Source organism: Schistocerca piceifrons, chromosome 1 (assembly GCF_021461385.2).
Source record: "Schistocerca piceifrons isolate TAMUIC-IGC-003096 chromosome 1, iqSchPice1.1, whole genome shotgun sequence".
Lineage (NCBI taxonomy): Eukaryota > Metazoa > Arthropoda > Insecta > Orthoptera > Acrididae > Schistocerca > Schistocerca piceifrons.
Genome location: NC_060138.1, coordinates 979,669,625 through 979,813,803, shown reverse-complemented (window position 1 = coordinate 979,813,803; position 144,179 = coordinate 979,669,625). Strand labels below are relative to the sequence as shown.

The 144,179-nt window shown below is 39.6% G+C and overlaps 1 protein-coding gene across 2 annotated transcripts; it reads left to right on the top strand.

Annotated features, from left to right (window-relative positions):
• The first annotated feature begins 47,997 nt into the window (after positions 1–47,997).
• On the top strand, positions 47,998–141,657 carry LOC124775955. Of its 2 annotated transcripts, XM_047250833.1 has the most exons (11): positions 47,998–48,130; positions 49,488–49,928; positions 68,371–68,559; positions 91,973–92,089; positions 100,127–100,190; positions 100,270–100,351; positions 100,437–102,773; positions 129,020–129,236; positions 129,759–129,902; positions 133,914–134,050; positions 137,917–141,657. In XM_047250833.1, the coding sequence occupies exons 3-11, from the start codon at positions 68,383–68,385 to the stop codon at positions 138,095–138,097; spliced, it is 3,456 nt and encodes a 1,151-aa protein (XP_047106789.1). In that variant the 5' UTR covers positions 47,998–48,130; positions 49,488–49,928; positions 68,371–68,382; the 3' UTR covers positions 138,098–141,657. The 2 variants fall into 2 exon arrangements, with proteins under 2 accessions (XP_047106789.1, XP_047106855.1); XM_047250899.1 differs by lacking the exon at positions 91,973–92,089.
• Positions 141,658–144,179: the final 2,522 nt, after the last annotated feature.

Here is a 144,179-nt window from a genome sequence, read left to right as displayed (position 1 = left end):
CGAGCCGAGATTCAATAAAGTAAAGACGAGTAAAGACGAGAAGGGACAGAAGAAAAAGAAATTTCCAGCTAGAAAAGTGCATTATATAGCATCGCCATTACGGTATCAGTTGTCAGAGAAGTTAAGTCATCTAGGGATCGAGGAGAAAAAGATGTTACAGCCAGCGTTAGAGGAGGTGTCTTGGTTGTTTGAAGAGGGGCAGTTTCTACCAGCTATGGATTAGGTTCAGCATGAAATTCTAACCGATGAAGCTCGGCCTATTGCGCAAAAGCCATATCGTTTACCGTATCATTTGCAATCAGTAATCGAAGATATGATTCAGCAGCAGTTAGCAGCAGGAATTATTCAGCCTTCCTCAAGCTCGTGGGCGTCTCCCGTGGTCGTCGTGCCGAAGAAGTCAGCAAATGGTGAGAAAGCCTATCGTCTATGTTTCGATATGAGGGTGGTGAACCAAGAAACTACTCTGGACACATATCGCCTACCACGTATCGATGAAACCTTGGACCGACTAGGCAACTGTAAGTTTTTCACCACACTTCATTTGCGCTCTGGACATCAGCAGATCCCTGTTGCACCTCAGGATCACCATAAAACTGCTTTCATTGTACCTACGGGACTATATGAATTTGTCAGAATGCCATTTGGTTTGAGGAATGCACCCACCACTTTCCAGAGATTTGCGGATTTGTTGTTGCTCGAACTAAAACCCACGACATGTTTAGTATATTTAGACGACATTATGATTTTTTCTAAGACCATAAAGGGACATGCAGAGAGATTGAGGGATGTATTGGAAAGGTTAAAAGGAGTCCACCTGAGTGTGAAACTGGAGAAGTGCGCCTTTTCTCAATCGCAGGTACAATATTTAGGACATATAATAAGTGAGGAAGAAGTCAAACGGGATCCCCATTTTACCACAGCAGAAAAGGACATTCCAACACCAACAATTACCAAAGAATTACAGTCGTTCTTAGGCCTTACAAATTATTATAGACGTTTTGTGAACAATTATGCTACCATTGCTAAGCCCCTAACTAAACTGTTGAAGAAGGGATTTAGCTTCACCTGGACCAAAGAATATGATGAAGCGATTCAAAAAATTCAACATGTTTTGACTATAGCCCCTGTACTAGCCTACCCAGATTTTGAAAAACCGCTTATTCTGTCAGTAGATGCCTCAGATTATGCCGTAGGAGCCATTTTTTCGCAGGAAATAGAAGGAGAAGAGCGACCAAAGAGCTTAACAAAGCGGAACTGAATTACAGTACGACTGAGAAGGAACTTTTAGCACACGTTTGGTGTAACTTACTTTCGAAGTGGATGCTAAGCTTGAAAGATCCCAGCAGCAAGTTAAATCGTTGGGCTTTAAAACTGAGCGAATATGAATACGAGGTGAAGCCTAAACAAGGCAAGTTGCATCAAAATGCCGATGCGTTAAGCCGGAAGATTATAGTAGTAGTAGTTGTTGTTGTGGTCTTCAGTCCTGAGACTGGTTTGCTGCAGCTCTCCAAGCTACTCTATCCTGTGCAAGCTTCTTCATCTCCCAGTACCTACTGCAGCCTACATCCTTCTGAATCTGCTTAGTGTATTCATCTCTTGGTCTCCCTCTACTATTTTTACCCTCCATGCTGCCCTCCAATACTAAGTTGGTGATCCCTTGATGCCTCAGAACATGTCCTACCAACTGATCCCTTCTTCTAGTCAAGTTGTGCCACAAACTCCTCTTCTCCCCAATTCTGTTCAATACCTCCTCATTAGTTATGTGATCTATCCATCTAATCTTCAGCATTCTTCTGTAGCACCACATTTCGAAAGTTTCTATTCTCTTCTTGTCTAAACTATTTATCGTCCATGTTTCACTTCCATACATGGCCAAACTCCATACAAATACTTTCAGAAACGACTTCCTGACGCTTAAATCAATACTCGATGTTAACAAATTTCTCTTCTTCAGAAACGCTTTCCTTGCCATTGCCAGCCTACATTTTATACCCTCTCTACTTCGACAATCATCAGTTATTTTGCTCCCCAAACAGCAAAACTCATTTACTACTTTAAGTATCTCATTTCCTAATATAATTCCCTAACTATCACCCGACTTAATTCGACTACATTCCATTATCCTCGTTTTGCTTTTGTTGACGTTCAACTTATACCCTCCCTTCAAGACGCTGTCCATTCCGTTCAACTGCTCTTCCAAGTCCTTTGCTGTTTCTGACAGAAGTACAATGTCATCGCCGAACCTCAAAGTTTTTATTTCTTCTCCGAATTTTTCTTTTGTTTGCTTCACTGCGTGCCCAATATACAGATTGAATAACATCGGGGACAGGCTACAACCCTGTCTCACTCCCTTCCCAACCACTGCTTCCCTTTCATGTCCCTCAACTCTTATAACTGCCATCTGGTTTCTGTACAAATTGTAAATAGCCTTTCGCTCCCTGTATTTTACCCCTGCCACCTTCAGAATTTGAAAGAGAGTATTGCAATCAACATTGTCAAAAGCTTTCTCAAAGTCTACAAATGCTAGAAACGTAGGTTTGCCTTTCCTTAATGTTTCTTCTAAGATAAGTCGTAGGGTCAGTATTGCCTCACGTGTTACAACCTTTCTACGGAATCCAAACTGATCTTCCCCGAGGTCGGCCTCTACTAGTTTTTCCATTCGTCTATAAAGAATTCGCTTTAGTATTTTGCAGCCGTGACTTATTAAACTGATAGTTCGGTGATTTTCACATCTGTCAACACCTGATTTCTTTGGGATTGGAATTTTTGAAGTCTGAAGGTATTTCGCCTGTCTCATACATCTTGCTCACCAGATGGTAGAGTTTTGTCAGGACTGGCTCTCCCAAGGCTGTCAGTAGTTCTAATGGAATGTTGTCTACTCCTGGGGCCTTGTTTCGACTTAGGTCGTTCAGTGCTCTGTCAAATTCTTCAAATGGTTCAAATGGCTCTGAGCACTATGGGACTTAACTGCTAAGGTCATCAGTCCCCTAGAACTTAGAACTACATAAACCTAACTAACCTAAGGACATCACACACATCCAAGCCCGGGGCAGGATTCGAACCTGCGACCGTAGGGGTCGCGCGGTTCCAGACTGTAGCGCCTTTAACCGCTTGGCCACCACGGCCGGCTCAAATTCTTCACACAGTATCATATCTTCCATTTCATCTTCATCTACATCCTCTTCCATTTCCATAATATTTTCCTCAAGTACATCGCCCTTGTATAGGCCCTCTATATATTCCTTCCACCTTTCTGCTTTCCCTTCTTTGCTTGGAACCGGGTTTCCATCTGAGCTCTTGATATTCGTGCAAGTGGTTCTCTTTTCTCCAAAGGTCTCTTTAATTTTCCTGTAGGCAGTATCTATATTACCCCTAGTGAGATAAGCCTCTACATCCTTACATTTGTCCTCCAGCCATTCCTGCTTAGCCATTTTGCACTTCCTGTCGATCTCATTTTTGAGAGGTTTGTATTCCTTTTTGCCTGCTTCATTTACTGCATTTTTGCATTTTCTCCTTTCATCAATTAAATTCAGTATCTCTTCTGTTACCCAAGGATATACTAGCCCTCGTCTCTTTACCTACTCGATCCTCTGCTGCCTTCACTATTTCCTCCCTCAAAGCTACCCATTCTTCTTCTACTGTATTTCTTTCCCCCATTCCTGTCAATTGTTCCCTTATGCTCTCCCTGAAACTGTGTGCAACTTCTGGTTCTGTCAGTTTATCCAGGTCCCATCTCCTTAAATTCCCACGTTTTTGTAGTTTCTTCAGTTTTAATCTGCAGTTCATAACCAATAGATTGTGGTCAGAGTCCACACCTGCCTCTGGAAGTGTCTTACAATTTAAAACCTGGTTCCTAAATCTCTGTCTTATCATTATACAATCTATCTGAAACCTTCCAGTATATCCAGGCCTCTTCCATGTATACATTCTTCTTTCATGATCCTTGAACTAAGTGTTAGGTATGATTAAGTTATGCTCTGTGCAAAATTCTACCAGGCGGCTTCCCCTTTAATTTCTTACCCCCAATCAATATTCACTTACTACGTTTCCGTCTCTTCTTTTTCCTACTGTTGAATTCCAGTCACCCATGACTATTAAATTTTCGTCTCCCTTCACTATCTGAATAATTTCTTTTACCTCATCATATATTTCATCAATTTCTTCACCATCTGCAGAGCTAGTTGGCATATAAACTTGTACTACTGTAGTAGGCGTGGGCTTCGTGTCTATCTTGGCCACAATAATGCGTTCACTATGCTGTTTGTAGTAGCTTACCCGCAGTCCTATTTTTTTATTCATTATTAAACCTACTCCTGCATTACCCCTATTTGATCTTGTATTTATAACCCTGTATTCGCCTGACCAAAAGTCTTGTTCCTCCTGCCACCGAACTTCACTAATTCCTACTATATGTAACTTTAACCTATCCATTTCCCTTTTTAAATTTTCTAACCTACCTGCCCGATTAAGGGAGCTGACATTCCACGCTCTGATCTATAGAACGCCACTATTCTTTCTCCTGATAACGACGTCCTCTTGAATAGTCCCCGCCCGAAATCCGAATAGGGGACTACTTTACCTCCGGAATATTTTACCCAAGAGGATGCCATCATCATTTAATCATACAGTAAAGCTGCATATCCTCGGGAAAAATTACGGCTGTAGTTTCCCCTTGCTTTCAGCCGTTCGCAGTACCACAACAGCAAGGCCGTTTTGGTTAGAGTTACAAGGCAAGATCAGTCAACCATCCAGACTGTTGTCCCTGCAGCTACTGAAAAGACTGCTGCCCCTCCTCAGGAGCCACACATTTCCAGAATGAGATTTTCACTCTGCAGCCGAGTGTGCGCTGATATGAAACTTCCTGGCAGCTTAAAACTGTGTGCCCGACCGAGACTCGAACTCGGGACCTCTGCCTTTCGCCGGCAAGTGCTCTACCATCTGAGCTGCCGAAGCACGACTCACGCCCGGTCCTCACAGCTTTACTTCTGCCTGTATCTCGTCTCCTACCTTCCATACTTTACAGAAGCTCTGCCAGGAAGTTTCATATCAGCGCACACTCCGCTGCAGAGTGAAAATCTCATTCTGGAAACATCCCCCAGGCTGTGGCTAAGCCATGTCTTCGCAATATCCTTTCTTTCAGGAGTGCTAGTTCTGCAAGTTTCCCAGGAGAGCTTCTGTAAAGTTTGGAAGGTAGGAGACGAGATACTGGCAGAAGTAAAGCTGTGAGGACCGGGCATGAGTCATGCTTCGGTAGCTGAGATGGTAGAGCACTTGCCCGCGAAATGCAGAGGTCCCGAGTTCGAGTCTCGGTCGGGCACACAGTTTTAAGCTGCCAGGAAGTTTCATATCAGCGCACACTCCGCTGCAGAGTGAAAATCTCATTCTGGAAACATCCCCCAGGCTGTGGCTAAGCCATGTCTCCGCAATATCCTTTCTTTCAGGAGTGCTAGTTCTGCAAGTTTCCCAGGAGAGCTTCTGTAAAGTTTGGACGGTAGGAGACGAGATACTGGCAGAAGTAAAGCTGTGAGGACCAGGCGTCAGTCGTGCTTCGGTAGCTCAGATGGTAGAGCACTTGCCCGCGGAAGGCAAAGGTACCGAGTTCGAGTCTCGGTCGGGCACAGTTTTAATCTGCCAGGAAGTTTCTTAACCACACATTTGTCTGGCCTCTCAACAGATACCCCTCCGTTATGGTTGCACTTACGGTACGGCTATCTGTATCGTTGAGGCACGCAAGCCTCCCCACCAATGGCAAGGTCCATGGTTCATGGGGGGGGGGGGGGGGGGGATAGTAGTTGTTGCCAATGATATTTCTATTGAAGAATTGAGGGAAGCGCAGCGAAGAGATGTAGAATGCCAGAGGTATGAAACTTTGCCCGAATTTTCTGTTGAAGATGGAATATTGTATCGAAAAACCCCACTGGGTAAACGAGTAGTAATCCCGAAAAAATTATGTCTTAAGATAATAGCACATTGTCATGATGGCCTGCAAGCGTGTCATAACGGTTTTCACGCCACCAATTGTCGAATAGCCGCCCGTTATTTCTGGGAAGGCAGACGGCGAGACATGTTAAAGTATATACAAAATTGTTTGCTCTGCGTTAGGAGGTCATTGCCACCTCGAACAAAGGTACCTTTGCAACAAGTGCCAGAAGCCACTTGCCCCTGGACCTTAGTAGCAGCAGATATTGTCGATCTTTTTTCCTTTGATAGACTGAAATATGCTATTGTTATGCCTTTGCATAAAAAGGGGGATAGATCTGATGTCAACAATTACCGTCCAATCTCCCTGCTAACAGCTTTATCCAAAATTTTTGAGAAAGTAATGTATTCGAGAGTAGCTTCACATATCTGTAAAAATGAAGTACTAACAAAATGTCAGTTTGGTTTCCAGAAAGGTTTTTCAACAGAAAATGCCATATATGCTTTCACCAGTCAAATTTTGAATGATCTGAATAACCGAACACAACCCATTGGGATTTTTTGTGATATCTCAAAGACTTTGATTGTGTAAATCATGAAATTCTGCTAGACAAGCTCAAGTATTGTGGCATGAGTGGGACAGTGAACAAATGGTTTAATTCGTACCTAACTGGAAGAGTGCAGAAAGTTGAAATAAGTAGTTCTCGTAACATGCAAAGATCAGCACATTCCTCAAACTGGGAAACTATCAAGAATGGGGTTCCACAAGGGTCAGTCTTGGGTCCTTTGTTGTTCTTATTATATATTAATGACTTGCCATTCTATATTCATGAAGAGGCAAAGTTAGTTCTCTTTGCTGATGATACAAGTATAGTAATCACACCTGAGAAACAAGAATTAACTGATGAAATTGTCAATACTGTCTTTCAGAAAATTACTAAGTGGTTCCTTGTAAACGGACTCTCACTGAATTTTGATAAGACACATTACATACAGTTCTGTACAGTGAATGGTATGATGCCATTAATAAATATAGACCTTAATCAGAAGCATATAGCTAAGGTAGAATATTCCAAATTTTTAGGCATGTCCATTGATGAGAGATTAAATTGGAAGAAACACATTGATGATCTGCTGAAACGTTTGAGTTCAGCTACTTATGCTATAAGGGTCATTGCAAATTTTGGTGATAAACATCTTAGTAAATTAGCTTACTACGCCTATTTTCACTCATTGCTTTCATATGGCATCATATTTTGGGGTAATTCATCACTGAGGAATAAAGTATTTATTGCACAAAAGCGTGTAATCAGAATAATAGTTGGAGTCCACCCAAGATCATCCTGCAGACATTTATTTAAGGATCTAGGGATATTCACAGTAGTTTCTCAGTATATATACTCTCTTATGAAATTTGTTATTAACAACCAAACCCAATTCAAAAGTAATAGCAGTGTGCATAACTACAATACTAGGAGAAAGGACGATCTTCACAATTCAAGATTAAATCTAACTTTGGCACAGAAAGGGGTGAATTATACTGGCACTAAAGTCTTTGGTCACTTACCAAATAGTATCAAAAGTCTGACAGATAACCAACAAGTATTTAAGAAGAAATTAAAAGAATTTCTGAATGACAACTCCTTCTACTCCATAGAGGAATTTTTAGATATAAATTAAGGAAAAAAAGAAAAAAAAAATATTAAAAAAATAAAAATAAAAAATAAAGAAGAACAAAAAACACAAAAAATAAAGTTGTTATATTAACTTAAGTATGTTGTTAAATTAACCTAATTATGTCATGTATTGGAAAATTCGACTCGTTCCACATCATTACGAAATATCGTATTCATGATCCATGGAACTAGTATTAATCTAATCTAATCTCTAATCTTTGAGTCCACAGAATAACAGATACGTATTGTAAATTATAGACCGTTTTTCCAGATTTCTAATTCTTGTCCCCATACCGGACATGTCAGCAGAAACTGTAGCTTGAGCATTTGTCATCCACCTGGTGTTACCATATGGAAGTCATGAAGCTGTACTTACAGATCAAGGCACGAACTTTATGTCAGCATTATTTACAAAAGTTTGTCGACTATTGCGAATCAAAAAGTGAACGATCCCGTTTCACCCTAAGGCTAAAGGACGATTAGAGCGAGTCCACCACAGAGTTACACTTTCTTGTTATGTCAATAAAAATCATTCTGATTGGGACAGGTATGTCCAATACGTCACGTCAGCATATAATACTCCCCCTATGAGGCCATATATGACCGACCCATGAATTCACCTTTTGAAATTGATGAACTGCCCCCAGGGATTAGAGCCAAGGACATGAAAGGTTTGGCACGATGTTTAAAAGTTATTATGAAGAAAGTAAGGGAAAACAATGCAAAAGCTACGGCCCAGCAGCTAAAAATGAATAATGAGAGAACAAAAATGCGCGAGTACAAGGTAGGAGATTTAGTGATATTACGCAATCCAGTAGTTAAGAAAGGAAGGACAAATAAAATACCCCATCATACGGCTTACTTCGCCGGTAAATGGAGAAATTCAGTTAGCAGACTGGACAGCGATCGTTCATTTTGACAGGTTAAAGTTGTATAAGGGCTCCGAACCACCTCCGCTTGACAGTAAGGCAGAGCCTGCTACACAAGTAGCCCCAGCCAAGAAGACAAGAAAAAAAGTAGTGCAACCGCCTGTAGCGCGACCGAAATATGCTCTGAGGTCTAAACACCCCTATGGATTACGATCTAGGGACTAGGTCCAGCATGCCGTGTACTTCATTTGAAAAGTCTTTAGTGAAGCAAGAGAAGCAACTGACGGGAAACCACCGTCGATTCAATGTATTCATTTAAGTTGTGCATGTTATTTGTAAGTAGTCATAAGTATTAGCAACAATTTGTAATAGAAGTAGGATGTCATATGTTAATGGGAAGGGATTGGAGTTTTTCGTAATCATTTCGTCTTGCATCAGTCACTAATGTTGTTGTACCGGTAAAGAGCTGGAAACACTATCACTCTTTAGTAAGGGAATTAAGGGGAAAAATTGTCCTAGAACACACAGAGTGCGAATCAATTAATCTTTTACATGTCAAATAGAATGACACTTAACATATTGATTTAGTGAATGGTGAACAGGAACAGCTGTTAAAGCTTTGCCATAAAAGCATGTTAGTAACTGCCATTAGCACAAGAATAGAGACGACCTGCCACCTTCTACTTACAGTGGATACACCGCATTACTCGTATGTTTATGCTAACAGCTCAGACATCCATAATAACAATGTTAAAAAGAGAATAAACAATTCGAACACCTGGCTAGAGAAACAGTGGTTTCAATTGACAAGAATACCTACTTGCAAGTTAAACAATAAATCTGTTATTTTAAACGTAAAAGGAGCCCTCCCTAAGTACAATTACATTGTTTCTTAATACGCCGCTGGAGAAACAACAAGGTAAGTTTTCATGATAGTACGTGTTTCTGTACATCAAGTGCAAAAGAGAAAGTCGCTGGTTAATGACAGGCAAGATAGCCGCACGCAGTTTGTTAACAGACCGCAGGCCGCAGGCCTTGCCCTCCCCGCCTAGTGGGCGGCCATTACAGTTCCGCCCCTCCCCATGTTGCCTTGTGATGCAATACAACTCACTGGAGTAAGCCCCCATGCTACGCTTCCGTACATTCCAGCATACAGTTGCAATCTAACCAACAGACCGAAGAAGATAGTTATAAAAATAAACTCACCAGCCTAAGATTGCCCTACAGATTCTACCAGTCTCTCTCTAGGCTAGAAATCTATTTGTGTCACTTATTTGGATTTTTAGTATGAAAAAAAGTTTTTTTTTGTAAATACCGCCTAATCCACCATATAGGAGATGTTTGGGTCTCAAATCGGTCTCCAGCTTGTGATGCTACAAAATAAAAGTGATGTTGTTATTCAATGGAAAGTTGGAAATTGAGATTTAGCTTACTGTTTTATCAATCACAATTGGCGTAAGAATCATGGATTGACCATTGTCATAAAATATTGCATTATGAGATGTGAATAGTTTTTACTTGCAGTTTCGCGTGGCTTGAGGCAGTCACAACTAGCAGTCGTAGATACGACCATGAAGTAATTAGAAAGATGATAACGCAATTTCTTAATCAATAGCACGCTAGTTGTGACTGCCTCAAGCCACGCGAAACTGCAAGTAAAAACTATTCACATCTCATAATGCAATATTTTATGACAATGGTCAATCCATGATTCTTACACCAATTGTGATTGATAAAACAGTAAGCTAAATCTCAATTTCCAACTTTCCATTGAATAACAACATCACTTTTATTTTGCAACATCACACTTGGCGCCCGAACAGGGACTCGATCAAAAATTAGTTCAAATTCTTGGAAAATTTTCTATGTGCTTGTGTTAATAAATGTTCTGTCGTTTCATGTACACATCATCTCTCTGTGAGAATGACGGAAAATATGCTGGTCAATAACAACATCACTTTTATTTTGTAACATCACAAGCTATGTTGTATTGCCACGCTCGCGGTTAATAAACAGATCTACATGGCGTCAAAGAAGCCGGCCCTTGCCGTGATATTTATTCTGTATAGTGACCGCTGTGTGGGAAACATGTCAGCCAGGATCGAGATTGAAATGCCTTCGTAAAATAGAGTAAAGTAGAGTAAAAACCGAGTTAATACCAATCCAGAATAACAGTCCTAACTGCATATTCCACTGTCAATTTCAGAAGTTATTAGCCCCAAGTTTCAAGCAAACGATATTTAAGAGAGTCAAGTTGTCATCACAATTCATGCAGAAGTATAAAACCTATCAATTATGTACATTTTACAAGACCAGAGTGTCTAAGTGAGTAAATGAATCAGGACAGTTCCATGAATTTTAATGATTGAGTTATCTGCGCCCCTTGAAAAGAAGGCCCTCCATGAATAAATGTCGTGAACGACATAAGGATAGCCTGGAAGAAATTTAGTAACCACCCAGAGGAACTTAGCACCGACGGCTATGATAAACGTTAGCAAAAGCAAGAAGTACACGAAACATCTACACCTTATATGAGTCCATTTTTACATTCGCTAATACTACTACTACTACTGAAGTTAATCTTAAATCTGTTGCCACAGTATCATTGAGAGTGTTTTATGTATGTACTAATCAGGAGTTGTAAAGAAGGGAGAGATAAAAGCCCCAATTGAACACCACACAAGTAACTTTCAACAGAGTACTAGTCCACGTAAAAACTAAAACTGCCGCATACTTCACTTGGGAAAGAGACAGTTCCTACTTGCATCGAACCCATGACCTGCAAAGAGTTACTTGAGAAGTCATCTATGCCTCTATCTACGACATTAGGTATACGGGTTACATTCACAGTCCCCATTAGTACTATAAAATAATCACTGAATCTGCCTTTTGCTGAGAATTATTCTGGAGTTATTTAGTGCTCGACGCCCTGCCAGTGGGATGGATCTCTTAGCCGCGCCTACCAGCACTGCTCCCACACATGTTAGATCCAGTCATCACTCTGCAATCTTGCGAGCGCATCACCTGCTGCATCTCCAGCACCTCAAGCAGCACTGATTCTCAACACAGAATTCTTAACCACTATACAACGAATATTTGGTATAACTTTATGCACATTTTCAACACTAAAGAAATTACCTTCCTTTCTATACACTCTACACATGGCAAATGGGTTCTAATTTTATTCAAAAACCAAAAAGCCGACAGGTAAGTTATGTCGACGTCATCGAGAGGCAACGAGTATCGTCGAACCGTCGCCAACGAGTATTAAGGAGCAGGTAGGTGAGACAGTTAACAAAAGAAACAACAATTATAAGTCAGCACAATTGGTTAGGTGGCTACCAACACTCAACATTACATAGTTAAGAGACAAGGAGTACAAATTAATGCAGGAGATATCGTACAAAAGAAATTAACGTTTAATAATATCAAAGAGGATAATGGCAATTATCGATCTAAAAACTGAAGGAGACGGGAAACCACTTTAAACTAAAACATTGCTAGAGGAAGTATTAACTTGACACTATACTATTATACAGCGTTACTAATACCATTGGCACGACCTAACGACAGTGTTCATGTAGGTAGACACACCAAAGACATGTCAATTAGTATGGATATACAAACAAGAGCATGAAGAGAATAATAGAGAATACTTATACTTATTTTGCTACGAAGTATAACTGGAGACTAAGGGAGTTTTGTGTAAGAGAGATAGTATTTTGTACTTTTACTTCTATCACGGTTTTGACACTACGATGGATTGCCAATTACTTATGTCTATATACTATTTTAAGTATTCATTTTGTCTATTGTTTGTTATCAATTATTTACCAAGACAATCCCCTAGAGTTTTGCCAGTACCAGTAATTTAGCATTTGCGTCAATGAGTCTAATATTTCCATGTGTTAATTTGTTTCCAGGGTTATGAGGGTAGTTATTTATTTTGTAGCATTTCAATTGTGGTAGAGTAAGTTCCCGAGTATTGCTCATTATTTAAGTGTTTACTAATAATGTTCTAGATAAGAAACTATAGCTTTATTTCATTGGTGTTTGAATGTTTATTTGGAGGGACATGCCGCATGCCTCCCCACTATAGATAATTGTAAATGGAGTGAATAACCCTCACAGGTCAAGAGATTTTGGCGGAACCTCTTGTTTGTCAGATAAACAAGAGGCAACCAGCCCTCTCCGGCTCGTTTTCGTGCCACAGCCCATTCCATGTACTTTAATCTTTCGTGTCAAAGAAGAATTCACGAGAATAGTGTTCTGTGCTCTCTGACGATCGCTGTTCAAGCACTGTCAGACGCGAACGTGTCTAGCTCGCAGATTAACCGCCAGTAAGCGGAAATCTCAGTTCATAACCCGTGTATTCTTTGAAATTGTTCTTCCACTATATTTTCCGAAGGATCACCGACTACTGAAGCAGTAGTAGTTAACTGTATGACGTGTCCCAGGGCACTGCGTTATATCCAAGGATAGGTGTGAGTTTTAAGCAACTTGCTATGCCCAGTGAGGCCAGCACTAAGGAATTACAGAGACGGCGAATTTGGACGCAAAATGGTGAGAGGATGAAGATGGCGAATTTGGTAGCGTAACAAGGTTTTCTTTTTTGGAGAGACGTCGAGTTTTAAGAAGAAGTACGTAGCAGCTATCTTGGAATCGCAGTATTGTATAAACGGTTAAGTAGGCGATAGCCTCGTGTCAACGATGCGCCGTACACCATATCTTCATACAGGAAAAGTATTTCTTCTAGGGCTGTGTACCTTACACGTTGCGGTTAGCGTCCACAGAGCGCCCAGCTGATCGGTTTACTCTTTCAGTTTTCGGTTTCTTAAATCGATCGCCTATCTCTTTTATCTGTGTGTCATTGCCCTTTATATTTCAATACGACTACTACAGTGTAGCAATATTCATTCTGCACCCTGCCTAATCTTAGGCTATTCCCCTATTGTAATCAGAGGTCTAATTAGTGTCATGCCCTTAGACTATCCACCCATTCTTGCTCAGGCGCTCGTATGGAAACCTGACTGTACCATCCAGGTACAGCCTTTTATATTTCAATACGACTCCTACAGTCGGAATTTCTCTGCTGTCGACGCGTTCAGCCTTCTGGGCCTCTCTAGCATTTGTCCTGCACCCTGCCTGCTTTTAGGCTATTCACATATTGTAATCTGAGGCTCAACCAGCGTCAGTGTACAACTGCGGTAACACTGCCCCCCCCCCCCCCCCCCCTTTCTTTTCCCTGGCGAGAGGGTTACGCAGAATTGCTTCACAGCTCTGCTACCACTTTTCCCTGGCATCGGAGTTAAGCAGAGCTGTTTCTCAACCAACAACACAAACATACAGTCGCACACTAGTAACCCCAGATATTTGATACTGTCCTCCCACACTAACACTTCCTACTGTCGAGGCTATGCGACTTTCATAGTCCCAGGCAACGAGATGCCCCACTCCCAAACCAGCTAGCACATGGTTTGTGACTGATTTTACTGTATGGCTCACGAGCCGGCCAACAAGTTTTCTCCAAATTCCAGCACCCATCTTCGTATAGTATTAATAATTACCTGCACCCATGAGCAATTTGCTACATGATCGGTACTTTGCAACTGACTCTCGCCTGTGCCCCATCTATCTTGTTTGTAAGGACGTCATATACCTTCCCCAATGTGCTACGTAGTCGATTCACTGCCGATTAACTAAGACCAGACCTGTTTTGACCCACAGTAAACCCAGTTTAGTAGAGGCCAAATTTCATTGACTCGGTTCCTTACTCTCCTGCTAGACCGGCGGTAGGCGACAGATTCTGCCGTGGAAGTCCCTGTGGACGGTACGCCCTACTGCCGTATTAGTCGCTGCATATATTTTTTGCCCCCCCTCCCCCCCCATTTTCCTCTTACCCTTCTGCCGGGTCAATGTTTCTATTCTGTCTTTTTCCTTTCTTCTGCCAGGGAAGGGTAGCTTGGCTATACCTTCCGACAGGACCACGAGAACTAATATAACCCTGTATATTAGACACGCTTTTCCAGCCATTTCATAGAGGTATCGCTCCTCTCTGAATTGCAGTGGCCCATTAACTACTTTCTTGCCGTTGGGAAAATTCCGCGTTTCGGCTAGTTATCCAAGCAAGTGTCCGATCACCCAGTAGGCGTGTGTATTCGATCTCATATCTTTGTGCCCTGCAACTAGTGGATATCACCGCTGAATCAGTCTTCTCACTCTGCATCACATAAATTCGTTAATCTGATTCAGGAGCCCACACCATGTGGAGTTTCCGTTCTACAAGCAATCGAGAGTGCAAAGTACAGTCAGCACAGTAAACAGCGTCAGCATGCCAGAATGAGATTTTCACTCTGCAGCGGAATGTGCGCTGATATGAATCTTCCTGGCAGATTAAAACTGTGTACCAGACCGATGGTTCAAATGGCTCTGAGCAAAATGGGACTTAACATCTATGGTCATCAGTCCCCTAGAACTTAGAACTACTTAAACCTAACTAACGTAAGGACAGCACACAACATCCAGTCATCCCGAGGCAGAGAAAATCCCTGACCCCGCAGGGAATCGAACCCGGGAACCCGGGCGCGGGAATCGAGAACGCTACCGCACGACCACGAGCTGCGGACTGCCGGACCGAGACTCGAACTCGGGACCTTTGCCTTTCGATGGCAAGTGCTCTGCCAACTGAGTTACCCAAGTACGACTCACACAGTTTTAATCTGCCAGGAAGTTTCAGCGTCAGCATGCTTTATTTCCCCCTCGTTTTTAGATTCACCGCTTATTTCCTGCGTAGCGCAGTGACGTAGTGCGAGAATGGGCCCTGAAGTCATCTTCCGCGCTCTGATGTATCTACCACGAGTTACACACTATCCTTACATCTACAGTGTTACGAGCAGTTCTAACTTATGTCTCAAATTTCACTCGTCCCATAGCAGCAATTGTACTCTCGCTGGCCACTCAGAAGTAACACCACAGCTTAGTTCACCGGCCATTTGGGCCGTATCATTTTATTCTTTGCAGTACTAGCCCGCATCCATTCAAACAAAACTCCACTTATTTATGTTCCCGCCTGTCGTAACGTAACATGCCAACAAACACCGAACTCCTGACTGAAATTCAATTCTACCCTCAGTAGAGAATTTTGAGCATGTGATCGTACCGACTCGTGCACGGGATGCTACCCAGCGTAAATGCGCAATACACTGGTTTGCTCATTCGTTGTGCTTTCGGATACGCCGCATACCACATACTATTTATCATTACCTGTATAGGAATCCTCCAAGCTAGGGCTGAGTCTCAACAGATCGCAGCGCGACAACTAATCTACCAAGTATTTTCTCAATAGTGTTACAAAGAAATGTACAATTTTCTTTTGCATTTGATGACTTTAAACAGAACACTGGGTAACAACGCAGATTTCAGAGCCGGCCGGAGTGGCCGAGCGGTTCTAGGCGCTAAAGTCTGGAACCGCGCGACCACTACGGTCGCAGGTTGGAATCCTGCCTCGGGCATGGATGTGTGTGATGTCCTTACGTTAGTTAGGTTTAAGCACTTCTAAGTTCTAGGGGACTGATGACCTCAGCAGTTAAGTCCCATAGTGCTCAGAGCCATTTTGAACCATTTTTCAGAACTGAAAATTAAACATGAATAACAAATACATGTCCGTAAACATATATTATTCCCGTCTAAGTGACACTTCCGCCCATTGGACAACGTTGACGTTTACCATCGTGCATCTTTTGCTACCGCCACGAATTTCGATGTCGAGCGCCTTGTATACTGTGTAGTTCGCAGTTTAACGGCCATTAACTTGAAAAATCGCTGACCCAACTCGTTGCTCAGCAAATAATCTGTCCCCACTTCATATAAAGGGAGATCAGCTTTCCTTGTAAGCTTCAGTCACCTCTTTCGCACCGTGTCTGCAAGTCGTATTGGTGTGTATATTCTATCTTCGTTCACTGCTTTACACTTAAGGTAATAAAACAAATGATTGTCATTTTTTCTGTTGTTCATGCAATGTATTTTTGCCATTCTGGACTGCCTGAAGGATTTCAGACCATCGTTTATTTGTAGATTTTGGACGTTTGAAATCACGTGGACGCAAGCGCTCCGCTACCTGGCCACTTCATTGTCTTCAACTATCGCCACATCATGAAGAGGATACTTCTGCTGTCAGCTATTTGTATGGTTTCCAGTGCCCCACCATTCACGAACCACCCATCGGTGTCAGGCATCATGTTTGAGAAACTCGAAAGTCTATGGCATAGCCCACATCATCTAGTGACTAACACTGTACTTGGTACTATGCCCGTCATAAAGGAGGAGTTAGCGTTGCAACAAACTGCCGATCAACTGTTAGGATACAACTCATTGCTTGTACAAACGGGTCAGAAGAAAGCTTTACTTGTATTACACGATCTTAGGCAAAATATTGATCACCTTCAACGCGAACTGCGTAGTATAGATCCAACCGTACCAGTCCCACGCGTAAAACGAGCCTGGTTCGACGCCGGAGCGCCATACTCAAAACTGTGTTCGGAGTTCCTGATCATAAAGGTACCAACATTGGAACAAAAAAAAATCAGACAAATCGACACGTTCACTCAACTTAACCATAAGATATTATTACGCCAACAAGTATGATTATCGCACATTGAAGACAATCTGTCATCAGCCACCAGACAAATATGCAGTTTGCAGCTATGATACTTCACCAATATGATTTTTTTAAGAACTCTGTGCAACGGGAATTCACGACTACACAAGCCGAGATATCCAACCTTACGCTAAGCTTTGAAGTATCTGATGCTATACAAAAGCTATCACATAATGTGCAGGTTGCCCAACTGCGAATTGTCAATTTACGTGTCACAATACAACTAGGATTGCGAGGAGTGCTGAGTTCAGAACTTTTACCTCCCAAACAATTTATTCAAGTACTGCGGAATGTTACCACCGGTTTGTCACCGTCAATGCGTTTACTGTTGCCCATACATGAAGCTGTTACCCGATTATTATGCTATGGCTAGGACGCAGTTATTAAAACGCGCCAACCACCTAGAGTTCTGTATACTTATACCGCTTGCCTGTTCGTATTGTCAATTTCAGTGTTACAAGACACATGTATTCCCTGTTGCGTGGTCAGCAACCAGACAGTATACACGCTGGAATATACCAGACATTCTGGTCATTACTCTGGATCGCCAAAAATATACTACTATGTCCCAAAATCAGTTGAATGAATGCATACATGTTCATGATTTCCTGTGCCGTGAAATCGCCCTTCGAAACCATTCTACAGGATGTGACCAGAATGAGATTTTCACTCTGCAGCAGAGTGTGCGCTGATATGAAACTTCCTGGCAGATTAAAACTGTGTGCCGGACAGAGACTCGAACTCGGGACCTTTGCCTATCGCGGGCAAGTGCTCTGCCAACTGAGATACCCAAGCACGACTCACGCCCCGTCCTCACAGCCATATTTCTGCCAGTAGGAGAGCTTCTGTAAAGTTTGGAAGGTAGGAGACGAGATGCTGGCAGAAGTAAGGCTGTTGAGGACGGGGCGTTAGTCGTGCTTGGGTAGCTCAGTTGGCAGAGCACTTTCCCGCGGAAGGCAAAGGTCCCGAGTTCGAGTCTCGGTGCGGCACACAGTTTTAATCTGCCAGGAAGTTTCTACAGGTTGTGAGATTAGCCTTTTCTTGGGAAAGCGTCAATCGCCAACCTGTTCACGAATCATCGTTCACATGGAGGAACCCTGGTTTAGGACTGTTAGCACGAGCCGGCCTTGGTGACCGAGGGGTTCTAGGCGCTACAGTCTGGAACCGCGCGAACGCTGCGGTCGCAGGTTCGAATCCTGCCTCGAGCATGGATGTGTGTGATGTCCTTAGGTTAGGTAGGTTTAAGTAGTTCAAAGTTATAGGGGACTGATGACCTCAGAAGTTAAGTCCCATAGTGCTCAGAGCCATTTGAACCATTTTTTTGTTAGCACAAACCTCCTATACGCATTAGACCAACCTACAATATTAACACTTCGTTGCTATGAATATAATTTCCAGTCACAAACATACGTGATAGACATCTCAGACAGCGGATTTTTAGCAAACAGTTCCTATTGTGATGTTATTACGCAACTTTTAACCTTTCATGCTGGTATGACTTACTCTGTCAGTATTCACGCCCATTTACCTACGTTTTTCTACCTAAAAGTTCATTCGTGGTTCCTTTGTCAACTGAATTACATGTTTTAGCTAATATATCGAATGATCACCTTTTAACATCAACCAATGACCTTTTAAAACATGAGAGAGGACAAATTTCTTACGATCGCCTGTTAGTACATTTTAGTGAATGGCAGACAGCCACTAATCTACATACAACTATTATACCCAGTGTCACAGTAACCCCGGTCACTGCTATTTTTATTATTGTACTGATACGGATATCGTATAAAAAGGGATTTTGCAAACAGTTACGACCATCTCCTCCAATAGTCCCAGAACGCCAGCCTCATGGCGAATATCGCCCATGATTCGAAAGAAAAACCTATCAAGGCATGTGCCCTCCTTTAGTTTTAAGAGTTCAACTGTGTTATTAACTAATGTGAAGACTGGTGCAGCATAACGAAGTGCTCCCCTAGTGTTAATCCCCTTTTTAATTGTGTGTGAAACGTGTGAACCTCCCCTCATACCCCACCGTGTTGAGTTCCAGTGAATGGGCCTGGCCACCGCTACGCCCCTCTCTAGCCGGCAGCTTGTATGCTGCCCTCCGAGGACAACACAACGTGCCACGTCACGGCACTCAGCCTTGCGTGTAACTCTGGTGGTGATACATATATGTTTTTAAATTCATTTAAGAGACAGAGACACTTGGCGTGTACTCCTGATTCAGACTATTACTTTCCAGTGTGTTTTATTTACACTTGTTAACTGATGTAATTTTGTTTTGATATTTTATAATATTTATTGGCTCTAAATGGTTCAAATGGCTCTGAGCACTATGCGACATAACTTCTGTGGCAATCAGTCGCCTAGGACTTAGAACTAATTAAACCTTGTAAGAGGTCTCAGCAGATGTAATTTCGATGTATTGCTCATGCGCTGCCTGCGATATGCAAGGTCTCTGACCAGAGAGCAGTGTTGACTGCAGTAGGAACTGTGTAGCTGTAGCAGTAAGTTGTTGCTAGTCTAGAGTCTGCTCTGGTCTGGTCTGGTGTATCGTGTTGACTGGCCCGGTCGCAGTGCAGCGATGCCGGAGCCTGAGTATTATTGTACAAGGTAAAAAGCAGCCTCGCGCATATGTAGTAATGTTATCTCAAGTCGCATGTAAATGTTTTAAAACTCTCGTAATAATAATCTTCCTCATAAAAAATAACTTTTAACAACCATTCATTTCAATTTAAAGAATTTACTAATTTCTACCATCCATGATCATCCCGATTATTGCAATAGAAAAATCAGTTGCTTTCTTTCATAAATGACAGATGGGTCGGCCAGCATTGCACAGAGCTGTGCCGGAAAAATTTATTGTAAGAGCAGATATAACCGGCGACTTCATGGAGGTAAGAATTTTTCCTTTTTTTATTCAGAATGATCTTTCAGGTCCATGACGCAGCACTGCTGTCGTCCAAAATTTACCAGGTTAAATTCACAGTGAATTATTGAAAAGTCATAAGTGAGCGACAATTTAATTGAGAGGTTAGTTACATTGTTTTATTACCAGGTTACTGAATTTTTTTTTATAGGGACGTTACACTGAATGTGAACGACATAATTATAATTTTTACTGTTGAGAGGTTTAGGAATTTTTCTGTTGTGAGGTTACGCTAAACGTGAATGAATTTTGAGCTTAGATTAAATCAGAAAGAATTTTGTGTGGAGGTTAAATGTGAATGAATTTCTGTAGGGAAATTATAAATGGAAACGAATTTTGTGGGGAGGTTACACTGTGAAAGAATTTTGTTTTGAGGTTACACTAAATTAGAATCTTATTCATTTTTTTTTTTTAATTTTGTGGGGAGGTTACACTTGGCGACCCTGCCAGGATCGTATTTCTTTGTGAATCTCTGAGAAGATGTCTTATATCTGCTCTTACTTACTTAAATGTAGTTTGCATCTGGTGCAATGCATTTACTAATTTGTCACTCTTTCTTTCACAGTTCATCAGCAATTTATTGCTCTTTGTTGTAATTGTGTTTGTTCCATTTTTGCTTCGTCTTTGTTTCATTTTGTGCTTAATTTTGATTTGTAAAAAATGCCGCAAAAACTGTTAACAGTACATCGCGATGTGCAATGAGTGAAATAGTCGACTCGAATAATTGACCGATAATACTTGCGACACTCAGTGTAATAATAAGAATCCTCCATTTACAGACAATGAGTGCGTACCGATCACTAATATTGATTTTGATCCTAATGATGAGCAAACAAATGCAATTATGTCCAGAGTAAATGTAACAATTTATGACGCAGCACATTCCGTTACAATGAATGCTGTCCAGTTTGACACGCCTAATTTGCAAAATTTGAATTGTGAACAGATAAATTTTTCTCACAAAGATGAACAATGTAGTCAGAATACGTCAGATTTATTTGATTCCGGTGTAGTGACCAACAGTGCACATCCAATTGGCGAACCTCTTGAAGAATCTGAAAATGACCAAATGATTACTCAAAACGTGTCAAATGCAGATACACCAACACAAAACATAGAAAACAGAGTCGCTAATTTTGGCTGGGATCAAGTTATGGCATTATTGCTACAAATTAATCAATCGAACAAACAACTTAATGAAAAACAAGACAACCTTAATGAATATTTCAAACAGTTGAATGAAAAACACGACAACCTAAATGAACAGAACAAACAACTTAGTGAACAGATTACAGCTGTTGCCACGCAATGTCACGATACTAAAGAACAATTACATGAGGAAATTAAGGTTTGTGCTAGGAACAGTAGAGAAGAAATTAGATCTGTTACACAAGAATTAAGTAATACTTATGCAGCCACAACTAAATTACTTAGAGATGAAATTAGTGCAGTCGCTAAACAATGCTCTGAAACTTTTTGTAGTCCTGTCTTCCTCAGTTGCATGTAATATTACAGTATATTGATAATTTTTACTTATGTACTTTGTATGTATGTATGTATGTATGTATGCATGTATGTATGTAATTTTTACTTATATACATATGTACATATTCCAGGCCACTGATGATGCCTTGCAGAAAATAAAGGCGAAACGCGTATGGCACTAAAATTGTGTTTTATTCAGTTGCTATCAGACAGTCCATAAGTAAAAATTATCAATATACCGTAATGCTCTGAAAACGCAACACAGTTACGCGACGAGTTTAAATTAATGTCAGCAGAACTTTCACGCACGCTGGATGCGAAAGTAGACGTGAAATTTGACCAACAGAACAGCCAAATTGATGAACGTTTTGATCACCACCTACAAAACAGTGAAACGCGTTACAGTAAATTTATACAGGAACAGAATAAAGTAAAGCGACAAGTCGTGGAAACAAATACTGCACAGAGACAGGAAGATAAGCGTAAATTGTTTACGAAAGCAAAAACATACATAGACAACAATATTGCTACAGTATCAGACGAAATCAAACAGTTGAACACGGAATTGCATGATGAAATCTCCGATCTTAAAACAAAAATAGACACACAGACATTAGACTTTCAGACAATGACCAACAGACTTGAAAAGTTGGAACTAATACAGGATCCTGATGCCATCAAAGCAGACGTTAAAAAATTGAACAAAACCACACGTAAAATACAGAAACAAATTAATGCTTGTGATAATAAAAACGATGATCAGGTAAAAGCACTGACTGAAAAATATGATGAATTGGCCAGTCGTGTTGATGTTATCGAAAATAATAATGACACCAAATCAGACGATACGTCACCAGTTTCGCTTAATCAAACACCCAAATTCCAAAATTTACAACATACGATCAGTGAGTTAGGTTCGTCCAATAATACATTACATAGAAAATTATCATCTTTACAGCAAGAAGTGACGGAGATGAAAAATATTTCAGCCTTTAACACATCACAGCATATGCCACTTTCCGAACATTTTCAGACTCACACAGCCAGTATAACTTAGGTAATTTACAGAGACTATGTGAGTTAGATTCCGTTCAGTCACAGACAAACAGATTATCATGCAATCCTGAACCTGCTCAGACATAGAGAGACGATAATTTTTATTACAAACACTTTCTATCTGTTAGGAAATTTAAAGTGCTTAATAATGACAGAACACACATTCACGCTTTGGACTGGATACGACAATTTGCTTTAGTATTTTCATCAGCTTGGCCTGTAACACAGAAACTAGAATTGGATTGGATACAACAACTTGCTTTTGAATTTTCACCGGCATTGCCTGTAACGCAGAAACTAAAATTTATTTGTAGCGCGTAATTGATCTCAGGGGATTCATTACACTTCGATGAATATGTGCCGTAGCGTGCACAGGGCCCTGAGCCGCAGTAATGCTATTTCAGCTTTAGTTTTCTGCACTACTTCCTTCTCTTTTACTATCCTTTATATCTATCAAAACAGTTCTTCAACTATCGATCTATCTAGGATTAAGAATGAGTGAAGAAAACCCGGTATGACAAGTTTTATCGAAAGTGACAATTTTCATTAGACACTCCAGAACTATCAGCGTAATTTTAATGAAAGACAGAAGTGTAATCACCAGTATGTACAAAATTTTCAGCTATCGCAGACGCATTTTTGGCAACAATAGAGGGTTTTCTCCGCAACAGCATCAAAGCCAGCCGATTAGCATGTAGTCTGCAAGGTCAACCAAACTTTAATGTTTCGCCGCCTACACGTATAGCGTCGGCTCCACCAAATAGTAACGCACAGCAACAAGAAAATAACTACGCACAGAAAACACAACATTTCAATTCCTATCGCAACGCGCCGTATAGCAATGATTATTATGACAGATGTAAAAGTAATGAGCACAATTTTCAGCGTACGTTTAATGACAGTCGGTCTTACCAGCAACAGAATCATCCGCAACAACAGATTATCATGAATGAACCAGACAGTAGATATCATCCCGGACGTAATACGTCAGGACGAAATAATAGAACAGTAGAAATAGTCGAAATGCCACAGCATCCTCCCGCAAATAACAGCACGTCAGAAAGAATTTGACTAGATACAGTACAGGTTGCATCTTCCAGCAACGCAAGCAATACTTTTGACACAGAGAATCATGTTCACGAAAATGTTATTACTTTTGACGACATCCGAGACACACTTTTGCATGAAAAACCAGTTATTCAAAAAACCATTTCACACCCTGTCACTGAAGTAAACAAATTTTCAGCAGTAATCGATTCTGGATCACCTATGTCAGTTATAAATGAGGAAACTTTCAACGAATGTAACAAAGAGGATACCTACCCTACGTTACCATTAGGCAAAACTAAAGTAAAAGGAGCAATATCTAGTAAAGGAGTAGATGTAAAGTTAGAGACACACTTATCATTTTGTATTGCAGGTCATACGTTCCACTCAAATTTTCGGATTGTTCCCTTATTGACAACAGACGTTATTTTAGGTACGAATTTTCTGGTACAACACGACGCAATTATTGACTTTCAAAATTCCTATTTAATGTTAAAGGATGAAAATGTACAACTGGCATTAGAATTTCAGCACTCTTCATCTGCAGAAGAACAAACAATTAATCGGACAGAGGTCATTTCCGCATCACGTAACATAGACTGTCATTCCACATTGTTCACAGATACGTACGTACACAACTATAATACTCCAGACGAAGCCGACTATGACGTTATGCAAATGATTTCTGATAAAGTTAAACAGAGCCGTGCAAATACAGACGACGAACGCACGCAACTACGCAAAGTTCTTTTACAGCAAGCTCCAGTTTTTGACAACATCCCTGGTACTATGTCCGGTTTTATGTATGAATTTCAAGTTAAACAGCACGATACATTTAAAGCCAAACATTATCCCATTCCGTACATCCACAGAGATCAAGTTAAGAAAGATTGCAAGCTATGCTTGACCAAAGAATTATTGAACCGGCAGTTAGTCCGTACATAAACCCGCTCCATATTGTTACGAAAAGGGATGGTTCACTTCGTCTCGTACTTGATTCGCGTCACATCAATGACATTATTATTAATGAAACAGATCGCCCACAGACACTAGAAGAACTTCTACAGAAATTTCATGGTACTGCTATTTATTCCACATTAGATTTGAAATCGGGATTTTGGCAAATTCAGCTCCATCCGGACTGCAGAAAGTACACGGCTTTTCTCTGTTTTGGTGACTGTTATTAATTTTGTAAATTTCTGTTCGGTTTAACCATTTCTTCAGCAGCATTTATTCGCGGTTTGAATACTATACTTCCGACAGAATCACAAGACAGAATCACAACGTATGTAGACGACATTCTTATTGCAGAAGCTAACTGGCCTGACCACAATTTGATTCTTGAACAACTGCTACGAACTTTTCGTGCACAGGGACTCACAGTTAATCTCAGTAAATCGCACTTTGGCAAAACTTCTATAAAATTTCTTGGACATGTAATTTCAGCAGAAGGCATTGCGCCTGACCCGGAAAAACTTCAAGCTTTACGTGACATTACTGTTCCTACGACGAAGAAACAATTACGCAGCTTTCTGGGATTATTTAACTTTTTCCGTAAATTTATTCATTACTCTGCTTCAGACACCCCTAGATTATGTCAATTGACGGGTAAAAACACTATTTGGTCCTAGGATAGCCAAGCGCAGTCTGAATTTGTCAATCTGAAACAAGCTTTGTTGAATGCACCACTTTTATCACATCCAGATCTTACTAGAAATTTTTCCATTGCCACCGACAGTTCTAACACCGCTTTAGGCGTACACATTTTTCAGGAAATTGAAGAAGACGGTACTACAGTAATTAAAAACATCGCCTTTGCGAGTCGCATTCTGTCACCTGCTGAACGCAATTATTCTGCTACAGAACTTGAAACATTATGTGTTGTATTGGCATTTACGAGATTTAGGCATTTTCTTTATGGAAGACATACGACCGTTTACACAGATCATAGAGCTATACAGTTTTTACTTTCCGCAAAATTTACACATGACAGATTAAGCAGATGGAAACTTTATTTACAGGAATTTAATTTTACAATTGTTCACATTCCCGGTACACAAAATGTTGTAGCAGACGCACTATCCCGTTCTCTCAGCAACAATCAGCAAGACATCGGAACCAACGTCTGCCAAGCAAATTTTAGCGTCATGTATATTCAACAAGTTGCATTTGAAAATTTCATTTCGTCGTCATTACGAGACATAGCACAAGAGCAGAGTAAAGACAAGGTATGGAAAGAAATTAAATACCTTTGGCAAGATAGGAATAATGTTACCATTAGAAACAATTACACTGTACGCAATAATATTCTGTTTCGCCGCTCTCACCCTGACAGCAACAATTGGTTACTATGTATTCCTGACGAGCTTGTTAACAAATTAATTTGGTATACTCATTTAAGTTACGCACATTACGGAGCCAGAAAATGTTTTCTTATACTGAGACAGAACTGTTATTTTGCCAACATGGAGAAACGTATTCGACGAGTTTTAGCGTCATGTAAAATCTGCCAGAAAGCTAAGTCAGACACGACTTCACATATTCCTCTGTTACATCCCATTGTACCTGTTAAATTGAGACACATGGCCGCTGTAGACATTTTTGGTCCGATTCCCAGATCTAATAGAGGATTTTGTTACATCTTTGTCGCTGTTGAACTCACTTCGAAATTTGTTACCTTCACTCCGTTACGCAAAGCTACTGCTAAATCTGTTTCAAATGCATTTGTAAAACATTTTCTATTTCATGTAGGGCATGTATTGAAAGTAATTTCCGACAATGGACCACAATTTCGATCTGCTATATGGACACGTATGTTACGAACAAGAAACATTTCTCCGATTTATATATCCAAGTATCACACTTCTACGAACCCTTGTGAACGACTAATGAAAGAAATTGGCAAACTATGTAGAATATACTGCTATAAAAACATATTGATTGGGGCACACACATACTGTCATTCCAGGATGTAATTAACTCGATACCAAATGAATCTACTATGCTATCTCCGACCGTTATACTGAAAAATGTTGAACCACCTAACAAAATTAAAGAATTAGTATCCTTTCCTACATCTCGTCGACTACGCCACCATGAAATAATTGACATTCCACTCAACAACATCAAACGTGCCGCAGAGCGCCGGAGAAGACAGCAAAAACAGGTTTGTACACGCCGTGACTTTCACGTTGGACAGAAGATATTAGTACGCACACATTACTAACCAACAGAGGAAAGAGTAGATGCAGTAAATTTGAGCTTCTATATGGAGGTCCATACAGAATTCGCAGCATTCCTCACCCCAATGTAGTACACGTCGAAACTCTGAGAACAAGAAAAAGTAAGGGCAATCACCATGTCTCCAATATTAAACCCTTTATTGAATGAACATACTTTAAGATTTATCACACTGTAATGCCATTTCCTGATTTTTATATGACCACTTATGCAATTATATTTATATGAACACCTACTGATGATTATCATATTTTTTCTTGGCAAGTGCCCGGCAAGGTAAGGTTAGCAGGTCGCATTTCTTGTCGTTATACATCAGACCATGCACATTTTTCCAGATAAACTTACATATTTTATGACCAATTATGCAATTCTATCTAGTGATATATTAATTTTATCAAATTCTTTCGCCATTAAAGTCTTCAACTCTCGCCTCTATCAACTACACAACATACAAGCTGAACACAAAGAAAGTCATTTCTTGTCGTTATATATCAGACCATGCACATTTTCCATTTTTCGTGTATGTATGTTTGTTTTCTTGTTTTGTTTGTATGCACTACGAAATCTTTAAGATATAACAAACACCAGTTGACTTTGACATTTTGCCTTATGATATCTCAACATCGTGACTATTTTACATTTTTTTTTTTTTTTGCTACTACACTATGAGACTGTGTGTACATTTTTGCACCTGAACACTCTCTATGTTTTTGACATAATACGTTTTCTGTCATGCTATGCTGTATGCTTAATTATATCACTAGAAACAAGTTTCTGTTTAATGGGTATATGATTTAAGTGCAAGATATTAATCCTTATTCATCATTTTCAGAAAGCAATAACGTGTAAAAGAAATAAATTAAACAAACCACAGTGGATTACTATGAAGTGGAAATTTCACCTTCGGAATGAATGAAATAAAATGCAATACCTCGTCATGAAGAGTATATGGATCATAATTAACAAGCATTAACAAGAATATACTATACACATCGTATGATAGCAGTCTTAACTAATTTTTTCTTTCAGAATACGAGGCGATTGATGCAGGTTGTTAGACAGAACTACACATCTTAGTTTTAGTGATGAAATATGCTAGAAATAAGAAACTCTATACTATGAATAGTTGTATGAAGTAAATGGTAATATGAATAATGAATAATGAAGTGTCTTTTTGAAGATGATAATGAATGACGATGAATAGTTATATGAAGAATATGCAGATATGAATAATGAGGTTTTTCTTTGCAGCTGATGATAGTGATGATAACGAAGTTTTTCTTTGTAGATGAGAATAATGATGAAGTTTATATATTTACTGTTAGTTAAGAAATGCTATGTAGTTATTTAAGTATTTGTTGCAGTTCGTTTTGACAGTATGTCTTATATCGCATGGTATAATGACTGAATGTTTTGGATAGGACAGCTAGAATACATACATATTGAGTACACATTTCATTACCTGTTAATTCGAAGTTCACTACTTTTCAGCATAATATGCGTTTCTTCTTTCAGCTTAATAATCCATTTTCTATTTTTTCCAGGAGAAGCTATTCATGAAAGTAATGTGCTATAAGCAGTTATTTATTAAACCTGCTCTAGTACTTGCATTTTTATTACCCATTTGTGTGTGTCATTCATGAATGTGATCTCATACACTCTACTTGTTCATAACCTTGCTACAGCTGACTCATGACAAATGACGTTACTAATCCTTATTTGCAGCAATAGGTCAAAAGCAAATATTTTCATGCCCTAGCAATTAATTATCGATCCCAACGCAATGCATTGCTGGCACAAAAAATGTATTACCAGTCCCAAATAATGCTACTAGTTTAAGAGATATTTACAGTACTAAATATAATGCAGATTTGCCAGATGTATTGAATCCATTATATCTATGTATTATTGGAACACAGACCTTGAGTAATAGTTACAGTGTGTTACACTTTAAATATGTCCTATGTCACTTGAATGATGAGTTCTGAGTAATACTGAATGATGTTTTCTAGCCACAGACCTTGAGTAATAGTTATAGTGTGTTACATCTTAAATATGTCGTATGTCACTTGAATGATGAGTTCTGAGTAATACTGAATGATGTTTTGTAATAATGCATAAATACTATGCCAATAATTTCTGTAAATAATATTTTTGTTATACTCTATAAATGCTATGCCAATAATTAACTCTCATTTTTAATGATGACTTCTGAATAATACTGAATAATGTTTTATAAAACTATATGAATACTTTGTAACTGGCCAATGAATGCCACTGTTTCTTATATTTTAAATTTGTCTTGTCACTTACATGCTATTATATATGAATATCAGTAGCTTGATGCTACACTCATTAACTCTTGTTTTGAATGATGACTTCTGAACAATGCATAAAAATGTTTAGTAACTGGCCAATGAGTGCCAATGATTACTATAACTAGATGAATTATGTTAATGCTATGCCATTAATTAACTCTTGCTTTGAATGATCACTTCTGAATAATGCATAAAAATGGTTTGTAACTGGCCAATGAGTGCCAATGATTACTATAACTAGATGAATTATGTAAATGGTATGCCATTAATTAACTCTTGCTTTGAATGATCACTTCTGAATAATGCATAAAAATGGTTTGTAACTGGCCAATGAGTGCCAATATTTAGTGTAATCAGATGACTTATGAATAATGTTCTGTAATACTCCATAAATAATACAGAAATGTTTAGTAACTAGGCAGTGAGTGCCAACAATTACTCATATTGGTTGATAGACTAGTGTAATTCTCTATGATGACTAGCATAAGACTTAATGTCCTTCACCTTCTGACCTAATTACCAGCAATTACTGCAATATCCGTTTGTCCTGTCTATCCTTATGATCATGGAGCACCATATTTGGTTTTTGCACTAATTCTATGTTGGTGAAAGAGTGTGGTGTTGACACATCATGCTGTCCACCACCTTGAACGATGGAGATGTTATTATGGTCCCACTGTTTGGTGTTCCTAATGTACTACCAAAATGATAACATTGAATATTCAGTGCAGCTACGTGCAACCTACTGTGCTACAACCATGATGCAATCCTTCCATTTCCTTTCCTAGTTCTTATAAAATGGTATATATATATATATATATATATATATATATATATATATATATATATATATATATATATATACACAGTGCGTGTGCACTTTATGTCATTTGTTAATGTGTTTTGTACTCATTCCGTATAAATTTTGTCATTGCTTGATATGTTCTGTACTCAGTGCATGTGCACTCTATTTCATTTCATGTTCTGGACTTATATATACATGTATATACTCTGTGACTGCAAACTTAGTTAATTAAGTAGATTTTAGAAAAAATTGTTGCTCATGACAAGTCCAATTGACTCACCATCGCTGCCAAATTTTTGCCCCCCCAGTGGAGGGTTATGTAAGAGGTCCGAGCAGATGTAATTTCGATGTATTGCTCATGCGCTGTCTGCGATATGCAAGGTCTCTGACCAGAAAGCAGTGTTGCCTGCAGTAGGAACTGTGTAATTGTAGCAGTAAGTTGTTGCTAGTCTGGAGTCTGGTCTGGTCTGGTCTGGTGTATCGTGTTGGCTGGCCCGGTCGCAGTGCAGCGATGCCGGAGCCTGAGTATTATTGTACAAGGTAAAAAGCAGCCTCGCGCATATGTAGTAATGTTATCTCAAGTCGCATGTAAATGTTTTAAAACTCTCGTAATAATAATCTTCCTCATAAAAAGTAACTTTTAACAACCATTCATTTCAATTTAAAGAATTTACTAATTTCTACCATCCATGATCATCCCGATTATTGCAATAGAAAAATCAGTTGCTTTCTTTCATAAATGACAGATAGGTCGGCCAGCATTGCACAGAGCTGTGCCGGAAAAATTTATTGTAAGAGCAGATATATCCGGCGACTTCATTGAGGTAAGAATTTTTCCTTTTTTTATTCAGAATGATCTTTCAGGGCCATGATGCAGCACTGCTGTCATCCAAAATTTACCGGGTTAAATTCACAGTGAATTATAGAAAAGTCATAAGTAAGCGACAATCTAATTGAGAGGTTAGTTACATTGTTTTATTACCAGGTTACTGAATTTTTTTTTATAGGGACGTTACACTGAATGTGAACGACATAATTATAATTTTTACTGTTGAGAGGTTTAGGAATTTTTCTATTGTGAGGTTACGCTAAATGTGGATGAATTTTGAGCTTAGATTAAATCAGAAAGAATTTTGTGTGGAGGTTAAATGTAAATGAATTTCTGTAGGGAGGTTACAAATGGGAACGAATTTTGTGGGGAGGTTACACTGTGAAAGAATTTTGTTTTGAGGTTACACTAAATTAGAATCGTATTCATATTATTTTTTTTTAATTTTGTGGGGAGGTTACAACCTAACTAACCTAAGGACATCACACACAACCATGCCCGAGGCAGATTCGAACCTGTGGTTGCTTCGTTCCAGACTGTAGCGCCTAGAACCACACGGCCACTCCAGCTGGCTATAATATTTATTTCTTGTTCTTGTGCAAACATACTATTGTCGAAGTGTGTAAATGCCTTTGAGACCCCTAGGAGGTCTTCAAAGTCTCTTCTCCCACCTGTAGTTTAAGGCCCCTGCCATCTTCAGTGGGAACCTATAACAATCAAATAATGTCTATTTCATCTTTGCAAATTAAAATTGTCAACATTTAAATGACAATCACGTTGGGCAAAATCACATATGTTTTCCACTGCCACGGAAGGGGAAGGAGTGCAAGGTTGAGCCAGACAGTAGGGGATTCTATCTTTATTTTATTTCAAAAGGTTTATTTCATTTTCTTGCTACAGTCAAGCATCAGCCAGTAGCTTCAGCTGCCTGTAATTTTCTCGTCCCAAGATCTGCTAGCACTACATCAGCACCGAGGTGGGCAATCTCGATCACGTGCCTCCATTGTGTGCTGACGAGGTAACGCTGCTTAGGCGAAGCTGACCTGGCCATGCTTCGGAACTTTCCATGCCGCTCCCGTGGTTTTCTCGGCTCCTGACCAATCAGGGCAGAGGAAGCCATGTGGCCATGCTGGAGGTGCCCTGCCGCCCGATGGGCAAAACGCCCTCTCTGCCGCGAGCCCTGTAGCTGTGAACATCATCTTCCCTTCCCAGTGCTGCGGCGCTGAGGACTTTGTATCAGTAGCTGCCACGCCATTCGGACTTGTCAGAATGGCAGCCACACTCTTCTTTAATTTTGCCTAAGTTTGCTGCGAACTATGTTTCGCCCATCACTACGTCTTGGCTCACCCTCACCTCCCCAGGCCTGACTCGTGTTGCCCATTTGAATTTTTGGTTTTTCTGCCAATAAATGGCCTCATTCCAAGAAAAGAACACTGTCTTTCAATACACTTTGGCCCTTCCCAACGGAGCCGTTCCTGCACAACACATACAAGGTCTTAGGAAGCATGGTATTTTCAGGTAACTACCTGGATGCATATAAAAAAGGTGTATCGTTATAGTGTGTGTTTTCGACTATCAAATACATGTTTACAGATGAGGGAGATTGCTTTCATTCAGCAACTACAACTAACCTCATTGTCTATATTGCGAATTATCTGTATCAGCCATTACAAGGGCAATGAGGAGGCAAAGAACGCCCCATGAAAATGTCGACACACTGTGGAGAGTAAGAGGTAGTAGTTCTCAGTTCGAAACTAGCGCGAGAGTAACATTTTACCTCCACTGTGACAGAGCTACAAACAGCTACATCGAACTCAGACGACATCTTTAGAAATTTTGTCATCATAAGATCCCTAGCTACGTTCAGTAACCAGTAGATCTAGATGTAGGAAACATAAAATACTTCAGAACTGTTGCTCAAAATACACAAATCTGGTAATGAAATCATATAACTGAATACTCTGTCAACTGCGCTTCATTCAGCAACTACACTCACAGCCACATTGTCGTATTTGCGTTGTAGTCCGGTAAAGCTACTTGAGTATGACATGTTCAATTAAGATAGCCATTCATTGTATGGTATTACGAGACACCAGTTTTATTAGTGTAATGCATATTTATAGTGTTTCCCATTACGTTATTGAACAAAACAGACAAACATACCAGAGAAATTGTCAACAATATATTCGACCTCATTATCGAAAATTGTCTGATGATGCCCAGGTTAGTTTTCAGTCTCACACATATAGCGACTTGCTGATTCCACACCCTTAACTTCTGCTACCTTTTCACACATCCGTAGCTCCTGCAAAATCTTATACTCAGAGCCCCCACCCAAACTACCTATCATGCAGTAACTTTAGCCTGGATCGCAGAATATTGTAATGGTTCATATTACAATTGCAGTTCTAAAGGGATGAGATTCATATCTCAGATGAGAAAACCCCAATGACGATGTTACTAGTTTCTTATAACTGTTTTAAACTGGCTAAATTGGCTAAACAGAATAACCAGTAATTGGGATATGTACAGCTCCGTTTACAAAAAGAAGGCTTGATGAAAGTGGTAAGTTCCTATGGGACCAAACTGCTGAGGTTATCGTTCCCTAGTTTTACACTCTACTTAATCTAACTTAAACTAACTTATGCCAAGAACAACACACACACCCATGCCTGAGGGAGGACTCGAACATCCGACAGGGGAAGCCATGCGAAAGGCTCCCAAGATCATGCAGCTATACCACGTAGCGCTTGATGAAGTCATACGATCGAGGCACACATATCTTTTTAACTTAAACTAACTTATGCCAAGAACAACACACACACCCATGCCTGAGGGAGGACTCGAACATCCGACAGGGGAAGCCATGCGAAAGGCTCCCAAGATCATGCAGCTATACCACGTAGCGCTTGATGAAGTCATACGATCGAGGCACACATATCTTTTTTCATATTTAGCAGCTAAACTCGTTGCAAATGATAATTTGCTTCTGTGATCCTACAGGCAAATTGTCTATGCATTGGCTAGAATTGCGAATTAATAAAATAATCAGGTATATTAAATACAAAGGACAAATAAATAATAAATAAAAAGAGTTTTATTCTAATGTCAGAAACTGATGTGGATGACACCAGAGGATTGTGGTGAGTAACTGTTGGTTCGGTCAACCACATAATCAGATATATATGGAAGGACAGTCCTACAATTAACAGTTATAGACAGAAATAAAACCTTATTTAAAAGCAGAATCCCCAAAAGCTAACTAGTCCTCAAAGACATTCAAAAACTAAGTCCCATTTTGTGTTCACAAAACACTAAATATTCTCCAGCCTCGGTCGTATGCAGTCCTGATGGTGGCGCTCACCTGCATGGCGCCAAACACACATACGACCATCATTGGCACCAAGGCAGAAGCGACTCTCATCGCTGAAGACGACATGTCTCCATTCGTCCCTCCATTCACGCCTGTCGCGACACCACTGGAGGCGGGCTGCACGATGTTGGGGCGTGAGCGGAAGACGGCCTAACGGTGTGCGGGACCGTAGCCCAGCTTCATGGAGACGGTTGCGAATGGTCCTCGCCGATACCCCAGGAGCAACAGTGTCCCTAATTTGCTGGGAAGTGGCGGTGCAGTCCCCTACGGCACTGCGTAGGATCCTACGGTCTTGGCGTGCATCCGTGCGTCGCTGCGGTCCGGTCCCAGGTCGATGGGCACGTGCACCTTCCGCCGACCACTGGCGACAACATCGATGTACTGTGGAGACCTCACGCCCCACGTGTTGAGCAATTCGACGGTACGTCCACCCGGCCTCCCGCATGCCCACTATACGCCCTCGCTCAAAGTCCGTCAACTGCACATACGGTTCACGTCCACGCCGTCGCGGCATGCTACCAGTGTTAAAGACTGCGATGAAGCTCCGTATGCCACGGCAAACTGGCTGACACTGACGGCGGCGGTGCACAAATGCTGCGCAGCTAGCGCCATTCGACGGCCAACACCGCGGTTCCTGGTGTGTCCGCTGTGCCGTGCGTGTGATCATTGCTTGTACAGCCCTCTCGCAGTGTCCGGAGCAAGTATGGTGGGTCTGACACACCGGTGTCAATGTGTTCTTTTTTCCATTTCCAGGAGTGTATATCCAATGTAAATGGATGTCCATCTGTTATAGTACCCCAGAATACATTCTGGCCTCATATATAATGAGATCTCCCAAAGAGACTGTTCTCTTCTACACCTACCAGTTTGAAAACGAAAAAGATCGAACATGAGGAACATAACTTTCGTTTTTCTCACATCACATCCTGAAAGCCAAGTATTAATGAAATCAGTTACATGCAACATTCCGTGACTTACAAAAAGCAAATAACTTAGTAGTAAACCAACACTTGTTAACACACATATTATCATATAGAGTTGGAAACCATTTTGTTATTCAGAATGAGATTTTCACTCTGCAGCAGAGTGTGCGCTGATATGAAACTTCCTGGCAGATTAAAACTGTGTGCCGGACCGAGACTCGAACTCGGGACCTTTGCCTTTCGCGGGCAAGTGCTCTACCAACTGAGCTACCCAAGCACGACTCACGCCCCGTCCTCAGAGCTTTACTTCCGCCAGTACCTCGCCTGCTACCTTCCAAACTTTACAGAAGCTCTCCTGCGAACCTTGCAGAAATAGCACTCCTGAAAGAAAGGATATTGCGGAGACATGGCTTACCCACAGCCACAGCAGTGAGGAATTTAGGAATGTGCTACAGCCCCTATGTATCACCTCATAGTGTTTAAGCAAACATTGTTCCTGTGAACCACATGTGAGTAGAACAGGAAGATGTTCTAATAACTGGTACAAAATAAGTACACACTGCTAAGCACTTTACACTGATTTCTCAGCTGTAGATTCAGAACAAGGTAGCACAGGGGCTGGCACACTGGATTTGAATTCGGGAGGATGGCGTTTTAGATTCACGTACAACGATCCTGAATTAGGTTTTCCATGATTTCCCTAAATCGCGTGATGCAAATCCCAAAACGGTTCCTTCGAAAGCACACAACCGATTTCCTTCCCCATCCTTGATACAATCCGAGTTTGTGCTGGATCTCTAATGACTTCATTGTCGACAGGACATTAAACAATAATCTTCCTTTCTCAAACATAGATGCAGATGTTCTATGACAGCTTGAATATTCTTCCTATAAAGTTCGTTTTACATGAATGACTTTGGGGGAAAATCGACTACTCATCATGGATGTGCATCTGTGCCTACATGTAAATCAGCAACCAGTCACACGGTCAGTGAATCAGTAATGTCACTGATCAACTGACTGTGATGAATGTGTCGTCCTAAAATCTTGACTAAGCTACAGACCGCACACATGCAGAAACAGGGGATTGTGTCGACGTCTGCTGACATCATAAGTTAACCTATTCTCGCCAAGCTCCTTCTTATTTTAGAAAAGGATTTCGTAGTATTGTGTCCTTAATTATTATTATATTGCTTGCTTTGCTTTTACCATACACTGAAAAGGTTGCACAATGTCCTGGTACTTGTCATACTATTGTCCTCCTGCCCAGAGAAACGAAATATCTGAAAGCAAAAAGGTATTTATGTTTTACAGTGCCAGGACAAAGAAAAACCCTACATGATGCATAAATAAAAAAACGTAAATAGATAAGAGTGTTAAATGAACATTATATCAACAGTGAAAAAGCCAGAATTATTTGATGAGAAAAGTAATTTTAAATGCTATTTCACACTTAGCAGAAAAACAAGATACAAAGAAGAAGTCGCTATTTACTGAGTTATTTGAAGTTTTTGCAAGTATATATTTTCTTGAGCAGATTAATGTAGATGTTTTGAAATGTTTGGACCAAATGTTTTCATCCTCTCATTTCTCAAAAGTGTGGAGAGTTTACCATTTGACCTTTGTCAAGAACATTCACTATGAATTCCGCATTGGTCATTAATAATCCCTACTAACCATTGCTTATTTCTACATTCTGTTACTATATTTCGATTTTTTTGTGAAAAAAGATGGTCCCTCACAGCCTCATTTTCACTATTCAGTTGTTGTCTGTAAATATGTGTAATTTATATACGTATATGTCTGTACTAGCAACATGCCAATATAAATAACTGGTCAATGCAAGACTTCACCACAGGCAACTCTCATAACACAAGCAATTTTAGTGCTGATGTGTAAACGAAAATGGCCGCTGATGACAGTCAAGACTCGTTATGTAAATAAACCGCCAAAGGCACTACAGTAGACTCACTTGCCATGAGTAGTCGAAAAGTACAAGGTAGTGGCTTGTTTAGAACAGGTTTATTAAGTGTTCTTCCACAAAAGAGGCCAGGCATCTGAAATCGAGAATTGATTTACGTTTTGCAATGTACAGAGAAATAAAAAGCCTACCTTTGCCTAGACAAGAACGTATGTTGGAAAATAATCTTTTATCACAGCGTAACTTTCAGCTCTATTGAAGGACAAAAATACAGTTTCCAGGTTCGCAGAAGAGCTTCTGTAAAGTTTTGGAGGTAGAAGGCAAGATCCTGGCAGAACTAATGTTGTGAGGACTGGGCATGAGTCAAGCTTGGGTAGCTCAGTTGGTAGAGCACTTACCCGCAAAAGGCAAAGTTCCTGAGTTCGAGTCTCGGTCGGGCATACAGTTTTAATCTGCCAGGAAGTTTCAAAAATACAGTTATTTTGGTGGCTCTTAGAGCAAAAATGACAGTACATTATGTTCCAAGTAACGTTTGACGTATGTGTGTATCGCCTAGTAAATTTTTGAAGTGTTTGGATGGTTCTTTTCCTAATCTTTCACTTCTCAGCCATTTACCATCAAACATTTTGTGAAGAACATCCGTCATGAATTTTGCTTTGCCTTTTAATGAACTTATCATCGTTAGTTTCTTCATTCTGGTAGCACATCTCAATTTTTTTCATTGCGAATGATATATCATAACCTCTCTTGCATTGCTTTGTGTAATCTGTCGGTAAACTCATGAACGAGAGAGTAAGTCTCAACTTTGCCCACCCATCTATGTCACAAGGTGCTTCTACATGCCGTTTCACAACATAGTAGCAACCCTTCTACGATGCATGATTTATAATAGTGGAGACACAGTGTGGAGATACATCAATACAGCATTAACAGTACTGGAATACAGAAGACGATTGCTCTCTTCAGAAATTCAACATTATAGTATCAATAACATTAATGTGGGAGCAGAAGTCACATGTCAGTGTTCCTTTATCTATTACCAACATAGAACCGAACGCCTGTTCATCTGAATGTATGTGGGACTACTATCGTCTCCTAAACAGATGGATGTATATATTCCAACAGGATTTTGAACATAATATAGTGCAATTAAACTGCAGAATCTGAGACTTATTCTTACTCTGAATTTCTGCTAAGAGGTAGAAGTTTTTTGACAGGGAGTGTTGGAATGCAACAATTCTTGCTACAACAAGAGTGTTCAAAAGCAATGGGTACTTCGTAATTTTGTGTTTTTATTAGTGCAATTTACACAACTGTTTTGTCTTTGTGTTGGTAAACAGGTCTGAAAAGAAAAATGACCCAAGTACTGTCTCACATCCTACTTCAGAGTCAAAAGCATGCTCCACTGCACAGCAATCACCATCTTCAGATCTTACTCCACTGACGCTAACAACGACAGTATCAACTAAATCACATGAAGCAGTAAAAACCACACACCCATCAAACAAAAGAAGAATGTCACCACCAGGCTACTACAAGGATTTTTTTATTGAAGAAAAGCAGCAACCAACGTTGAAGTGAGTAGTGTGACAGTTCCCAAGGACCATAAATCACTAGTAATTTTTTACCAGAATGTTCAGGGCGTAACTATTACAACTGCTGCAATGGAAGTACTTTTGCTTGACCATTTGAAGGATATATCATTTATGTGTAAGTGAACATTGATTAAAGGGAAACCAAGTTTGTACTGTTGAAATAACAGAATTTGAAATTATTAGTAGCTTCTATAGAGAGACTTTTATAGATGGAGGAACATACATACATGTTCAGCAAGGAAGTGAATGCAGAGAAATTGAGTTCAGTAAGATAATAACATTGGAAAGGTGTTCGAATATTGAGTTTGCACACTTAAAGAACCAAAAATAACCATTTTGTGCATATACTGATCCCCATCAGGCAACTTTATGGTATTTTTGGACAGTGTAGAAAGACTCTTCAGTTAATCAAGAAACTACAAATAAAATGTTATTGTAGATGGAGATTTAAATGTAAACTTTAAAATAACCTGTCAAAATGTACCTAAAGTGAATAATTTGTAATATTCACACAATGTATCACCCACTATCCATGAATACTCTAGACTTGGAAGGACCACTAAAACTACAACTGATCAAATGTTTTTGGCTTGCAGAAATGTGATCATAATGTAGAAGTGATTGACACTGGATTCTCAGATCATGAAGCAATAAAATTTAAGGTAAATAATGCACTCAGCACAAATTCTAATAAAAGTGAGAAACACTTTCATAGAAATGTATAAATGAGAACATTAGGATTTTTAATTCATTGTTAAAAAAAATACAAACTTCAATTTGGGTAAATATGACAAATCAGATATTAAGTTTGTCATTTTTTTCTTTGTTACAAACATGACTCTGAAATTGTATTCCCTTTCAAAAAAAATTACAGTAAAAGCCAGAACTAACACTTGGAGAACAACTTAGACTGTTAATTAAATTAGCTAGGCAAAATCCAACTCTAAAATAGTGTGTAAACTGTTACAGAGAAGTATAAAAGAAAGTCATTATAGTAGCAAAAAAAGCAATGATACATACATCAACAGAAACATGGGGAGAAAGAAACGATATCAGGTTTGAATGTGATAAATACAAACTTATACAGAAGTAAAGCAAAAAACATGAACATTGTTCTTAAAAGCAAGTGCAAAACCATAAAGGATCCTTTCCAAATTGCCACTATATTTAGTAGACACTATATTTAGTAGGCACAATACAAGTTTAGTAGAAAATCTTATTAAAAACCAAAGTGATATGAAAGCTAATTCTAACATCTCTGTAAATCCCAAAATTATTTTTTGTACCTTTTAAGAGCACAAAAGATACAGAATGCAACCAGCAAAGTAAAAAATAAATTTTGCTATGGTACAGACAGCATTCCTGATAAAATAATTACATAGCAAGTATATTGTTTCTCTGGCTGTTGATATAATTAACACTTCCTTCAGCACTGGTATTTTCCCTAGAGAACATAAGCTATCAATAACAAAATCATTATATAAAAACACTGATCCTCACGCTATAAAAAACAACAGACCTTTAACAAAGTTGTCTTGTTTCTCAAAAATTTTTGAAAGAATAATATACAAAAAAAGACTATCCCCTCTTTTGAACACATGTGGAATATTTGCCAGTGAAGGAAATGATTTTAGAAAAAAATAGATAGTCTGAACTACTATATATAATTTCCTAAAACTTGAAAATTCCATTGAGCATATCCAGATAATCTGTGGATTGTTTTTAGACTTGTCTAAGGCATGTTACTGATCACAAAATTTTGTTTGCTTGAAGAACTTTACTGTGACAGAGTCTGTGGCACTGCCACATGTAGTTTAAATCATACTTATCTGTTAGATACCGTTAACTGGAAACAGTTCATGAAGGTAAACCCCACATTTCTGAATATGAGAAAGTTACTCATGAGTACCCCAAGGATCAGTGTTGGGACCCCTGTACTTCTTGATATTCATAAATGACTTACCAAGTTATTTAGCACAAGCTCATCCTGTACTGTTTGCAGGCAATACTAGTCTCGTTCTTAAATCTCAGAAATCTTACACAAAAAATAGAAATAACAAATGAAGAAGTAATTAAATGGTTTAGAGAAAACAGTATTTGTTAATGAAAAGAAAATGTTATGGATGAATTACAGGGATACATCAAATAAAGTAATCTCGAAAATAATAGTGAAGTTAGGTGAACAGAAAATACTACAAACTTCAAGTCCTAAATTTTCAGGAATTTGGTTAGATGAGCATCTTGAATGTAATAAACATATGGAATGGATGAATAAAAAATTAAGTAAACGTTGTTATGTATCAATAATACTCCAAAATCCCTGCAAGTATGAGTACCTCTTATGCATTCATGTATAGTCTAGGGAGTTCTGTGAGGAAATAGTCAAAGAACTGAAAGTTATGACTACAACATCTACATATACAGGGTGTTTCAAAAATGACCGGTATATTTGAAACGGCAATAAAAACTAAACGAGTAGCGATAGAAATACACCATTTGTTGCAATATGCTTGGGACAACAGTACATTTTCAGGCGGACAAACTTTCGAAATTACAGTAGTTACAATTTTCAACAAGAGATGGCGCTGCAAGTAATGTGAAAGATATAGAAGACAACGCAGTCTGTGGGTGCGCCATTCTGTACGTCGTCTTTCTGCTGTAAGCGTGTGCTGTTCACAACGTGCAAGTGTGCTGTAGACAACATGGTTTATTCCTTAGAACAGAGGATTTTTCTGGTGTTGGAATTCCACCGCCTAGAACACAGTGTTGTTGCAACAAGACGAAGTTTTCAACGGAGGTTTAATGTAACCAAAGGACCGAAAAGCGATACAATAAAGGATCTGTTTGAAAAATTTCAACGGACTGGGAACGTGACGGATGAACGTGCTGGAAAGGTAGGGCGACCGCATACGGCAACCACAGAGGGCAACGCGCAGCTAGTGCAGCAGGTGATCCAACAGCGGCCTCGGGTTTCCGTTCGCCGTGTTGCAGCTGTGGTCCAAATGACGTGAACGTCCACGTATTGTCTCATGCGCCAGAGTTTACACCTCTATCCACACAAAATTCAAACGCGGCAACCCCTCAGCGCCGCTACCATTGCTGCACGAGAGACATTTGCTAACGATATAGTGCACAGGATTGATGACGGCGATATGCATGTGGGCAGCATTACTAACGAAGCTTATTTTTACCTGGACGGCTTCGTCAATAAACAGAACTGGCGCATATGGGGAACTGGAAAGGCCCATGTTGCAGTCCCATCGTCCCTGCATCCTCAAGAAGTACTAGTCTGGGCCGCCATTTCTTCCAAAGGAATCATTGGCCCATTTTTCAGATCCGAAACGATTACTGCATCACGCTATCTGGACATTCTTCGTGAATTTGTGGCGGTACAAACTGCCTTAGACGACACTGCGAACACCTCGTGGTTTATGCAAGATGGTGCCCGGCCGCATCGCACCGCCGACGTCTTTAATTTCCTGAATGAATATTTCGATGATCGTGTGATTGCTTTGGGCTATCCGAAACATACAGGAGGCGGCGTGGATTGGCCTCCCTATTCGCCAGACATGAACCCCTGTGACTTCTTTCTGTGGGGACACTTGAAAGACCAGGTGTACCGCCAGAATCCAGAAACAATTGAACAGCTGAAGCAGTACATCTCATCTGCATGTGAAGCCATTCCGCCAGACACGTTGTCAAAGGTTTCGGGTAATTTCATTCAGAGAGTACGCCATATTATTGCTACGCATGGTGGATATGTAGAAAATATCTTACTATAGAGTTTCCCAGACCGCAGCGCCATTTGTTGTTGAAAATTGTAACTACTGTAATTTCGAAAGTTTGTCTGCCTGAAAATGTACTGTTGTCCCAAGCATATTGCAACAAACGGTGTATTTCTATCGCTGCTCGTTTAGTTTTTATTGCCGTTTCAAATATACCGGTCATTTTTGAAACATCCTGTATCTATGAAAGTATATCCTTTTTGAAATCCCATCCCCAGCTCTTTTCTTTTAACTGTGAAACTAGACACAGAACTGACACCCATAGAGCAACACATAAGAAAGCCCTGTATCAAAAAGCGGCAATGTATCATCCCAAAATTCTTCTCAGTTACCAACCCCTAAGAGTTAAACAGATATCAAAGCTACACGTTTTTAAAAATAAGCTTAAGACGATGCTCTGAGTGAAAGATTTTACAGTGTTGATGAGTAACTGAATTTAATGAATTTGAGAACATCCATAACTTAAGTTAAACATATGCACGTGTCATTGGATATAGTGTAATCTTAGAATTTGTTTGTTTAATGTATTTGATTCTCTGTATGATTTTTATCTGTATCTGTATGATTTGTTTCCGTTTATGTACTTAATTATATGTATGATTTGTATACAGTTTTTTATATCAACATATGAAAAGTCCTATGTAATTGTATAAGATAAAATGGATGATCAACAAATGAAAAAAAAGTATTTGTATAATGTGAGGCATATCAGATATTTAGTTTGTTGTCAGTTCTTAAAACGGTTGCAGGTTTTTCAGAAATTTCGGCGGTTAGTTATTGTGAATGAAAATGGGTGAGAGCATTTGTATTAAATTTTCCTATAAGAATGGAACAAAGTGCATTGAAGTTTTAGAAATGTTAAATATTGCTTTTGGTGGGTCTGCTATGAGTAAAACAAGAGTTTCCATCTGATGTAAGTGTTTAGAAGGTGAAAGTAACAAATTGGGGCATTATAGGGGATGAAACATGAATTAACAGATACGATTTTGAAACTAAGGCTCAATCATCTCAGTGATCGCCTGATAGCACTCAGGATTACTAGGCCAATAAATTCTCATTAGAAGTGACAAAATGCGAATGTTATGCTTCCCACAATGTTCTTCGAATTTAATAGTGTAGTACACCATGACTTCTTGCCACAAGGTGAAACGATGAATAAGGAGTACTTCTTACAAGTTCAATATGGTTTCCATGAAGCATTCCAAAAGAAGTTCGGAGTTGTGCGATAACAGTTCATAGTTTCTGCATAACAACAATGCACCTAGTTACACTTCGTTGCATGTTCATGATTTTTTGGCCGAAAACAATACTGTACTAATATTCTTGCCTCCATATTTGCCTCATGTGACTTTTTGTTCCCTTAAATAAGGAAAAATTTAAAGTGCAGGTCTTTTACAAATATATATGACATATAAATTAGATCGCTGAGGAAACTAATTGGCATTAGAGATTAGGACAAATTATTTCTGAGATGTGGTTCCAGTTCCCAACTTGTTTATGAAATCTTCCAGTTTCTTATTAGTATATTAAATGCTCATCATGTTCCAAACATAAAACACATAACTAGAAAGACGAAACCATGGTATGCCCAAGACTTGGAGACTCTAAAGAATTAACTACTGCAGTTAAAGGGCTTAAGCAAAGTTAATAATTCTTTTGAAATTAAGGATCTGCAAAAAATTACCTAGAAACTCTACAAGAAAGAGTTACAGCTGGCTAAAGAAACATGCAACACTAATTTAATAAAAAAGTAGTAAAAAACAGCAAAGCAGCCTGGTCAGTAATTGATAATATTAAGGGTGTAGTCAGGAACTCGTGATAGTCCAGTTCTGATACCAGCAGACACATTCAACCAATATCTTGTAAGCTGTCAAAAGAAATCAAAATCAAAGAGAATCTAATGAAACATATACAGATTTTCTTAAGAACACAAACCTACATCATGATCAGAGTGGACCTTCATTAAGCAACTTTAGCAAGATAAACCAATTGAATGTTCTTGAAATTTTCAAAGACATGGAAAATTCATATAATACAGATACTTTTAATATGTCAAAGAACCCGCTGAAAAAGTAATATATTACATTATAGTTCCACTAATATATTTTATAAGCTTGTGTTATACAGGAAGTGTTTTTCCTGATCCTCTCATATTATCCAACATGACTACCATCAAGAGAATCAAGTCGGAACCTGCAAACTACATACCATCGTCACTGATCTCAGTAATAGCCAGTGTTGGTAACATACCCACTGAACTACCAAATTTTAGTATAACAAATCAAAGAAATGACTATAAAATAAGAACCAGTACTGTTAAGCCCATACCACAAAACAGACTGGCAGAACAAATAATAGTCATACCTACATGCAAACAACATGAACTGTGTAGACATGTCATAAGCATGCCAGTCACATAATATAAAGAAAAACTGCGCAGCTTCTTGTTAGCTAACCCATTTTATTCTTTAGAAGTATTTCTAGAATGTCAAATATAACAATGTAAATATTTTGTAATATTAATAAGTAAATGTACTGATGATGTCTATTGCATGTACAAAAGTTCAATGGTTAATAAAGAATTTACTTCTGAATCTAAAAACTATCGCAAATGCAGTGTTCTAGAAGTGTTCCAGGAATTGGGAAAACACTTGGATAAATCTATAACATGTTATGGAAATATTTTTATGAGGATAACATTGATGTAATGAGCGTTTGGCGTCATTGGTCGAGGGGCGCCTTGCGAGTCAGGTCTGGCCCCCTTGGTACAAGTCTTATTACATTTGACGCCACATTGGGAGACCTGCGCGCTGGATGGGGATGAAATGATGATGAAGACAACACAACACCCAGTCCCTGAGCGGAGAAAATCACTGACCTAGCCAGGAATCGAATCCAGGCCCATGGGATGGCAATCTATCATGCTGATCACTCAGTTATCGGGGCGGACTCATTGATGTAGACTAAAAAATAATCTCAGTATTGTGTCCAGTATTCACCATTGTTGCTTTTACTTGCATTGCCCATGTTGGCGTCAGCACCACGACCCTGCCAACATTTTGTAAGAGTAACATTATGTGTTGTCCACCCAAGTTTCATCGATATAAAAGAACTTACCACTTTGGTCTCTTAATGTCCTTACTTGTGTCAAGTATTTGCATTGGCTGTCGGTTACATCAGTTCTATTTACCGGAATGTTTCTTTTACATACAGGTCACCTTACAGTAAATACCATTTCACAGTGTCTTGTAGCAATAACTAATTTTCGTAATTCAGGCACTGTGTTTTCGTCTATGTGAAAGTCCCCCAGCACTTGTCGAATTACCGATTTTGGGAAGCTGTTAACAAAAATGCATTTCTTTCCAAAATTCTTAGTGCTCTTTCTTGGCAATGCTACTAAACCCAATGGTTTATTTTATCATTCCATTCCGATGGATGCTATCGTGACAAGGTCGACTTTTGTATAAATTGCAACCCTTTACTTGGGTTAGGCAATATTCGCCCTGAGTTCTTTTTGTGACAACTCTTTAATAAAAGCTGTAATTACTTTAGGGGCACCTGAACGCACTTTACTCCAGAAGTACCTCTTCTTTGTGTTGTGCACATTTTCATGTGGTGTAGTACACTTATCCATCACTTCTGAATAACTAAATATATTACAAAATATATTAATTGGACTATATGTCACTGGTTAACTATAATCACACAAACAGAATAAGCTGGGTTTCCAAAGACATGAATTTCTTACAAGTGTACACCCTCATGAGGACTCAAATAAGTCGACTTATATCTAGAAACACTTAACTTGTACACTGTCATGCCAACTTCTGCAGAAGTTCATAGGTATTCTACTTTCTTACACAATGTCACTTCCTCCACCATCGCTTGCAAGCTTCAGCAGCTTCCACTAGTAGGGAGGGGGGGGGGGGGGGCACCTGTTCTGGTTCATTTGACAGTGCAGATCTATGATTGTTTAGTTATGCATACGCAAAGTTACTGCCCTGCCAAAGTAAAAAGGTTAGGTTGCAACCAAGTATATAAGTACTTTCTAAAGTGGCAAAATGTTCTTAAATGGTGCGATTGGAATATCACTTTAGCATTCAGAAACTCTTTATAATCACTTATTTGTGGTAGAGTAAGACACCATATTTTGAAGTGACGAAATGGTTTGAAAAATATTGAAACTGTGAGTGGTAACTTGCTGAAGTTCATATTACTACAGAACAGCCAGTGCTACAAAGGTACTTTTTTATTTCAGTATAATGATGATAATTTTTTTGTCGAATCTTTGAGTTCAAATATTACCTTGAAATAGAAATTTATTTGTAGTTTTAGACATTTAAAACTACTGTTGCCCCTCAGTAAAATTCTGTCTGAATATAACAGCGTTCACGTGGGCTCTATCAATGAGTAATGACTGTTCTGCACAGTATTACAAAGTTTGGTTACAAAATGAAGTACCGATACCATATTGGCGAAACAAATGTACAGTATATTTATGGCATCTGTGAACTATCAGAACCTTGACAAGATCTGAAAATAGAAACAGAGCTGACTTGTTGAGACAAAAACCTTACTTTCTGATCTACCTTCAATACATTGAAGGTAATGTAAAATTTTAGAAATAGTGCTCTTCAGACTGCAGCGATTCCATTGCCAGATATTCCAATGGTACTCGTAACTTAATGCGAGCTGGCAAGGTATCTTGCATATTTGTTGTATTAGACTTTTATACAGAACCAGAAATATAGCTCAGAATATTTCGAAATTGATTTTACTCATTATAAAAAAATTTTCGAGCAAAACATAGTCCTCATCAGACAACTCCCTTATTATCATGTTTGATAATCCCAAACGATTCGTACGAGGTGCCCGTTTCCATTTCCATCATCTGTGGGCCCGGTTTTTCTTCGTCAGTGTCAGTTAAAAGCTGCGCAACTCCCGTACGAATAATCTCGTTTGTGGCCATCTTGAAAGTCGCGTAAACAGCCTTTCCACTTCAGGCGTGTAGAAACACTTTAGTGCATGTGAGTGCAGTTGTGGGGGCAAGCATGTGCCTGTGGAAACTCGGCTTAATGAATCCCCTCTCGCTGCGCTACACTACTGGACACTGGACAGAAAATGAAAAACTGATTTTGGATGTGCTTGTAAAGCAGTCGCAGAGATCGTACGGGAAAGGCCACTTTCACCACCGCTGCTGCTCGCTCATGAGTTTACAGACAGACTATAGTGGCGTAGCCAACTTCAGGCTGTGATAGTGGACTAAGCAATGTACGTTTTATCTTGTGGTTCTGTTACTTTGTTTATTGTAATGACGCCACGATACCTGCTGATGGCTATTTGAATCGGCGTTCGGGTAATCGAAAGTCAGCTTTGAACAATTTAATTTTAAAAACATCTGCTCATTTTGTATTTCAGAATGTGTAATTCCGTTTCCTTTGGCATTTGTGTTTTCCATTGTTTAAATCCTAATGTGAATCATGTAAGTACTTTCAGACTGAATGTCATAGACTTTATACTTCTAGTTTTCTGGACTTCGTACCGTTAGCGGGAAAACATCTCAGGCCAGCGGTATTGCTGCAAGTGGCGCCATTGTTCTCTGGTCAGTAGCAATTCAAGGCAGCCAATCAGCCATGTTTACTTTCCAGTGGGGTGTGTAGACCCATAGTGGGGTGGTTTATCATCCCATGAAAACACACAGGTTTGTTCCAAACTGTCTTCACAAATATTGAGTTGTTTAGTACTTAACCCGTAAACATTCGCGTGTTGGACAAATATATTGTGAATAAGGATTTCGCAATCATCCGCCGAGAGGGTAAATCTGCTGATATTTTCAAACACTTTTGAATCGTCAATATTTGTAGCCAGTGTTGAAACATGCAGTGTTTTGTGTGTGAATTATTAGGGATGTGGTTTCAGGAGACCTTTTTCTGTTTTTGTTTTAGAACGCACTGATACGGAGACTTAGCTCGTCGTGTGACGGTATTTGTTTAAATCGAAAACATTTTTGTCATTACCAGAAAAGGACGACTACCATACTTAAATTCATCACGTTAGGAGCCTATGATGTTTCCTATGCTATGTACTTGAAGATGAACTTTGTTATAGTTCTGTTTCGCCCATATCTTGCATGGGCCGACGTTTTTCCTGAAGTTTCAACGGGCTAAGAAATATCAGATCTTTAGTTACGCTAGACTCATATTAGCCGTATCTGTTTTGATCTTTTAGTAGTGTATATTGTACTAAAAAAAAGTTGCAGGCGTTGTTTATATACACTCAAAAGTTGATGAACGTAAAAATCTGCCATTAATTCCTTTTATCCACATTTAAGATATGTACCGTAATAAGTTGAAGAATGTACTGAAATAACTTTATTGTAATGTAGGTTCCACAAGGGTGCATTCGTTGCGATAAGACCCCTCGAAAGCATTTAGTATGTGTTGTGGATAGGGAGCCTTACTTAATTAGTTATCAGACTTTATTATGTGTGTGAAAAGAGAGTATTTGTGATAAATTAAAGCTGGATGCTGGATATGAAGGTTTGTATGGTTTGCAAAATCCCCTCTTTCTCAAAGGAGGTGGATCCCACACATTGTGTCTAAGAGTGGCATGCCCCTTCTTTCTAACCTTCTCCAACATAATCCTCTCTTCTGATCCTTCTGAAAGTTGTGTTATTTAGTGGGGAGAGAGTGTGAGTGAGTATGTTTTTGTTTTGGCAGCGCTGGTAAGTACTGCTCTGTCAGTATTCAGTACATGCAGTGTGTTAGTTAAAGAGTGAAGGGTGAAAGGTAATTATGGGTCCCTTTTTGCTCCAAGCCATCATTATTTAACCACCTTCTGATCTATTTGTTGAAAATACTTTTAATGCAATTATAGTGTGAAGGCTGCTGTTGAAAATTAATTACGTACCTTTGTGTTCAGAATTATAGATCATTCAAATAAATTGTTCTGTACTTACTGCCATGAAATTATTAACATTTTGACGTTGTTTTAGTGTAGATTTTCAGCTTGTTTCTTGTAGGACAAGTTATACATACATATATTTCTTTCTGTTCCAGTTTCAGAATGGGATGGAGCCTCTGTGTAGTCCATCTGCATAATTAGATGAAAAATAGATGTTGGCATCTTAGTGTTAAAACACATTTGGACATGGATAAATATGAAGAAACAGGAATGACGATTATATACTATAGATATTTCTTATATTAGTATGTGTGCTTGAGTTATTGCAGACTTATATCAAGGTAGCATTGTCAATAAAGAACAATGCCACACATGAGTATTATTTACTAGAACTATTTTATGGAACTTTTATGCCATTTGGATTTGGAAAGCCACTTTGAAACTGCTCTTAGCTAGAAGTTGTTTGGACATGAAGAATAAACGGAAAGTTGCTGTACTAGCTCACTCCAGCATTCCACATTACCGAACATCTCGTGAGCTAGAATCAATGATTTTTAACTTATGCTCTTCATTGCCATCATGTTTCACATGCTGAGGTGAGTGCCTTGTTTGTTTATAAATTTACCCCAAATTGCTGTTAATTATTCACGTGTTTCATGGATTATAATTGTGACTTCTCACTACAATGTAGAATTATTTTATAACTTTTTCTCGGTGAAAAATGTGGCAGAATCCTGACTTTATACAGACTGTCTGTGAGCAACTTCTTCTTCCTTTTTTTTTTCCATATAGTGCTTTATACATAACTTGTGTTCAATCAGTCTAAAAAAATAGTATAAATGTATAATTCTGTACATGAAGCACAGCTTATATTTCTAAGTAGGCCAGCCCATTTGCTACCTTGCAATACCAGCACTTGAAAACAGAGTGAGTTGGAACTTATTAGTGGTATGTGGTTGGCTGTCACCATTCACCTTACCTGAAACTTGGCCTGATACTCCATTTGTCAGTCACATTTATTATTTTTTGTTGTATTTTTATTGTGCCTTCTCTTGTGGTCTTCTTTTTTGCATTTGTGTGCCCTTCACATTTGTGACTGCTTACCTTCTTCTCGTCTACTGCTCATTGTTGTATCTGTATGTATTCAGTCTGCCTAACCGTTGTTCGACTTACGGACTGTCATAAAATTGTAGGCCTATGTATTGCCACATCGTCATTAGGGTAAACTTCAGTACTATTCCAAACTTAAAAAACTTAGTAACCTTGTCAATGTGCAGCAGTAGTGCCTCTTGCAGAAAATTTGTGAAGTAGGACTGGTAGTCCATTTGTGATGTAGAGTTAGAACACTGACACTGTATTTTGCTTCAATATTTTTTCAGCTATAGGTGTTGACTGACGGGCTGGTCTGAGGTGTGGGTTAGGTTGCAGTGGTGTATGTTCTACAAACTTAGATGAAGACCCAGCTTTAGTTTTGTTATCAAACTGGTAATGTTACAATGGGCTCATTGTATAAACATCACTGATTGTTGCTCAATTTGATATAAGTTCAGAAACTGAACTCTGTTGAGGACTCTGCCCTGCGGAGCAAAGGGGGTTCAGTGTCGATCTAAGTTAGCGTGGTTACTGACATGATTACCATGCTTCAACCCTAGGTATTGATTGTAGTCATCAATAAACACTATTTGTCATCAAAAGTATTGTGTTAAAAGATGGAGGAAAGTACACTGAAAAAATTCTCCCCATATGAAAAATATTTGTCAAAGTTCATGAAGGCAAAAAAAAAGGTTGCTGCTGATTTAAATTCACAGAACATCAGGACAGATCATGACTGAGAGTGTTTGAAAATATGTTATGAAAATACTAAGAAGAGAACCAAGAAGTCAAGTGCAGTTGAAAGGGTATAATTTACAGGTGCTCTTTATAGTTATTAAATTTAATCTTTATGTAATTGCATGTGGTGTGTAAACTGGAGCAAAAACAGTGTCAATATCTTTCAAGATTGAAATGCATATAACTGGAGTCGGTAATTTTGTCTGGCCTACTGTTACTGGAAATGGACAGAAGCTAGTTGCAATTCTGGTTGCAGTTATTTCACATCATCAGTAATAGAAGAGACAACTGTTAAGGCCTCTGTACATGGTTAAACAGTTTGTCAACTTGTACTAGATTGGTCAAATTTTTGCCGGTGTATGGTCAACTTGACATGTTTGTGAAACAGTTTGTTTGACGTGTTGTAGAAGAATTTAGTTTGACTACAGACTTGACAGGGTGGCAGACATTGTGTTGATGTTTTGCCACAGATGCTACCAAAAAATATCAACAATACAGGAGGAAGGATAGGTTGCTACTCGCTGTAAAGATGACAAATTGAGTTGCAGACAGACGCAATGAAAAGACTGTTCCACACTTAGCTTTTGTCGGGAGCCTTCTTGAGAAAGGAACACATTCACACTGGCAAGCACATCTCACAAAGACATGACCACCAACTTCGGCAGCTCAGACCGTAACGCAACTGCTATGTGCAACAAAAGCAACAATCTGGAGGGGATGGTTAGGGATAGCAGGGAACAGGTGGGGGGAGAGAAGAGCTCTCTCTGCCTGGCGAGGTGTGCAGGGCCTATATGGAGGCGTGACAAGACTGCCATCAGGTGCAGCAGGAGGAAGCTGTGGGGCAGGGAAGGGGAGGAGGGGGGGGGGGGGATGGGGAGCAGGAAAGGAGAGGAGCATCCATTCAGGAGTCCATCTATGTTGTGGAACAGTCCCACTGTGGTGTTTGTGTGGATCCCAGGACATGTCGGAATCCCCGGCAACGAACTTGCCGACAGGCTGGCCAAACAGGCGGCGCAGAAACCGCTTCTGGAGATAGGCATCTCCGAAGCTGATCTGGGTTCTCTCTTACACAGCAGGGTTTTCCAGCTTTGGGAAATGGAATGGCATAACAGTACGCACAACAAACTGCGTGTCATTAAGGAGACTATGAATGTGTGGAAGTCTTCCATGCAGGCCTCTCGCAGGGAATCAGTTGTCCTCTGTCGGCTCTGCAATGACCATACATGGCTAATGCATGGTTACCTACTCCATTGCGAGGACACACCTCATTGTCGTTGTGGCTCCCGAATGAGTCGTCCACCTCTTGCTGGACTGCCCACTTTTAGCCACTCTGTGGCAGATTTTTAACTTTCCCAGCACCCTGCCTTTGGTGTTGGGCGACAATGCCTCTACAGCAGCTTTAGTTTTACGTTTTATCTGAGAGAGTGGGTTTTATACTTCTATATAGGTTTTAGCGCATGTCCTTTGCCCTGTGTGTTCTCCACCCTAGTGCTTTCAGGGTGGAGGTTTTAATGTGTTGCGGAGTGGCTGGTTTCCCCTTTTTATTCTCGTGGTTGGCCAGCCACTATGATCTGCTTTCACGTTTTACTCTCTTCTATTTCTAGCATCTCTCTGTTTTTTTCTTGTCCTCATTTGTTTCTTTTAGTGTTTGTTGCCTTCCCTTCATTCTTGTGGCTTTTCCTTTCTTTCTGTTTTGTGTTATATGTTTCGTCTGTCTTATTCTTACACTTTTGGCATTGTTTTATTAGGAACAAGGGACCGATGACCTTGTAGGTTGGTCCCTTCTCCCGCCTTTAAACCAACCAACCAAAGGAGAGGAGTGGGGAAGGGGAAAGGCGAGTGGGTCTGTTGGCAGAGAGTGGCACACAATAAGGGTGGGGATGTGAATAGGAAGTGAGTGATAAGACAGAGGGCTGGAAACTTTTGGGTGGTGGGGCAAAGAAAAGTGGAATGTGGAGTTAGTAAAGTGGTCCAATGTGGCCAATAATAATAATAATAATAATAATAATAATAATACCACCACCCATTTTTGTGTCTCCTTTGCAAATAAAACAAGGACATTGCATTTCATTTTACCTGTGTTTGTGACATTCAGTTGTCAGCCCCTGCCAGGCACAGACAGAAGATTATCTTAATGTCATATTGTTAATTCTGGGAAAGTAATTAGTTACTCATTTGACTACAGTGGACAGGTTAAACCGTCATGCTATGCAGCTCCTCAGGTACTGTCAATCTGTGTCCATAACCTTACTCTGAAAACCACTGCAAAGTGCATGGCAGAGGGTACATCCTGTGTACTAGTTATTAGGGTTTCTTCCCATTCCATTCACAAATGGATGCAGGAAGAATGATTGTTTGAATGCCACTGTGCTTGTTGTAATTCTTCTTACCTTGTCCTCGCAATCCCTATGTGCATGGTATGTAGGGAGTGGTGGTATATTCATAGAATCATTATTTAGGCCTATTGTCAGGTCTTGTAACTTTGTTAGTAGACTATCTCGGGATAGTTTACATCTATCTTCAAGTCTGCCAGTTCAGTTTCTTCAGCATCACTGTGACACTCTCCCATGTACCAAATAAACCTGTGACCATTCGTCCCACATTTTCTGTATATGTTCAATATCCCCCGTTAGTCCTATTTGGTAAAGGTCCCAAACACTTGAGCAATTTCTAGAGTGGGTTGCAAGAGTAATTTGTTGTCCATCTCCTTTGTAGATTGACTGCACTTTCCCAGTATTCTACCAATAAACTGAAGTCTACCACCTACTTTACCCACAATTGATCCTGTGTTCCACTGAAGTATTTGTATGAGTTGGCTGATTCCAACAGTCACTCATGGACATTATAGTCATAGGGTACTAAGTTTTTTTCGTTTTGTGAAGTGCACAATTTTACATTTGTGAACACTTGAAACAAGTTGCTAATCTTTGCACCACTTCTTACCAAGATCTGACTGACTGTTTATGCAGCTTCTTTCAGATAGTGCTTCATTATAGATGATGCATCATCTGCAAAAAGGCTGAGATTACTATTTCAGGGTTGCCACAAGTTCTGGAAATCAGGGAATTTCTAACGTGTTAGGGAAGTCATGGAAATTTGTCTCAGTAGATGAAATGGTTTGTTTACTCAGATGTCATGTACAGTCACACCTGGGCGCAACTGAGTATGTGCACTGCTTCCATACTTACTCATTCTTACTGCTTCTCGCCTTCCTACCATTCCCCTTCAACTTGCAGTCAGTGCTGCCACCACTTCTTGCCACTAGCCTAGCAGTTACCAACAAGAGGCAGGGAAGCATGAGGAGTGCTTTGTATGTATCTGATTCTGAGACTGTTGATGCAGCAGCTGGAGGTGGCAGTCATGTGTGCATGCGTTGTGTCTGAGTTGTTATGTGAAAGTGTGCATCCTCTAGTTTTCTGACAGAGGCTGTGCTAGGAAATTCAGTTGTGAGCGTGATTATCTTTTCTACGTGCTGTCTGTGGTTCAGCAATCATCTTGATGGTGAGTTGTTACCTATCCTCAGGAGTATTGATTCTCAGAGTATTTGTGCAAGTTATCTCTTGCATGGATTGATCATCACAGTCTCATTTCGTCAATAAGGTGTCTGTGACACATTAAAAGCTGGGCACACAAGTGGACTTCCACCATGGGCCAAAACTGCAGCCCATTTCTGCAGGTATCTCTAACTGATCGGGCTTGCCATTCTGAAGCCTATCGTTTCCCACTAAATCATGGGCCCTGTCCATCTGGTCCTGCCTCACTGCACTGACCTCACTGTCCGTAGGCCAGGTCTGTTTGTGGGTGGCATAATGCTTCAAATTTTTGTGGTATATCCATGGACCCACCAGGACTGCAATACTCCTCAGCACGCTAGAGGCCCCGGGCAACGGATTTCAGGAATTGCGACTGTCTCACCACAAGTACATTGCACAGTGTGGTGATTCATAGACATTTTATTTATTCTGTTACATTTTGGTACTTTGAAAGTAGTTGATATATTAGAAAGAATGTTCGGATGTCGAATTGCAAGTCTTCGTTCAGGTGATGCTGCATTGGGGGACTTGCATGTTGGTGATCATGAAATGACAAGGACAACACAACACCCAATCCTGAGTGGAGAAAATCTCCAACCCTGGCCTGCTGTATGGTAGGCAAATGCGTTACCACTCAGCTAAGCGGGTGCACACATAATACCTCTAAAATAATGAACGTAACACAGTGGGTAATAGCAGACAGTAACAAACATAGTAGAACCAACATTTCATTGGTGGTCACCTATAGTGCTAGTTTACACAACTCTTCCTCGCCTTACACACTTGTTCCAAGAGCCCTACTTTTTTGTTAGGTTATTTCTGAAATCACTGAAGGTATTTGAAATCTGTCTTGTTATTCCAAGGAAATGCATATTTTTGTCACCAAATGTGTTTAATTTTATTGAAATAAAACAACAACAGTGGTCTTAATGAAATACATATACCATTTGGCTTGCTTTCTCCATCTAAAACGGTTTGTAACAAAAGATGTTGATGTTAGTACTTAAGATATTTGCTCACATGTTTAGTAATACAGAAATCCTTATATTTAAAGTCAGCTTAAGTCTTTACTCACCCTCGAGATCACAAAATCTGTCAGGGAAAAAAGCTTAAAGTTGTCTGGAAATCAGGGAATTTTACTTGGGGAAACTTTTGGCAATCCTGTATTTATATTATCTGCAATAACATTACCGTATTTACTCGAATCTAAGTCGCACCTGAAAAATGAGACTCGAAGTCAAGGAAAAAAAGATTTCCCGAATCTAAGGCACACCTGAAATTTGAGACTCGAAATTCAAGGGGAGAGAAAAGTTTTAGACCGCACCTCCAAATCGAAACAAAGTTGGTCCATTTTAATATGAGACACAATTTAGGTCGAATGAATGACGATACAGCAACAGTAGTTTGGTTCGAGTCGTAAACTTAGCACTTTAGCTTTACCAGGTAGCCATTGCTATACGTCAGGTGCTCCGTCCGTATTTATACGGGTACCCTTCCTTTTTCACGTGCTTCGTCTGGTTTGAATCGATTGCTATATTTTGCTTTGATCTGGTGAGTGCCGTTCTCTTTGTTATAGGTGTTTACGTCACTCTAAGCTGAAAATGCGTTACTGTACTGTGTCATGCACTGTTTGTTGCATTCCGATAATGAGTGTTTACGGCCTGTCGCCGCTCGCGGCATGGCTTGCTTTTGTGCTCGCTACTGCCACTTACTATGGGGGAAAAAAGAGAGAGAGAGAGAGAGAGAGAGGAATTGTCTCATTAGCGAAACAATGGCAAGAGACTGCTATTTGTTGTTACACTGCTGCTTTCTTTGATAATGATCAACAAGAACCAAATAATAGACTGTGTATGAGAAGATGTTCTGAACGAGAGTTTAGCAAAAAATTTTCTCCGTTTGAAAGCCTTTGCAGACGCATCTTTAGTACATTACACTCTGCGCAGAAATTAGTCATCTTAGATTTAAAAATCTAGTCAATTGCCGTGCTTCATTTCTGACTGTATCACTATTAGGCATAAAAATAATACGAATATAAATATGACATGATATGTATATTCTTCCGCGTTTGCTGTTGTCTCACTCTAGTTTCGTAGTTTATTATGCAGACAGGATTTAAATGAGATAGCAGCAAACACGAAACAATACATGGCAAAATGTTTATATTCATATTCTTCTTATGGTGAAGAGAATACGGCAGGTGATTCACAATTCATAAAAGTTCCTATTAGCAACCATCTCTTCCCACAGGTAAGAAAAAATTCAGACTGTAGAGTTGGCCATATTGACAAAAACCCCAAACAGTCTTGCCAGTCGGATTTTCGTAGTACACTGAAATGCTGCTACATTCTAAGATGAACAATACGGAATTTGTATTTACTTCGTTGGATAATGTATGAAAATGCAGTGTTCGAAACTCGGGGCGGAGAAAAAAAGCTTGTCTTCCATCTTTTTTAATTTATTTACTGACGCAGAGGTTTTGGCGCCAGTATTTATCTTTGTGCGTGCAAAGCAAGCCTGTGTAGCGCTACATATATTCGACGGCAGAAGTTAGTTGTGGCGGCACCTACCAACATTTTTCAGAACTTCCACTTACTTTGCACTCGATTCTAAGCTGCAGGCGGTTTTTTGGATTACAAAAACCGGAAAAAAAAGTGTGACTTAGATTCGAGTAAATACGGTAATATAAAACATTAACAGCAAGTGTTGTAACACACTTCCGTGGGGCACACCTGTAGTTACTTCCAAATTTGACATTGACATGCCAACCAAGATTACATGCTGTGTCGTCCCTACCAAAACATCATTAATCCAGTCACAAATTTCACTTGATACCCCATATGATTGAACTTTTGACCATAAGTGTGGGTATGATGTTGAGTCAAATGCTTTTCAGTAATCAAGACGTGCTGCACCTTCCTGACTGCCTTGGTCCCAAGCTTTCAGTGTGTCATGAGATAAAAGTTCAGGTTCAGTTTCACATGATTGATGATTCAGAACCCATGCTGGTTGGTATGGAGGAGCTCATTCCATTCAAGATACCTCTTTATATTTGAGCTCTGAATATGTTCTATGATTTTAAAATGAATGGATGTCAACGATATTGGACAATAGTTTTGTGGATCACTTCTGTTACCCTTCTTATGGACAGGTGTGACCTTTGCCTATTTAGAAGAACTGGGCATAGTTTTTTTGTTAGGGGGATCTGCAATAGACTTTAGTTAGAAGAGTGGCTAACTCAGCCGCAAATTCAATATAGAATGTGATAGGGATTACATCGGGCCCTGGAGCTTTGTTCAGTTTTAATGATTCAGCTGTTTATCGACACCACTAAAACCATTACTGACTTCACTCATCTTTTCAGTGGTACCAAGGATTAAATTGTTGCAATTCTCCTGGAGTATCCTTAGGAAAGGAACATTTGAAAGCAGAGTTAAGCATTTCAACTTTTGCTTTGCTACTCTGTTCTGTCCCTGTCTCAATTGCTAGGGACTGAACATTGACGTTGGTGCCACTATCGGTCTTTACCATGTGGCTAGAATCTTTAGGTATTGTGAAAGAGTGTTTAGCAGTTCCTGCTATGGTATTCACTTAAGATTTTACTCATTGCCCTCTGAACAGCCAAGCATGTTTCATTCAGCATCTCTCTGTGTGTAGTCTATGCTTTGTTTTGTGGTTATTATGCAGTGGTCTCTCTTTTATGTGCAGCATCAGTGTTTCTGTGAAGTGCTGTTGACATGTTCACATGTCCCGTATCACAGAACCCCACTGCTGCAAACAAGTTTTAGTGTGCTGAGCTGCAGGTACCTGCCTGTTCTATAAGTGTTAAAATACAGAGCTGAATTTTAGCAGCGTTTTTCCAGTTAGAGATTCAGCTGCCTATTTAGAGTGAGCGTCTACATTCACTGGCGTGGTTCCTCACTGCAGATTTCAGTTTTGCTTTGCATGTTTTTGTCTGTATCAACTTTGCATTCTTTTGTTCTGGGAGAGAAATGCCATTTGCTGTGGTTGCACAGATGGGGAGATTTTAGAGATACTCACAAGGAGTGGCAGTGGTAGTGGATTCTCTGATGTTGGTGGTAATGAGTAGCCTTAAATGGAATCTGTACATTGGCAGGTGCATTACACCAATTTCATTTTTCCGCAAGAAAGTCAGCCAGTAAATATTCAGAATCTCAAGAATCAGAATGTGATAGTGAAAAGAGCTTGCTCTAGTGACACTTTTGATTGAGAACAACAGATTAAAGCTTGCATTTGATGAGCTGGCTTGGAGCATTAATATCAACTGGTTACTGACTAGAGTGTTTTGTCATTTTTTATGATATTCCTTTAAGAAGACTTGTATCATTTTACGGCAGATAAAATGATTAGATTTTACATAACACCAATGCAAATATTCATGCATCTGTGCATTTTAGAATGTCAGTGTGGAATGATACTGGATTTGAGGAACTTCAGTACTTTGTTGCTGTTCGTGTCTCCAAACGGCTCAAGTTAAATAGTTGAGGATAGGCGATTATTGGTCCATAATATACTTTGAACACTACAGTTTTCAGTGAAATTATGTTCCAATACATTTTATTTCACTTTTGAAAATGCTACAATTTAGTGGCATTGTGGAGATACTGGAGACAACAGTTTGATTGAAATTAGGGATTTTGCTGATAACGTTCATAAGACTTTTGGCAACACATTTAGTCCATGTCGGAAGCTGTGCATTGACCAATGTCTCTTGTTCAAAGATTGATTATCTTTCAAACAATATGTTCCTTCAAAATGAAGTCGATTTGGAATGGACGTTTATGATGTGTGACTGTTAGACTGGATGCGTTTTAGAATGCCTTGTATATACCAGCACAACAACAGAACTGGGTTCTACAATGCAAGGAAAAGATTATGTAATGGCAACGCGTATGAAACTATATTTGGAACATGACATACTGTGAACGTCAGTATTGATGTTCCAGTGCAGACCCATTCCTCCACAACCTGTCAGCAACCACATGTGGTGTTTTTTGTAACAGGTGCAACATGCCAAAACTGTAGAGTTAAATGAAATGTGGAGAAATAGGACTTGAAATAACTGACAGAATGATTACCACCAGGTATTGTGATAAGAGAAGTATGGTTGTTGGGCACTGAAACTCTAAACAAATGATTGATACTGAGAATACTGACAGAAATACTGGCAAGAAAATCGGTAAACTCCAGTGTAGTGTAGATTACAACGTGAGTAGAAGTGCAGTTTACTGTTGTGGCAGGGTTGACACATGTTCAGAAAATGAGGGAATTTTAGTTGTATCAGGGAAATTTGAAGAAGAAAAAACTGAAAAAATTTTGTTTTGGTCTCAGTAGATGATATGGTTTGATTACTGAGATGCCATGCATTGTCACTGGCTGGGTGCTGCTTCCTTTCTCCCTTTCCTGTCACTCCCCTCAACTTGCAGTCAGAGCTGCTGCTATTTCTTGCCGCTAGCCTAGCAGCTGCCAATGAGAGGCAGGGAGGCATGAGGAGTGCTTTGTTTGGATCTAATTCTCAGAGATTGTTGACGCAGCAGCCCGAGACGGTGGTCATGTGTGCACGAGTTGTGCCTGGATGATTTGTGTATATTTGTGTGTGTGTGTGTGTGTGTGTGTGTGTGTGTGTGTGTGTGTGTGTGTGTGTGTGTGTGTGTCATAATGCTGCAGATTTTCGTGGTTTATCCATGGACCCAGGACTGCGTGCTCCTCGGCAGGCTAGAGGCCACAGGTGATGAATTTCAGGAATTATGACTGTCTCACTGCAAGTACCTTGTATGGTGTGGCATTTCATAGACATTTTATTTATTCTAGTACATTTGGGCACCTGGAAAGGAATTTATATATTAGAAAATATAGACAAGGAGGAGGATAAAATTGTGGCAGTCGCTGGTGGTTTGTTCGATATGTTCTTGTATATTTCTCAAAAGAAAAATAGCACAATATCTGTAAAATAATAGACATAACACAGTGGGTAATAATCGAGAATGAACATAATAGTAGAACCAACATTTTATTGGCAATCACCTATAATGTTGGTTTACACAACTCTTTCCTGCCTCATACACTTCTTTCCAGACACCTGAGGTTTTTTCTGAAACAAGTGAAAGTATTTTAAATCTGTCTTGTGACTCCGAGGAAATGCATATTTTTGTCACCAAGTGTGTTTAGTTTTATAGAAATAAAATAACAATGGTCATAATGAAACACAGATAGCATTTGGCTTGCTTTCTCAGAAATAAAATAACAGTGGTCATAATGAAACACAGATACCATTTGGCTTGCTTTCTCCATCAAAAAGTAGTTCATTACAAAAGAAGTTGATGTTAATACTTAAGATTTTTGCACACATGGGGATAAATACGAAATTCCTTAAATTTTTTTGTCAACTTATGTCTTTATTTACCTTTGAGATCTCAAAACTTGTCAGGTAAAAATGCTAGAACTTGTCTGGAAATCAGGGAATTTCACTTGGGGAAATTCGTGGCAACCTTGGTTGTGATATGTTACTCAGTTCAGTAACATCATTGTGTAAGACTGAGAAATGGTATAAGATTTTTTTTTTAATTTTTATTTTTTTTCCACTTTCTGTTTTAGTGCATTTTCAATGCTAGTGTTCTCTAAAGGGCACTCACAGATTTTCACCTATCTCATGTTAGGAAGATTGTAGAAAAATATGCAACAGAACAGAGAAAAATTGGTAGAGGAAAGTGCTTTGATGACAAGGATCCTCCTATGATACACAGGGAGGCATTTTCTGAATGCTATTGTGAGTGAACATTCAATGGAAGCAGGTATGTGCTTTCCACAAAACAAGTGTGTGTGCCAGGAAACTGGACACCAGTGCAAAACTTGAAATGTACAATTATGTGTTGTATACTTTCAAGATTTGTCATAAAAAGAAGCATTACTGATCATCGGGAATTGAAACTGATAATCGGAATTATTTGACATGTCTGAATAAATTACTTAAAGAAAGAATAAACAAGAAATGCAAAAATGTAAAAAAAAAGACAGTATAAAAAGCTAATTGTAACTTCATCATTGCCCATCCAGAGCCCAAATCAAAAAGGAAGACTGGAAAATTGATAAAATGTGTATAAAAAGTATTCAAACAATTTCTTCAGATGGAGTAAGTCGCTGAGACAGACAATGTTTCAGATGCTACAATGTATGTTCTGTTCATAACTTCACAACATGCATTGCACCAACAAAATAAAACCCATATGTATACGCATTTTTGCTCACAATATGGTAAAATTATTACCGCATAATTTAGATAGTTAAATTTGGATATTATGACTTTTGACATTGAAATTTACCTAGCGACATAAAGCAGGACTTGAAAATACATATGTTTAAAGTTCAAGTATCAGGTGCTTGTGAGTTTCAGGTGCCCCTTAAGATGAAGAAATATATTGGAAACAAACAGATATAGTCTTTTAGATACTACAATACTTATTCCATATATAATGTAAATACACAGAATTTAGTTCGCCAGTTAAGCAAAAACTTCACATTCATCACTTCACAATATGATGAAAGTCCAATGTTACAGAAACAATTATATGATTGTACCCTGATTTTTGGCTGTGAAGCTTGCCCAAGGGCAAAATGGATGAAAAGTGCATACTGAGTGTTGTGAAAAGTATTCAGGCGATTAACTTTTCCTCCTTTGGGGCATCTCTCTAATTGAATAGTACATTGGAAAGAAACAAACTTGCTGTTTCAGTTGATGCTGTTTCTATTTTGTAATTACACAGCGTGTATTGTGCCACTTACAAACAAACATTATACATAATTTGTCTGCTTATGATACTCTATCATTATTTCCATGTAATATAAGTAATTATATTCAGGTATCATGATTTTGTTTCCATGAAAGTTGTCTACAGACATGTAAAAGAATTGAAAATACACACTGCACATTGTAAAAAGTATTCAAAAGTTTAAAAGTTCAGTATTTGAAGTCTTTCTGCAGATCAAATAGTGTACTGGTAACGGTTGAACCTAATTTCTCATACGCAGCACTGTCTGTTCAGTGCAAAGTACATACACAGCATGTATAGCAACAGCTAATAAAAAAGTGATCAGATTATTCCGACGTAAAAGATTATTTTGTATTTGAGAATATTTATTTCTGTCCTTGAAATTTGCCAGAGATAAATTCATTTTATTTACATACTCCAAAAGTATTAGAAATGTGTTCCAGCAAGCAATTTCCCTTGTGATAGCATAGACCAATAGCACTGGAGAAAGTGGAAGTACAGATTCTACAACATTTAGCTCACAGTCTATCTTCAAAATATTCAGCACAGTGCTGGGAGGCCAGTACAAGTAATACAACGTGCAGGAAGCAGTCACGGTCTTGGTGTCAGTAGTTGTCTTAAAAATCCTGTAATACGTATTTATTTTGAGCAATTGTGTTTCCAATGTGAAATCAGTTTAATGGGAAATATTGACAACATAATGGAAAACATAACTTTTTGAACACATTGGTTGAATATAACAACCAACAGTGGTCAAATCTAGGAACATAAAGTATGTACTTAAATACACAAGCTGTCCAGAGTTACAATGCACTCTTTGATCTCATAACTGAATAATACAGTTTCCTCCTTTATGGAAAGTTTCAAAATACACACACTTGGACAAATGTAGGTTATGGTGCATTGGGGGGGGGGGGGGGGGGGAGCTTGTCTCTTGGAGAGAATACTGTCATTTACAAATGACGTTTACCTCCTAAACACAGAATGGTTGAGTCTGAATGACTCTTAACATAGACCATAGGTTCCACATGTTAACTTGGTTTTCGTGATTTTTGTCTCTGGCTCGGGTTATTTGCATTCTTCAAGCATATGTAGCATCTTGCTTTCCTAGTTGGTTCCTCATTTGCAGCAGTTATGGTAACCTCTAGTTTCTATCCAAGGATCTCCCTCTTCTTGCAAATAATAGGGAACTAGAATCCTTTCAGGTCCTTGGATCACTCTTCTACATATGGTTTCAGAAGTTCAGGGGCTAATTCCTGGAGATACAGTTTTCTGGCATTTGATTTCCTTTTGTTCATCTTGAACAGTGTGTATGAGTTTACTGCAGCTGTGTCAAGTAGGCTGTAGAACATTGACAGTGGCCATCTTCTTATACACTTTTTTGTTGAGCATGTCCTAGCCATTTGATCTTTGGCATCCACTTCTCCCTTAGTGGAATTATAGTATAGATTTATATGGGTTTTCTTTTCTGGTGTACCAACTACTACTTCTGCATCATGATGATGTATTGGCAACATCAACAGATTTTTTTTCTTCCCCTTTGTGATGTAAGAGGCAATTGTTACTGGAGGCTTCTTAGTAGATTGATCTGTGAATGCAAGTTTGGAGGAATACAGCTCTCTACTTGCTGTTTTCTTAAGTTCTCGCAGTATGTGTTTTTTGTTGGATTTGTGTGTCCCAACCAGTGTAAGTTTGTAATCTTCATACAGAATGTCTGCCAATTCCACAGAAGTGGGGAAGTTGTGATATTGTAGCCTGTTTTCTCTATTGGCTCCACCAGCCTTTTCAGTCTCAAGAGGACCTCATTCACAGGCAGGTCTACTGTCTTTTCCAGCATACACTCCCATTTTTATTATGTATTTTTCAGTAACACTGCTAAGAATTCTAATTAATATACCATATTTTCCAGGTTTGTCTTGAAGGAAAACTTTAAAATGACAAAGACCTCTGAAAAGACATAGCATTTAATCAGTTTTATTGTGAGATCCACTTCTGAAGTACCTGGGAAATATTTCATTCAGTTCTTAAAGTGCTTCACGCAGCGGTGCAGATTTGTCACTTCCACAGTCTTTCTGCGTTGCTATCTGTATCGTCAAAGCAAAGAATTTTCAGTAGCTGATACACACTTGTCTTTCTTAGACTTCCTCCATATGTGGCTCTTCCTAATAAATGTTGACCACATATCAGATAATGGAAATATTGGTGTCCTGGGAAATTCCCATCAAAGCATATGTTTCAAAAACACTAGCAGGAAATAAGTTTTATTTTTTTTAGCTTCTTCATTTATATGGTCAACAATTTGTGTTCTATTTTAGGAGTGAAAAATTTCTTGAATGAATCACATATACATATTACTTTCCTAGCAGTAGTTCTTCCCTGATGTTCAGACTATTTTGGCAAAATCCGTTTTACAGTGCCTTGGTGCTTCTGCAAGATATACTCTACCAGGACTTGTAAAATATTTGTGTCGAGCATTATAAAGTCCAGCAATAATTTCTGCATCGTCCAACACTCTATAACTCGTTGTAAAAAATCTATTTTACAAGAAAAGCAAACTACTACTAATAATGGTTAGTAATCAACAATGAAAATGAAACTCGACAATTAGACTCTCAATAGGGCACTGTAAAACTCGCATTCGAGGTTGCCAAATGAAATTTAATCAAAGAAAAATGTACGGCCAATTTTTGTCCCTGCTTTGATGGTTGTATGGTTAATGATAGTATACTTGGCACAGCCTGTTGCAAGCCTGCTTGTAGCAGTGAAAGGGTTAAAAGCTACGTGTCACTGTCTTTTACACTGTAAATAGATAGTAGTAATAGGCAGTTGCTACAGAATGTGAACAGTATTGAACCTTAAGCCTAATACTGCATGCATCAAAACTTCTCAAAGATAGTTCTGGAGAGTTGATGTGAAGGCGGAGGACAGGTTGAGTGAAGATCAGTTTGGGTTCAGAGAGGGTTATGACCAAGAGAAGTGATTCTGAAACTTAGGCTTCTTATTGAAAAGCTAATACAGAAAAAGAAACCAATTTCTATTGCCTTTCTAACCTGGAAAAGTGTGTTTGGTAGTGTTGTCTGGTAAGAGATGTTCAGAGTGCTGAAGAAAGCAGGTCTGAAGTACAGATTTATTCAGGTGATACACAGCTTCTGTAAGAACGATGTGGCTGTGATTCGGAATTTTCGTCAGGAGAAAGAAGCAGAATTAGAACAGGTGTGAGACAGGGATGTGCTCTTTCTGGTCTTATATTCAGTGCTCACATCCAGGAAGCTGTAGACAGAGTTGGTGAAGCTGCTGAGGTGGATATCAAAATTAATGGGCAGAATACAGACTTGCTGTGTTATGCAGGTAATATTGCTGTGATACAGAGACGAAAGATGTTCTACAGGAGCATGATGGAAAGGATTTTCTGTAATCAGTATGGTATGAGAATAAATGAGCAAAAGACTAAAGTGATGGTATAAAGTACTAAAGAAGAATACGAACCTGTAAGAATAAAAATTGGACTAGAAGGGCTAAAAATAATGGAGGAATTTACTTATTTGGGAAGGAGGATCATAAAGTATGGTAGAAATAGGAAAGAAATTGTAAGCAGAATACAGTATGCCAAAATTGCATTAATATGAGAAAGAACTTATTCTCAGCAAGAACATCAGTCTAGAAATAAGGAAACAGATTGTGAAAATATTTGTTTGGAGTGTGGCCCTATACTTGTGTGTATCTTGGACAGTCGGAAAACAAGAGAATTGACGGCTAGAAGCCTTGAAGATTTGGTGCTACAGGATGAGGAGGGGTAGGGTGAGGAGAAGGATGAGCAGCTGGAGAGACATTTTCCAGTGAAGAGGTGCTGAGAGGAACACAAGAAAAAAGACATGTCCAAAGAAGAGACAAAACTTGTAGGACACATTTTGAGACCCAACACCACCATTGGACCTGTAGCCGAAGGAACTATTGAGGGAAAGAATTCTAAGGGACGTTATACGTGCAGCATATTATGATGTGGGAGGCACTACATACACAGAAATGAAGAGTAAGGCACACGGAAGAGGGGAATGGTGTAACCCAAGCTCAGGATTGAACGCTAAAGAGAAAAGATTGGAATTAGTGTAACTTGACTTGCTGGTTTTCAATCATTCTGAAGCATTAAAAGTTAAAGCTATCTCTGAACATTTTCATTGTATACCCCTTCTTCAAGCACTGTTTGATGAGAGGCAGTGGATATAACTTTTTATTTCTTTTTTTTTGTCAAGCACATACTGTGCAAATCTTGTAAAGTACATTTATTCCTCCTTTTCAGATTTAGAGAAACAAAATGAGCGTGGACATTTTTTATTAATTTGCGTGCACAGATGGTTTCTACAATTTCATTGTTGTCTGTTGACACGTACATTGACTCATTCCACATTATCTGAGGTTCTCTTTGATGGTATCTACATTATATAATGAATGAAAGAAATCACCACCCTTATGATTTTTCGATTAGGGTGTATTTCATTGCTTTAGGTTTTGTAGTTTTTGTAACCTGTTAAGTTTATTGTTATCGTGACCATCACCATTAGTAATTCATGTCTTTGAAGTACCTTAAAAATTTGTGCTTCAGTTCTGTGTTGGTTTCCCTAAATAATATATAAAATAATTGTCTGTTGTGTCCATTGCAGTCATCCTGCTTTGACATTGTTGGTGTTATTTTTTCACGTGAAGGTTATGATGACTGACAGGTTTGCAGTGTATCCAGAGGTTTAGGTGATAGTTTCGTTGTGAGGTGATGAAGCCAGTGAATGAATGTGTCAGGAGCATTGTGATGACAGGCTGACCCCTAATGTAGCACAAGGTCTAAGTTAGTTCTGTAGGCAAAGGTTTATTTGAGATCTGACAAAGACAATAAATTTAATGTGATGGTCTCTTTTATATTGTGCATCCTGTGATTAATTTTTGTCCCAGCTGAAGACTCCTGTTTTTAGTCACTGTCTTGGTTTTTCAAGTCTATAATATGTTAGGTGTTAACAACAACAGTAACCCTGTCCATAACCTTGATATTTAGTGTTTTTTATAGTGTACAACTACTGAATTGTCACCCTCATGGTTACATAGTGCTGACTAATACTAACTTGTTGACAGTGCATTGCTCAAAGCTGATTGGCTGCATAATATTCTTAAATACTTTTGTCAGTACCTTGAAGGCATGATTGCTATGTTGTCGTCCCCCCCCCCCCCCCCCCCCACACCTCTCTCTCCATCCATCGATTCCTGTTTCAATTCACCAATGACTAAGCACTTTTAAATTGTTCCTGTATCATCTGAGCTTCATACTCACACAGGTTTCTTTCTAACAAGGAATCTTCTTTCTTCACTGCCTCCAGTAGTCACATATCCCACAAATTTTTAATCTCTGACCTTGTGGGTTGAAGCAATACAAAATATGATTTTGCAGCTTAATGTATCTACTACCCAGTTCACAAAACTCACTGCCTTGTCCTTGAATTGGCTGCATACATCCTGAAATTACATAGCTTTTCATATTTTGTTTTGTATGTAAAGTGTGATTTAGTAAACCTTCTAAAAGCCTGAGACTGTATTGTTACATTTATATTGTACTAAGGTTTTGGGCTTCATTTGACTGCATAGGGCTTTGAATGAACTCACTTCTCAGTTTATAAAGGAGTGCATATAATTTTGATACATTCTTGCAATGAGGCCCCAGATCTGTGCATAACTCACCTATAATGAACATGTTGTGGAGTAGCCAACCCATGCTAAATGCACTGCACCCCCCCCCCCCCCCCCACACACACACACACACACACACACACACTAAACTTACAATTTTTTCCTGTTTAACACAGGCACTACGTTCTCATCAGTATAATGCTACTGTATATATTCATTTTCAGGATTAGAGTAGCATGAAGTATCCACAGCTGGTGTCAATGCCCTCTACTGTCCAGGACTGGCTTGACGAGCAGCTTGAAGCTCGTGGCATTGATGCAGTGGTTTATACCCGCTACATCTTCAGTCTTCTGCAAAGAGATACCTTGGACTTGTCTGACGATCTCCTTACTCTTTCTTCTAGCAAGAGCAAGGTAGGTATACTGGAAACTAAACTTTTCTGCTGTGAAGTGTGACATCTGTGACGCCACAGAAAAAGTGGTGAAAATGATATCAGTTGCATGTGGAAGCAAGAGGAGCATTTTGCTGATTGTAATATCTCTTGTAGTAACTGAAGTAACACAAATATTACTGAAGCCATGTAATGCAATTATATATTGTCTGAATTTTTATTGATAGGGAATTAGTTTTCAGTTAACGTAAGAGATATAGCGCAATTTTGGCGTATTTCCATCAAAATTTTCAGTCTTAAATTACTATTACTACATGTAACTAAACAGGAACTTCGCATTTTGGTAAAAATGTAGAACATTTTTCCTGTGGTAAAACACATCGACCAGGAAAAGAAAAATTTTGTAGAGTAGAGTTTGTTGAAAGGGTTTGTAGTATTGGACATTAATCTATTAATAGTTAGCACATTTCATGCCCTTCACTTTGAGCTTGTAGGATATAAGTGGTACATTAATAATGCAAAAACAAAACATTGTAGTATAAGATACATTCATGCCTTGTAAGTGAAATACACAGAAGATCCGCACCGTACTTCCGTTACGTTTATCCATAAAATCAATTACTTGGGCAGAGTTGCATTTTTTAAATTCATTGTGCATCTTTACATAATTTAATCTTAAATTATTGTAGTGCATAAGTATCATTTCTCAGTTAACCTTGATTTGAAATCACAACTTGTATGTGTGTACCCACCATAGTGCACTGTAAAATGTGGTGGATTGTATCTTATTTTCTGTATAATTTTTTTGTCCTGTGTTATCCCATGTAAAAACGGTTTTAGCAGATGCCTGCCATGTTGGCAGCACCTCTGTGTGGTAGTTGGTAAATAGTCTAGTTCAGTAATTGACAGTTTTTAAGTCATCAAAGTCAGATTTTTTCTCTATTGTGATTCGTTTGAAACTTGCATGCATGAAGCTGTTGGTATATAGCAGAACAACTGTAGTCATGGGTCCCGTAGCGGTGATGGTACCAGTCAAAGTGATCTTGCGCATAGCCTATTTAATAATAGTATGAAGAATGCAGCAAATATTCGACAAATATCAACCATGTTGTACAGGTTTACTGCTTAATGAAAGGACACATCAGTCCCTAAATAATTCTCAAACCCTTTTCTTCCCCCTTATGTCCAACCACTGTATCACCATCAAATGTTGCATTGCATGCATTGTGCTCAGGTGGGGTACAAGGCTTCTCCTGTGATCTCAAGGAACATAAATGTTATTAGGTAGCTAGTAATAATTAACCCTTAAACTGCTGCAGTTTGTCTTGTCCCTTGTTGTGTTGGCCCCATTGTTGTTATCGGCAATCTGTCTAGTTGTTTGCAAAATCCATGCACTGGGACTGAGTTACACCCATGACCTACCTTCCCTTGTACTGAGCATTTTCTATAGGGTACAGTGGCTCTTCCGTTTGTTGCTTTGTGTTTGGTCATTTCTTATAAAGCTTAAATCAGGGATTGTGTAAGGTATTTGGATGCTTAAAGTTATTGACTTTGAAGTTGCTGTTCAGATGAATTACTGCACAAACTCAGTCATTGAAATTGTTTTCTGGGTTCTGAGTTAAATTTTATTCTCCTAAACAGTTCATTGTTCCTTGCTCTTCCCTATAACCCATGCTTGCTTAGTGTTTTTGTATGTCAAAATCTCCTGTTATGACTTTGTTATAGTGATGTGCTACTAAGAGGAGGTTGCATGATGCATTCTGCACATAGAAGGATGGTGGATTTTTTATTTTTTTTTTTTTTTTGTACAGTTGCCAGTGTGCTATGTCTGTCGCAAAACATACATCGCAGGTGCTGTGTGCCCTACTTACTGGCAACTCAGTGGTAAATGCCACATCAGGCCTCTGTTTCTGCTTCTGACTCTGCCTAGAATAATTTACATACTCAGAAATCTACTGCGATCTGTTCTTGGCTTAATAGTTGCCTTTTTTTAAGCCATCCCTAGTGAACACTATTGTGGCTAAGTATCCTCGCCATACCTAAACTAAAATGAAAACCAATATAACATGTTCCAACCATGTGCTACAGCTGGAATGATCTTATTTGATGAAGCATCACATGTTAACTGCGTATTTCCATTGTGCATCACCCCACCACCCGCCTTCTTATGTGCACACCATTATTTCAAAAGGAATATACTTGACCATCTGTTATACCACTTTAATGTACCAACACTTACTGTGAACTATAGCAAGAACTTTTCATGCTGCTTTAGTTAGTTTCATGAGATCTGTTTTGTAATTTCCTGTAAGATTTTTTCTTAAATTTTAGCAAATTTGAGTATTTAGTCACAAGCAAAGATATTCTCTGTAGTAAGTGTTAAGTGGTGAGCACTGTGTAAATAATGTTAATAAGGCACTGATGTTTCTGTCCTGTATGATCAATAACAAGTGAGATAGTGTGCAGCTGAGCTTTCTTCATCTACATACACATGGATACTCTGCAAATCACACTTAAGTACCTGGCAGAGAGTTCATGGAATTACCCTCACAATAATTTTGTACTGTTCCACTCTCGAACAGCGCGCAAAAAAAATTGAACACGTATCTTTCTGTGCGAGCTCTGATTTCCCTTATTTTATGATGATGATGATGATGATGATGATGATGATGATGATGATGATGATGATGGTTTCTCCCTATATAGGTCGGTGTGAACAAAATATTTTTGCATTAGGAGGAGAAATTTGGTGATTGAAAATTCGTAGGAAGATACCACCTGGACAAGAAACTCTTTTGTTGTAATGATGTCCACCCCGAAATCCTGTATCGTGTCCATGACACTCTTTCTCCTATTTCTAGATAATACAAAACATGCTGCTGTTCTTTGAACTTTCTCGATGTATCCTATCTGGTATGGATCCCATACCCTGTGGCTGTACTCCAAAAGAGGACAGACAAGCATGGTATAGACAGTCTCTTCAATAGATCTGTTGCATCTTCTAAGTGTTCTGCCAATAAAGCACTTTTATGAATGACCTCACACTTTTATTATTAAGGGTCAATTGCCAATTTTCACACCACACAGATATCTCTTCTAAATCAGTTTGTAATTTTGTTAATCCTCTGATGACTTTACCTGCTAGACGATAAACAATAGCATAATCTGCAAACAACTTAAGACGGGCTGTTCGGATTCTCCCCCAAATCATATACATAGATAAGGAACAGCAAAGGGCCTATAGCACTACCTTTGAGAATGCTATAAATCGCTTCTGTTTTACACAATGACTTTCCATCAGTTACTATGAACTGTGACCTCTCTGACAGCATATCACGAATCCAGTCACATAACCAAGACAATATTCCATAAGCCACACAATCTCATTACAAGCTGCTTGTGTGGTACAGTGTCAAAAAGCCTTCCGGAAATCCAAAAATACGAAATCAGTTTGATATTGCTTGTCAATAGCACTCAACACTTAGTGCAAGTAAAGAGCTAGTTGTGTTTCACAAGAACTATGCTTTCTAAATCCATGATGATGACTGTGTGTCAATAGACCATTTTCTTCGATGTAGTTGATAATGTTCAAACACAATATATGTTCCAAACTCCTGCTGCATATTGACGTTAATGATATGGACCTGTAATTTAGTGGATTACTCCTACTACCTTTCTTGAATATTGGTGTGACCTGTGCAATTTTCCAGTCTTCAGGTATGGATCTTTCATCGAGCGAATGAGTGTATATGATAAAGTAGGGAGCTATTGTATCAGCATACTCTGCAGGGAACCTAACTGGTATACAATCTGGACAGGAAGACTTGCTTTTAAGTGATTTAAGTTGCTTCACTACTCCGAGGATATCTACTTCTATGTTACTCGTGTTGGCAGCTGTTCTTGATTCGAATTCATCTCCTTTGGTGAAGGAATTTCAGAACACTGTGTTTTGTATCTCTGCTTTCGGCAGCACTGTCTTTGATAGTATCTCCATTGCTGTCGTGCAGAGAAGGTATTGACTGTGTCTTGCCACTAGCATACTTCACATACAACCAAAATCTCTTTTTAATTTTCTGCCAGGTTTCGAGACAGTTTGGTTGTGGAAACTATTATAAGCATCTCACGTTGAAGTCCGTGCTAAATTTTGAGCTTCTATAAAATATTGCCAATCTTAGAGATTTTGAGTCTGTTTAAATTTGGCATGCTTTTTCATTGTTTCTGCAACAACGTTCTGATCCATTTTATGTACCAAGGATGATCAGCTTCGTTGTTTGTTAATTTATTTGCTATAAATCTCTCAATTGCTGCCGATAATACTTCTTTGCATTCAAGCCACATCTGGTCTACACCTACATTGTTAATTTGGAAGGAGTGGAGATCATCTCTCAGGAAGGCATCAAGTGAATTTTTATCTGCTTTTTGAATAGGTACATTTTTCATTTATTTTTGGAGGATTTGTGGGTTACAATACTCAATCTCGCTACGACAACCCCGTGTTCACCAGTTCCTGTATACGGTTTTGATGCTCTTTATTATCTCGGATTATTTGTTCAAGTGTGTTTTCACAAACGTTTACTATTCGCGTGGCCTCATGAACTAACTGCTTGAAATAATTTTCAGAGAATGCATTTAGCACAATTTCGGATGATGTTTTTATGCCTAGCTCCGGAATTAAACATGTATTTTTTGCCAACATATCGAGTGTAAATTAAAGTTGTCACCAATTTATAATTGTATGAGTCAGGTACGTGTTTGAAGTCAAACTCAAGTTTACTTTGAACCTTTCAGGAATTGCATTATATGAATTGGGAGGTCAGTAAAAGGATCCAGTTATTATTCAATTCAGGTCACCAAGAATGACCTCTGCCCATACTAACTCACGGGAACTGTCTACTTCAATTTTGCGACAAGGTAAACTACTACGAACAACAACAAACACATCCCCGCCAACTGTGTTTAGCCTATCCTTTTCGGAACACCATTCGGTTCTTCACAAAAATTTTGGATGAACTTATCCCTGGCTTTAGCCAGCTTTCAGTGCCCATAACAATTTGAGCACCAGTGCTTCCTATTAGCGCTCAGAGCTCTGGTACTTCCCAACACAGCTACGAAAATTTGCAATTGTTATACCGATGGTTCCTGTATCTACATTCTTCCTGTGTTCAGCCTGCACCCTTTGTGACTGAAGCCCTTTTTGTGTTTACCGGAGACCTCTAACCTAGAAAACTGAACAGTCCACATGACACAGCCCCTGCTAGCCGTATGTTCGCCTCCTGTGTGTAGTGGATTCCTGACCTATACAGTGAAAACCACTATGAAATGTTACTACTGTGACAGGGAATCACAAATCCAGCCGCATAACTGAGAGGATTTGCATAAGCACACAATTTGATTACAAGCCATTTGTGAGGTACAGCGTCAAAAGCCTCCTGAAATCCAAAAATTGGGAATCTATTTGAAATCCTTTGTCAGTAACACTTGGCACTTCAAATCGGTAAAGAGCTATTTGTGTTTCATGAGACGATGTTCCTCAGGGTGTATATGACCCGGTATATATGGGACAAACCTTGGAATTTTTTAGAACTTCGGGAATTCTTTGTTGTTTTAGTTTTCAGTTAAATTTTTGTAATTTTGATTGGTAAGAACCAATACTCTAACAAAGGATATTACTGTATCCCCTCTACTGCAGAATAATACTGCAGCATTAAAACATGAATGAGAGAAAAAAATGAAAATACAACTTAAATTGCAAAGGAAATGTGCCATATAAAATAATACAGTGCATGTACAAGCATCTGCCAGCAACAAAATGTGTCAAAGGCTTTAGCAAGACTATAAAATGCTTCATAACAACAAATTGCCTCCGATGAGTGTGATGTCACAACAGTTTACATTAGTCATTTATGCAGTTACAAGCGGGCTCATGCACACACGCAGCTGAGTCGCCTATGAGTAATTTTTTCTCCTACTTCTGGTTACAAAAAAGTGGCTGTTGGCTGTGGAAGCAGCAACCAGCTGCATGGGGTACTCGGAAAAATTTTACTGGACTCACCCAAGCTGCCAGATTCACACGTGCACAGCGGGCCTGGATCTAGTGGAGGGGAGGGGCACCCGAGGCAATTTCGGGGGAGGGGTCAAATTCATATTCTTGAAGAAAAAAATCTTGTTTCACAAAGCACCTAGCATCCAGCGTATGTTGGTCTATTGATTATTCGTAAGATTTTGAAACACACCCCTGCTGGTTTTTTGACGTTTTTGAACACATTCTACGTTGATTTCTGAATGAATTATAAGTTGATTTTTGAATGTGTGCATAGTGTATGTGGTGTTTCTGCCAGGGAAATCCTCGTCACATCTAGAAATGAACTAATGAACTTTCCTGCAGACAAAACGGGACGGGGCTATACGAGCTGAGCGGAATAAAGCCGAACCGGTAAACGCCAACTGCTGCTTGTTTATGTTGTTGATTCTACTACTTTTTGGTCTCTTGCATGAGAATCTGGAGTGTATGAATGAAATATTAAACTATTTCCTAACATAAAGCTTTTTGATTGTATTAGGCCAAATAGGTATTTTGTATTTGTACTTCGTGAATTATATTGTCATACTATAAAAATGATCATTATTGCCAAAACAGTATCACTTATTTGCTGTTTGTTACAATTGCTGCAACAATTTTATGCAGCACACAATGACAAAATAGATGTAATCAGATCGAGAAACTACACCAGTCTTGGGTACTATTTGTATTAACAGCTTTTTCATTAGGGTTTGGGTATCCTATATTTAATTTTATGTCACACAGAAGAGCAAGTTACTAGCTAATAGGCAATAAAGACTCCAGATTTTCTGAGGACTTCTTGTTCTCCGGGTTACAAATAATCCTATCCAGTATTCATTGCGGATTTTTTTTTTTTTAATAAATAAAAATTTATTATTATTATTATGTTCTGATGTGCAGAGCGGTCTGAGTTACAGTGGGGGGGGGGGGGGGGGGGGGGGGTCTCCACGTGACCCATGTTTACATTTAGTGATTTTTCTGTCTCCTCTTCGTTTCCTGCTTTCCCATCAGATGAAAACAAGATGGATTTCTGTGGCTTGGAGCTATCAAGTGAATTAAAATACATTCACATAATTATGGAAGGCTAAAATATGTTAGTAGTTTCAGATTTTGTTTTATTTCTGCGTTTCTGACGGTCAAGCATTAATTGCCTTGCAGAACAATAAAGTTATTTTTGTTGGTTTGCTAAAGAAATTTGGCTTTTATTAAGCTTTCCTGCTGCAGCAGTAAATTTATTTGAAATGAAGTGTTTAATTCCACATTATTGGCTAGTTTCAACTGTTTGCTGCATTTCAAGTGCAAATTTTCATCTTCTAGCAAGTATGCCACAATGCCATAATAAAGAACCAAACAGTACTGGTACTCCAAGAAAATTTCTGTCCCGAAAACCACACTGAAAAGCTTAATATCAGGTTGAGGCCTACGTCATTGGGAATCTGGACATACGAATGCGCGCTTTAAGGTGAACTATGCATTTTAGTATGGTTCATGAAATTCCGACGCTCTTGGAGTATCCTCTAATGTCTTGTTTCTTTTATGACAAAATGTAAGAAAGATCTTCTAATGTTTTACATGTACGAACATACTGGCTTCTTACGTCGCCGTAGCTGCATAAGTACAGTGATGCCTCTTATCTGGCTCTCTCTGACACTATTTTCGACAGGTCACAGGAAAATATTGGGAATTGTGAGTCAAAAACCATTGTTTTCCAGGTAAATTTCCTTTTACGCAAGATGAACTATGTGTGAGAATGTACGATGAATTTCTTAAATCACATAGCGTTTGCTCTCATTCAAAAATCAACTCTTTGATGACGAGCCATTTGGAAGAATTTCGAGCCCAGAAGATCAGATTTGTCGGTGTTAAAAATTTTACTGGTATATTTGTGTGATGTATCTTAAAGTGAAACATGCGCTAAACAGATCAACATTATATGTGAGAGCTTTGCTTTTCTTGCAGTAACACTATGTATATTAACTTAAACCATTAGCTTTTCCTTTTGGTTGAATTTGAATTTATACTTTTGTAATGCGAAAACATGCGGTGTACATGTTGCTGCACATCCAAGAGCTTTCCAAAACGTGTTACTTCTCCCGAGTTTCGTTTTCTAAAGTACTGAGAAATTCTACACTGCTGTATATAACCATATCCAGTCAAAGGATTGGTAAGGTTTACAGTTGCAACAGAAAGTATACTGTCACTTAACATGCAAAAGGAGTATTTTCACCCGGGAGAAAATGTATTTTTAACTGGGAGATCCAGGAATTTTTTTCCTTGTCCACGTATATGCCCTGTTCCTAAATCTGTGGTGACTGTTTGTCAATAGACTGTTCTCTTTGAGGTAATTGAAACAGTATATGTTCCAAAATCCTGCTGCATATTGATGTTAATGATATGTGCCTGTAATTTATAGGATTACTCCTATTGCCTTTTTTGAATGTTAGTGTGACCTGTGTAACTTTGCAGTCTTTTGGTATGGATTTTTCGTGAGCAAGTGGCTGTATATGATTAAGTATGGCGATACTGCATCAGCATATCTAATTGGTATACAGTCTGAACCAGAAGACTTGCTTATGTTAAGTGATTTAAATTGCTTCACTATCTGAGGATACATACTTTTAAGTAACTCATGTTGGCAGCTGTTCTTGACTTGAATTCTGCAATATTTACTAAGTCTTCTGTGGTGAAGGAATTGTGGAAGGCTGCATTTAGTAACTTTGCTTTAGTAGCACTGGCATCAGTAGTGTTTCCATTGCCATTGCAGAGAGAAGGCATTTATTCTCTTGTGCCGCTAGCATACTTTAAGTAGGACTAGAATATCTTTGGATTTTGTGCTAGGTTTTGAGACAGTTTCATTGTGGAAACTATTATAATCATCTCATAATGAAGTCTGCACTAAATTTCGACCGAGTGAGGTGGCGCAGTGGTTAGACACTGGACTCGCATTCGGGAGGACGACGGTTCAATCCCGCGTCTGGCCATCCTGATTTAGGTTTTCCGTGATTTCCCTAAATCGCTCCAGGCAAATGCCGGGATGATTCCTTTCAAAGGGCACGGCTGACTTCCTTCCCCGTCCTTCCCTAATCCGATGAGATCGATGACCTCACTGTCTGGTCTCCTTCCCCAAAAACAAGGAACGAAATTTCGAGCTTCTGTAAAAGATCATTAATTTTGGGATTTTACATTCGTTTAAATTTGGCATGCTTTTTTTTCCATTGTTTCCGCAACAGTGAACCGAGGGGGATCAGCTCCATTGTTTGTTAATTTATTTGGTGTAAATCTTTAACAACAGTGATGTTTAAATTTTAGTTTTGTATACATAATCGAAATAAATGCTGCACAATTTAAAGTGTCAAACTGTTATTCTTAATCTGTACCAATGCAGTAACTTTCCTGCAAAAAAAACTTTCAACAGAAGATATCTGTGTGCCATAAAAACTATTAGAAAATTTATTACATTTCTAGCAATTTTAGCTCCAATAAAAATTTCCCTAGGCAACTTTCAAAATGGAAATAATCAAGTTTTCTAAACATATTTTATTGGTGTCTGAATGGCAGTTACTTGTCAGAAATAGACAATTATGTAAGACTTTGATTCATTGATGCATTGTATACCACTAATTATTGTATGTCATATACCAAACAAATATAAAATTGTCTGAAATTTTTGACATTTGTGTGTTTCAGTGCAGAAGTTAACCTGTTCACCTGAGGAGTAGATTCAAAGTAAAAAAACTTTCTGTATTTGTTTTTCATCCTTTTTTTAAAATTGGGGTTTAGACTGGCACTGGGATTTTTTTAATACAGTTTTTAATCTCAAAACATGGAACAACACAGTAGTATATTTTATTTTCTGCGTCCATACACACATCCTGTTTCAAACTGTGCATCTGTACATTGTTGTAGCTTTCTTTGAGTGTTGGCTGTCAATAACATTTTGAAAAGTCCTTGTAGGAAAATGGAAATCTTGCAATCTGAGCACATTTATCTGCCACCTGTGCAAAAAGAACTACTTGTACATCTTCAGTCTTCCTTACTTATTCTACTTAACAGCTTGAAAATGTGGTCAACTTGCTCCTATCCCGGAGTTGAAGCCTCCATCACATTGTGGTTTCTTGATTCTTTCACCGATCTTTATCAGTGTGTCCTGTCTTGAATATTTCTCTGGTATTAAGGGTGATTGTCAGTGGCCAAACTGGACTCTCTTTGTTTCAGTTTGCTCTGTGTAGGAGGTTGCACTAGTTTCTATGAACAGTATCACATGTGGTTGTTCCATGGTTGGGAAACCAAAGGGGTAGGTCTGGGCTTGAATACCAATTGTCAACATAGAAAGTTCGTCTCTGTTCCAAATATACTTTCATATGTGTTGCCACGTTCACCTAATTGTTGAAGACAGATTCCAGTGTAATGCCTGTGTACACAATAAAATCCAGAACATAACCAGTCACACAGTACAAATATTTTTATTGCAAACCTTGTTTAGACAGAATGTTCTGTTTCTAAGATAATTGCCCTTTTGACAACAAATGGCTTTAGTCAGTGCTGTGGGTAATACACAAAATTTATCAAAAATGTTTCTGGTCTTGAAAAACCTTTTGCTTTGTTACTAGCAGAGTTGTATTAAAATTAAACATTCTCAAAATTAACTGAATACTGTTGTTGGACACAATTTCATCCAAGAATGTCACTAATTTTCAGTATTTTCATGTGAGTCAAGAGCAGACAAATAGCAATGAAGATATATAAAGTCCTCAAACCCCTGTTCTTTCAGCCTGTACAATTGAGAATGCTCCGATACTGGTGTTTGTCTTGGTGTAGAAAAAATTAAAGAAATGTGCTGTTCTACCATAATCTGTATTTGTGCCTGGAGGTGAATTGTGAAACATATGCACAAATCATTCAGATGTGTTGCTAAATCGTGTGTTTGCAGGCCTTCAGTTTATGAAGAATTTTCATCCCTTGTTGAACCAAACAGATGTGTTGTACCATTTGTTGCAAATGACTCAAAATTTGTGGTTGTGCGGGGAATCATTACTACCATCGAAATGGAGCAGTTCATTCTCAGTGCAACTGGAATCTCTTGATACTTTCTACATTTGCACGATCTCATTGCTGTGCAATTTTTCTTCTTGTAAATGATTCTTCACCAGTTGGCAATAACTACAAACTAAATAAAAAAAACAACAACAAAGAACCACAGCAGCAAATGCCCACAGGGACTCCAAATGAACAGACAAATATGGAACGACTGCTCAGTGTGGAAATAAAGGCTCTATGCAAGACACTTTTAGAGACTACACACATGATGCAGTGTTATTGGAAACTGTTAAGTGCTAGAGTATAGATAAGCCACTTCTGATGTGGCAAGTCATGAATTGATCTGCTCTTCATATAAACTCACTAATTTAGTCAGTATGAATACCAGGTGACCGTGCAAAACTGTGGTTTGTAATTATGCAGCTTTCTTGATAAGTTGTGTGTGTGTGTGTGTGTGTGTGTGTGTGTGTGTGTGAATTTAGATTGTTTATCATTTGAAATGATCATGACATTAACATTCACTGAAGGATATTTAACCATTGTAGTACTTACATTGTATTTGGTGAATGGCCTCCTTTACACCTAAATATTTACGTTGTAATAGTTGATACAGATTTTCATTTGCGTGGTGGATTGGGATCGTGTGCTTGCTTTACCACACACTGTAAGGTGGCTTGTGGAAAGTAGATGTAGAAGTGTTTGTGTCAGGTACTGAAACTTCCTTAATCCTTATTATGAAGCTTTGCCCACCTCAGTATATTGGTGTCCCCTACAGAATGAAAGCCGAACCACTGGGCCGACAGAAGTCAGTATGCTGCACCTTTTTCCTCTGTTGAGCAGGATAGTTATCTTACAAGGTTTGTTTTCATTTGACATGAATTACGCAAAGTTTTATATGTCTGCATACCAGGATTATCTGTGGAATTTTTTTCACAGTTCTTGTTTGTTTTTAGTATTCCTCTTTCCCATTTTCATTCTGAATTCCATTTTGTATAAATGTCATTAACCTCCCTCCCTTTCCACCCTTCCTTCCCCTCCTACATATATATCTGTCGTGGCCTTCTTTTCAAACGGACATCTTTGTCCTTCAATCTCTGGGACATGAGACTTTTGTAACGGTTGCTTTCAAAGAAACTTCAAGCTTTGGATCACTCTCAAGTGTGTGTGTGTGTGTGTGTGTGTGTGTGTGTGTGTGTGTTTTACAACGCAGCCCTCCCCCCCCCCCCCCGCACCCTCCCCCTGTGGGTCCGGGGTACAAATAGGCCCGAGGTATTCCTGCCTGTCGTAAGAGGCGACTAAAAGGAGTTTCAACCATTTCGGCCTTCATTGTGATGGTCCCCATTGGGGTTTGACCTCCATTTTTCAAAATTCTACAGAAGTACGAGCCTTTTGGGGAAGGACACCTTACGTGGTGTATCTCCAGTCCTCAGTGCACTAAGACCTTGGCACTCGTCGTCATAACGGCGTCGTAACTGCACCCACTGTTCATCAATTTGGGCCTAAACACCTGATGGGTTGCACAAGTTATGCCCACAGTGCGTCCCACCTGCACCTACGATCATGATGGACTTTCCATGGCATCCGAAATCCAGCACGGTAGCCAGCCCATTGTGGTGGGGCCATCATGTACCCTCTAGGTTGTAGCCCCCTGACAACACAGGGATCGTACTGCTGATACCTGAGCTGCACCCTCCCCATGTAAGCCAAGGAGTAGATGCCTGTCTACCTGGGGCATCAGGACTCCTGACAACAGTCATCCTGCCAGGTGGCCCTTGCTGAGGCTGGGTGGCGCCCGTGGGGAGTGCCCCTGGTTGGAGTGGGTGGTATTGGGGCGGACGTTTCGCAGATGAAACGTCAACATGCATCAGGTCACTCCGCAGCCGCGTCTTCTAAGAGGACAGGTTCTGTCTCTGTCTCTGGTTCTGGTACTTCTGCCTTTCCCCCCTTGGCCACTCCCTGGGAGGAAGGACAGGCCCGCCGGCTTGGGGCGAAATACTTCCCCCGCTATTTAGTCTGTTCTCGGACCGATGGGGGGACGTTCGCCACCTCAGAGCCCATGTTCTCTGTACAGCATATCGAGGATCGGAGAAATTGGGGCTCTTAGTAAAATGCGTTCGGGGTCCATTCTAATAAAGACCACCTCCGCCACACAGTTGGCGGTGCTCCAGGCATGCGGCCGACTAGGGGACATCCCAGTGTCCATTGTCCCACATCTGGTGCTTAATAGGATGCAGGGGATGGTGCTCAATAGGACACGGGATTATTTTCCATCGGGACCTCCTGCTGCAATCTGATGAGGAGCTCAGGGCCAACCTGGAGCGCCATGGCATTCATTTCGTCCGGCGAGTCCAGCGCGGCCCCAAAGGTCGTCGCGTTGATACTGGGACCTTTATCCTTGCCTTCGAGGGGGATGTTCGCCCAGAGAAGGTAAAGGTGATGTGCTACCGGTGCGAAGTGCGACCTTACGTCCCGCCTCCTATGCGATGCTTTCGATGTCTGCGCTTTGGGCACATGTCGTCACGGTGTGAAGCTGAGCCTCTCTGTGGGGATTGTGGACGTCCTCTTCGTGAGGGACATACATGCACCCCACCACCTCGGTGCGTCAATTGTCCTGGCCTCCACTCGCCTAGATCTTTCGACTGCCCTGCATATCAGAAGGAGAAGAAGATACAAGAATTGAAAACCTTGGACCGTCTGTCTTATTCTGAGGCCGAGAAGAAATATGACCGCCTCCATCCCGTGATGTTGACAACGTCGTTTGCTTCGGACGTGTCCACTCCTTCCGCAATATCCTCACCCCTATCCTGTCCCCCCTCCGCCTCCTCACCCCATCCGGGGTCTATGCGTCCGCCTCCCAACTCCCTCCCTTCCAACTCCTCCTCCCTCGCAGCCCCTGCCCCCTCTGCCCCAGGGGCCACCCTTCCTCCTCCTCCTCCTCCTCCTCCTCCTCCTCCTCCTCCACCTGAGAAGCGATCCTCTTCTCAAGCGTCCATCGGGGAAACGTTACGGACCCCGGTTTCCGAGGTCCGGCGTTCCAAAAAGGACCCTGAGCGTGAGGACTTTCAATGGGTCCAGCCCACCGTCCCTGTGACTCATCGGTCTTCCAAGAAGGCCTCAAAGAAGAAGTCTTTATCCCCCTCTCCACCCCGGCGCGTTTCGTCTGATGCTCCATCAGACAGTCACTGCTCCCAGACGTCCTCAGTTTCGCCAGGATGCTCTGCTGCCAGGTGCTCAGCTGTCCTGTCGTCGGCGGACGATGCTGCCCTTCCTGTGGAACCCAGGAATGTGGCCACAGCTGGCGATGACTTGATGGAACAGGATCCGCCTCCCGACGGTTGTAGCGATGTTCCCTCGAAACCTGGCCCTCCACGGCCGTCGAGGTGACCAGCTTTTCACCCGTTTCGTTCCCCCTTTCTCTGATTCGCGATGGCTCTGTTACATTGGAACATATGAGGTATTCAATCTAATCGGGAGGAATTACATCTGCTCCTCTGCCTGCACTGTCTGCTCGTCATTGGTCTCCAGGAAACAAAGTTACCACTAACTGACCGTATTGCTTTTACTCACTATACCTCCGAGCGATCTGACCTAACCCCTGTGGACGGTATTCCAGCTCATGGTGGGGTCATGTTGCTCGTTCGGGACGATGTCTATTACCATCCCATCCCATTGACCACCCCACTCCAAGCAATAGCTGTCCGTATTACTCTTTCTGCCTTTACTTTTTCTGTTTGTACTGTCTACACTCCATCGTCATCCGCAGTTAGTCGGGTTGACATGATGCATCTGATTGCCCAGCTTCCTCCGCCGTTTTTATTGTTTGGCGACTTCAATGCCCATCATCCCCTTTGGGGTTCTCCTGCATCTTGTCAGAGAGGCTCCCTCTTGGTGGATGTTTTCAACCATCTTGATCTTGTCTGCCTCACCCCGACTTTCCTCTCGGACTCTACTCATACCTACACCCACTTGGACCTCTCGATCTGTTCTACCACTCTTGCCCGTCGGTTCGAGTGGTATGTCCTTTCTGACACCTGTTCGAGGGGATTTTACTCCTCCCTGGCGACCTTTCCGGACCAAGATTTTCTCAGCTGTGACAGTCAGGTCGAATACCTCACGGCTGTTATCATCAATGCTGCCAAACGTTCCATTCCTCGTACTACATTTTCTTCACGTCGTGTTTCTGTCCCCTGGTGGAATGAGGCTTGCAGAGACGCTATCCCGTGGTAAACCATCTGACCATGCAGATGTTGTTTTACGTGAGGCTTCATCTGACTCTTCCCCAGAGTTGATGGAGTACGATGTATGTGTGGGGCAATCATCTCGTCCCACGCCTGCCCCTCCACCTGCTGCGGTCTCCCCGCCCCGTCAGAGAGACCGGATGAAGCTGCTACCCCGAACATAGATGGCTCCCATACTCCAGTGGAACTTGCAAGGGTTCAGGACGCATGTGGAGGAACTTCGTCTACTCTCTCGGGGTAGACCACTGTGTCTTTGTCTCCAGGAGACGCATTTCCATCCATCATACTCCCCTGAGATACGAGGCTATACACTCCACAAAAAGGACGACCTGCGTGGAGAGAGAGCTAGAGGAGGCGTAGGTATTTTCGTCAGGGCGGACTACCACTCCTCGCCTCTCTCACTTACGACGACTTTACAGGCCGTCGCTGTGTCCGTGCACGTGCGTCATCCATTGACTGTATGTTCACTTAGTTGCCCCCACATGATGCTCTTGATGAAGCGGCCCTCACCGACCTTCTTACACAGCTCCCCCAGCCATTCATTATTTGTGGTGATTTTAATGCCCACAATGTGCTTTGGGGCTCTGCAATTACCTGCCCCAGGGGTAGAGCGATTGAGAGGCTTCTCCTGTCATCCTGTGCCTACTTGCTCAATGGAGGACAGAGTACTCATTTCTGCACGGCGACTGGGTCGTTCTCTGCCATTGATCTCTCGCTTCGCTCTCCAGCTCTTGCCGCCAGTGCTCACTGGGAAGTGGTTGCTGTCTTGCACGGCAGTGATCATTTCCCAATCTGGATTCACCTGCCAGATGGCGTGGGGCCCAAAAGGAGACCACCACAATGGGTGCTCAGTGGAGCCGACTGGACACTTTATAGCCAGTTGGCCCACTTCGAACACTGTGCGAATGTTGAGGTGTGGGTGGATCATATTACCAAAACGGTCCACCACGCCGCTGCAGCATCCATTCCACAGTCCACAGGCCACCAGAAGAGGCCACCTGTGCCTTGGTGGAGTGCCGAATGCCGCTCTGCAATCAGGACCAGGCGTGCGGCTCTGCGCGGTTCAAGTGTCGGCCGACTGCTGAGAATCTTGCAGCCTTTCGGGTGGCGAGGGCACGATGTTGCCGCATTATTCGTGAGAGCAAGAAGAGGTCGTGGCAAACGTTCCTGAACACCATTAATCGTTCCACCAAAAGTTCCATTGTGTGGGACACCATCGGGAGAATTTCTGGCAGAGGAGGGAGGTGCCCCATAGCTGCTGTAATGACTAACGGCACTCTCCACACAGATCCGCGAGACATTGCCCAGACTATGGCGGCGTATTTTGCCACAGTTACTGCAACAACCAGTCAGGATCCAGGTTTCCAGCGCCATAGAGCGGTTGCTGAGAGATGTAGTCTGAACTTCCAGTCCACCTCTCATGAAGTTTACAATTGCCCATTTTCTATGTGGGAGCTGGATTCTGCATTGTCTGGAGCTCGTGACACATCCCCTGGTCACGACAGGATCCACTACAGTATGCTATGGCACCTCACAATGCGCAACAGAGAACTCCTCCTCGCACTTTTTAATGACATTTGGGCGTCGGGTCACTTTCCTGACGCGTGGCGTGAGGCAGTTTTAATCCCTTTTTTAAAACCTGGGAAAGACCGCACGACCCCAAGTAGCTACCGTAGTATTGCCCTCACTAGTTGCATAGGGAAGACCTTGGAGCGGATGGTCAACCGCCACCTTGTCTGGATGTTAGAATCCCAGCAACTCCTTAGTCGCTTTCAGTGTGGGTTCAGGAGTTTTCGTTCCACCTTCGATAACCTTGCCCTCCTGGAGGCGGCTATACAACAAGCTTTCCTCTGCCGTCATCACCTTCTAGGTGTATTTTTCGACATCGAGAAGGCCTACGATACCACTTGGAGGTGTCTCATCCTGGAGCAGCTTCACGAATGGGGTTTTTGTGGTTGTCTTCCTCCTTTTATTCAGTCTTTCCTCTCGCCATGATATTTTAGATACCAAATTGGTGACGTCCTGTCTGATTGCTTTGAGCAGTCGAATGGTGTCCCTCAGGGTAGCGTTTTAAGTGTGACTCTCTTTGCCATCGCTATTAATAGCATTACGTCCATAGTGGAAAGTCCTGTCCAGTGTTCTTTGTTTGTGGATGATTCCTCTTTGTTCTGCTCTTCTTCAAGCCTTGCAACGACAACTCTTCAGTTGCAACTTACGATTAGGCGTTTGGATGACTGGGCGCAGAAGAGTGGGTTTCAGTTTTCCACAGAGAAGTCTGTATGTGTTCTTTTTAACCGTTCTCGTTCGATTTTAACCTTTCCTGAGTTGCGGTTGAGGGACACTATTCTTACTTTTACAGACACGGTGAGATTTCTGGGGCTCATTTTTGACTTGAGGCTCACGTGGTTACCTCATCTTAAAGACCTGAAACGGCGGTCGCTTCAGGCTTTAAGTATTTTAAAATGTCTTAGCCACAGTACGTGGGGAGCTGACAGGACTTGTCTGCTCCAGTTTTACAGGACATTTGTGCGATCTCGGCTCGATTATGGGTGCGCGGTGTATGGGTCTGCGAGGCCTTCTTACTTAAAGATTTTGGATGTTGTCCACCATGAAGGGCTTCGGTTGGCCACTGGGGCATTCCGAACTAGCCCCATACCAAGCCTCTGTGCAGATGCAGGTGAACCGCCACTTCATATGCGGCGACGGCTACTTACGGTACGGCAGGCGTATAAAATTTTGTCCACACCATACACACCTGCATACCATACTGTTGCTCAGCCTCCTCTGGCACGGTTATTTCATAACCGGCAACGTGCGACGCAGCCCTATGGGGTTCGCGCACAGGATTGCCTCGCTGCGATGTCTATGGCTGGTCTTCGTGTTTTACGTCGCGGTTGGAGCGGATCTCCACCTTGGCTCCTCCGGAGACCCAAACTTATTTTAGATTTGACTTGTTTTAAGAGGGATGGCACGCCAGATTTTACATTCCAGTCACTGTTTTTTAACATTTTAGATGTGCATCACGGTTTCACTGTCGTTTACACTGATGGCTCCAAACAGGAGAATTTCCTTGGCTGTTCTGTGGTGTTCCCTGCTCATGTTACCCGGATTCGCCTCCCTGCTGAATATACCGTTTTCGCAGCGGAGCTCCACGCGATCCTGAAGGCACTGGAGCAGATGCATCGTGTTCGGAGCGATCGATTTCTTCTCTGCTCCGATTCTCTTAGTGCCTTACAATCACTGCAGAACCTGTACCCGACTGAGGAGATGGTCCAGCTGATACATGACCAACTGTACTTGCTCCAACAGCGGGGTAAAGAGGTATCCTTCTGCTGGGTGCCTGGTCATGTCGGCATATGGGGCAATGAACAGGCTGATCAGGCTGCCAAGGAGGCCTGCAGAGAGCAGGATGTGGTCCAGTGTCCTATCCCCTTGCAGTCAGTCATCGCTGCACTCCACAGGAAGTGTATGGAGTTGTGGGAGGGCAAATGGCTGGTGGTGACGGCCAATAAACTGCGGTCGGTCAAGTCAACCACTCAGCCGTGTTAAGTTTTGTGATGTGTCTGGACTCTGGCCTAAACTTTTAGGCTGGAGGTTTTAGTGTGTTGCAGAGTGGCTGACTCCTCCCTTTTTTCCTTGCGGTCAGCCAGCCACTTCCATCTGCTACATTGTTTTAGCTCCCTCTACCATTTTCTTCCTGTGTTGTCCATATTTTACTGCTGACGCCCTGCTTCATCCCACGCTTCGGTGTGGGTGAGCACATATTTTTCAATGATTGTTCCCCGTGTTTTATGTTCCGTTTTATGTCAATGTTCTGGGTTTTTTTTTTTTTTTTTGACAGTCGTCTCACTATGATACTGAACGGACGCTGAAGACCTTGCTGTCATGCGCCCACAAACCCCTCTACTACTACTTCAGGTAATGAGGTACTTGTGGATCCTGTGGATGTCTCCAATGCTTTCGGCTGCTTTTTTGCGGGGGTTTCAAGCTCCGCCCATTACCACCCTGCCTTCCTTCCCAGAAAAGAGGCTCAGCAACCTTCCTTCCACTCGCTGAATCTGGAAGATTATAATGGCCCCTTTACCATGCAGGAACTCGAACGTGCACTTGCACTGTCCCGGTCCTCTGCTCCGGGGCCAAATGCCATTCACGTTCAGATGCTGACACACCTTTCTCCGGCAGGCAAATGCTTTCTCCTTCATACCTATAGCCGCGTCTGGACCGAAGGTCAGGTCCGCATGCATTGGCATGAGGCTGTCGTTGTTCCCATACCCAAACCCGGGAAGGATAGAAACCTTCCTTCTAGTTACCGCCCAATTTCTCTTACAAGCTGTGTCTGTAAGGTGATGGAGCGCATGGTTATCGCTCGGTTGGTTTGGATTCTTGAATCTCAACGGCTACTTACTAATGTTCAATGCGGCTTTCGTTAACGCCGCTCTGCTGTTGACCACCTTGTGACCTTGTCGACGTTCATCATGAACAACTTCTTGTGAAAGCGCCAAACGGTAGCTGTGTTCTTGGATTTGGAGAAGGCTTACGATACCTGTTGGAGAGGAGGTATCCTTCGCACTATGCACAGGTGGGGCCTACGTGGTTGCCTGCCCCTTTTTTTTTATTCATTTTTAACAGATCGAATGTTTAGGGTACGTGTGGGTTCCGTATTGTCAGACGTCTTCCTCCAGGAGAAAGGAGTGCTTCAGGACTCCGTTTTGAGCGTAGCCCTTTTTGCCATAGCGATCAATCCCATTATGGATTGCATTCCCCCTAACGTCTCCGGCTCTCTTTTCGTCAATGACTTCGCGATCTACTGCAGTGCCCAGAGAACATGCCTCCTGGAGCGCTGCCTTCAGCATTGTCTTGACAGCCGCTACTCATGGAGTGTGGCTAATGGCTTCCGGTTCTCTGAAGAGAAGACGGTTTGCATCAACTTTTGGCGATATAAAGCATTCCTTCCACCATCCTTACATCTCGGTCCCGTTGTTCTCCCCTTCGTGGAGATAACGAAGTTTTTAGGGCTCTCACTGGACAGGAAACTTTGTTGGTCTCCGCATGCCTCTTATTTGGCTGCCCATTGTACACGTTCTCTTAATGTCCTCAGTGTTCTTAGTGGTTCATCTTGGGGAGCGGATCGCACTGTCCTGCTTCGATTATATCGGTCCATAGTCCGAGCAAAGCTGGATTATGGGAGCCTCGTCTGCTCGGCCATCCCTCTTACGCCATCTCAACTCCATCCATCATCGGGGGTTACGTCTTGCAACCGGAGCATTCTATACCAGTCCCGTCAAGAGTCTTTATGCTGAAGCTGCCGAATTACCATTGACCTACCGGTGCGACGTACTGCTTTGTCGGTATGCCTGCCGGCTGTCATCAATGCCCGACCACCCCTCTTATCAATCCTTCTTCGACGATTCTCTCGACCGTCAGTATGGGTGGTATGTCTCTGCCCTGCTGCCCCCTGGAGTCCGGTTTCGTCGCCTGCTTCGACAATTGGATTTTGCCCTCCCTACCACCTTCAGAGAGGGTGAGAGCCCAACTCCACCTTGACTCCAGGCTCCGGTTCACATTCATCTTGACCTCCGCTCGCTCCCGAAGGAGGCTACTCCGAATGCAGTGTATTGCTCACGGTTTGTCGAACTTCGTGCGCGACTCGCCAATAACACCTTTATTTACACTGATGGCTCCAAAACTGACGATGGTGTCGGCTGTGCCTTTGTCGTCAGGGACGTCACCTTTAAATACCGGCTCCTCGACCAGTGTTCCAGCTTTATGGCCGAGCTTTTTGCTCTCTCTCAGGCCGTTCAGTATGTCCACTGCCACCGCCATTCTCCGTATGTACTCTGCTCTGATTCACTCAGTGCTCTTCAGAGCCTTGGAGCTCCATGTCCGGTCCATCTCTTGGTGCAAAGGATCCAGCAGTCCCTCCATTCTTTTGCTGATGATGGCTCTCCTGTTACCTTTATGTGGGTTCCAGGCCGTGTAGGAGTGCCTGAGAATGAGGCTGCTGATGCTGCGCCCAAGGCTGCAGTCCTCCTGCCTCGACCAGCCTCCCTTTGTGTCCCATCATCTGACATTAATGGGGTTGTTTGTAAGAGGTTTGTGTCATTATGGTGGGACACTTGGTTGTCACTTCAAGAAAATAAGCTTTGGGCCATAAAACCGTTCCCAACAGCTTGGACAACCTCCTCCTGACCATCTCGGCGAGAGGAGGTCATTTTGGCCCGGTTGCGGATTGGGCATTGCTGGTTTAGCCACCGCTACCTGCTATCTGGTGACCCCGCCCCGCGGTGCCCTTGTGGTAATGTATTGACAGTCCGCCATGTTTTATTGTCGTGTCCCCGTTTTAATGAATCTTGTGTTGTCCTGTCTCTGCCCTCTAACCTACAGGAAATTTTAGCTGATGATGCTCGAGCAGCTGCTCGTGTTCTTCGTTTTATCACTTTGACGGACTTATCCAAAGACATCTAACTCTTTTATTTATTTTATCTGTGTCCTTGTAAGAACTTTCTGCCCCCCCCCCCCCCCTCCCCGCCCCCGAGTTTTCCCAGATTATACGTGCACGTACATTTGTGACTGGGCGCTGATGACCTCAGTAGTGAGCGCCCTAAAACCCCACAAAAAAAAAACCCTCTTGCTGTTCTTGTGAATTTTGTAATGGTGTGTCAATAGTTTATATTTATCGTTTTTGAGTAATGTTCCCATTTCTTCGGGGATTCTCCCCACCACTCATTATTTAATGATCTGAGCCGATGTTATATTTTCTATTAACTGAGACATGTTGGAACAATTTACTTACTCTTTTTATAAGATATAATTAATGATGTGTTTCTGACTTTAAGCCTATCAAATGAAATTAAATGGTTGTGTGGTATTAGTGGGCAGTGGACACTCTATGGAGTTGGAGTAGTAGTAGATTGGTGTTTAACGCCCTGTCGACAACGAGGTCATGAGAGAAGCAGCACAGGCTTTGTGCCCTTTCAAAGGAACCATCCCAGCATTTGTCAGCAGCGATTTAGGGAAATCACAGAAAACCTAAGTCAGAATGGCCAGATATAGGTTTTTATGGCTTTGTTTATACACCTAGTGCAGGGCTTTATTTGATGTCACTTCAGCAACTTGTGTGTCTATGATGATAACACAACGCCCAGTCCCTGAGCAGCTAAAATTTCTGACCTGGCCAGGAATTGAAGCCAAGCCCCCTGCATGACAATGAGCTGTGCTGACCACTCAACTACAGAGTCAGACTAGCCTGTCATATGTATAGGTGTTAGGATTTATGTTTAAAACTGGATTTTCAGTTGTACATGTTTTCAAACTGTCTGTCATGTCAGTAACATTGATCGTTGGTTCTCAGTGCGTGGGCAGTAGTGCACTTATAGGTTATTTCCCTTCGATGCTTTGAGCTCGCTTATAGTTAGATGATCATTCTTGTTGATGACATTTTGCAGATGTGAGAAGAAGTCATGTTACTGATAAATCTTGAAACTGTTACTGCGCAACAAAAATACACAACCTAATGACCCCTATAGTGAGGGTAACTTAAAATTCTCTGCTTGCAGACTTTCTTGCGCCATACTTTTTTCAGCGCTTTTTATCAAGTCACGTGGCATTTTAAGTAAGGCCCTTAACACTCTTTCCAGTGTAACGGGATTCAAATACTGCTACTCCCATAGAGGTTGTTTTTCTATGCATAGGTGAAACGCTGGGATGGCTTCTTCGAAATGTTCATTGTTCTCCACCTTTGCACCTTTACTGTGTGACACAAGATTAAATGTGCTGCACAGTATACGTTAGGAAGGGTAAAATTAGTTTTGTCCACCCTTACACTACCAAAGAAGCACCTTTCAGCACATGAATGGGGTTTATTTTTGTTTTTTCAGACTTTATAATTGTGGCTTAAGAATGTTAAGCCAAATGCTTTAAACTGGGCAATCAACTTAAAATTATAGGTCAGTATGTATTAGGAAATGTTAAATTCCGTAATATTGTTTCATATGTTTTCAGATTTTAAATGAATTTGATTACAAATTGTTCACTTGTAATTTTTCTGAGATGACAAAGAATAGGATTAAGCGTGATGTGTAATAGGGAAATCTGAACAGGAGGTTGGTCGTCGAGGCCGCAAACGTGGCCGGAGGGAAGAATACTGGGATGTTTGGGACTGTGAGCAACTCAAGCGCTCTGCTGCTGTGGAATGCCTCATGTCTGCTTCTGATCAGGTTTGATTCAAAGCCCTTTTTTTTTTTTTTTTTTTTTTTTTTTTTTACTGAGATAACAGAAGCTTGAGTTGACACATTTATTTTGTATCTTTTGGTGTGGCTATTTTGTTTTCTGTTGCCTGCTTTTCGCACTTGCCTGTAGTAACATGGCTGCTATTACATTGAAGCTTTCTGTTTGTCATTATTTGTTTGTAACAGTAATTCATGCTGAAAAGAAATTGTAGTAGTTTGAAATTTTAGCTGTTGAGCACCTGATTTCTTGCCTGAAAGAAAGGTGATGCATGAAACTTCTATGCAACTGTGTACAGAACTTAGTATTGTTTCTCATCCAACTGTCTGTTACATATGACCTTTTGTCTGTAAGTGGGATAAAAACATTTAAGGTACTGAAATGTCATAGTATTTACTTTTGTGTTATAATGCGTTACTGTAACAAACTAGGCAACACTTGGTATTCATAGATGATTTCCAACCATTTTTTGCCATGTTCATAACCTTGGTAAAGAGATCATTTTAGTTCACCTTAATATAGAACACTGTCCTTCAACCCCTCTCTTCCTTCTGCATCATAAAGAAATTCCAGAAAGGCTTTTTATGCATTTGAAACTTGCACACACATTACTATTTCTTTGTAAAGTCTAATAAAGGTGGTATTAGATACACTAACTTCAAACCAAGTAACAACTTTTTATTGGTTAAAATGGGCAAACACTTGAAGTTTTATGTTATTGTATAGCCCAATCAGTCAAACTTAGTGGGTTAAAACCCTTACACGTAGGTCAAGTCACAAATGCACATATATATATTCACAAATGCATATGTATATATTTGGTGACAGTGCTGATAATAGAGTTTTAGAATGACGTAACACCAACGTAATTATCATAGTCATCCTTGATGTCGTGTAATTTAGTCATTCTAATATGAATTGCCAGAGTCTGCTTTACTAACACCGTGGACAACGGCAGCTGCTTGATTGTAGAATATGCCCATTGTTAACATTAAAAATCTGAATTCTCTGTAGAACCAAGGCCACTCAAGATAATGATTTAAAAGTCAATGTTATACAGGTTTTTAAGAGTGTCTGAACTGAAACTTTTCGCTACTTAAGACGCCATTCATCTACAAAAATTTTAAAAATGCTCCATATCCGGAGGTCTAGTGCATTCACCACCCCCCACCTGCTCATAAACTGCTATATGGGTGCTCTTGTGTAGAACTATCCTGTGAGGATCAAATAGGTCTTCTAACATCTGGTACAAAAAGCTTGTAATTTCCTGTTAATCATTTGGACTTGATTATCTGAAAATCAATGGATTGACTAATACTTGCTTGTCCTGAACTTGGGAGAATTACTTATTTATTAGCAGGTAAAAAAAAGAGCTCACAGTAGGAGTTGTGGCCTTAGTGTATTGTTATTGCTGTATACTATAAGAAATAAGAAGAAATTTTTAGCGTTTTCTGTGCAGTTCAATATAGAAAGCTTTTAATGTAAGCTAAGTGTCTAATGTAACTGCATAATACATAACATTTCCCCTGTTTATGGGAATAATTTTTTAAATGTTTTGTAAGAACAGTACCCATTGGTGGATCATAAAAAGCTACCATAGAATCTTAAGATTGTAGTTTTTAATATACAGATTCTTCAGTCATATCATACAGACAGTTTCTCTCTGAAACAGTGCTCAAGTCTCTTTTGCGGTTAAAATTTGTTAGGCAGAATGTTGGGGCCAAATAGAATGGTGAATCTTAACATAGCCTAGAATCTGCTGAAAAATGGAGAAAACAACTAGTCTTAAGGAGAATGAGAATATAGGAAAACAATGGTGCTGTTGAACAGAGCTCTAAAAATTATTCATAAAGCTAAAGGAACACCACAGAAGGAAAGTTTTAGTTAATAGATGCACTTTTCAATGTTGTAGAGATGGAAAAACTTTTGCTTAAACTTTTCATGTTGAATAAACTTGCATTAAAATAGTTTTTGTTTTCTGTTTAGTGTAGAGGTGTTCAGAATGCTTTCCATATTGTTATAAGCAAAATCATGCCTAAGCAAAATCATGCCTGCTTTTGTGCACTTTGAGTATCACGAAGCAGGACCTTGCATCTAGGAGCAAACAGCGTGTTTAACAAATTTTGTGTACCATATCACGTGCTATGGACACTGTTGATACATAATGGTTTAAATATGTCACCAAAAGATATAATAAAGTGAAGTTAAAAGTGGTGACTGGTGGTAGACTCACTGACCTTTGTCTATCAATTTCTGTACCAGAAAAAAATTGTATGAAGATATGCCTAATCATCAAGGAAAAGTTTACTGGTCATGCATCTTGCTGCATCCGTGTTGCTAGTGAACATATTCTAGTAGCTCCATCAGTGTGTGACAGAGAAATTCATAGTAATGTTCATCATATGATTATTCATCAATATAGGAAGATCTGACGACATTTATCATGAATGAATCAACACTTCAATGCTCTGTATGTGCTGGTTTGTTTGTCTTGTTGACATGGGAAGTAGGTGTTTTCTTCTGACCAGTAATAAGCACTTTGAATATTTACATCACCACTAAATTGTAAAATGGTTTTACCATTCCACAGTATGACAGTCATAGAGTTACGGTTTTACTTTAAAACTATGTACAGAAGTCAATTTTGGCATGGGAATATCTTAGTTTATTGCCTGATGAATATGGATGTGATACCGACATAAGCTACTATCATCTAGAATTATCCAGGTGGCATTTCTGTTGACACTGGAATCCTCTCTGTTCTCTATTAGAGTATGTTTGTGGAGACATTGTGTGCTGGTTGCATCTGACCACTATTCCTAATCCATGACTCCAGTCGTCAAGAAACTTGTGATCTATATGGATGATACTGATACCATTCTACAGAAGCATGGTATATTCTTAGTTGATTATTGCAACATCATTTGAGTCTCATAAGCATATCAGATATTCTTCGTTAGTTTGTGCCATTACTGATAGAATAGCATAAACTGAAAATCACAACAGTAACCGTTGAAAGTGTACTTGGAAAAATCTAGTGGAAATGAAAATTGTGCTAGCTAGTGCAAGCAGTTCCCACTCGATTTGCTTGAGTGGAGGGGCACATTGCCTGGCTGCCTTCAGAACTGCAAGAATCGTTAGGTTCCATTTGCTAATGTAGTATTCAGTTTGCTTACTTCACGTTCCAGTGGCTTCCAGACAGTATAAGGTTTGCTATTGTATTTACCTTCATTTGCCTATATTTTGTTTTACGTCAAAAATATTACCCTTAGTTACTGGGGAAAGAGTGTGTGTATGTTTGAGCTTAAGGCACCCTGTATGTAGATTCTATGTAAATCCCACATATGTTGTTTGTTGTCTGCAGTTAACTACTGACATAAACTCAAACAGTAGTGTCAAATTTTTACATGTAATAATGTGAATGAAGTAAGCATGCATGACAAGGACCAAATGTATTCACCGAATTTACATATCTTACATCTAACAACGCGACAAGGCAGTTTCTTATTTATTTCGCATGTGTCACTACTCATGAAATACTTTACTCCTCTCTCTTTTGATAATCTTTCTGACTTGATTTCGTAGATGTGAGAACTGAACTACTTATTTAAATTTTTGACAAATTATTTTGCATTTCTTAATTTGTGTGAATCAATAAACACTTAAGAAAATAGAGAGAATTGCCTTTAAAATCAGTGTTTATAAAATCCATTTTTGTAAAAGAAGCTTGCTGTCAGATTGCAAGATCGACATTGTGAAATTTCTTTCTTAACTGGTAAAATTTCTGGTAAACATACATGGAGTGAAATATGTTGTGTGGACGTAATTGGCATCAATGCGTAAGTTTCAGTACATATTTTTGCTAAATGCAGTATACAGTATAATAGTTACAGAAGTGGAGAATTATCATGCCATACCGCCAGTAACATAAAAGAACAGGAAGTTGAACATAAACTGGGAGAATGTCAAGAGTGAGCCCAAAAAATTCATATACATAGATTTTAAAAGGTCATATGAACTGTGGACTGTGCCATCTGTGGGGTGGCTTCTGTGCCTCGGTGATGCAGATAGCCCTGCCTTAAGTGCAACCACAATGGAGCGGTATCTGTTGAGAGGCCAGACAAATGAGTGGTTCCTGAAGAGGGGCAGCAGCCTTTTCAGTAGGTGCAGGGGACGATTGACTTATCTGTCCATGTAACATCAACCAAAACAGTTGTTGTGTGCTGGTACTGTGAACGACTGAAAGCAGTGGGAATCTACAGCCATAATATTTCCCGAGGGCATGCGCCTCTACTGCATGGTTAAATGGTGGTCTCGTCCTCTTGCACAAAACGTTCCGGAGGTAAAATAATCCCCCATTAAACTCTCCCAGTGGGGACTACTCAGGATGACGCTGTTATCAGGAGAAACAAGACAGGCATTCTACGGATCCGAGCTTATAATGTTAGATGCCTTAACCGAGCAGGTAGGTTAGATATTAGAAAACTTAAAAAGAGAAATGGGTAGGTAGGTTAAAGTTACTAATAGTGGGAATTAGTGAAGTTCAGTGGCAGGAGGAACAGGACTTGTGGTCAGGTGAATAAAGGGTTAAAAGTCAAATAGAGGTAATGCAGGAATGGGTTCAATAATGAATAATAAAATGGGAATGTGGGTAAGCTACTGTGAACAGCATAGTGAACACATTTGCCTACCAAAATAGTACATGTTAATATGCCAACTAGCTCTGCAGTGATAAAGAGATTGAAGAAAATGTATGGTGAGATAAAAGAAATTTTTCAACAGTTAAAGGAAATGAAAATTTCATTGCATTGGTGGACTGTAATTCAATAATAGGAAAAGGATGAGAAGGAAAAATAGGTGAAAATGGACTGGGGGAAAGGAATGAAAAAAAAAAAAAGAAGCAGCCACCTGGTAGACTTTTTCACAGAGCATAATTCAATCATTGCTAACACTTTGTTTAAGAATCATAAAAAAGGTTGTATACGTGGAAGAGACCTGGAGACACTGGAAGGTTGCAGATTAATTATATAGTGGTGAGATGGGGATTAGGAACCAGATTTTAAATTCTAAGACATTTCCAGGGGCAGATGTGGACTCTTGCCACAATTTATTGGTTATGAACTGTAGATTAAAACTGAAAAAAACTAAAAAAAGATAGGAAATTAAGGAGATGGGACCTGGATAAGTCAAAAGTAGCAGAGGTTGTTGAGAGTCCTAGGAACTGCTTTAGGCAACAACTGACTAAAATGGGGGAAGGAATTCAGAAGAAGATGAATGGGTAGCTTTACGAGATGACATGGTGAAGCCAGCAGAGAATCAAACAGGTAAAAATACAAGGCTTAGTAGGAATTCATGGATAACATAGTAGATATTGAATTCAGTTGACGAAAGAAGAAAATTTAAAGAGGCAGCAACTGAAGCAGGTGGAAGGGAATAAAAACACTTAAAAATGAGGTTGACAGGAAGTGCAAAATGCCTAAGCAGGAATGGCAAGAGGACAAATGTAAGAATTTAGAAGCATTTATCACTAGGAGAAAGAAAGACACTTCCTACAGGAAAATTAGACACACCTTTGCAGAAAAAAAGAAGCAACTGTATGAATATGAAGGGCTCAAACCATTGTTAAGTAAAGAAGGGAGATGGGCAAAATACCTGCGGACAAAGAAGAAGTGAGTAATTCCAATTCCAAAGAAAGCAGTTGCTAACAGATGTAAAAATTACTGAACTTAGAGTTTAATAATTCTTGGTTGCAAAACACTAACATGGATTCTTTACTGAAGAATGGAAAAACTGTTAGAAGCCGGCCTCGGGGAAGGTCAGTTTGGATTCCGGAGAAATGTAGGAACACATAAGGCAATACTGACCCTATAACCTTATCTTGGAAGATAGGTAAAGGAAAGGCAAACCTATGTTTATAGCATTTGTAGACTTAGATAACTGTTTTGACACTGTTCACAGGAATACTCCCTCTCCAATTCTGAAGGTAGCAGAGGTAAAATACAGGGAGTGAAAGGCCATTTACAACTTGTGCAGAAAGCAGACAGTATTTGTAATAGATAATGGGGTATGAAAGGGAAGCAGTAGTTGAGAAGGGGGTGAGACAGGGTTGTAGCCTATCCCCTATGTTATTTAAGCTGTACATTGAACAAGCAGTAAAAGAAACCAAAGAAAAATTTGGAATAGGAATTAAAGTCCAGGGAGAAGAAATAAAAACTTCGAGGTTCGCCGAGGACATTGTAATTCTGTTAGACAGCAAAGGGGCTTTGAAGAGCAGTTGAATGGAATGTACAGTATTTTGAAAGAAAAATTGAAGATGAATATCAATAAAAACAAAACCAGGATAATGGAATGTAGTCAGATTAAATAAGGTGATGCTCAAATTCGTAATGCTGGCTAAGACTTTTAAAAAATCTGACTGCTAGATTAAAGCCACTACATCTTTGTAAAAATGTGGGACATAACAGGAGAACAGAAGACAGATATCAACAGTGCAGTAAGCTATCAATCTAGTTTTTGCTGGCATGCAGATATATAAGAAATAATTTTATTTATGGCCACAGGGAGTACTGTGTGTGGTTAAAATTAAATAGGTGCAACAACAAATTAAAGAGAATTAAATTTGGGGGGAATTGCATTGACAAGAATCAAATTGAATTGAAGTTGGGTTCTGTGCACTATATATGAAATTGCTTTGCATTTAAAATGCTTTTTGGCTAAAGTAGTGTTTTCATATGTGCTATTATGCTTGCTGTGAGAATGTTTGAAATCATTTTACATAAAATGTTAGAAACAATTATCTGCATCAGAGACTTTTTGGTTAATATCCACTGTGTTTTTGAGCATTTGTGCTGTAATCTTCAGTTGGATACAGTTGTTTACATTTGTAGTACTGCTTCATACAACCATTCATCTGCTTTGCATTTTATTTTCATATAAAATACTTACTTCACTGGTTATTGAGATTATGGCTGTGAATCCTACCTCGTGCTGAACGCTGGGGAGCTCTTGACTGTGTTTGCTCCATTCATCAGCCTGGCCATACCCCTTTTACTTCATTTTTATTATCTTTCATGTGTTCCACAAACATGAGATTGATTACCTCACAGTTTGGACACTTGATCTTACATACGCACATACGTACATTCATGTATACCACCAGTATGGCAATGAATCTTACATTATAAACATAACAAAATTACTCGGACAGGTTGTTCCAGTAAGCTACAGTTTGCATTTCATTATAACACACAGCTTAATACCCCTGAATGCATACAAGAGCAGAAACCTTCCAGAGATTGTATAGACGAAGATATGCATAGCCTTGCAAGTCAAAGAGCAATGCATTACTATGCAAATATAAGGATAATATGTTAAGGTGAATAGTGGCAGTCATTTAAACGGTTCAGCAGATACAGTTAGTATGTGTATAGATGTGAATTTTTTTCATTTCATACATATAGTTTTTTCATATAGAAACATAAATGTCACTTTTCATTATTTTAATGATGAATCAGTGAACTTCATTTGTCTTATGCAGAGGAATGTCCGGTAACAAGCTGATGTCAATCACTGAGTGTGCTAACAAAGCTTTTGTAAGTCAGTGAAACAGTATTATAGGAGCAAGTTTATCCTTGCAGTTCAATGGAATAACTAATATTATTATGTTATATAGGTTTTAAAAAATGATTAAAAATGGTACTTTGCTGTCAGTGCATTGTTACAACACTTCTATACCAAGTCATGTTTTACCAGAAATGCAGACAGCTGTGAGTGGTGGTAATATTTCAGTACAAGTGGAAACTTAAATTTAATTACTCTGTTAATTTCTTATAAAAGTTTTCCATCTTGAATTTAAAAATAGAGGTCATTATTGGATAATACATTACTTTCAGGTGTTGAAACTTGCACTTTGTGGCAATAGGAGATGGGTGTTGCACTCACTGTTACAATGTTTAAGGCTTATAGTAGACAATTCAAAACATTAATTTAAATTGTGAGTTATTTACTGTTCTTTCCCTTTTTTCCAGAAATTTGGAATTGAGAAACTGGTTGATGAACTTTGTGCAAAATTAAAGGAAATACAGAGCGAAGGTAATTGTGAAAGATTAGTTTATTTGGCCCCAGTTCCATGAAAGTCATGGTTTCTTATAGATTTATATTCTTTTATTAGGTGAGAACCATAATCACTCCACTCCATCCTTGCCTTCAGTCAGTGAGCCTCAGTCACAATCACCAAGTGATCTAGTGCAGAAGTAAGGAAAATATTTGTAATGATTTCTTCCATGTATGTTTTCATGGTAATACATTTTTAAATGTGTTTTTATTTTTTAATTTCAGGTATTATGCTGCTTTTCCACCTCTAACCAGGTGTAGTGATTCCAGTATTAAACCACCAGTTTTAAGCTCAGATCTTTCTTCAGCTTGGGGAAATAAGAAAATTTTAGCAAATTCTTTTGGAAAAAATAAACTCCAGATAAGTATTTCACCAAAAAGTGGTAAAACATTGGGTGCTACAAATTGTGCTGAGAACAAAGAGAACCAGGGGAGAAATGACAGTTTGTCTAATGGTATAAGATCTAGAAACCAAATCAAGGACAAGGACTGGACCGACAATGCAGAGAAAGAACTGGTTTGTCCTTTTTCCTGGAGTTTTACAGGAGTGTGGAGTAATGAAAACACAGGCTTAAATGCATTTGCTCCCAGCGTAAAAGCTATAACGACAGGATGGAGAATATCAAAATACAATAGGCAAAACCAAGGGGAACCACAGGAGACACTATCTTTGGAAGACACAGTGAGCATGGAAGGAGAAATGTGGAATATTGGTTCATGCAATTTTTATGAACATCAGGTGCAGAATGAATTAACAGAAGACATGGGAAATGAAAGTGAAAGAATACAGGATTATGATGGCGAGTCAGGCCAGACTGTGGATGAAAATTTGGCCCAACTAATTGCGAAATTTGACCACAGTATAGAAGCTTTGTGGAGTCCAGAGAGTAGGTCTGAAAATTCATCACCAAGTAACAAGGTAATTGGATCTGAAACACCATTGGAGAACACTTTCATTACTTGTGCTGAACAAGAAAACTCTGGAAGTAAGAATTTACCTGTTGGGAGCTTAAACAATTCTTTCATACGTTGTGGTACAAATATTAAAAGCTCTATATGGTCAAGTCAGCCATCTGATACAGTACCTCTGGCCACAGATGAAAACAAGGTGGACTTAGTAGAACAAGAAAATGTAAGCAGTTGTTTTGTTAGTGACAGAGAGAACAATGATGAAAGTCAGTACATTGACAAAACCAAGCAGGATGTTGATAAGCTTGATGCAGTAATTAATGGCACAGAAAAAGTTGTGGGAAGTAAATCAAATAAATTGGGAGATCAAGTATGTAAGAAGAATATAGCTCCCAAAAACTGTTTTCCATTCTTGAAACTTGGAAGTAACATGGCTGCTGGAAATGTGAAAATGGAGATGGGAAGATCAGCATGGAATAAGTTTGATGGATTTTCATCAATGGCACGTGTTTTACCATTGGAAGAATGCCTACATCCTGAAAGACCAAATAATGTCTGGAATAGAAGATGGCCAACTACTGAGAGTTCAAACATACTAACAAACAACTTCCCACATTATAATATGTTTCCAAATTGCAGCAGTTTTTCAGATGGTAGTTTTGGGACCTTGAATCATAATAGAGAGGATAGTAGTTTCACAGAAGTAGTTCCAAAACAGTCATTTTGCAATTTTGCTTCAGATAATAAATTTGTTGCTGTTCCGCCCAGTACAGTTCTTAAACAGTCTGATGGAATTTATAATGTAGCAACAGAAGGTAGAAAAACAAATGAAATGACAGATAATGTTAAGGACAAGGAAGAAGAAGATTTACTTACTTCTACCCGTACACACTTTCGTCCAATACGACAGGAGAGCTCAGACTCCCATAACAATAACACGGGATGCTATGCTGATGGGACAACTTTTGTAATCCCTAACAGTTTGGAGTCTGTTCCTTTCAAAAGAAGTGAAAGTGGTGCTCTGTATTTGGAAACAGATTTAGGCATAGAGACTCCAAAAAAGTACATGGAGTACAAAGAGAAAGAACTTTATAATGGAAGGCATAAGGCTGCAAGAAGCCCTGATAGTGTAACATCAGCAGGAAAAGATTTTGTACCAAAATTTAGAGTACGTCAGATTGAAAAATGTTGCCAGACTGAGGCATCTGATGAAAATGCTACAAGTGATGAGGAAGTTGATACTAAAAGAAGCAGGCAAGAGTCAAAAGAAAATGAATTTTACTTCCCAGGAGATGAACATTTTGCTGAAAAGATTGTTAACTGTTTGGAAATTGATGACGATCATGTTGACCATACATTGGAGAGCAAACAGCCATTTTCTATGCTATTCACAAGCAACAGTACCAATGACAGTAAGTTAACACCGCTGTTGAAACAAAGTGAGCAGTATCAGGCCATGAGAACATCAGAGAATGTGTCTGTATCATCAGAGGAAATGTCATATCGGTGGAGTGCTGCTGTAAAGAATTGTTGTAAATGCAACCGTAACAGTACTGCTTGGAAAACAGGTTGGCTGAAAGAATCACATGGCTTACCTATGTCTCAGGATGAAATTTGGAGCGCATCAGTATCCACCATTCAGTCACATGCCTGGTAAGATAGTCCTCTACTGTTAAGCCTAAAATACACATTCTGTATGAAATTATGTTCATTATTTTGTAGAGCTAGCTGTAAGCTACAGACGAGTGACAATAATTAACCCCTTAACTTAGCAATTTTTTTCAAATAATGTCTTAAAAATATATTTTTTAACAATGGAAAAATGCTATAATGAATGACATGGCATAAAGACAGCTGTTAAAGCTAAAAATTGTGATTACAAAATTGTGAAGATCGCCAATAATATAGTACCGAGTATACTCGTCCACTGGACTTTGGATTTTGTCCTGAAACTTGAAGCCGTTTCTTAGTTTCTGTACATCTATGAAATCTAACCATTAGTTCACAAGGGTTTGCTGCGAACATAAATCTTGAAGGAACTGGCTGAAGCACAGTTGATGTATTTATGTCATACCACTGGAAAGCACTTGTCACTCACCTGATGAATGTCATCACTTTGTCTCTAATAAAGTAACATCACATTCATCTTCACTTTCTGAGTTGCTAAATTCAACGTCAAACTCAGAATCACTATAGTAATCCTTTTTTGAAAGCATTGCCTAAACAGTATAGGAGATCATCTGAAAGTGTGTGTTGTTTTGTCAGGTATCCAAAGCTATACATAGTAAAGATGACCATGTAGTGGTAACCACTTCAGCCACAAGATAAGTCAGGCTAAAAGTGTAGTACCAGATGCTTTCTAGCAGCTTGAACAGTCATGAAATTGATATAATTGGGGTTTTATTTACTTGAAGATCTCTTCTTAATTTCCCAAAGTATATTTGGGATTCTATGTTAAGGGATTAAATGTAATCTTTTTTTTTAATTTTATGCCCAAAACTTTAAAATTTATCATTGAAAAGAATGAGGGATAGTATACTTTATAGTGTTTGTTGCCATTCAGTTGCAAAATAGAACAAATTTACTCCTAAGAGTTTGTTCAGTTTTTTTGTAGCAGAATTGACAAAAACAAATGTCTGGCATTTTACGTCAGAAACATAGCTGCTACCATTGTGTTGATGATTTTCTCTTCAGCATTTGTAGAGCCCCAGACATTGTCACATGAGATCTGGTTGCTAATTTACAAACAGTGCATCCTTCAACCCATTTACAAGAATGTAGAAAACCAATCTTGAGTACATAAACTAGTAAAGTTACCCTAACTTACAGTTTTTTAAGACAAACAACCTGTTCTTGTTACAGCTTAACTCATCAGTTAAGGAGCAACAGCTTTCACAGTTTGAGGGAAGTAATGGTATAGCTTCAATAAAATAACTCCGTAATCGACAGATAGCTGTGGCAAAGGGGAGTTGGACACCAGTGACACTAGAGAAGGTAGCACATAGTTCAAAGAGAGAACTGCAATTTGGTGGACCTTGCTACTTCAATAATTGAAAATCAGTCAAAGTTCTCAAAATATAGCATCTGAGGCAAGGAATTTTCCCTGTTGTAAAGTGATTAGTGAACATCAACGGAAGTTGCACAAAAACGGGGGAGGGAACAAGATTGTCTCTATATAGAACATTACTAGTGTGTTCATGTTCAGTTTATGTATAACATAACTCTTTTTAAAATTTTATGCAAGAGTAAGTCATAAAATTGCTTAAAAATACCATTAGGCTAAGAGCCACTTAATTCATTGCTTTCCACAAGAATAGTGGACACTGCTACTTGCAGATAGCAATCCTGTCCCTTTGAAATATGCTCACTATTTTTATATACTTGAATTTAGAATATTTCGTGACAGTACTCGCTTTTCTGTGAAATGTTTATAAGATGATATTTGACTTTTCTGTGTTGGCTTCAGTCGTCTAGTGAAAGTATGATTTCACAATGGTGTTTAGTTGGCTGCCGAAATGACCTGGTTCAATGCGTTTGCCTCATTTTTGGTGCTTCAAATACCATTTCTTCGAATGTAGTTCCATCTTGATGTTTATATATAAAAGTAGTAAAATAATTCATTTTTGCTGTTCACTTGCAAATTATTATAACGGGGACCTGAACATTGTTCCACTGTCTCACATCGAGAGTTCACTGCCGACTGACTACTGTCAGAGACAACTCCAGCGTCAAAGACATTTCACACAACACACAAGCTTCCACTTGTAACCAGTCTCCTTGATATTTCTTCGTCACATCTACTAATATTAATCAATATGCTGTCATTCTCTAACATTGACAAAAATATAAGAAAACATTTACAACCTCCCTCATCGGATTTGGTATCGACAAATCCGGTAGAAAATAACACATCTCCCAGATCCATTACACCTTCTTTTGCCTTCTCTATTGTTACCCATCCTCCCCCTATTTTTCTGTGACTTGTTTCTGATGTTAACAAGGTATTTTTACTGTTGGGAAGATAATGGAAGTATTTAAAATTTGGTACCTCTCATCCTGCTGGTCATCCACTGGCAGCAAAAAGCTATTCTCGCATTGACCTATGTCATTGTTGTTTTGCCTAAAATGGTGCGCTATATATTGTCATCAAGAACAATCTCTGCTAATTTGTGACTGTACATCCATAAGTATATGCAGTAACCATAGTTTTGCAGAAAAATTCTAAGTCTAGATGAACCCATAAAATAATTAAATCCTTGCAGTTCCACAACATAGAAATATCCTAGGTTGTGGTGGTCTAACAAAATAATCAAAGTCCGTACCACTGCTGTCCAAAATCAGTCAGAAAATCTACTATTCAACAGGCTTACAGAGCTCCCTACTCTCTCAAAACACTAAACCAGAAGTTCTCCTTTTTCCAAGTCTCAAACACAAGTCCCCTTCTTGTCTCAACATCCAATCCCAGCTTACTGTACCATGTTCCCATGATATCTTTGTCCTATTGGCTGCCCCTTCATTCCTTTCCCACTATGCCACTCCATCAGAGCTGCCCAGCGGGCTCACCACTCTTTGGCAAGTTGGTGCTTGGCTACTGCGGGGCCATAGCCCTTGCAGCATCTTTTCCCTTTTGTGCTGCATGTCTATACTCTTCCCCTCTATCCTTTTTCCCCCATCCCTTGGGGAACATGTCTAGTATATTTTTGGGAATGTGTTCTGCATTTTCAGTAGCCTGACATCAGAACAGCCCCTTCACTGTTTTTTCGTTTCTTCTCCTATCCTTCCTCCACTTTGGCATTTGAGGTTCCTCTTTTTCTTCTTCCTCCCTGTACGATCCGGAAGGCCAGTCCATGCGTCTGACGCATAACATTTGATTGGGTAACGTGTAATTCCCAGCCCTGGGTTGACAAGTAGGGTTCGCACGTAACCGCTGGTAAACGCCAGACCCAGGGAGGGGTGATTGCCTGAGCTGTCACCTTCTCGAGTTGCCAATTAGTCCCTCTGTCAGTTATTCAGGAGATGTGACCTGAGGTGTGAACAATCACTTAAGGCAGGTGAGCCCCCTGTGAGGGAGACCCTCAGTTGGAAGGAACATGCTATCGGAGATGTCGGTGATCATGGAGGATTTTCTTGCAGCCAATCATCATAATCTCGTTGACATCTACTGAATGTAAATGGAATGAGGCTAACAATTCAAAGACCCACCTAGCTGCTCCTCAGTTCTTTCTTGTTTCGTGTACTGAAGACGGTCAGTCCTTTGCTATGGTTAATCTATTTATTATTGAGAAAGGTGTTGACGCAGTTGCCGGGTAGACTGGTGGTGATTCTCAAACACAACTGCTTGCAGCTTCGTCCCTCCATGGCTATTCTGTTCATGTCTAGGCCCATTGAACATTAAATTCTTTGCATTATGTTATTTACACTAGGCAGCTCAGTGGCCTGACTGAGGCAGAAATCCAAGCTTATCCCTGTTATGAGGGCATCACTGCAGTCCATTGGGTGATGAAATTGGTTTATGCATCCTTCTCACCTAAATGCACTCCTTTTCTCACATTTGACAGAGTTGTGCTTCCATCAAAGATCAAAGCTGGCTATGAAGTGATTGTGGTCCGACCGTACATTCTGATGCGCTGCTACTAGTATTAACGTTGCATCCACGCTCGGATGTCCTATTGAAACCCGGCCAAATGGGCTACTTGTGGTACGGATGCTCATGAGGGCTACTTACCACATCTCCATTGTATCAGTTGCAGTGGTGACCATGCAGCCTCCTCCCAAGAATCTATGTATCTTGATGAGTAGGCCATCCAGGAGATTTGTGTGAAGCAAAAAGTGCCTTACCCTGTCACTCACAAGTTGTTGGCTAGTTGGAAACACTGCATTGTACCATCCAGCACTTAGAGTACATTCTTGGTACGTCTCGCTCCATGAAGGACATGGCCACGCAGACATGTGACTTCAAATTCACCGCTGCAGTTGTAAAATCGCCCAGCATCACGTTAGTATCTCCATCTTCTCCTCCAGCTGTGTAACAAGCCACCAAATTTCTGCCTCTGGTGGCGAAACCTCCTGCTACACAACCAGCAGACCGGAAAGGACATAAGGAATACTCTTGTGAAGACTTTTTATGTCTCTCCAGCCAACAAACATCTGAACTGTCATCTGCCAACTGCAAAGGCTCCAAGAAATCAGTCTTCTCCTTCACTGACTTGAAAGTACTAAGCCGCCAAGGTTACACCCTTTAATTTTTCACTCCTCCCCATTCCTCATCATGACTCTCCTCCAATGGAATGTTTGCTGCCTTAGATCCAACAAGGAGGAATTACGGCTGCTTGTGGAATCACAGTGTCCAATTGTTCTCTGCCTCCAGGAAACAAAATTGCGTCACTATGACTGCCTCAACCTCTCACGTTTCTTTCCAGTTCATTTTGACCTTCTCCTCGAGGACAGCATTCCTTATCATGGAGGAGTCATGCTGCTCATCCGGGGTGATGTTCATAGTCAAACCATCTTCCTGAACACTCGGCTGCAAGCTGTCGCAGTCCGCATTTTCACCTTTTTTTTTCTTTGTACTGTTTGCATCTCTCCGTCTTCAGTGTCACCAGGGTAGACTTCCTTCAGCTTATTGGGCAACTCCCTCACCCCTTTTTGCTGCTCGATTATTTTAATGCGCTCTCCCCAAAACCTTTCAGACATCTGCCTTCTTGGATGACCTTCTCAGTGAACTCAACCCCCATCTGCCTTAACACCGGAGCACCCACATTCCTTTCAGACTCCATGCACACCTATTCCCCTTTTGGACCTTTCGTTCTGGACTGCCCAGCTTGCCCATCATCTCGAGTGGTCTGTTCTGTCTGACACGTACTTGAACAACCCTTTCCTGTATGCTATCCATTTGCCGTCTCGTACCTCCACCTACGTGCAAACCCCCGTGTAAGCTTTCTAATGCCGACTGGAGGCTTTCTCTTCCCTGGCGAACTTCAACAAACATTTTCCCAGTCGTGATGACCCGATAGAGTACCTTACCAACATTATATTTACTGTCGCAGAACGTTTCATTCCTCGCAATTCATCTTTACCACGCCGTTTCCCTTTTCCTTGGTGGAAGAGGCGTGCCGCGACACAATTCATGAATGGAGATATGCTCTCCGTGTTTCTAACCATCATCCTACGATGGTGAACTGTATTTATAATAAACAGTTGGGTGCGCAGTGTAGTTGCTTTTCTTGGGATGGCAAAAAGTTAGTTGGATTTCATTTACTATTCTTTTATCAGTTCCACACTCTTCCGTTGTGTGGGCTAACCTCTGACGACACTCAAGAGACCAAGGTCCATTCCCCAACTTCCAACCTGGCCATAGCAGATGATGTAATAGTGGACCCTGTTGCTATGTTCAACACTTTGGGCCACTATTTTGTGGAGATTTCGAGCCCCAACCACTTTCACCCTGTCTTCCTCCATCAGAATTGTGAGTACTGCAATACCATTTTTACTCTCACTTCATCCAGATCCTCCGCCCCAGAGCCAGATGATGTTCATATTCAGATGTTGCAGCCCCTTTCTCTTGTGGGCAAGCACTTTCTCTCCTTCATACGTCCTATCGCATCTGGGTAGAGGGCATTTCCCAGATGTTGGTGTGCCACTGCCGTGCCCATATCTAAGCCCAGTAAGGACAGACTCCTTCATTGTAGCTACCGCCCCATTTCTCTCACCAGCTGTGTTTGCAAAGTGACAGAACGCATTATTCATGCCCAGCTGGTATGATGGCTCGAGTCTCGCAATTTACTAACCACTGCACAATTTGGGTTTTGAGCATGTTGTTCGGCAGTTGACCATCTTGTCACTTTGTCCACCCATGTCATGAATGGTTTTATGCGGAAATACCAGACTGTTACCGTGTTTTTCGGTTTGGAAGAAGCCTATGACACCTGATGGAGGAGTGGTATCTTCCGTACTACCTGCGCATTGAGCTTCAAAGGCTGCATGCCCTGTTTCATTCAGGAATTTTTAAAAGGCAGAGTTTTCAAGATACGTGTGGGCTCTGCCTTGTAGGACACCTTTATCCAGGAAAACGGTGTGCCTCAAGTTCCATCCTGAGTGTCGTCCTGTGTGCTATCGGCATTATCTCTATTATGCCTGTCTCCCATAGGGCATCTCTGGCTCCCTTTTAGTTGAGGATTTTGCCATCTACTGCAGTTCCCCACAGGCTTGTCTCCTTGAGTGTTGCCTCAATCGTCTTTATTTGTGAAACATCGACAATTGCTTTCACTTTTCCATTGACAAAACCATTTGTATGAATTTATGGCGGTGCAATGGTTTTTTTTTCCGTCTTTACATCATGGGCCTGTTGCTCCTCCATATGCTGAAACTATAAAATTCCTGAGGCTCATGCTCGATGGGAAATTTTCTTGGTCCTCTCACATGACTTACCCGGCTGCCCACTGTATCCAGTCCTTCAATGTCCTGTGTGTCTTCAGCAGTACCTCCTTGTGAGCGGGTGGACCATCCTTGTCCGTTTGTACCGATCCCTTGTCTGTTCGAAACTAGACTATGGGTATTTAGTTTATACATCTGCGCGTCCATCTATCTTATGTCGTCTCAATACAATCCACCACCATAGCATCCTTTTCATCAGTGGTACCTGTTACACTAGCCTGATTGAGAGACTGAATGCAGAAGCTGCCACACTCCCGTTCTCATACACACAGGTTGATATCCTCAGTGGATATGCATGCCATTTGTCTCCCTTGCCTGGCCACCAATCCTATGCCCCCTCCTTTGATGACTTCTTTGACTGCCAGTATGGGGTGCATCCCTCTTCTCTGTTACTTCCTGGAGTTTCCTTTCAGCTATTTCTCCGACAGCTTAACTTCACACTACATGCAGGTTCCCATGGGTATGTGTGAAGCATTCACCGCCTTGGCTTCTTGTGGTGGCCCATGTTCACCCTGGACTTCATTCACTTCCTAAGGACACTGCCCCAGCCTCCCTGTATCGCCATAGATTTCTTGACCTTTGGATGGAACTTCTCAGTAGTACCTTTGTGTATACTGATGACACTCTGTGTTGCTGTCTTTCAGCACTTTGGCATCACCACTGGTCTTTCCTTCATGGGAATAAGCTGCAGGCAATTAAACCTCTTCTTGTGGCTTTGCTGACTTTCTCTCGGCCTTCTCTCTGCCAGGAGATCATTTTAGCTAAATTATGTTTAGGGCACTGTCCTTTTTGCCATCATATTTGTTAAGTAGTGATCCACCAACACTTTGTGCCAATCGTCATCAGCCTTTGACAGTTCGCCATTTCCTGATGGAATGCCCTTTTTTTTAACCACTTATATTCTCATTTGTTTTTGCCTTCTGAGTTATTGGCTGTTTTAGCAAATGACCTGTGGGCTGCCAACCTTGTTATATGTTTTATCCATAGTAGTAAATTGACGGAGGACATTTAATCTTTAGTTCAGGACTTCCGTTGTGTGTCTGGCATATTTTAAGCCCTTTCTCCTAGAGAAAGTACTTGTTTTTTAGCAGTCTTTCCTTCCGCCGATTGAACTTAACCTGTAATCACTTTTAACTCATTTTTTGTCTTTATGTTCTACACTTCTGACATGGGCGTGTATGATCTTAGCTGTTTTTACGCCATAGAACAAATTGCAATATGTTAGTCTGGTGCATTAGTTTGTCAAGTTTTTGAGTTGCGTGTTGGCATTCTGCGTGCTATAGGTTTATTTATCGATTCATTTTTTATTTGTAGTTCACTGTTTTGATTTTTATTTTGTCATTTGGAGATAGTGAGTGGTTCTTTGGATACTAGAAAATGGAGTACCAAGTAGAGAAATCAAAACATTTCTGACATATCCTTATGTTTGAGTTCAATAGAGGGTGACAGCAATGCATACAGCCAGAAGTCATTCCACACCCACCTTATTCACTTGATCTTGTGCCCTCAGATTTTGGCCTTTGCTGCTTTCTATCGAACAACCTTGAAGAAACTTCCTTTCTGGGATAAAAATGTGCTCTGAATATGACTGAATTCTGGGATAAAAAGTGCTCTGAACGTGACGGGACAAGTTCTTCGCCTCAAAAACAACTTGATTTGTATAGTCACAGAATCGGAAAGATACCCCAGCTTCAGCAGACTGTTGTAAATAATGAAGGGGAATATCTTATTAATGACTAAAGTCTCTAGTATGTGTATCTCTTGTGTTTTTAAGAAAATGGCACCAACCCAATAGTATCAATTTTTTCAGCTTTGAGCCAGTTGGCCAACATTAATGTGGATGAAGTAGAATCAAAATTACATAATATAGTGCACTCAAAAACTGATTAAAATGGTGCTGAATACTATGTATTTAAAATGAACAATGTCTCATAAAATGTTACACTAACATGTGTTAACTTTGTTACAAATGTAAAGACGTAAGGACTCTGCACATTAATGACAGTGACATTTAGGTTTGGAAATAGTGATTTACTTTGCATGCTGAGATGTTTGCATGAATTGGTTATAAGTGTGATTTTGATGGGATATTCATCTGTCAGTTTTGGTTAGAGTTTCATGCCAAAGGTGTGGTTTCTTAAGCTGTCTGGGGCAGCCCCAAATTGCTGCCTGTTTAACCTGCTCCAGCAACCACAATCTCACCAACTGACTTGACTGCTACCAATGACTGTTCAGAGCAAGCCTAACAAATAGGAAACCTTCCAGTTTTTTGAACTAGAAATACTACAGACATTTTACCCACACAAGGAATGTCCACTCCCTCAAGTTTCTAAAGGATCCTTCACATAATTTTCTAGGCTTGGCTGTATGCTCACAGATTACAACCGTACACCTTACATGCATTCCGTTTAATGTTCCTCTGCAGGAATTTGCAAACATTGGAAGCCCCAGACTAAGGAGTTTTCTACCAACCTTTTGCGTTTCTGTGAGCTTTTGCCCAACCACTTAGAATCTCATTCACTACAGTGCTTTTAAAAGTCCACTCAAATCAAAACGTAGAGTTGCTCATTCTGTAACATTTCAGTTCTTAGAGCCTAAAGTTGTTTGGTTGGTTGGTTAGTTAATTAAGAGTTCCATTGACCAATCTCAAGGCAACCGTTAAGATGTGGAACGTGTCAAGTGCATAAGAAATGCACACATGAAGAAAGGCTTTTCTTAAGCTTCAGATTTTTTATTACCAACCCCATTTCCTTAAATGGCACTAAATGCATATATTATACCCATAGATTTATTTGTTCCTTTTCAAGAACTCATCTGTGGTATAAAAAGAGTTCTCAAGGACATATGATTTCAGTTTATTTTTAAAACTATTACTGCTGTCTGGCAGACATTTTATTTCCTCTTGTAATTTACCAAAAACTTTTACAGCAGCATATTTTACACCTTTCTATGCCAAAGATAGGTTAAGTAGAGGATAGTGTAAATCTGTCTTTCTTCTGGTATTATAATCAGGAATGTCACTGTTATTTTTAAACTGGTCCGTATTGTTGAGAACAAATTTTATTACTGAGTAAATGTACTGTGAGGCTGTTGTAAGAATTCCTAACCTCTTAAACAGGTGCCTATAAGATGTGCAACTATGAGCCCCACACATTATGCTTACCACTTTATTTTAAGAAGTGAATACTTTTTGTGTAAGTGTTGAGCTACTCTAAAATATTATTCCATGTGACAGTAGATAGTAAAATTATGGAAAGTATGTTAACTTGCTAATTTCTATATCCTCAAAAATTAGCAATTATTCTGATTGCAAAAGTTGCTGAACCTAGATGCTTTAGGAGATCCAAAATATGAATTTTCCAATTAAGATTCTCATCTATATATAGACCCAAAAACTTAGTATGTTCCACCCTGGCTACTGATTTCTGTTAATGTGTTATGTTTATTAAAGGAACTGTACTCCTTGCAGTAAAAAAATTGGATGTACTGTGTTTTTTCAAAGTTCAGAGCAAGTCCATCTGCAGAAAACCAATTAATAACTTCTTCCAAAGACATTATTTGTATCATTTTCTTTCGAAGTTTCTTTTACTGGGTTAATCCTTTAACTGCTCTGGACATGTTAATGTGCACGCCTTTGTACCTGTCCCTGTGTGCTCTGAACATGTTCACACGCACCACCAGACTGGTGGTGAGCATAAACACCTTCAGAGCACACAAGGACAGGTACAAAGGTGTGCACGTTAACAAGTCCAGAGCAGTTAAAAGGGTTAAGAATGATGCTTGTATCATCAGCCAACAGTGTCAGTGTAGCTTCTTGTTTCAGATAAGAAGGGAGGTCATTTACATATATCAAGAACAGAAGGGGATTCATGATCAAACCCTGTTTTAAGTAGGAAACTTCCTTAAATCACTTACACCACATGAAGACACTTTTTGCTTCCAGTTCTGTAGATATGACTAAAAGCATTTATATGCTGTTCCATTTATACCATAGAATTGTAATTTCTGTAACATAATGCCATGGTTCACACAATCTAGTGCTTTGGACAAGTCACAGAATATTCCTATTGGTGACATTTTGCTATCTAAAGACTATTATGTTAGCAGTGAAATTGTATATTGCTGTCTCATTGGAACAGCATTTTTGAAATCCAAACTGTGATTTACTAAGTATCCCATTACTGTTGATGTAGCTAACCACTCTTGAGTACATTACTTTCTCAAGATTTTTGAAAATGCTGTGAGCAAGTATACTGGCAGTAATTATTGTCATCTGTGGTGTCCCCTTTTTTGTAGAGAGGCTTGACAAAGGCATATTTTAACCTGTCTAGGAAAATACCTTGAGTATTACATATGTGGCTCAGAAAATAAGCTATAACTGCTCCAAATTGTTTTAATGCCTTGTTAGAGATGTCATTTACTCCAACAGAACATTTATTTTTCAAAGATGTTAATGATTTTCCTTATTTCACAAGAGGTTGTTAGACGAAAATTAATCTGACTAGGATTTCTCAAAACTGACTCTTCCATGCGCTGCTTGGCTTTTTCTTTTGAACTGTTCTCACCAATTTTTCACATGTGCTTCAGAAATGAGTGTTAAATACATTAGCTATTTGTGTATTGTTGGTTGAGGTGGTCTCATTCTCTTTAATAGTAATACTACCTATCCCAGTGGTTATTTTTCTCTCTCTTCTCCAACAACATTCCATACTGATTTGATCTTATTGCCAGAGTTGTTAGTTTCATCTCTAATATACATAATTTTTGATTTTCTGATAACTTTTCTTAATATGTTACCATAATTACTTCTGGGTCTTTACTAATTCTTGCTGCCTTGTACAATTTTCGTTTACTTTCTGAAGACACTTTAATACCTGTAGTAATCCAAGGTTTCTTTGAAAATTGTTTACTGTTACATTTATTAATTTTTCTGGGGCAACAGTATTCAAAAAGGGATACAAATTCATCAAGAAACATGTTGCATTTATCATGGCATTTGTCTCATTGTATACATCTTCCCAGTTAACATTTCTTAAATTTTCTCTGAAGTGCTCTATAGATCCACTGAAATCATCACAGATTAATAACATCTTTTTTTGTCTGATAGACAGCATAATCGGGAGTCATTCATTTTTATGAATAGCTTCCAATCGCTTAATGGGGTCCTGTACGCTATCGCTAATGTCAACATTATATTATCAAGCTGTAGTTCACATGCACAAACTTCAAAGTGCTGATTGACACAAAATTTGCTTGCTTCTACAAATTTTTTCTTATATCCTTGTTTTGTGTAAATGGCAACTGCTCCTTTGTCCATGCTAAATCTGCAAGTGTAAGATGCTAAATTATACCCATTTATACTGACACTTCCCATCCCCACAGTTACATGGTGTTCAGACAGTCTCATTTTTGAGATCACCTAAACACACTAACAGCTCATCTACTTTATTTATTATTCCCCTGATATTTTGATGAAGTAAATAGATACTACCCTTAGCTTGTTATCTATTTACTGTACTTGAAGCTTCTTTTATTCTATTTTTGTGATTTTTGTCTGTCTGACTTTGGCTTCAACCGAAAAAGAAAAACTACATATAATCAATACTATAATGTATTGATTATACCAGATGTACAAGTATTAAACCGGAATTTGGTTGTTTTGAATAAACAATATTTTATTCAAAATTATCTCCATTGCTATTATACACTTCTCCCACCTCTGGCAGGCTGTGAATGCCACGCCAAAAAAAAAAAAAAAGATCTCCTTTTAAAGCAAACCAGTCAGTAAGCCATTTTTGTACATTTTCATATGAATTGAGGCATTGTTCAGCAGGAGCTTGTAAGAGTGATGCAAATAGATGATAATCGGACTAAGCCAAGTCTGGAGAATAAGCCGTGTTTCCCAACTGAACGTCTCGATCATTTCCCTTACATGTTTTGCTGTGTGTGATGGGGCGTTATCATGGAGCAATATGACTACATGTTGCTTTCAACTAAAGAGAAGTGGTTTCCTGCATCACATTCAATTGTTCCATGAGTTCCTCTTGAGTTTGAGTATCATCTTTGTCCAATAAGGCCTGCATTTCGTTGTCGTCGAACTCGTTTCTCACATCAAAATCACAAATTTTTTGAACCACTTAAAAATTGTTTTCCCAAGAGCATGTTTGCTGAAAGTTTGTCAAAACTTTCGATATGATTCTTCAGCAGTGTCATTCAAATAACAGGAAACCAATGCTGTCTGCAAATCATAGTTCGTAGGCACAGAACTTGACATATTTACGAGTTTGAAACAGATACCAATGTGTGGAACTTGGGTTACTGTGTGTTGACATTCGTCGTCAGCCATTACAGGAAGCAGTTAGCGCTGCAGATGCGGTCTCATGGGCGCTACACTGAGGGCTAGCACCATCTATAGGGAAATTCAGATTTCGTACATCTACACCTGGTAACTTCCTTTTTGAGGTATGTATTTGCAGGCACTCTCTCTATTTACGCCTTATTATATGTAGCGGAAAGTACAGTTGTTAGGTTCAGTCTCCTGATAGGAATGGTTTTTCTTCCTATGTGCATAATGGCTGTTTATCTCACGCTGTGAGTGAGTTGTGTTGTGTGTCTGTTGAGTTCAGGTGAATGTATGGGGTGCACATAGTATTGTCGCATTTGTGTTGTATGATGATGATGATGATGATGATGATGATGATGATGAGAGAATAGAACAACTCTGTGCAAGCACATGGCCTACTCTTGTTGAATAGCACCAAGGTGGCTGTTGAATTTAACGTCCCAAGCAGATAAATGTCAGTAGTATATGCCTAAACTCAGTTGTGAAGAGGTTTGAAATTTAATGGAACATTGGTGCTAAGCCTTATCTGGAATGTTTGCCACTATCTTGCTTGCCCTTGCTGGGAAAATATTAGTGGCAAAATTTCTTCCATCTCCAGGATTCCTGCTTGATTGATACTTACAAGTTGAATACCAGAGCACAGATGTGTTTTAGTGACCTTTGGAATTTACTTCTGAAAGCAGCATTCAATTCTTTGTTTTTTTCATGTCAGTGGTAAAACTTACTGCAGAGTACCTATCTTGGTCTTTACCTCTACTGGTTTTGCTTACAGCAGCTTTGTACAATCCACTTCCTTTATTTGTACCTCTGATAGCCTATAGTGATAATCCACGTGGTATCATACAGTTACAGTAGCTTATCTTCAGTCCTCCAATTTAGGATTTCTAGACAGAGCATGGCAGAAATTATCATCTCCTAACAGTTCAGTCTACATTGATGTCGGTAGAGCCAGGATGCAAGCTCAGGTTGTATCAAGGATTGGGAAGGAAATCGGCCATGCCCTTTCAAAGGAACCATCCCAGCATTTCTTGAAGTGATTTAGGGAGGTGTGGAGAACCTAAATGTGGATGGTCAGATGAGAGTTTGAACAGTCATCCTCCCAATGCGAGTCCAATGTGCTAACCACTGCACCACCTCATTCGGTAGGAGTTTGGCGTGGCATGTGCTAGTGTTAAACCTCCACAGAGCAAGGGTCACAATAATTTCAATCTGTCTTTGTTTGCTTCCAAGTGTTGAAGCTGGAGAGACATACTAACAGTCACATGCTGAACTTGTTCTGACAAAGGGTCATCCTACACTGGTTAGACAGTATCATGCCCGTAAATTTCCTACTGCAGAAAATGTGCTCTGTCCGCAAGTTTTTAGACATACATTTGCCACAGAATATGCAAAGTCAGTTGGAGAGTTGTTCATCTGTATCTATTCACCAGCTTTGCTTGGATTGATATCTTATAGGGTTATAATGTGAAGTATTCATTGATTCATCTGCTGGGATCCATCCAGTGAAGAATTACAATTGAGTATACCTCTGCCAGTGTAGCTCACAGCTTTATGTGAACACACAAAAGCCTCTGCTTACATGGTCAGTACTGTGATAAAGATGTAATCCTGTGTAGGTCAAATGATATATAGTAGAGGCATTAGTATTACAGGGATTGGAGGAATGTGATGGTATACTTTTTTTTTTAATATGAAACAAAAGAAAGTTAATGGAAATAATTTCAGTCCATGCACTGATGTGTTCATATTGTAATGAGTAGCTGGGTCATTCCATGTCAATTCAACCAATTTGAGAAAATGTTCCAGCTGATAGTCTCAGATTTGGCTGAAATTTAACACACCAGTGCTACCAAGTGTGGAACACTCATGTACAAAATTTTAAGTTCCGCTGTCAATTAGTTCTAGAATTATGGCTTGTGAAAGAAGCTGGCGTGACCCGGAAATTGCAACCCGCATCTGGCAATCTATCTTCAGACCCAACTTGAGGTCTTACTAACCTTGGAACTATTCCACACAGTCCAGTGAAATTTTTACAACCCAGTAACATCCATTTAGAGACCACACTCTATGAATCAAAACACCAACAACATATTTCTGAGGGAAAATAAAAAATTCCAAAATGTGATTAAAAAAATGTAATATGTTAAAAGGTACATATTGTAGGTGCCCTCCATGCCAAATATAATTCACTCAAAAAGGGTATACATTTTTTTTGTGGTAAGCTTAATGTGGCCTAAACACACACAGAACTCATCTTGCCCATATCAGTCACACAAACAGAGTTACATGCACACGAAAATAGAAAAATTTGAAAAATTACCTGAAAAACATGGATTTTCTAAGTGTGGTAGCACAAAAGGGGCAAGTGATATGCAAGCCAAATTTCAGACACTGCATCAGTAGACCATAATATAATATGTGGCAAAATTTCAACTTGTTACTGCAAGACATTTGTGTACAATAAAAGTTGACAGAGATGTATTTAGTTACGTTTCTTTTAACATGATTTAGCAAGTAATAATGATGATGCAGACAGCTTGTTTCAGATAACCATTAGGCAACAGAAAGTTAAACAATGGTAGTTTTCAGGGACAGAATGAGTCATTGTTTGGTAGGAACAGCAAAGGAAACAAGCAACAATTACAGGTTACTCATGTTTTTAAGATTCTAGTTCAGATTGGTCATTACTGTTGTGGAAAGTCAGTATGGAGGCAGAAGAGTGTACTAGTGGTGCTTTTGTTCAAACAAGCTGCAGTATTGGTAGAGCACAAGCATCTGAATGTCATAAAACAACATATGGAACAAAATGTGGCATTCGCTTTGTACTGTATGATCTGGATGAATCGGACCAAGATTTGTTGCTATGGAGATCCGGGATACACTCTGTGGGCACAAGAAGTACAGTTCCAGGAAACTTTAGTGTTTATTATCATCATATGAAAGTTTTTCCGGATAAATATTCTTTCCTACAAAGAAATTGTTTTGATCCATTTCGGGTTCATTAGACGACAGTGAAGTGTGGCCTCAGAGAAATTGATATAAAATCAGTATTGAAAGTGAATCAGTGCATGAGACTTAACATTATTCTTATCCTTGCACCTTCCAGCTGGTCTATTGACTACACTGCAAAGGAATTCAATGTTTCTACATATATGGTAAAGCAAGCTAAGAAAATAAAAGCAACCCAAGGAGTGCTTCCACAACTTCAGCAGGTTCAGGGTAAGCAATTGAGTTCAGAAATAAAGGTGCTAGTGCCAGAGTTTTATGAAAATAATGACTACAGCTGAATAATCCCTGGAAAAAAAGACTATGTACCAGTGAAAATGGGAAATCTATGTGTACAGATGCAAAAAAGACCATTGCTATGCAACATATCAGAACTATATGTAGAATTCACGGAAAAGTATCCCAATACCAGAGTAGGTTTATCATCTTTTTTCAATCTTTGGCCAAAATGGGTTGTGCCTGTAAGTGCAAGGGGCACACACAATGTTTGTGTATGTGAGGCCCATCAAACTGCTAAGCTGATGTTTGCTGCTATAAAGGATTCTGGTCTGGATTACAAAGGTGCAATGAAGCTGCTAGTGTGTGACATCAGTTCCTACCAGTGCATGATACACAGTTGTGAAAAGTGTTCTGATAAGGCAAATCTTGCAGAACACATGAATAACAAACTGTATGGTGAACTCCTTATGGATGACGATGAACTTGTTTCTCATAAACAATGGACACACATGGGTTGCCCAAGTCTTGAAACAAAGCAAAGTGCAGTGGAAGATTTTGTTGAAATGTGTTGTCAAAAAATGGTCAAACTGACCACACACAGCTTCACAGCAACAGCACAATCAGCTTATCTCCAGTTTTGTAAGGATAATTTGAAACAAGATGAAATTATATTAATACTAGACTTTTCTGAAAATTATGCATTTATAGTTCAAGATGCCATCCAAGGATATCATTGGGACAACAGTCAAGCAACTCTCCAGATTTACTGTAGAGGTGAATCAGGTGATGTGTCTGTCATGAACCTGTGCGTTTTTAGTTACTGTTTAATTCATGATGCCATTGCAGTTCATGCCCACATTCGCACTGTCATGGCATATGTGACAAACAAGCTGTCTCACATACATTTTGCGAAATACTTCAGTGATGGGGCAGCTAGTCAGTACAAAAGCTGTAAAAAATCTCAAAAATTTATGCATGCATTACCATGATTTTCAGATTCATACAGAATGGAATTTTTCGCAACAAGTCATGGTAAAAATGTATGTGATGGTATTGGTGCTACCATTAAGCGCGTGGCATCACAAGCTAGTCTGCAGCACCCTACAGAAGGTCACACCCCTTAATTATCTGGGTACGGAAAAATATCTCTGGCATACAATCATTCTATGTTTCGAAAGATGAGGTGAAATCAGTCAAAGAGTTGCTAAAAAGCAGACTAGAACACGTTAAAACTGTTGCAGGCACAAGGAGCCATCATCACTTCTCTCCAGCGGATTCTGACAATGTGCAGATGAGCAGAGTGTCTGGTTATAACTATAGGTTCATGCACAACATGTGTCTTCACAGTGTGTCTGACTCAGGATTCAGAAGCAAAAGCAGTGACATACAACCAGGTTGTTGTGTTATTGCTGTTTATGATGACAAATGGTACTTAGGACATGTTGCTGAGTGCTGTGAAGCAGAAGGTGATGTATTTGTGAACTTCATGGCACCAGCAGGACCAGCAAGATCATTTCATTGGCCATGTTTGGCAGACAGGTGTTGGATTCCTTTTGAACATATTCTTATGACAGTTCCAGCTCCTACCACAGTGTCAGGAAGAAAGTACAATTTGCCACTCAATGTACAGAGTACAGTAGCTAAAGTGTGGGAGAAGTTCTGTTTGAAGCACAATCAACTGGTTTCTAGCAGTTAATGTGCAGTAAACGTTAATGATAGGTTGCGTTGATCTGTATATATGTTGTTGCTTAGTGATTAAACAGTTGTGGGAGAGGATAAGAAGAGGCAGAACAGTTTACGATATGTTCTAACAAAATTGTGTTGTGGAACAATGGCCACATCACCAAATACATCTGTCAACTTCCATTGTACACAAATGTCTTGGAATAACATGCTGAAATTTTGAGATATATATCATTATGGTCTACTTATGCAGTGTGTGAAATTTGGCTTGGATACTACTTGTCCCTTTTGTGCTACCACGCTTCGAAAATCCATGTTTTTCAGGTAATTTTTCAAATTTTTGTGTTTTGTGTGCATGTAACTGTTTTTTGTGACTGATATGGGCATGATGAGTTCTGTGTGTGTTTAGTCCACATTAAGCTTACCACAAAAAAATTTATACCCTTTTGGAGTTAATTATATTTGGCATAGAGGGCACCTGCAATATGTACCTTTTAACATATTACATTTTTTAATCACATTGTGGAATTTTTTATTTTCCCTCAGAAATATGTTGTTTGTGTTTTGATTCATGGAGTTTGTTCTCTAAATGGATGTTACTGGGTTGTAAAAATTTCAATGGACTGTGTGGAATAGTTCCAAAGTTATTAAGACCTGAAGTTGGGTCTGAAGATAGATTGCCAGATGTGGGTTGCAATTTCCAGGTCACGCCACCTTCTTTCACAAGTCATAATTCTGGAACTAATTGGCAGGGGAAATGAATACTCTGTAAACGAGTGTTCCACACATGGTAGAATTAGTGTACTGAATTTCAGTCAAATCTGAGACTATGACCTGGAGCCCCTGGTTGAAATGACATGGAATGACCCAGCTAGAATATCTGGCAAAAAATCCTGATGGAGGTAAAGGAAAAAAGGGATTTTCATGCAAAAGGAGAGCAAATGCACAAGAAACATTCCTAAGTATGTGACATTCGCCAGCTTTATTTCTTCATTGATAGTCCTCGGTATGAACGTACTGCATTGTTATACTGTCTGATAAATGGGAGGGTGGAAGTTCAACACTGACTACTGGAAATGACATAGCCAACAGTTGAGTTTCCCAGTTCTTTACTTTCACTGTTCATCCCCCTCCCCCCAATATTACAGTTTTATGGCCAGTTCACTGTTGGTAAATGTTAAGCCTTATTAGTACATTGAAGGCAAACATCAGCATACTGCTACAATAGCTTGCTGCTGGCCATCTATGAGCAGTAAATACCTAACTTCACAGTTCTTGAAGAATAATAAGGTATGTGTGACATTATTTCTCACATAAATTGAACAGACACTGTCACTGTTTTCTCACATGGCCTATTTGTGTTACATTAATTCCACTGTTAAGTTACTGCATTATTGTTACTCTGATTCAGACTTCCCATCTGAAAATTGGCCGTGGACTGTCTGTCTCGAGACCAAAAATTGGGCTTTTACATGTCCTCACAATAATAGGCACAGAAACTATACATTGGGAAGAGCAATTACACCTTATGCAATACGCATTTTTTCTGTTTTGTTTCACCCAGACCTGTTTCAACACATTTTGTGCTCTATTCAGTGGGTTCTTTTTTATTTTTTACTTACACGATAATATTAGACATTGGTGGTGCCGTGTGACTAGGGTCTCTCGTCAGGTAGACTGTTCGCCTGGTGCAAGTCTTTTGAGTTGACGCCACTTCGGCAACTTGCATTTCGATAGGGGTGAAATGATGATGATAAGGACAACACAACACCCAGTCCCTGAGTGGAGAAAATCTCCGACCCAGCTGGGAATCGAACCCAGGCTGTTAGGTATGACACTCCATCGCACTGACCATTCAGCTACAGGGCAGACACTGGACATTTATTTTGGTAGCTATTCTGCTACACAAGCTTCAACTTCTCATGGTTTTGTTATTGTATATGATGTTGGCGATGTGAATGGGCAGATTTCATGGCCTGTGGTCACTTGACACTACACTTCCTCTGATTTTTCTAAACATAGGCAGAGTTCTCGCCACCATTATGTGTTGTTGTCAACAGAAAAAAGATGTCTAGCATAAGGCGGAATTGCTTTTCCCATTTTGTAGCAAGCACGGGCATAACAAGAAGAACTGCAACGCCACAAGATGATTAAACTATACATTGTTCAATGTTTAAGTTGCAGAAATTACAATTAAAACATAGCTCGTTCTATTAACTGAATACATTGAAAAATTCCTTCTATTCATTCTACCACAAAGGTTAGGCCGAATTATTTGTTTAAATAATAAAATTAACCAATATAGTTATGCAAACCCTGCTATTGACAAACTTGAAAATTATTTCGGAATTAATTAAGGGCTGGCTTTGCTAACATGTTTCGGAATGTAGTCAAATAAATACTTTAAGAATCCTAGTTGTTGTTCTTCCAAATGTTTATGATTAGTACAGAATGTATATTCGTTTATAACTCAACAATAGAATCTGTTATGAAACAGTTACTGATTTCACCCTATAACAAAAGATATTAAGTAGGAATAGTCAGAATAAATTAGGAAATTGATTACATACACAAAACTAAGCACAAAATTATATGTGGTGCTATATTTCTTAAGACTGAAGGCGAACCTTTATTTTTTATGTAAATGCAGATTATACTGTTATGAATCTAATACTGTTATATATGTTAGTGGTAATTAGTCAAAATGAAAAAATAAATCTAAGGAGACAGATGGCAAAACGAGAGGAAGTAAAAAGATCCCAGCTTGCTTCGTCACAAGTGGGGAATCTCTGGGTATGATATTTGCAACTGCAGAGGTCATAAATTAATAGAATTTGCTGAGAATAATGTGTCCTTGCACAGATTCTTACAAAAGAAAACAAACAGAAAATAGAGTTGTATGATTAACAGAATATTTGTGGTTTTCTCTTCCATTGTGTGTTTGGCGATATAGGTGTGGTAAGATTATTAACCTATATACTGAAGTGGTACTGTTCACTCAGGCTTATGCTTGCCTTACTGGATGTACCTATTTTGCGAAGAGATCTGTCACCCTTCTCCTGTTCATATTATTATTTATCTTCAATATAACCACTTTTTGAAGAACTCTTCTGAACATATCTCATAAACCATAATGACATGAAGTGAAGAGTCTGTCTAGACATCAGTTAGCGAATGAATGACAGTAAGTAAGTAAGTAAGTAAGTAAATGAGAGGTTGTGTAATACACAGTTCCCAGAACTAACTCTTCACACTGTGTATGACTTTTTTATCACTTCCATCAAATTTCCTGTGTTCAAAATGTTAATTTGCACCTGATTTATAATATTTCCACAATTTGCGCTTTATGAAAAATGTTCACAGAGAAAAAACTTATGTAAAATGACGGTGGCATGATATTGGGTGTCAAGTAGTGTTTACAAACATGGCATGTTTAAGTTTCTTGACACCAGGGTGCTTTACTCAGCAGATTTGAACCATTCAATGTCACCCCGTTTGCATGAGGCTCCCAATACTGGATTTCGTAAACAGATTTCCCAATACCGCTTTTGGGTGGTCATGCAAACACTTTAAAAAAGATTCTGGAAATCCGCTTCAGGTTCCCAGTTTTGCATTCTGCAATAGATTTTTGCTCCCATGTAAATGCAACTGGTTGTGAAATGTGTTTGGGATTTCAGGTTTCAACCTTCTTTTTTTTTTTTTTTTTAAAAAAAAAGGTTCTGCTAATATGGACACAGTTGCTTTTCGTTCAGTTAAGGGTAAGAAGAAATATTAGACTGAAGCATCTAATTGAAGAGAAATAGTGATTGTGCTGACTAAATCATAAACTGTAATAGTTGTTTGCTAGGTACCATATTTATCTGGGCTAGCAGATTCACTTCAGACCTTAATGTGTGAACGCGACAGCAAAGAAACATTTCTGAAATTCAGTTGTTGTCTTTCAGAAGGTGTGTCACATGTAAACGTAGTGCTTGTAAAATTGGAACGATTCGTGCTGTATCTCCTGCTGCTGCCAAGCTCTACTCTGCATGATGGCTGATGGGAGTAACTAGGTCCTTTAAAATAAAGATATCATGACCAATCACAACGATTTCCAAACTGTCTCGACTGTGCATCTGTGGTTCTGTGATTGTTGTGATCGTTGACACCTTTATCAAACCATATTTAGCGTGTTTCATCGTTTAATCGCTTGCAGTGCTAGTTGACATCTTCAGTCACTCTGCATTGCTCGGATGTTTTCAGTTTAAAGACAGCTCCAATTATGTATGTTTTCATGCTGAGAAGCATATTTCGAGAATTTATTCTCGTTGTCAAGTCCAGTATTTTGTTTAATGTTACACAAACAATGTGAATGATAATTGGCGTCTGTATGGTTACCTACATGACTGAGGAGGTACAGTACCTGATAACATCAAAAAGACCACTACAGTGCAAGAGACGCAGAACAACACATATGCAAACACCACACAAAAAGCTTGTGTAAATAATTGCACTTGACAAAAAATTCTCAAAGCACAGCGTGTGAAACATAAAAAGATATGTAACTGGTGCAGTGTTTCATTATTTAAATAATGAATGACAGCTGCAGGCTTTCCGGAAACAAGGATTGTGACCTATGAAATTGAGTCAAACATTTCTGTTTCCTAGAAATTTATCAGTTCCAGTTACGTCACCTGTTTTTATTAGTTAATAAACTATTATTAGATAATAAACAAGTCCTTGACAAGTATTTTGATGTCTGTTGTGTACATACATCATACATAAAGTGTGAAAAATGTAAGGGGGTATCTTATACCTTATTTAAGTTCCTTGACAAGTGTAAAAGCTGGGTTTCACTGTAGCTTCACTTGTTCTGGGGCTAGACCATTGTCATCAGGCCCCTTCTCTGGAGTCCACAGGTACCCCTCAGTGCATGGCCAAAGTGTAAACGACTTCTCCAACACAAGTAAAGACATTTGCTCATCATCTTGTTTTGTGGATGCACTATACTCACATTTCACTCTTCATATCTATACATAAATCCAAAAAGTATACGAACAGTGGTTCATTCTTCCTACACAACCATTTAAAAACATGTTTCTCCATGAAAATCTTTCATCGGTATAGCAAGAAGTGACGCATTGCTATATTAAATAACAACATATACCACGGAGCTTATGTACTTACTTCTGTTTGATGTTAAGAAAGGATTGAAAATAGACATAACATGCTATTTACTGTCATAAATATCCCCTTACTTCTAGATACTTCAATATGCAATTTTATTTTGGTAATACTGCTTGAGGTTGCATGGTAAGGATTTGCACTCATCCTGTTCTCAAACCATGGAGAAAAATGGTTCCAATAGATTGTCGTATGCACAGGTTACTTCAGTTACAGTGACAAGTTTTTACAGAAAGTGCATTAGATGATGATTGTTTACAAAAAATATACTGTTGTAGAGTAACCTACTTTTAATTACATTTATTTATACATGTACACTAGGAAACACAGCTATTTGTAGCAATTTCTAAGTATGCACTGAAGAGCCAAAGAAACTGGTAAAACTGACAAATATCGTGTAGGTCCCCGCAAGTAAGCAGAAGTGTCACAACATGGCATGGCATGGATTCAACTAATGTCTGAAGTAGTGCTAGAGGGAATTGACACCATGAATCCTGCAGGTCTGTCCACAGATCTGTAGGAGTACGAGGGGGTGGAGATCTCTTCTGAACTGCACATAATAAGGCATCCCAGATATGCTCAATAATGTTCATGTCTGGGATGTTTGGTGGCCAGCAGAAGTGTTTAAACTCGGAAGAGTGTTCCTAGAGGCACTCTGTAGCAATTCTGGATATGTGGAAGTTGCATTGTCCTGCTGGAATTGCCCAAGTCCGTTGGAATGCACAATTGACGTGAATGGATGCAGGTGATCAGGCAGGATGCTTATGCATGTGTCACCTGTCAGTCTTACCTAGGCGTTTCAGGGGTGCCATATCGCTCGAATTGCACATGCCCCACATGATTGCAGAGACTCCAACAGCTTGAACAGTCTGCTGCTGATTTACATGGTCCATGGATTCATAAGGTTGTCTCCATACCTGTACACGCCCATCCACTCGATACAATTTGAAACTAGACTGGTCCGACCAGGAAACATGTTTCCAGTCATCAAAAGTCCAATGACTGTGTTGATGGGCCCAGGCGAGGCATAAAGCTTTGTGTCGTGCAGTGATCAAGGGTGCACGGGTGGGCCTTCGGCTCTGAAAGCCCATATCGATGATGTTTTGTTGACACTTGTTGGTGGCCCATCATTGAAATCTGCAGCAATTTGCAAAAGGGTTGCACTTCTGTCATGTTGAACGATTCTCTTCAATCACTGTTGGTCCCATTCTTGCAGGATCCTTTTCTGTCCACAGCTATGTCAGGGATTTGATGTTTTACCAGATTCCTGATATTCACGGTACACTCTTGAAATGGTCGTACAGGAAAATCCCCACTTCATGTCTTATATAGGCGTTTCCGACCACAGCGCCATGTTATGTCTGTTTACATATCTCTGTATTTGAATGCTCACACCTATACTAGTTTCTTTGGCATTTCAGTGTATATTGTAATTGGGTACGAGGGTTGGAACTTGTGGCAGCTATTTATTCACAACTGATACAGAAGAGTTACATGTTTGTACCAGTTATTGTCCTTGTGTGTAGAACCCGTTACCAGTGATGTGGAAGGTATAGTATACCGTTAACAGAGCCTGTCCTGTTGATGGTGCAAAAGGAGCGGTCTCTTGATTCTCGTGTACGACTGTGATGGTATTATCCTAATGCATTACAGTCCTCCACGGCAGACCATTGTACAGTATTACTGTTCGTTTTTGGTGCATCACCTGCGACCTGCTTTGCGAAAGAAGTGGCAGCACTTTCTGCTTTACCCACGCGTCATTTTACAGACAGTGCACGGGTGCATACAGTGCAAGCTGTGGCTGCTCTGTTTGGTATATGGGACCCACCATACTTCCCCGGCTTCAGCCCTAGTGGCTTAGATTTGATTCCGAAGATGAAGGAACCACTTCGGGGCATTCACTTCAGAACTTTCCCAGAGGTTCGACAGGCAGTAGACCGCTCCATTCACACCATCAACAGAACAGGCTCTGCTAACGGTGTACTACGCCTTCCACATCGCTGGCAACAGGTTCTACACAACGCTGGTGACTACTGTAAAGGACAGTAACAGGTGAAAACATGTAACTCTTTTGTATCAGTTGTGAATAAATAGTTACCACTATTTAAGTTCCAACCCTTGTATATGTCCTATCTCCTCCTTCCCCCTACCTATTTCCATTCCCTCCTGTACTCTGTCCATCTGCTACTCTCCCTCTGTCTGGCCTTGGGCCTTGTTTATTGTTACTGCATATTGATTCAATAGTGGCAGTCTAATTGTAAGCCAAAAACCCAACTTCTCAGTTTTCTGTGCAAATGGATTGCAAAGAGGTAAACAAATTAACGTGTGTGTGTGTGTGTGTGTGTGTGTGTGTGTGTGTGTGTGTGTGTGTGTGTGTAAAAAACTGATTGCAAGAAAGAAAACAAAACCGCACATATTCACAGAACACCACAGCACAGCATTTTCTTTCTGAGTCAATTTTAATAGAAAACTTGTACATTTTTTTTATAAAAACCTTTAACGTAAGTCTGTATGGATGTTTATTACAACATCCTGTAAAAATTTTAATTAAATTGGTCAAGAACGCTTTGAGATTTTTAGTAACAACATTAAACGACAACTTTTCTTAATGTAATAATATATATTATTTTCCCCAACTTTGTTCAGAATTCTAAATATAGGTTTAAGCAGAGAGTAGGAAACTTTTAAATGCCCAATTGAGTATTGTTATAGGCTCCTACATCAGTAAATTCCATTGTTTTTTATTAAACCTAAGCTTTTTCCATATTTACAGATTTTGTTCATACATTGTTTTGTTGTTGTTACTTAGTCTCTTACTGCTGAAATCTGAGGAAGCTCTGAATATACAGTTCAGTCCATCCACTTAAAAGAATCATTTCTGAGCAGGCTGTATGTGGTGCTTTTTTACCATACTGCAATGATACTTTCTTGTTGTTCCTTTGCATGATTTAGTCACTTTTTATGTCTTCTAAGTGAATAATATAAAATAAAGTGCTATGCTGTCTTTGGGTTCATTTACTGCTTTTGAAGTTCGAAAACTTTTGTTGAACAGGTATGATATTTGGAGTGGTACTTATGATGGTACAGGAGACACTTGTAAGAAGTGTGCTGGTGTAGATCACACTGCATCACAGGACATTAATCCTGAGCACATGAAGCTACGTGAAGAGCTTAGTCTGGACGGAGAGCAACTGCTTTCTGATTTACGCTATGTGCAACATTTGTACCAAGGATCAGACTCGAATGACTCTGGAGCTGGTTGCGCCGAGGTATTTCTATGTTTAGGCACTATATTATGTGATTCTTGTTGCATAAATATTTTGACCATTTAATGAAATATTTGCTTCCAAATGCTTTAGTATCATGCTGAGTTTGTGCAGGTGTTTCTTAATGGTGAGTTTTCATTTGCTGGAGATAACAGAAAGATGACAATCCTTTGACAGTGGTGGAATCACAAAGTATTCTTTCAATTTCTGCATATATTCAGCTGTGTTTGTAATTTCATGTGCTTCACAATTATTCTCACAAGTATCTTAATGTTGAAAAATGAGTTTAACTTGGTGGCTTTGTGTGTGTGTGTGTGTGTGTGTGTGTGTGTGTGTGTGTGTGTGTGTGTGTGTGTGTGTGTCATCTCAATTTGTTATAACAAATCTGCCACTCCTTAATGGTATTTGAAAGGCCCGTAATCTGTGCTTAGTGTAATTTTCAGATTTGTTAGATTGAAAAGAAACTAGCTTGTCATTCTTCTTAGTTTGTGATACAAGCACCTAATCATTACACTTCATTGACAGAAGATGCAGTGCCTTTCTCCATCATCAGAAACAGAAGCAAGCAATGACGTCCAATTGTATGATGACTCAGATTTTGGTGTCAGTCAAGCAGCACCTATGCACTGTAGCCCCAGTCAAAATGGGCTTGATGGGAAGGAAAATGAGGTATAGTTCTTTTGTATCAAAAGTGATATGTATGTGTTGCATTCTGGATGCATGGTGTAATATTTTGTCATATGCTCATTATTGTTTAATTTGTTCTGTTAATGTCAAGTTTTACCTTGCTATGCCTACACTGAGCCGTTGTATGTTAAGTCATAACCCTGACCCCTTCTGCCTATTGCCATAGTAAAAAAATTCTCTAGTATTTACCAGTTTCAGCATAAATAGATGAAGAAATCCACTACTGTTTCCTTACCTTCTTGGACACAGATAACTGGGATAAATAACTGTGAAATGTAAGGAATAATCATCCAGACTGACCTAAAATGCAATAACCACATAAAACAAAACTTTAGGGGAATCAGATGTGTGTCTAAGATTCATTGGAAGAATCTTAAAGAAATGTAATTCATCAACGAAAGAAGAGGCTTACAAAACACTTGTTAGACCAATTCTTAAGTATTTTTCAACAGTCTGAGACCTTCTCCCACAGAAAGGAGAGCACATCCAGTGAAGAGCGGTGAGTTTTGTCACAATCATTCAGTTGCTGCAAGGGCATTACGATGATGGTCAACGAACTCCAGTGACAAATACTAAAGGAGAAACGTTGTGTATCTGTATACATTGTCGGTGAGCCACCTTATGGTGCATGGAGAAGGTTATCTTGTACCATTGCTAGTCACTTCTTTTTCTGTTCCACTCACAAATCGAGAAAGGGAAAAAGACTGCCTTAATACCTCCACATGAGCCATAATTTCTCTTAGTCTCTTTATAGTCTTTAGGTGAAATCTTTGTGGGCAACAGTTGAATCACTCTGCACTCAGGTGCAAATGCACATTTGAGTACAAGAAGCACCTCTGTAATAATAGCATGTCAATCGAACTTGCCAGTAGTACAGCTAGCAGCACAACTATGAATAGTTACACTGTCTTACTTTAATCCGATCTGGTGAAGATCTCAGCCACTTGAGCAGTGGTCTATATGCAGTTTCCTTTACAGATGAGCTATGCTTTATTAGAATTCTCTGAGTAAACCAAAGTCGACCATTCACTTTCATTACTACCAGCCTTATGTGCTCGTTCCATTTCATATTGCTTTGCGATGTTACGCATAGGTATTTAATTAACCGGATTGTTACGCAACGCACCGCCAACAATGTGTTTTAACATTGTATGATAATTTTTCTACTCATCTGCATTAATGTATTTTTTTTCTCATTTAGGGCAAGCTGCCGTTCACCACTCCAAGGATGCCACTGTATCTTACACCACATGAACTTCAGCAAAAAGTAACATATTTCTTCTCACTCTATCCATCAGATCCTAACAATACTTCTGTATCCAATGAACACTCACAGTTGAGGACAATGTGCTGGGTTCTGTTACTGAAGAAGTCTGAGACACCAATAACCTATTACATTTACTATGAAATTCATTAAGTCACCATTGTAGTACTTTGTCAATTCTGAAACTCTAGGCATATGTAATCTGCCTGTTGCCCTTCATCCGTGGACCACAGGATGCCTTATGAGAAGTGGAAAAGCAGAGTTTCACACAAGCACTGCGTGCTAAATCCATGCTGATTTATGATAAGCTTTTCTGTCTCAAGGGACTTCATTATATTCTAACTGAGAATATGTTCAAGAATTCAGAACAAACCGATGTTAAGGATATTGGTATTGGTGTGCAATTTTGGAGATCCATTCTTTTATGTAGGGGTTGCTGCCATTGTTGTTGTTGTTGTTGTTCCCCACCCCCTCAGGTCCTTGGAAGTTTTCAGTGGGCGGGAGAGTCATGATAAATGCAAGCTAAGAACAGGACCAATGCTGTAGAGTACCCTGTGTAAAACCAAATTGGGATTCCGTCTGAACATGGTGACTTACTTGTTTGTTTTTTAACTCTTCAAAGTCACGTCTCAACACCAGGGATCCCCATTTCTATGTTCACCATACAGGAGTCGGTGTGATTGTCAGACAGTGGTACGTCTGTACGATCCTCCTACATAAATTATTTTTTAACATTGAATTTAAAACTTCAGCTTTCTTTTTCTTCAATTGCCACACTATAAAGGTCAATGAGTGACAGAATAGAAGTCTTCGTCCCACTTAGTGAATTTTATAGATGACCAGAATTTTCTTGGGTTCTCAGGTTCTCAGCAGGAGCTTTTGCTGAGGTTTAATGGTGGAAGTTGTATGCTTTGCACATCAATCATTTTACAGACTCAAGAAATTTGACGGACATTTGCCTGTTGACATTTCCATGTCCTCCCCCCCCCCCCCCCCCCCCTTTTATGAATTTTGTTATTAAACCAAAACGTGTCTTTTCTGTCCTTCTCTTATTTACTCGGCATGTAAGACTCCAGAGCACTAGTCAGAATCCATCAAACTTTGCCCACAATTCCTCTTCATCCCTCATATTGAAACTAAATGATGTCCATTCATTGTCTAAGTAGGATGCTGACACTGCTTATCTACTCTTTTCCAGCATAAAAACTCTCCTAGCTGCCGTGGCAGATTTATTAACTTTAGTAACCATCATCACTACATCAGACTGACTGTTGGAAAGGTCAGGCTGCTTGTAGCTATAAGGTCTAAAATGTTTCCATTTTCTATTGATTGGGTCAGGCTGCTTGTAGCTATAAGGTCTAAAATGTTTCCATTTTCTATTGATTGTTGAACTAGTTACACAATACACTTTTTGGAAAATGTGGTTGTAATTACTTTACAAAGCTGTCTGCCCTTAACTCCTGCATTTAATTCATGACTCTACAATCTGTAGTTGATAGTTCGGACTCTTCCCACTAATATTGCATGATTGTGATATTTCCGCACTACTGTGTGTAAACTTTCTAGGAATGATTTTGCGAATGTTAAAACAGAATCAGGTCTTCGGTAAAGACATTTGATGATTAACTTAATTTCACCTAGCCTGGTTATTCACGACCAGATAACATTGTAATCACTCAATTTCGACCTTGATAGATGCAATATTTTTGGCATTTGCAATGAACACTACTGCTCCTAATGTGTCTAACCTGTATTTTTGCTGTAGTTCCATGTCTCATTTAATATTACAAATCTTTCTACCTTGAGTTTCGTCTAGCTTCGATTCAGAGTAAAATGTGACAGATTTTTTTCGGGATCAGTAAATTCCAGGAATATTGTTTCCAATGCTTCAATAGTTTACTGTTAAAATTTTGACATTTGAAGTTCTTTGTTTGGTATGCGATCTCATTTCATTCTCTGTGTATCAATTAGTAATCCTTCAATAGAAGACCTCAACTTATATCACCAAATCTAAAGAAACTTTCTTCCTCTGATATTCATCTTGATGAAATGTTGAGAAAAATGGAGAAATTGGAGCTTGTTCACATGTTCACTGACTGTCATTCTTCCCATGCACCATTTGTGAATGGGACAAAGATAGTACCAGAAGTACTCTCTGCCACTCACTGTAAAGTGGCGTGCAATGTGTAGACGCAGATTGTATTATTGTGAGTTATGTGTACATAGATTTTGTGAATGAATAATCTGATTATTTTTGCAAGAGATGCATTGTCTCTGCTTTTTGGACAATAAGTGTACCCAGTCTCGTAGTAAAGGGGGCACAAAGTAGATTACATTAAAGTGATTGGTTTACTGAACATATCTTTGAAACCTGTAGGTCATTCGTTCATCTTGTTTGCGCAGAGAATATCAAAGTTCTCGATAAAATATCTGTTCAGATAAATTGCTTCCCTGCATTTCCCCCAAGTCTCTCTGTTATGTAAGTGGAATGTCAGGTGGTTTCATTCATAGAGATTTCTACCTTATCGGTTAACAAAGGTTTTAAGGAGTGAAAATTAATGAACCTGTTGATCAGTCTCATTTAGAGAGTTTTGTGTCTTATACAGGTCCCATTTATCCAGGTCTGACTGTATTTGGATCAGTTTGTCAACCTTATTTTATAAGGATAGTTAAATTAAGAATTACCTGGGGTAAGAAAATTTATCTGTAAGTTATGGTTGTATTTTCAGTCATTTGAAGATTTTGGTGCAACAAACTCTCGAAGGATGCTGTCGAATAAGGTTCTGTTATCCATGGAAGTGGGTGCAGAAAAGAAAATGAACGAACGACCCTTCAGTCTAAAAATGCCAGCAAAAGACAGAAAAAGGTAATGAAAAACTAAAAAAGTATTAATGTTCTGGTGTTCATATCCATTCAGTATGTTTATTTGGTCGGATATTAATTAGTGAAAAGTTTGTATTGGCTTTTGATTTAGTATTACAAATACATGGCTTAGAATAACCAGGGTTGCATTGTATATATGTAGGTATTTTTCACACACAAAACATTAAAATTTGTATGCTGTGTTAGAGTTGCTTACTTAAGAGAAACAGTTTTTAAACAGGTCGCATTCTCCTTGGTAAGGTCGTAATGATGTAGATTTAACATGGTCTGCTAAATAACTTAAGGGTAAAATGCTAGAATGAAGCTTTCTTATAGTTATAAAGGGGTCAATCTCCAGACCTTGTCCACTCAAAGCTGAGGCTAACTTTCTAGTAGTGTTAATGTTGAATTTGTGTTAAACTCTCATCAAGTAGGATGCTGCAGTGGTTAAGGCTCTGAGCTCTCACTGTGGAGGACTGCATTAAATTCCCCTTCTGTGTACCCTTGCTCGAGTTTTTGGTAGTTTCCCTTAATAGCTTTAGGCGATCCTCTACCCACCTTCATACTGTGAGGGTAATGGAAGGTTGGTTTAATCTTCCTTCCTTCTTTTTCTGCGCCCTTCCCCTCACTAACTAATATGATAAAAGAATGTATTATTGTGTATACTGGCTGAACTTTCAAGCATTTAGAACTTGACTGATGATATAACTTACATGTTATTGTGAGATACTGTCATTAAATCTTAATTGTATTGTTCAGAATCTGTCTTCAGAAACAGTTTAGTCATTGGCTGGGTATGTTTTGTGCATAAGCCTCTTCATTCTTTTCAATCCTCCCATCACTGCACTGCCACCACCCTGTTCCAGTCCTGTCCTTTTTTCCAAATTCTCTCCTCCTCCTCTTTTAACAGCAAGCTCCCATCTGATTGTCGTTTTGGCCTTTTGCATTGTATTTTCATTGCTGTTGTTTCACATGCCTTTCTCTTTACATGTCTGTATCATTTAAGCCTTGCTGATTCTACCTGGTTCTTGCATTGGTACTTCCTTTACACTTCCCTGATTCGATGGGCCCTTCCACATCATATCCAAAAGAAGCAGTATGCTGTCCATCTTTGTACTACCACTCTGCTTATGTGAAATTTCATTCATGTGCACGTGTCTTTGCTTAAGTCCCTTTTTTCCATTGCCCTGATTTCACAAGTGTAGGTCAGAATATGTACATATTAGGTTTGATATTGTTCCTTTGGTTTCTCACTTACAAATGCACTTGTTCTCACGTTAAATTTCATTCAGTATCTGTCCATTCATATAATTACCACTGAGCTACATCCTCCTCATTCCTCCAGATCAGTAGGCCACCTGCGAAGACCATTAACTCTAAATCCTGCCAATTTGTGCATTACCTCATATAGAGGGTGGCGATCCTTCTGGAATTCTCAGGGAATTATATTTTACCTGAAAAAACCATGGAATTCTGTATTTTTAACCTTGCATTGAAATTTGACATTATTGAATTTTATAAATGACAAATTTTAAACTACTTAATATTTGAAAGTGTGTTAATTATGTGAATAATATTAAATTTTTTGTTTAAAAACTGTGGTTAAACTATCATTTCTGGCTGGTATATTGCTCAGCCAAGAGGTAAGAAAAACCATTATTGTGGTATGCTTGTCTCCTCCCCCCCCTCCCTCACCATTAATTTATGAGGAGCTTCGTGGTGCTGACACCATCTTTCTCCTTGCACTGGGAATTCTTAGTAGGGAACTTTTTTTTTTTTTTGGGGGGGGGGGGGGGGGAATGGACATCTTTGTTTTTAATCCAATCTGTGCCTCTCTTCCAATTTTAACATAAGCTAGCTTTTTTTGAGAGACTTTTATGCACACCTGTGTTCTTCAGGACTTCCCATATTTCTTTGCAACACACTCTATCATACACACCTCAAGATCCAGGAAAGCCACTAGCAGTTCTTGCCCACACTCATATTTCTCCTTCAGCTATCTTACCGCAGATGTACATTCTGTAAAATGTGCTGTTCACCTCCCCATCCTGAAGTCGTGCTGCTGTTCCTTCATTTTTCCTCTCAGCTTCATCCCCCTATTCTCTTCCCTAGAATTTTCTCAAATATTTTTGCATAGTGAAACATTGCTATCACCCCTCTAAAGTTCTGAAATTCCCTGTTGTTAATGTTCTTGAAGAGTGGGACAGTTATTCCTTTCTTCCAGTTTTCAGGGGATGCCTTCTCCTTTTAAATTACCCCCATCATATAATATAGCCACTGCTTCCTTATAATTGAAGCTACTTTTACCTATTCTGCTGACACATCATTCATGCCTGTTTAGTTTCCTCCTATCATACCGCTCATTACTGATGCTGTTACTGCTCAGCTCAAAACCTTTTATTTTTTTCTCTCCTTGGTTCTCATCCACCAATTCATTTGTTGTCTCCTCCTAACTTTTAGTTTTTTGTTGTATTTTGTAATGGCCCGGTGTGCAATGATTGCTATGGAAGGGTGTGGGAAAACTGTTCTTTTTACTTGCCAGGATGGCATTCGGCTCTCTCACTTGTAGGTTACGGGTACAATGGCTTGGCGAGGGCTACAGCAATACATCGGAGGAGTAAGGTGGCTGCAGCAAAAACAGACGGCTTGCATGTAGACTCTATATGGTATCAACAGGTGTGCACCCTTGTCTGTTAGAGCCGCCATTGATCTGTGAAGTGTGTGTTCTGTGGCTTGGTCAGCCATCAGTCTTGTAGCTCTTTATTCAGGAGATGGGAATAGTTGCTAGGCTCAGTGCAGTGTGAGCCTGGAGTGAACTTGCATAATAAAGCATTCATCTGTGACAGTGTCAGATGCTGATGCAACCAACTGGTGTGTACATCTAACGAGATGGTCGCCTCCCAACCACACAGCAGGGGCCAACCAGTTATTCCATTGTACTTTTTGGTTAAACAATACACATACATCCTTCAATACTCATCAAAATTAGTCCCATTCTTACCTTACATTTATTAAGAATCAATTGCACAATAAACATTCGAACTGATTGCAAATGATTGCAGATTACATGACAACTATCCTTGTTGTCAGTATAGCTAAACACTGTGTTTACAGCAAAACACAGTGTATGACACTGTGTCTATTGATGTAGTTCTATATAAGGAAGGAGGAAAAGACAAAATAATCAGTATAGCAAATGGCTGGAGTGGCTCCTTGTGTTGAATGTGGGAAAATGCAAGATAATGTGTGAGATATAGAGGTAGTAACCTTTAAGAACAACGCTACAGGTATGCTACTTGACTCAGTTGTCACTTTAGCAACTGTGTGTATTATTGGAAAGTGATATGAAATGGAATAAAAACACAAAATCAAAAAGGATGACACAAGGACAATTGATGTATCAAAATAATTCAGGGAAATTAATGCAGCAGCAAAACCGGAATACAACATTCTGTTTTTAAATATTGCTTGTGTCTAAAATTCTCAGGAGTCTGTTTTTCTTGTAAAATGATGCTGAGCTACTGGGGGAAAAAAAACTTATTAGGCAGGCTGTAAAGTTATTCTACTACATACATAATTATATCACTGGGGAATCTGTAAAAATGAAAGGTGGAGATTATGGTGCGTACCAATGTCTACAATGAAAATTTACAGACTCGTTTCAAAAGTGGAACAGGAAAAGCAGAGGCAAATAATACCACACACACTACAGAGTTTTGGGTTGGTGGTGGTGGTGGTGGTGGTGGAGGAGGAGGAGGAGGAGGAGGAGGAGGAGGAAAAGGGTAGGGAAAGTGTAAATGAAATATCTTGCTATTATGTGCACAAATACATTAAAAATGTTGCAAATACGGATTAAGTTTCTGTGTGCAGGCGACATTCCGGGTGCCTGCGACAGGTCAGCGACAATCAGCATTTTGAAGCCCCGAGCACTGGCTTCCCTGCTGGACGTGAACCTTCTGCTGCCATGGGATGCCGTCTTCGGACCATACCGGACACAACTCGCTTGAAGGGATCCTGTGTCCCCCGTTCGCTTCGTCCTGTTACCTTGTGAACCTGATACCAGGGTAATAGGTGGTACTAGATCAATTAAAATTATTTTATGTTTGTGAATTTCATTCTGTGTGTGTGTGTGTGTGTGTGTGTGTGTGTGTGTGTGTGTGTGTGTGTCTGTACAACTATAACGTGTGAATATCTGACACACGCTTCACAGTTTAAATTTCTTTCTTCGATGTGAGGCCGCTTTAACATCTGTATTGGACGGAGTACAGTTATCACTGTTACCTTTTAGAGCATATAGTCCTGTCTGTTTTGAGAAATATTGATGTTTCATCATAGCAGCTGGAATTGTGCAATGTGCCAAGTGCTGGGAGAAATAATTTGTTTGCAGCCCAGTGAAGCAATTGCATGGTGTGATATCTGTTTAAAAACATTAGAACAAGTGGTAATTGGAAAATATAAGCACATGATTAACTGTTGATTGGATATTTTTCCTTGCCAGTGACAGTACATTTCCCTTGTTTTTAGTAAAGGGAAGTTAGTAACCATGAGAATATTTCATTAGGAATGAGAATGATTAGCATCTTTGTGTATATAGTTGCTACACACTAATTTATAAGACTGTACATTGTCTTCAGAATCTACAGTCATATAAATGGATTGAATTACATAATTTTTACAAGCTGATATCACTGGAACAGCTGCCATTGGCATGGAAAAATACTTGACACTAACATATGATCAATTATTTATGGAAAGCAATCATTGTAACCTGTTTAAATGTACTGAAGAAAATTGATTTATACATATTCTGTTTATTGTGTTAATGTAAATCATTGTTTGTGTATGGCACTGCTGATGAAATAGTTTAGTAGTGGAAATCATCAGCAGTACCAAGTACTAGTAGGGTACTGGTAAACCTGTTCCAGTGAATCCTACATATTTATCTCATACATAAATATTTTTGTCGACTTGTGCTCACATTTATGAGAAGAAAAGAAATGAGCATAGTGGCTGGTGCATATGAATCATTGTTATTTATGTATATCATATATTTCACTGCACCATATTGTAAATGTTATCTGTTATATTTATCGCATAGTGTTGGATGTTTCCCTTGGGCAAGTGTCAGAATACACCTACGCTTAGAACAATCTTAAATACTTATTTGTATATGTCCACTTAAAAAAAATCATTAGTGTGACCAAAAAATGCATGTGTTGGAGGGGAAATGACTTATTTAAGATTGCTCTTAATTTTTCATTGAACTTACTTGGAGCTCATGTTGTAACAGAAAATTCTGTCACATGCTGTTAGACATCTTCATTTTTTCTTTGTTAGAGATCTTGTTTTAGTTGTTGCTGCAACTTGACTGTTACCAGGATGTTTTAAGAGTGGTAGAATTACAACTAATAGTGTAATTGTATTCTGACAGGCGTTTGGGATTTTGTATTCTAATTGTCAGTCATTTGTTTTCTGTAATGTTGTGAGGATAATGTTATAGTTTCTGTCCTGATGTTATAGATTTTTTTAACGCAATTTAAAAATTTGTGCAACCAAGTGGTACCATTCTGTTTTATCCTATATTTTGGATATTCTGCATCTTAACTTCCAAGCTTGCTTTATTGTTCCACCTAAGTGTACCATCAGAGACTTCCCCCCCCCCCCCCACCCCCCCCCTGCTAGACTTGGTTAAATCCTTACTTCACTCTACTTTGTGACACATTACCAGACATCTGTAGATCTGTAGAGAAACATTTGTTTGTTGAAAACTCACTTTTAACAGTCGATGAAAATAGTACAGCAGAGATGTACAGAAAAGTAGTAGTTTCATGTTCTTTTGCAATGAAATATTTATCATATTTATTTTTCTGTGTGAAATCTAAGTTCACTCCTCTTTCTTCATAATCTCATTATGTATAAGATTTTGCACTCCGATTTGTTTCCTTGTAGTTTGGTGATCTGTATTACCATTCAGGGGCAGTGTTGAGTAGAAGCTTCAGATTGATATCTGACAGTTCATGAAATTGCACTGTTGTTTAATCTTCTGTATATATGTTAATCCAGTATAATGTAATAATAAGATCTAATGTGATATGTGGCTGTAGATGGCTTCTGTAGTGTGTTAGTAAATCATAAACTACAAATGATTGCTTAAGGAAAATCATCCAAGGTGTACATTTGCAGCCACATTTCACAAGTTAATAATTTTTACTTTGTGGAAACCATGGAACATAATGTATGTTGAAATTTCCCTCTAGGGATAACTTATCTCCTGCTTGGTTTCTCTGTCTCTGTAAGCGAGTGAGAGGGAGGGGGGACATGCAGGCAGTTAGTATTCACATACGCGTATCTTGAGATTATTTTGTAACGTAATTCAGGATAGTACTATTGGCAAATATTTCTTAACCTCTGCCACATTCTCATGTTTTTGTATGTGTTCCATGGTTTCAGAGAGAGGTAGAGATGGGAGGGGACATGAAAAGTGTCTCCTTTGTTGTTTAGATTGTTGAGGAAAAGGAGGAAGAAACTAGTAGTGTGTGTGTGTGTGTGTGTGTGTGTGTGTGTGTGTGTGTGTGTGAGAGAGAGAGAGAGAGAGAGAGAGAGAGAGAGAGAGAGAAATGTATTTGGTACACATGAAATTGTATAATGTTAATAATATAAGCCAGGTTATCGTGGCATTTAGCAAGCCCACCAAATACATTGTGAGACCTGCCTTGTGGCTAGAGGGCTTGCTGCAATAGTAGAATGAATTTTTGTCCCATCACTGTGATGCATTACTAACTTGCATTTTTTGGTGACATTGTTGGGAATTCAAAGTTTTGATAGGTATCAGATTAACCTGCGTACTAAGAAAACTTTGGTTTTTAACAACCAGTAGTTATTCTTCACCATTTAGCAAATGGTCTATGGAACGTTTTAAATTTACAAATTGCCGGGGTTCTGTAGAAGCAGGCCAGTATTTGAGTGTCACCAGAGCCCACTTTTTTCTTTTCTTTTTTTCATTGAAAGCAGTTTCAAATCAGAAGCAAACAAAAAAATTTCTTTTTGAAGAATTTTTTTGGGTGTTAGCTTATAATGTAAAATTGTTATTATATTTAATGAGTCTGAAAATTTTCCTTTCCTAAATTTCTTAAAATGATAAAAACTGTTTTAGGCTACAATTGTGATTGTCTATCAGTAACAAATAAACTGCTGTTGAATTGAAAATTTTCCTACCTGAAATTAAATGGGAAAAATGTTGAAGAAAAGCAATAATCATTTGTTTTTCAAGTGTATGGAAGAAAGTAAATTACCTGTCAGTCAGTTTAAAAGAAAAGTCTGGATTGCTTAACAGGCTTATTGAAATTTTGTCTTATTTTAAAATATATTTCATTTCCTGTATGTTGTTGGATGTGTTAGTCAGGGGCCTGTGCATAATAAAAATGGCTTCTTGTTACTTGTGGAAGCCTAATATTGCATCTTACAGGTAATATTCTCTTTGAATTCCACTCCAACTGCAGCCAGGAATGTTATTTTGCTTCGGAATTTCTTTTTGGGTTATGAGAAAATTAACATAATTGTTAAAAATGTATCATTGTGCTACATTGCAGGAAAAATAAATAAATTCTGTTACATTATTGTTCATTACAGTTCAATCCTGTCCCTGTTTAAGAAAGTTGTATATAATGAACAGTATGATTATGGTAAAAATTGACATATCTGAAAGTCCTAGGTAGTTCAGACACTCATATATTTACAAACATGGAATTTTTACAACAGAAGCTAAGTCATTATGGTAGTAATGAAAGTGCTTTCCCCAGCATGGTACTAGTTTTACAGCATGATTCCACACAAAATTTTTTTTTACAAAAAGGTAGTTGGAAAAATTACAAGTGGCATCCATGGCATGATTCTTGGGCTGCTTTTATTTTAGATCTCTTAATGACTTTAAAAGAAGGAATGTACAGGGTGTTTCAAAAATAACCGGTATATTTGAAACGGCAATAAAAACTAAACGAGCAGCGATAGAACTACTCCGTTTGTTGCAATATGCTTGGGACAACAGTACATTTTCAGGCAGACAAACTTTCGAAATTACAGTAGTTACAATTTTCAACAACAGATGGTGCTGCGGTCTGGGAAGCTCTATAGTACGATATTTTCCACATATCCACCATGCGTAGCAATAATATGGCGTAGTCTCTGAATGAAATTACCCGAAACCTTTGACAACGTGTCTGGCGGAATGGCTTCACATGCAGATGAGATGTACTGCTTCAGCTGTTCAATTGTTTCTGGATTCTGGCGGTACACCTGGTCTTTCAAGTGTCCCCACAGAAAGAAGTCACAGGGGTTCATGTCTGGCGAATAGGGAGGCCAATCCACGCCGCCTCCTGTATGTTTCGGATAGCCCAAAGCAATCACACGATCATCGAAATATTCATTCAGGAAATTAAAGACGTCGGCCGTGCGATGTGGCCGGGCACCATCTTGCATAAACCATGAGGTGTTCGCAGTGTCGTCTAAGGCAGTTTGTACCGCCACAAATTCATGAAGAATGTCCAGATAGCGTGATGCAGTAATCGTTTCGGATCTGAAAAATGGGCCAATGATTCCTTTGGAAGAAATGGCGGCCCAGACCAGTACTTTTTGAGGATGCAGGGACGATGGGACTGCAACATGGGCCTTTCCGGTTCCCCATATGCGCCAGTTCTGTTTATTGACGAAGCCGTCCAGGTAAAAATAAGCTTCGTCAGTAAACCAAATGCTGCCCACATGCATATCGCCGTCATCAATCCTGTGCACTATATCGTTAGCGAATGTCTCTCGTGCAGCAATGGTAGCGGCGCTGAGGGGTTGCCGCGTTTGAATTTTGTATGGATAGAGGTGTAAACTCTGGCGCATGAGACGATACGTGGACGTTGGCGTCATTTGGACCGCAGCTGCAACACGGCGAACGGAAACCCGAGGCCGCTGTTGGATCACCTGCTGCACTAGCTGCGCGTTGCCCTCTGTGGTTGCCGTACGCGGTCGCCCTACCTTTCCAGCACGTTCATCCGTCACGTTCCCAGTCCGTTGAAATTTTTCAAACAGATCCTTTATTGTATCGCTTTTTGGTCCTTTGGTTATATTAAACCTCCGCTGAAAACTTCGTCTTGTTGCAACAACACTGTGTTCTAGGCGGTGGAATTCCAACACCAGAAAAATCCTCTGTTCTAAGGAATAAACCATGTTGTCTACAGCACACTTGCAAATTGTGAACAGCACACGCTTACAGCAGAAGGACGACGTACAGAATGGCGCACCCACAGACTGCGTTGTCTTCTATATCTTTCACATCACTTGCAGCGCCATCTGTTGTTGAAAATTGTAACTACTGTAATTTCGAAAGTTTGTCCGCCTGAAAATGTACTGTTGTCCCAAGCATATTGCAACAAACGGTGTATTTCTATCGCTGCTTGTTTAGTTTTTATTGCCGTTTCAAATATACCGGTCATTTTTGAAACACCCTGTATTTGCAAATATTGGACCACTACAGGGAGCAAATGAAAATTTGTACTGTACTAGACTGGGACTTTAACAAGGATTTCACACATTATTTGAGCAGTTTTATGTAATTCTTGCATAGGGAGACACATTTAGTTTCCTCATCATGTTGCCTTGGCTTTGGCATGAAATATATTAGTGCAGTGTCTGTAAATTTCAGTGCAATGTTCCTTCATCCACGTCAAATACAGAAACTGCAGTATGATGTGACTTTAAAAGAAACTAATATTTGCTGATATCAAACATCAGGTTCTGCATGACAAAGTTGTGGTGGAAAGCAAATGAGAATGGGCATTCCACATTATTACAAGACAAAAGCTAAGAAAGTAGTAGTATGATATGAGGTGTGTTGCAAAAGTAATGAGGTGGACAACATAGTGAACGATGTGGCAACGCTGTGTTGCTCTACTTGTGTAGACCGTCCAGATGCTCAGTCAGAGTTACATACAGCTACCACACGATTTTTGAGAATGCAGTCAATGAAGCTGTGTTTTTTGCTGTATGTTTTGAAAATTGAACAGAAGAATTTAGAGAAACATTATATCATATAAAGTTTTGTGTTAAACTTGCGGATCCCGTGCGTGTGACCTTTGAAAAGTTGAAGCAGG

Coding starts and splice junctions, on each gene's coding strand:
- LOC124775955 (XM_047250833.1), top strand. CDS start 68,383: ATGAAGTATCCACAGCTGGTGTCAATGCCCTCTACTGTCCAGGACTGG. Junction 68,560..91,972: donor TTTCTTCTAGCAAGAGCAAG/GTAGGTATACTG, acceptor AAATCTGAACAG/GAGGTTGGTCGTCGAGGCCG. Junction 129,903..133,913: donor TTGATGGGAAGGAAAATGAG/GTATAGTTCTTT, acceptor TTGTATTTTCAG/TCATTTGAAGATTTTGGTGC.